The 120,948-nt window shown below is 47.9% G+C and overlaps 3 protein-coding genes, 1 long non-coding RNA gene and 1 pseudogene across 13 annotated transcripts; 3 read left to right on the top strand and 2 right to left on the bottom strand.

Moving 5' to 3' along the window:
* Positions 1 to 8,570: 8,570 nt before the first annotated feature.
* Positions 8,571 to 21,362, top strand: NATD1 (N-acetyltransferase domain containing 1). Of its 2 annotated transcripts, XM_042966331.1 has the most exons (3): positions 8,571 to 8,720; positions 16,237 to 16,355; positions 18,272 to 21,362. In XM_042966331.1, the coding sequence occupies exons 1-3, from the start codon at positions 8,615 to 8,617 to the stop codon at positions 18,386 to 18,388; spliced, it is 342 nt and encodes a 113-aa protein (XP_042822265.1). In that variant the 5' UTR covers positions 8,571 to 8,614; the 3' UTR covers positions 18,389 to 21,362. The 2 variants fall into 2 exon arrangements, with proteins under 2 accessions (XP_042822265.1, XP_042822264.1); XM_042966330.1 differs by lacking the exon at positions 8,571 to 8,720 and having other exon boundaries at positions 14,900 to 16,355.
* A 13,523-nt stretch (positions 21,363 to 34,885) lies between these two features.
* TMEM11 (transmembrane protein 11) lies at positions 34,886 to 48,053 on the top strand. Of its 8 annotated transcripts, XM_042966328.1 has the most exons (5): positions 34,963 to 35,035; positions 37,984 to 38,424; positions 42,469 to 42,579; positions 42,810 to 42,887; positions 47,142 to 48,053. In XM_042966328.1, the coding sequence occupies exons 3-5, from the start codon at positions 42,566 to 42,568 to the stop codon at positions 47,656 to 47,658; spliced, it is 609 nt and encodes a 202-aa protein (XP_042822262.1). In that variant the 5' UTR covers positions 34,963 to 35,035; positions 37,984 to 38,424; positions 42,469 to 42,565; the 3' UTR covers positions 47,659 to 48,053. The 8 variants fall into 8 exon arrangements, 4 of the variants coding, with proteins under 4 accessions (XP_007092352.1, XP_042822261.1, XP_042822262.1 ...); XM_042966327.1 differs by lacking the exon at positions 37,984 to 38,424 and having other exon boundaries at positions 34,938 to 35,035; XR_006211117.1 differs by lacking the exons at positions 37,984 to 38,424; positions 47,142 to 48,053 and adding an exon at positions 44,472 to 44,896 and having other exon boundaries at positions 34,886 to 35,035; positions 42,469 to 42,887.
* On the bottom strand, positions 47,829 to 50,482 carry LOC107180563. The gene is made up of 2 exons (XR_001511319.2): positions 49,975 to 50,482; positions 47,829 to 49,574 (listed from the first exon to the last, which is right to left on the bottom strand). It is a non-coding gene; the product is annotated as an uncharacterized LOC107180563 (long non-coding RNA).
* Positions 50,483 to 52,286: 1,804 nt separating this feature from the next.
* DHRS7B (dehydrogenase/reductase 7B) lies at positions 52,287 to 113,081 on the bottom strand. 2 transcript variants are annotated; one of them, XM_007092287.3, is made up of 7 exons: positions 113,003 to 113,081; positions 73,429 to 73,607; positions 68,769 to 68,878; positions 60,307 to 60,523; positions 59,586 to 59,678; positions 56,225 to 56,377; positions 52,287 to 53,502 (listed from the first exon to the last, which is right to left on the bottom strand). In XM_007092287.3, exons 1-7 carry the CDS (start codon positions 113,020 to 113,022, stop codon positions 53,297 to 53,299), a joined length of 978 nt encoding a protein of 325 aa, XP_007092349.1. In that variant the 5' UTR covers positions 113,023 to 113,081; the 3' UTR covers positions 52,287 to 53,296. The 2 variants fall into 2 exon arrangements, with proteins under 2 accessions (XP_007092349.1, XP_042822260.1); XM_042966326.1 differs by lacking the exon at positions 113,003 to 113,081 and adding an exon at positions 76,380 to 76,508.
* On the top strand, positions 61,863 to 62,427 carry LOC107180562 (annotated as a pseudogene).
* Positions 113,082 to 120,948: the final 7,867 nt, after the last annotated feature.

Genomic DNA, 120,948 nt, shown 5'->3' with positions numbered 1-120,948 from the left:
TCAGTCAAGTCACTTCCCCTCTCTAGGCCTCAGTTTCCACCTCTGTAAGATGGGACTCTAACAGAACCCATCAGGAAGAAAGAAAAGGCCAAGAGAGAGGAAGTGACTTATCTCCACCAGCCCAAACACCCACTCGCACACTGGATAAGGAAAATCAATTAGGAAGGTAAATCAGTGGCAAAAAGAGGAGGCTCCTTCCTTCTCCCTAGGCCTCAGTTTCCCCATTTGGCATGGGGGTTCATTGAGCTAAATGACAGGTGGCGAACAGGGGGCCGTGTTGAGCACCCACATACATTTTGCTTTCCCCCCGTGGTCGCTTTCTCCATCTTTACCCCCAACTTTTTTATGAAAAACCTCGGGCACACAAGAAGTTGGAGGCTCAGATGGCCACTGCTAACGCCTGGCCCACGTAGTCTCCTCTGTCGCCACCTCTCTCTCCCACACATAAGTCTCCGTTGTCTTCTGGATCACTTGAGGGTCAGTTACTGCCATCGTAAGCTTTTGCTCCTAACCCTTCAGCACGTGTGCCCCGGGAACAAGAATAGTCTCACTTGTAGCCACACGATGATCATCCCACCTGAGAGAAAAGCTGCAATTCCATTTGATATGCAATTCATATTCCAGTCACTCCATTGCCTCCGAGACATCTTTTATGGCTGAATTTCTTTGTTTGAATCAGGATCTAGCCCAGATTCACTTATTCTATTTGGTTTTAACTACCCGCCCCACCCCCTGCTAATTTTTTATTTTGAAAAAGTTTACATCCCCGGGGCGGGGGGGTGGAAATGGCCAGAGTGGCTCAACAGATGCACACATGGTCTTCACCTGGATACGTCGATTCTCAGGCTCTCTCGCTCTCCACCAACCATGTAAGGCTTAGCAGCAGACACACGCAATTGTGTTTGCTAATCAGCTGCCATCAGGTAAACATAAGAACAGCTCAATTTATTATTGATTTCCAGCTTCTGTTGAAACCCCAGGACAGGGGCCGCCTGGGTGGCTCAGTCGGTTCAGCGTCCGACTTCGGCTCAGGTCATGATCTCGCGGTCCGTGAGTTCGAGCCCCGCGTCGGGCTCTGTGCTGACAGCTCAGAGCCTGGAGCCTGCTTCGGATTCTGTGTCTCCCTCTCTCTCTACCCGTCCCCTGCTCATGCTCTGTCTCTCTCTCAAAAAAAAAAAAAAAATAAATGTTTTAAAAGAACAAAGAAAACTTGGGACAGGCTTCCCACATGGCACAGTCAGCTGGAGCGAGCAGCAGCTGCCCCTCTGGACAGGGCAGGAGTCCCCACTCTGCCACAATCCCCATCGCTCCCTTTTGTCTGACACCCAACCTGTCTCCCTCAATCATCCGACCTGCCCAGACTCTGCAGACACAGCTCTTCCCGCTCAATCTCCTCCAGATGATCTCTGAGAGACTGGGTCTTCTCAGGAGGGAGCCATCCTTGTCCTTGGGAAGGTCCCGTCAGGTCCACCTGGTGGCTTGTCCCCTGCTTGGGATACCAGACTCGGGACTCGGCCTCACCTGGGTTCAAATCCCAGCGCACTACCTTACCGCTGGGGACACTATGAACGGTGCTGTCTCTCCCAAGTCCCGTCCCCTCATCTGGATGATCCCTGCTTCACACCCAGGGAGAGCGGGATCACCCACATGCAGCACAGCACTCAGCACGGCGCCTGGCAGAGAAGGAGCTCTCGAGAGACGCTGTTGGTCGCAGAAGGCTTTTTGAGAAGACAACTGCAAAGGTAGGCGACTACATCTGTACAAACATTCATCTCCAGGCAGCGCAACATTGGAAGTTGACCTAAACGCCCCGCAACAGGGAACTGGTTAATTACAGTATCCATAAAATGGAAGAATCAGCAGCTGAGACAAAGATGTTATATTTAGCCGTGACCCAAAGAGCCATCCATAAAGGACTGTGTCTAGGAGGACGGTTAGGGTCTCGTCATCTGTTAATGACATCATGATATTCATCAATGGAAAACGACGCAGCTGGAGCGTGAGGGTACCCACGACGTGCTCACACAGCAGAATCTCTGGGACATACTGGTAAGTGACACAGCACACCTCGCAGCTACCTGCTAACTGGGGGATCAAAATGGGAAGAGAGAGGGGCACCCGAGTGGCTCAGGCGGGTAAGCCTGACTCTTGATCTCAGCCCAGGTCTTGATCTCAGGGTCATGGATTCGAGACTCCACACCGGACGTGGAGCTTACTGTAAAAAAAGGCGTGGGGGATGTACATGTGTATTTACCTAGCGTGTGGAAAAGTCTGAAAAATGCATAAGAAAGAAGAAAAACCGCTTCCCTGTGTGGGGTGGGGAACTGAGGACACAGAAGACGTGGTCATGAGGTAGGTTGTTCTCAGTTACCCGCATTTATTCTGCCTCGGTTTTTGAAACATGTGAACTCATTACCTAGGCAAAAATTAACTTTAAAAATGTTCTCCAAGAGGGGTTGCAGGCTGGCTTAGTCAGTTAGCTCAGGCCATGGTCTCACGGTTTGCGAGTTTGAACCCCGTGTCGGCCCGACACTGTAGACAGTGTAGACAGCCTGCTTAGAATTCTCTCTCTCTGCCTCCCCCCCACCCCACTCATGCTCTCTCTCTCTCTCTCGGTCTCTCAAAAATAAATTTCAAAAAATTCTTAAAGAATGCTGTGTGGCTTCCATATATTAACAAAGAAAAATGCTCACAGTGTATTGTTAAAAGGAAAAAAAGAAACAGTACGAAATAGCGAATATGATTTGATTACGTTTGTAAAATATTTTTTTATTTTGGGGTAGAGCGCAGGTTGGAGAGGGGCAGAGAGAGGACAGAGGATCTGAAGAGGGCTCTGTGCTGACAGCAGGTGTGGGGCTTGAACTCACGAACCGTGAGATCGTGACCTGAGCCACCCAGGTGCCCCTGACACTTTTGTTGGAAAAAACACTCTGTGTACAGACCTCCATGAGAGCAGGGGTTTTGTCCACCTTATTTATTCGTTGGGATGTTCTCAGAATCCAGAGTGGCTCCATAAACACTGAATGAGCAAGCGAATAAGTGAATGAGTGAATGAGTGAATGAATGAATGAATGAATAGCTACAAGAGCAGGATGTCTAGAAGGACATGTGGCCGAACCGTGACCCGTGGTGGGCTTTGGAGGTAGGTTTGTGAGGGACTTTTACTGTGTTGATATTTTTGTGTCTCTTCTGAAATTTCTAAACGAGCACCCCTTGTGCATCTAATCAGGAAAGAAGAACAGTAAAGGCATTAAGAGGAAAAGTGAAGGGGTGTCTGGGTGGCTCAGTCGGTTAAGCGTCCGACTTCGGCTCACGTCATGATCTCATGATTCATGAGTTCAAGCCCCGCATCAGGCTCTGTGCTGACAGCTCAGGTCCTGGAGCCTGCTTCGGACTCTGTGTCTCCCTCTCTCTCTGCCCCTCCCCTGCTCGCTCTCTCGCTTTCTCTCTCTCTCAAAAATGAATAAACATTAAAAAAATAAAAAAGGAAAAATGAAGGCTCTGTCCAGGGACCTGGGGGTGGCTGGAGTCCAGATGAGGTAAGGGGATGAGGGCTGGCCGGGAAGAATGTTGGGCTGGTGACCAGGACAGGCATCCCCCCACATCCTACCCACACTCATTCCATGCAGGCTTGGTGGAGCTGAGGTACTGGGGGTGGGGCGGGGGGAGAGGTAAGGCCCAGAGAAGGCCGGTGACTGACCTGGGTCTCACAGCAGAGCCAGGATGGACAATCCAAGCCTGTTCGGGTCTCAGCCTCCAACCTCAGGAAGTTGGACACTTGGTGAGGTTATTCACACCCCTTAACTATTTCACAGATGAGGAAACTGAGGCCTAGGGGTATAGAGCTAGAGAGGCTAAGAGCACAGGTCTGGAGACTAACAGGCTCAAATTCTAAATCCGTCACTTTACTCTCCAAGGAGCCTCCTTCTCATGAGGCTTCAGTCCCCCTGTCCCAGGGGAGGCGGGGGGGGGGGGCAGTGTGGGTGCCGCACCCATGAGCTACCTTCAACTCGGCATTTCTGTGAGAACCACAGAGCTGAGGACAATGGGCATTGGCCACTGTTGTCGCTGTTTGTTTGGACTGCTGCAGGGGTCCCCTGCTTCTCTGCTTCCCTTCCCATGGTCCATCCCCCACGAAGGAGGCAAAGGGATTCTCACAATGGAGGTCATTATACAGTGCCATGGAATGCTATGGAACCACGGAAAGGAACAGGCTGCTGGCAGGCACAGCACCCTGGACTCATCACAAAGACATCATGCTGACTGAAGGAGGCCAACGTAGGTGGTCATGTACTACGCGTGATTCCATTTATAGGATATGCTAAAAAAGGTAAAATGATGGGGACAGAAAACAAATCAGAGGTGGGGTGGGGGAGTGGTTAAAGGGGTTCAGGGGAGGGGCGCGTGTGTGGCTCAGTCAGTTGGGCATCCGACTACAGCTCGGGTCATGATCTCGCAGTTTGTGCATTCAAGCCCCGCGTCAGGCTCTGTGCTAACGGCTCAGAGCCTGGAGCCTGTTTCAGATTCTGTGTCTTCCTCTCTCCCTGTCCCTCCCCTGCTTTTGCTCTCTCTCAAAAATAAATAAACATTAAAAACATTTTTTAAAGGGTTTCAGGGGATTTGGGGGAATGGTAAAACTTTTATAACTTGTTTGGGAGTTTTGCTACATGAGGGTATACATTTGTCAAAACCATACGCTGAGGGGCACCTGGGTGGCTCAGTTGGTTAAGGTCTGACTTTGGCTCAGGTCGTGATCTTACAGTTTGTGAGTTCGAGCCCCGCAACAAGCTCTGTGCTGGCAGTGCGGAGCCTGCTTGGGATTCTCTTTCTCTCCCTCTCTCTCTGCCCCTCACCCACTTGCACTCTCTCTCAAAATAAATACACAAACTTAAACAAAAAAAACCCTATACCCTTAAAAGGGTCGTTTTTATTGTATGTAAATACTACCTGAATTTTTTTAATTAAAATTTTTTTAATTTTTAAAACTCCCACAAACAAAAACCTCAACCATGATGGGTACATTGGGCCTCATCTTACTATTCAATGTATTTATATATACTGTATGTTTGAAATTTTCCAATATTAAAAAGAAAAACAAAAACCCTAAGATTGTATCTCTCATCTGCTCAAAACCTTCCCATAGCTCTCTACTGGCTCAGAGTAAAGGCCAAAGTCTTCACTGTGGCCAGCAAGGACCCTCAATCTATCCCTCAGGCCCCTCAGCATCACCCCTCTCCCCTGGCTCCCTATGCTCCAGCCCCACTGGCCTCAGTGGGTTCTTTAAACATACCTCAGGGCCTTTGCACTGGCTGTTGTCTCTGCCTGGATTGCTTTTCCCCTTGCAACATCTCCTGACTCACTTTCTTATCTCCTTCAAATCTTTCATTAAAAGACCTCAAGTCAGTTGAGGTGGGTCCTGGCAACCTTGTCTGAAACTTCCCCCAATAACATGGCCCACATCCCTCCTGGCAGAATCTCTGGGACATTCGTCCCCATGAGATGGAACAACTATTTCTTTCTTTCTTTGCTTATTGTCTCTCCCTCTCCTAGAATGTAAGCTCCTGGAGGGCAGGGAGTTTGGCCTGTTTTGTGTGTCCCCTTAGAATAGTGCTTGGCGCACAGTCGGTACTCAATACATGTTTGCTAAATGAAGTAATGAAATGACTAAATAAATGATATCCTTATACATAGGACCGGGTCTCCATGTGGCCCCACCAGCCCCCAGTCATAGGGGCTTTAAGCAGTCAGGGCTCACCGACCCCAAGACTATTGGGACCCGGCTTTGCTTTCTAACTTCTGGAGTCACACATTCATTCAGCAACCCATCCGCAAGTTCTCCTTCGTGGCCAGCATGCTCTGGGGTCAAAAGATAAAGCAAATCCATTTCAACCTGGTATATATTAATTACTCACTTCATCTTTTATTGATCTGCTGCCTTGTTTCCCAAATGATTTCTGCACATTTTAAACACCCCAGCAAGCTACTACATTAAAAAGTAGGAGAAAAAGAAAGGAATCTAAAACAGGTTGGGGCGGGGGGAGGGGGTGGGGGGGGTGGGGGAGCGCCTGAGTGACTCAGTCAGTTGAGCGGTAGACTCTTGATTTCAGCTCAGGTCATGAGCTCAATGGTTTATGAGTTTGAGCCCTGAGTTGGGCTCTGCACTCACAGAGCCTGTTTCGGATCCCCTCTCTCTCTCTCCTGCTCCTCCCCGACTCATACTCTCTTTCAAAAATAAACATTAAAAAAATTCAAAAAAAAAAAAAAAAAAAAAAAACAGGGAGGATCTTGGGCTCTTCTGCTAGGCTTGGTGTGCACTGGGACTTGGTGTGCCAGGGACTTATTCAGAGAGGAATCTCCCCTGGACTGAGGCTGGTTGGGAAGCATCAGTGAGGGCTTCCTGGAGTAGGTGATATTTGACTAATAGCACAAGCAAAGGCCCAGATGGGAAACAGCATGGCCTGTTCATGGAATTTCCAGAAGCAAGTGCTTTGGAGACAAAGAAGTCACCTGAGACATATAAAGGTCACATCTTGCTTGCACAGGATTACAGTCAACCCTGACTCAGCTGAGGTCAAGGCCCCGTCTGACCCCAGAATCTCTTTCTGTCTCCTTGTACATAATGACTCACTCCTCGGCCTTGTTTTTATTTCCAAACTCCATGATACAATGTACACTTGTTAAAAAAAAAAAACAAAAAAACAAAAAAACAAAAAACTCCTGCTAGGATATTCTCAATAAATACATCTGACAAAGGACTTACAACCAAACTATAAAAAGAAAAGTCTCCAATAAATCAAAAAGAAGAAAAGTGAACGGGCAAAATCCTTAGACAGGCTCTTCACAAAATTGGATATCCAAATGGCTAAGAGTCTTTCGAAGAAGGCTCAACATCATCAGTCATCGGGCAAATGCAACTTAAAGCCACTGAAAGACCACTTGACAGTCACTCATCAGAATGGCTAAAGTTAAAAGATGCCAACACCAAATGGAACTCTCAAAATTACTATTAGGAGCATAAAATAGAATGGCCATCTTGGAAAAAGGTCTGACAGTGTCTCATAATTTGGTCTCATAAAAGGCAATTTCTCTTACACCTTCCATAAGACACAGCATTCTTGGTAAAGACCCAGCAGGAGTGCTACAATACAGACACTGACAGAGGTGTTCAAGAATGTGTTCAAAAGAGGTGTTCAAGATTTATTCGTAATGGGCAAAACCCGAAAGCAACCCGAGAGCAGATAAATAAATTACAGTGTGTGCCCACAATGGAATACCATTCAGTGATGACAAGATAACATGGATGAATCTCACAGATAATGTGGAACAAAAGACATTAGACACTAAAAAGTGCATACTATGATTCTGTTTATGTGAAATTCCAGAAAAATCAAATTAGTCAATGATGCTGGAAGTCAAGGACAGTCCTTACTTGAAAGCGTGGGCCACTGATTGGAAGAGCTGTGAGGGAACCATAAGTGTTCTCTGCCGTGATTTGGGTAGTGGTCATGTGGCAGTGACCTTCAAGCTTGCACCTTAATTAACAAACTAGTAAAGGGTAACCTGTAGTTCATGTGATTCATAAACAGCAGTGGGTGGGAGGGAGCACAGCTTCAAGTGTGAAGACGATGAGGGTCGGTCGGAGGAAGGCTGGTCAAGTCCCCCTTTCGGAAAAGAAGGTTGCCACCACTGCCACCATTCCCACAGTCTTGTGAGTCCCTGCCCCTTTTCTGGGACTCAGTTTCCCCAGCTGTGGAGTGGATCCAGAGATCTCCACGGCTTCTTACACTTCTGTCTCTTTTGGGGTGAGGCGGTATTTCACCCCTATCCCGAACAGTCTTCTCAGGATTGTCCCTCCTCACCAGCCATACCTGCATAAGGGTCGGATAGGAAGCACCAAGCCTCCCAAGGTCCCAGCTGTGTGACCTCGAGGTCTTTCGGTGCCTCGGGCCTCTATTTCCTCATCTGTGAAATAGAGTCAAGCATACCTATTTTTCAGGCTTGTGATGAGAATTTTCACTGAGTGCAAGGAGTCGTTACTGAGCGCTCCCTGTAGCTTACCAGGGCTTTGCTATGCACACGCTGTGCACACAGCAAGTGCTTAATAAATGGTGGCTTCGAGAGGACGATTAGATTCCCCACGGGTTGTTACATCTTTTTGAGAAGGGGTCCGTGTGGGGGGCCCAAAGTTGCTTGCGGGTCAAACGCAAGAGGGGAAAGGGGTCCTGGCGCAGACGGGGAGCGCGTTGTTTTGTTTGCGGCGGCGAGTGGAACGCGGCCAGCGAGGCGCACGGCCCCTTTAAGAGTCGAATGGAATGTATCAAAACAAAAAGGTCGCGCGCCCACTGGCTGCGCGCCGCACGTGACCTCACAGCTGATTTCCTGGCCCCCCTCCTTTTTTTTGTTGCTGCCGCCGCCGCGGCTGCCGCCGAGTGTCAGTTTCTGCGCCGCCGCCTGCGGTCTCCCGGCTGCGGGCTGCCGGCCGTCCCGAGTCTCCGTCCCCGCCGCAGCCGCCGCCGCCGCCGCCGCCGCCGCGGGCCCGCGCACCGCTCCGCGCGCCCGGCCCTGCCGAGCAGGCGCGGGCCGCGGGTCCCAGCGGCCGCTGCCCGGCGCGCAGATGGCGCACTCGGCGGCCGCCGCGCCGCTGGGCGCGCTGGAGCAGGGCTGCCCCATCCGCGTGGAGCACGACCGCCGGCGCCGCCAGTTCACCGTCCGGCTCAACGGTAACGCGGCGTCCGGCCCGCCCCCGCCTTTTGTCTGCGAGCAAGCGGGGCCCGCCGAGGCCGCCCCCTAGCTGGGGCGCGCGCCCCCGGCCCGCGGCCCGGGAGGGGCGTCGCGAGCGCGCGCCGCGGGGTGGCCTCCGGCGGCCGCCGCTCGGGTGCTGCTCCGCCCGGCGCCCCGGGATCAGGCCGGGGGCTGCGCTCGCGGGCTTGGTGGGGGCGCGGCCGACTCGCGGGCTGGGGAGGAGCGGGCTGCCCGGGAGAGGCGCGCCCACGCGGAGCGCCCCGGGCAGGCGGGCAGGGGACTCCCCCTCCCCCCGGGAAGGCAAACGTAGAAGTAGGGCCAGCTCGGGTGTTCTGCGGCCGGCACCCTGCTTCAGCCACTCGGGACCCTCACCTGCTCGAGCGCGGCTGTTTTCCGGTGTTGGACACCCCCTGAGGGCTGCCGTCAGTGGTCCTGGAGTGTGGGTCAATGGGGACGTCTCCCCTTTCCCTGGGTGCTAAATGGCTTCTTGCCGCCCCCCGGACTTTAGCTTTCCTGCACCGACAGAGTTGGGAGAATCTTCTGAGCAGATCTAGGGCGGAGGGAGAGAGTGAAGTGTCTGCCCCGGTGGGGACGATGGAGGGGAAGGTGTCACCGTCACCGTCAGCCCCATTGGCTCTCAGGCTTTGGCCAAGTTGCCTCATCTGTGTGCCCCAGTTCCATCTTTGCGATGGTAATACCACCAGTGCACTCCTCTCCGCTGGTTGTAGGGAGGAAATACAATAATGAGAGTGAAGAAGGCTTAGAATAGCGCCGGCAGCATAGAGCAAGTGCTGATCAGCGTGGACTGATCACTGTTTTTAAAACCAGAAAGTAAAGTCGAGTCTTCATTTCCTGTAAAGAAAGTTTCCACCACTTACTAACCCATACTCCCTCCCCGCTAAGAGGTCTGGGGGATTGAAAAAAGAATTTTAAAATCCAGGACCATGAACTCCTTGTGCACCGCATTAATAACTTTTTCCTCCCTCCCAGCTGGGCCCCTCGAGGCAGTGTCCAAGCCGGAAGGGCCCTTACGGGCCATTGTGCCCATTTCTGAGAAAGGAAGGCAGGGGATCAGAAAAGGGAAAGGCTTGCCTGAGGTCAGGCAGTAAGTTAGGGCAGAGCTGGGATAGAATCCTACCTGGTGTGACTCCTGGAATGGGCTTGTCCAGCCTGCCCTTGGAAGCAGTCAGGAAAGGCTGGGGCTGGGGCTGGGGCCTGGACATTTCTCAGGCCCTACCACATCCCTATTACACTATCCCGGTGCTGTGGGCACTATCACCTCCACGTTATGGATGAGTAAACTGAGGTTTGAACCACAGGGACAGTGATTTGCCCCGCATTACCAAGTGCCAGAGCTCAAACCCAACTGACCCTACGCAGCCTTCTTTCCTTGTGGACCTAAGGCCTTTCGCCACCATGGTGCTCGCTGTGGCCTAGCTGGCCATGACACTCAGGGCTGGCCATTCCTGTGTGGAGGGTCCTTGGGGTTTTTCAGATCCTCTTTTCTGAGGTTCCGGAGAGGCCTCTGGTTCCCTTGGGGGCTTAAGAGGCTCCTCTATACATTCATAGAGACAGAAGAAAAAGGGAACATTTGGGGTTTTCCTTTTTTTTGCAAATCAGTACAGCCGAAGGATACCCCTCTAGAATTGGCTGTGGTCAAGGCTGGATGTGGGCCTGGCTTTCTTTCTAAACTTGCCTCCTTCCCTTCCCCAGATGGCTAAGTATAAAATGGCCTGGGCTCCCCGGCCAAGCCCCGGGAGGAGTGGGAGGCGGCCAGCTTCTCTCCAGCCTGCAAGGTGGGGTCTGGGTGTGTATATGGGGAGGGGAGGGGATGGAGATCATCTCTCTCTGGGCCCAGTCCTGCCTCGGCTGCCGAGGGGAAACAGCCTGTCATGGCGGCTCCCGAACCGCAGAGCAAGCCCTGGAGACTGGCTCCTTGTGCCCCTTGAGAGACGTGAATGCCTAGGCGGACAGCCAGAGCAGCCCCAGGGCTCCTGGTGCAGGCTCTGGGGCCATCCCCCCTGGCAGAGCTGTGCTGATAAGCTTCCAGCAAGCTCTGGTTCTGGGTGAGGGAAGAGACTGAGCAGCTGCATTCAAGTCCTCGCCTTCAAGTCCACGAAGGCCCTGGGCATGTGAGGGGCGGGGGGAGGGGACACTGCTCTTCCCATTTTGCGGATGAGGATGCTGAGATACAGGGAAGCGACCGACTTGCTCGAGGTCTTGTACCTGGGAAGGGAAGAGTTGGGATTCCTTCCAGAAGTCCTTATCGAGCACCTACCGGGTGCCGAGCATCATTCTAGGTGCTGAGTCCTCATGGGGCTGACAGTCTACAGGGGTAGTGAACAGTAAAGAAAGCTTAAAGTGTCCTAGAAACCAAGGGCCTGGTGAGGAATAAAGCAGGGCAGCAGGAAGGCGTGTTGGGAAAGGGCCGCTGTTTAGAATCAGATGTCCAGAAGGGCCACTCTGGGAAGGTGCCATTTAAGTAAAGACATAAAGGAGGCAGGGAAGGGGGTTCTGAGTGGAAGAAGCAGCAAGAACGGGGGCCCTGCGTTGCCTGGTGTGTATCCAGAGAAACAGGGAGTGGAGTAATGGAGAGGAGGATTCGGGGATCGCAGCAGATAAGATCAAGAGGTCACGGGGTGGGGGGGGGGGGTACCAGGGCCACAGAAGCCACTGAGGACTTGGCTTTGACTCTGAGTGAGGTGGGTGCCTGGGAGGGTCCTGAGCGGAGGAGGCTAGACGGGATGTTCTGGGCTCCTTCCAGCTGCTCCCAGGGGACCAGACTGTGTGGGGCAAGATAGGAGCAGGGAGGTAGCTACTGCACCAGTCCAGACATTGCGAGGAGAGAATGTCTGGGGAGAAATGGCTGGGTCCTGAAGAGACGAAGAAGGATGCGTGGGTAGAGCATGAGATGATGCCGGAGCTCAGGCTTGTCCCCCACATCCAAGTTCTGAAACACTAGCTTGCGCATCCCCATTTCCCAGGAAACAAGGGCACACAGCCAGTGGGCATCTAAGCCAGAATTGAGCCCCATCCCTGGCAGGTCCCTTCCTTGACCTCTCCTCTCCCCTCCCAGCCAGGGCCGAGTTTCCCACATGCTGCAAGTAGGAGGGTCTTGCATCTGGGGGGTCCTAGAATCCTGGTGCTTTCCACATCCTCTCTGACCCCCATTTTGCAGATGGGAAGACTAAGTCTCCAGAGAGTTGGCAGGTACCTAGAGCAGGGAGGACGGAGAGGATGCCTGCATTGGCGAGAGGACTAACCCAGTCTGTGGACGGACTCGCCTGGGGGACCCGCAGGCTCTGGCGTCATGTGCCTCCTGGCTGTGCTGGGTTCTGCCCCTCGCACTTCTCTGGGTCACAGCCCCGATGTCTAACCCGCCTCGAGCCGCTGATGTGTAGCCCTTCCCCAAACCAGCCTCTGTATGTGCAGATGCCCAGAAAAGCCAGCCAGGTGCTTCTTGGGCCTGCCCCCCTGCTCTGGCACCCACTTGTCCTAAGTCTGCTACTTAGGCTCCCAGAGGGAGCAGAGGGCCCGGGTTCTGGCTTTGCCTCTGCTTCAGTTTCCTGACCTGTACGATGGGTGTTTGGATCCACCGGCCCCCGACTCAGCAGGGTTGGTGGCTCTCTCCAAAAGTCCCACATCTCCAACCCTGAATCCTGGCTCCTCCTTCCGGCCTGCCAGGGAAAAGAATTTCTCGGTGACCACTTCCCCTGATGGCTTCCCGGGGACCTCAGTCCTCAGTGGGGCCGGATGGAGGGTGCCAGAGTGGAGACACCCAGGGCAGGGCCCCATTAGCGGAACAGCTGTAACTTTCCTCAGAATCAGTTACAGTTCAAGATCTCGATGTGATTCTGCGGTCCGGGAGGGTGGTACTGATTGTCCCAAGCAGGAGAGGTAAGGTCTTGGCCACAGAGGTCTCAGGATTGGCCTGAGGTCACCTGGCAAAGCTGGGACTGGAACTCAGGGCCCCACTCTGCCCTGGGCTTGTTCCTGTGGCCCCCCAATGGCGAGCGCTGACCCCCTTGCTAGTGAGGCTTGGAGTTCTTGGCAGTTCATGGGACCTGGCCCAGATAAGGGTCTGGGGCCCAAGCAGGCGGCAAGAACAGTTCAACAAAGGCTGGGGGGTCAAGAGCTGGGTGTGTGTAAGGAGCCACAAGGCCAGTGTGGCTGGACCAGGGCCCCACCAGGTGAGAGAAAGGATCCGGTGGGCGGACTCAGGGAAGCCGGTAAGGCAGCCGGAAGAGGGTGCCTGTGGACACGTGAGCACTGTCCAGATTCCAGGCACATTTTGAAGGTTATGTCCATGGACCTGCTGAAGGATCAGGTCAGAGTTTGAGAGGAAAGCAGGGCACAGAGGGCCCTGAGGATCTTGGCCTGAGCCACGGGAAGGTGGCCGTTTTCTGGGGCTCTCCAGGCGTCAGGTGTGGGTGGTTGGGACCAGGTGACCTTTGCTGCCTCTCTAAGGCCCAGGTGCCAGGCCACGGGCCAGGCTCCCCAAGACTGTTCACTAGGGGTCTCTGGGTCCTCCCCAGCCTGGAGTCCTGGGTCTGGCCAGCGGGAGAATTCAGTACAGAGCTTTTCCCTCACACGTAGCCCACCCACCCTGGTGGCCCCAGATGCCTTTTTGTACCTCTTTCAGGTAGAAAACTCTCCTAAGTGAACTCAGCCCCACAGGCTGCCAGCCTGTGTGACTGCCTCTTGGAGCCTCAGTTTCCCCATCTGTAAATGGGGCTGTAAGAACCTTACCCATTTTGTAAGACCGTGGAGAGGATTGGTGTGTGGAGAGAGCTGAGCACGGGGCTGCCCGTGGCAGGGCCCCACAGATGTGAGCTGCCTGTCATCTCCCTGAAGGCCAGCCTGGGAAAGCCAGGACCCCAAAGCACCTTCCTACCGCTCTCCCTCCTTCATTCGGTTTGCCCCCTCCCCAGCCACTGGTCCGAGAACGTTCCACCTCAGGGCCTTTGCACATGCTGTTCTTAACCACCGGGATAACTCAGCCCCCGCATCTCCTCTTGGATGGTTTGCCTCCTCCAGGTCTTTGCTCCAAAGAGGCCTCCCTGTATACTCTGTTTAAAATGGTAGGCCTTCCCTCTTTGCTGTCCAACTGCTGGCCTCGAGTCTTTTATTACGGTGGTTTTGTTTCTCTGTCTTCCTCCACGAAGGCAGGGTCAGTCCGTTTTCTTCACTGCTGCATGCATAGCATTCAAAACCCTGCCTGACACATAGTAGACCCTCTGTGAGTTGGGGGGTAATTAAATGGCCAGGACAGGCAGACAGCTCCTCCAGTGACTGGTGACCAGCTCGGGCCCAAAATAGCCTCCTGGTCTCTGCTCTCCTGTACTGGGCGAGCTGGAGGAACTCCAACAGATGCAGGAGCCGAGAACCAAGTCCCTTGCGACACAGCTGGGGCAGGCTGCCGTGGAGGCCACAGCTGGACCCTGGCCACAGCTCAGCCGGCAGAGCCACAGTTGGGACACAAGGAGGAGATGTTGGGGGTCTGGAGGTGGGGCGGGGGGGGAAGCAGAACTGGGGCCACCATCACTGGGGCTGAGAAGGGGAAAGGGTGTTCCAGGCAGAAGGAACTGCCAAGGCAAAGGCCCGGCGGCAGGAGGCATGTTGAGGGCGGGGGGGGGGGGGGGGGGGGCAGGAAGAGAACTGGGCTGAGGCTCCGGAGGCCTGGGTGGCAGTTTCCCCTGGCACTCGCTGTGGTACTTGGATCTCTGGAGCTCAGTTTCCCCATCTGGAAGATGAATTGTAGCCTCCCTCCTGGAGCTCTGGGGAGAAACAGAAAGCCTCCCGCATGGGATGGGGCCCTGGTGCAGTGTCCGACTCGCTGCAAGACCCTGGTCTGGTCATTTCTATCTCTAGGCCTGTCCGTCTTCCACACCCGCCATAGACGGGGAGCCCAGACGGCACTAGGGGCGAATTCTCCAGCATGCTTTAAAGTTAAAACACATGGAAGACAATTCGCTTTTAAAAATTAGAAAGATAGGGGTGCCTGGGCGACTCAGTGGGTTGAGCGTCCAAGTTTGGCTCAGGTCATGATCTCACGGTTTATGGGTTCGAGCCCCACGTTGGGCCGTGTGCTGTCAGCGTGGAGCCGGCTTTGAATCTTCTGTCCCCACCCCTTCACCCTCTCGTGCTCACTCTATCTCAAAAATAAAATTTTAAAAACGTTACAAAAATTAGAGAAAGACACTTGGCACTGACATGTTTTCTTTTAGGGGCAGCGATTTGTGTTTTCTAATCTCAGGGCCTTTGCATTGACTGCACCCTCTGCCTGTCCCTCCCTCAAGCACCCCCTCGACTCAGAGGTTTTCTTGGAGGGATCTCCCCAGACTGCCCCCCTGGCTGAATGGCCCCATCTTGCCCCCAACCCACTTTACTTTTTCCTTCGCACACTTGAAACCGTCTGAAATGATAAACCGTGGAGTTGTTCTCAACTCTTGTTTCTCTCACTTACCACGTCCGAGTCATCGGCACATCCTGCTGGCTACACCTGCAAAACACCCTCAGACTCTGATCCCTTCTCGCACCCCCACCGCCCCCACCCGGGTCTGTGTCCCCATCATCACTCACCTGGACTAGTGCAGCAGCCGCCTCAGCTGTCTCCCTGCTCCTGCCCCCGGTCTGTTCTCCTGTTCTCGAGGCTGCCGGACGGACGGACGGATTCCACGAAGTCATGAGTCACCTCCTGCCCCTCCTCTGCCCACGACCCTCCTATGGCTCACAGCTCACAGAGATCTAAGAGGCTCTGCGGGACCTGTTCCTGTCACCTCCCTATTCTCACCTTCTCCCGCTTTGCCCACACTGCTCCGGCCACCCCAGCCTCCTCACTGTCCCTCAAACACACCACACCCACTCCTGCTTCAGAGCCTTTACGCCAGCTGTTCCCTCCGCCAAAACACTGTTCCCCAGACGACCCGGGGCTGACTCCCTCTGCTCCTTCCTGTCTCTACCAAACACTCCCTCTGCCCCACCCTCTGCCACGCTACACATTAACTTGTTTTCCTTGTTTATTCTCTGTCTCCCCCTCTAGCCATTTCCACTAGGGCAGGGCTCTTTGTCTGGCTTGCTTGTGGGTGAGTCCCAGTATCAGAAACAGTGCCTGGGGCTCAGTAAACACGTGCTGAGTGGAATGGATGGATACATGGTTGAACGGACAGATGGACCGATAGGACGGCTGGGGACTAGATGGGTGGCTGCATGGCTGAGATGGCTGTGGAGGTGGATGAGTGGGTAGATGGACGGCTGGTGCTGAGGTTGCTACTCAGAGCGTTTTGTAGAGACGACCTCGCTTAGTCGTCCAACTACGTGTGAGGAGTGCTTTCTCATATCCCCACTTTATGGATGAGGAAACTGAGGCACAGAGACATTATTCGGGATCCGACTCTAGCAGCGTGCCTCCAAATGCCCGTCCCTCCACCATTTGCCTGAGTCAGGCCCCGAGAGTCGTCACAGCCTCACCTGTTCACCACCCTCCGTCCGCAGGCTGTCACGACCGGGCCGTCCTGCTGTATGAGTACGTGGGCAAGCGGATCGTGGACCTACAGCACACGGAGGTCCCCGACGCCTACCGCGGGCGCGGCATCGCCAAGCACCTCGCCAAGGTAGGGGGCGCGGAGGGTGAAGGGTGGGGAGAGGGAGCCGCCCCCGCGTTCAGCTAAACCATGGTCCCGGGGGCTGATCGGGGCCTGTGTCTTGGCTGACGTGTAGATGGGTGCCCCCCGCCCCGGCCAACAGGTTACAGCTGGGAGTATGCAGGCGTCAGGCAGCACACTTTGCCTTCCCCCAGCTCCTCTGGGGCCCGGGTTTCTGTAGAGCTAAGCCTCCTGGCCACTGATGCCTGCCGTGCGTCAGGAGCTCACTGGCTGGGGCCCCAGCACCCGGCATATAGTCCATAGGCGCTCAGTAAATCCTTCCTGAACAAGTGGATAAATGAACGTTCGGGTACATTGGCTTGTGCCGCAACCCCCAACCCCAGCCCCTTCATCCAAAAGCCCCTCGGACCCCAGGCCGGCTGGAGAGCACGTTTGGGCTTCATGCGGGGAAGTGCAGCCTGGAACGGAACGGCCTTCCGTTCGTTCTCCCGAGGGCCACTCCAGGCCCACGTTCCCTCCGCCCGTCCTTCGAACCTCCACCCCGACCTCGGGCCTCTGTTCCTCCTCCAGCCTCTGCCCTGGTTTAGTTGCTAACCGGGGCCAGCAGCTTGTGCCTCCTGAGTATTTCAGACACGGCTGTCTTCTTCCTTTAAGTGGGACAAGCTGTCAGTTGGTGTGGGGGGGCTGTCCCGTGTTACTGAGGAGGAAACCCCGGGAGTTACCCACCTGGGTAGAGGGGAGGTGGGCCTTGGAGCGGGGTGCACCCCTCCCTCACGGCCTCGGCCAGCCATGGGACCTGCTGGAGGCCCCGTCCGGGACTCCCCTGAGCTGTGCCTGCCGAGGGCACCAAGTGTTCACCGTGTGGCCTCTGACGGGTACCTTGTTGGGCCTTCGGTTTCTTTTTCTGCGAAACGGGAGCAGAGACTGGCGTCTTGTCTCTTGAGGGTCTCAGGTAGAGAGTCCTGAGACGGGGTGTGGACGGTGAGATGCACCAAGGCCTGCTCGGGCACGTGGGGCTGGAGGGTCACGCTGGCCAACCTGGAAGCACGGGGTCCCTGGTAGGTGCTCAGTAAATGCTGCTCCCCTTTCATCAGACCAGCCAACCCCACCCGGGCTGTCTTCCACTTTGTTTCAGCAAACGTTTATTAAACACCAGCCGTGTGCAGCATCCTGCCAGGCACCAGAGGCAGGGCGTGCACCAGACAGGCCCTCGTTCTCCGTCTCGTGAGCTCGTTGGTGCACACAACCACAGCCACAGATGAAGGCCACACACTGGCACCCTCATCGCTTCCCCACGATTGGCTTTGGGAGCCCTGTAAGAACTAAGCGTGACCTCTGCTGGGTGCGGGGGGCCCTGGGGCGCCCCTGACCCAGCCTGAGGGTAAGGTTCCAGAAGGAGGCATCAAATGAGTGGCCACGTGGAGATGAGGGAAAAGGCGCTGTAGGCGGCAGGTGCCTTGGGAGCACGGAGGCCCTGAGCTCAGCCGGGGCAGGTGCATTGGGTGACAGGTGTCCTGGTGGCTGGGGGGGAGGGGCGGGGAAGGAGGGGACGGGCCAGACCGGCCACGGGGAGGGGGTTCTCCTGCTCCGTGTCCACCCGATGCCGTTCACGAGCGCAGAGCTGTGCCCGCGTGGCTGCCTGGGTAGAGACTCCCTCCCAGGGCGGTTTTGAGCGGGGCCTCTGGATCCAGTCCTGGCCTGTTCACTTCACTGCCGTGTGGCCTCGGGCAGCGTACCAAAGCTTTCTGCCTCGGTTGCCCCAACTGGAAGAGGAGGGTGGCGGCAGCACCTCCCACCTTCCGTTGCAGACCAGGCAGAGCCAGCTCCCGCCCTCGGGGTCGGGGTCGGGGAGCGGCCCGGGAAGCGCGGCGGCAGGGGTGCGGGCTCCGGGCACTGACCGCCTTTCTCTCCGCCCCGCCTGCCAGGCCGCTCTGGACTTCGTAGTGGAGGAGGACCTGCGGGCCCATCTCACGTGCTGGTACATCCAGAAGTACGTCAAGGAGAACCCCCTGCCGCAGTACCTGGAGCGCCTGCAGCCATAACCCCGGCCCCGCAGGGCGGGAGCCCTCCTTGCCAGACCTCTCCTCACGGCCTTCGCCCTGGCCCTCCGCGTGCTCTCAGGAAACCCGCCCCCGCCCCGGGGGACAGACTCAGAGTTATTTTTGTAAGGACACTCACCTGTGGCCCCTGGAGGCCGCTGGCCGAGGATGGGCAGTGGTCCAGCTACCCCGGTAAAGGGGAGGCCGGGCAGCCGAGGGTCCGGCCGCTCCCCCTCCTCAGACGCTGGCTGGCTTCTCAGAAGGCCACCCGGGCCGTTTGCGGGCAGGCCTGCGAGGGCCTGCCGCCAGGACCGGAGTGTGCTCAGGGGCGTCCCGTGGCCAGTCTGGCTCCCCCCTGCTGTTCCCAGCTCTGTGATTGGCAGTAGGGCCAATTTGGGGCCCCGTCTGCCACCACCTACGTCTGTGTCCTTTCTGCAGATGAGGAGGGTGTCCCCCCGAGGGGAGAGGTGCAATAAGAAACCTCGTGTGCCAACTTCCCGGGGGCGTAGCACCGAGCCACGGCTGCCACCAGCACTGCCCCTTCTCTTCCTCCAGCTCGTGTGCCCTGGCGCCGGGGGGCAGGCCAGGGCGAGGGGCGAGCCTCCTTCATGTGCAGAGCCCGGAATGGGTGCACACATGAGCACACATGCACACGCACACACATGCACGCACACACACGCATATGCGCACACACACAGGACACTATGTGCAGGGCTGTGCGTCAGCGGAGGGAGCGCTGGGTGTTCTCTCCGTGGTACCTGTTCCCTTCACTCCTTGCCCCCTGGCCTGTCAGCTCTGCCGGAAATCGACACCCACCCGCTACCCGCCCCCACCCTCCGTTTGCCCCGTCTGCCTGGAGCCAGCTCCGGGTGTGGCCCGAGCAACCAAGCACTGGGAAGCCCCCCTTCACCAGCCCCTTGGCCACCCGCAGGGTGGGCTTTCTCAGAGATGACCCTTTGGAGCTCGAATGGGAGGGAGGCGAACTGTCCTCAAGGAACCGTCCTCAGCACCCAATGGGAAGAAACATTTCTGCAGAGGGATTTCCTTCATGGCCGCTGGATGTCAGAGCTGCTTTTCTCTTTCTTGGCAAGCTGGTGGCCGGGCACGTTCTGTGGCCTGGCTAGAATTCCGGGGTTCCTCCCAGACCAACTTTCCTGGCCTGGGAGGTGCACACCAGCACCCTTTGTTCTGCCGGCCTTGTGAGCTGGTTAGAGCTCGGGGTCCTGACCTGTGCCCTACTTCCCACAAGGTCAAATCCATGCCCGCTCCTCTGTGGGGCTGGAGGGCGACCCTGGGGTCAGAGTCCCTCTGGGGCTGAGATGTCAGTTAACAGCACATCTGGAGGGGTATCCTGTCCCCTTCGGGCCTCCGACTGGGGGAGGGTTTGGGGAGGTGTGTGTGTTCGGGGTACTGGTTGCCAGGTGACCCCTCCCTTTTCTGTGACTCGCCATGGCATCCACTGGCCTGCGGTCGGCCTTTTCCGCTCACCTCTTTGCTTCCAGTCTCTGCACCAAGCTCACCGCTACCACCGCAGCAGCTCAGGGGCCACCTCAGACATTTGCACAGACACCTTCTCACCCAGTGGCAGGAACGTCTAGATCAGCAGGTGCACAGAGGCCCGACAGCCTGCCCACTGGGGGTCCCTGAGCCCCAGAGAGGCACTGCCCTTAGCATCCCCCACCCACTCCACGTGCCAGCCCCCAACCCCACTCCGGCCTCCAAGGATTCCCCGAGGGCTGAGGACACCCCTCGCTTTCCCACCGTGCTCCTCAGCTCTGTTTGCGAAGGGCTACCGCGAGGAGTCAGAGAATCGCCTAGGCCTCCGCTGGGCTGGCAGTCCCTGGACAGGAAGAACCCAGCAGGAAGTAGGCTCGGCTGCCGAGTCCCCTCCGAGGCTGGGGGTATCGCATCCCTGGTGCGGTCTGAGGAAAGAGCAGGCTGAAGGCCCAAGAATGGACAGATGGGCCAGTCCAGGAGCCGGGCCTTCTCCCTCGGACTCCTGAGGCAATGCGGTTGGGGGTCCCCTCCCACTCCCCACCCACACATGCCTTCCCAAGGTCAAGCACAGACTCAGTCGTGAAAACTCCTCCCCAGTAGCTCAGCAAGCTGGTGCTGCTTCCCTCCCTGGTCTGCAGGGTGATGTGGGTACCAGGAGGGTACTTGGCCCCAGGGTCCCCCGGCCCATCCACGGGAGGGTGCCCTGCAGCAGTGGCACACGGGACCCCAGGGCCTACAGGAGCAGAGAGCCAGGTGGCATCAGGAGGGAGCAGCCCTGTTCCAGTCCCCAGTGTGTCCCAGCCCGAACCTGTGTTCTTACAGCAGGTGACGTGCCACACTGGCCAGCACACACACAAAACACTTAGTACTTGAACCAGGGGAAATGCAGGGTCTCGGGGGCCGTGTACAGCCCTGGGCCCAGGAACAGCTCGTCCCCAGTTCCTGCAGGAGCAACCTGGAGCCTCCTCAACTCCGGCTGCCTTAAAGGACCATTGCCCCCCCTACGGGGCCCTCAGCCTTCAGCGGAGTCTCAAAGCAACAGCCTGCTCTCTGAGGCTGGGACCCCGCGGTCTGCAGCAGACGCGGGCCCTGGAGCCCCCGGCCCACCTCCACCGGCCTGCCCCGGTGCTACTCAGTCCGTTCCAGCGTCACCCCCACCCATCCGGGGAGTTCCAGGAGGCGGGTCACGCGGGCCGGTCCTTGCACCACCCTGCAGGGGCAGGGGGACGCTTAGGGATCCCACCCGGGCCCCCCTTCCAGCAGATCTCCCCCAAAGGCCCCGCGCTGTCCTGCCGTGTCTCGCTTTGTGGGTTTTTCTTGCCCAGTCAAAATAGGGGGTAACTCATGTGCCTTTCCTACTCAGGACCTGTTCCGTGTGGTGTCTGGGCCAAGGCTGGTCTCCAGACCTGCTCCCTTTTGTTATTTTTCAAGCTCCTGAACAGATTGCATGGCATACATTTCAATAAAAGGTGTGATGTGGCGTGCGGGCCCCAGGACTGCTAGATGCGACAGCACGGGTGCTCACAGGCCAGGGTGGGGGGCGGCATCTTGCGCCTTCCCCACAGCAGTCTGATCCCTGGTCCCCTTCTACCTGTTCGATTCGGGAGCCATGGGGTGTGAGGAAGGAAGGGAGAGCAGGCCAGTCCGGCGGTCTCCATTCTGTCCCTGGTCCCTGGCGTTCAGCCGCTTATTTAATGAGCAGCAACCCCCCCCATTTTCAGGTAAGGAGCTCGCGACAGGCACCAGGGCTTGGCTAAGGTCTCCCGGCCAGACACCGGTGGTGTCGGGATCCGGGGACTTTGTCATCCTTTCCCGTGCCGCAGCTCCCACCTCCTGAGGCCACGGCCGTGCTCTCGACACGGCCAGCAGGGCGGCTGGACGGGGGTTACCAGGAAAAGGCTGTGAGGTCCCGTCACCTCACGTCAGCTACTGCTCTTAGGCATGGCCCTCTCCCCGCCAAAGAGCCTTGTCAGGAAATCCTGGTCCAGTGGTACGGGCCTCTGGGGTAAGCCGGGCACTGTGCCCGAGGACTGTGTGGCCCCGTCGTGTGTGTGTCCCGCTCCCTACCCACGACGCCACTGCCCGGGGAGGGCGGGACCCTCGAGTGGGAAGTTTTTCTCCTAGTCCTCACTCGGAATTACGGTGCTAGTCCGAACAAAACGGGAAGGCACCACGATCACCAGGCCCTTCAGAGTTTCCGTCCGGCTTCGTCATCACAGCCGTGCCGTGAGATCCCGGTTCTTAGGCCTGTTTTACGGATGAGGAAACTGAGGCTCAGAAGGGGGGAGTCACTAGGCTGCAGCCCACATAGCTAGAGAGCAGGGGAACCAGGATCCACACCTAGCTCCTGCCCTCCTTATGCTGCTGTGCTTGTGTGTCGTGAGATCTTACTTTAGGTGACAAATGGTAACCGAGGGCAATACACAGATAACTCTTCTGGCAGCTTCTCTGCTCGTTTGGAAGGCTGAGGATGGTTCCGTGCTGAGCTACGAGGGGCATCACTAATCGGGGGGCCCAGCGGGCGTGAGAAGACATCACGTGCAGCTGGGGCATGACGTTCAAGCATTCGCTCACATTGTCCCTTCCTCAGTTCAGGATTCTCTAATTTGCTCAAGTCCAGCCAAGTGTCCCTTGTGCTATTCTCAGGGCCCCGCTCCTTCCGAGTCAGCACCGTAAAGTGCACGTCAGAGTCTGGCGAGGCTGTGAACGCGACAGACTTGTCACCACAACCAGCGAGATCCCATCCGGGGTTCTGTTTGCAGTCGTATCCGGCCGACAGCTACACGATATCAAAGACGGGCTTTTCTGGCCTCGGACGCTTTGTGGTTTGGTACCTGCGCCTCAAGCCAAGCCCTGGGTTTTCCTCCCTCTGACTCCAGCGCAGCCCCCGCTGCCAGACCATACCAGAGCATCTGCGCCTGTGATCCCCATCACGGTGACTGGGGACAGCAGCCAGGGGGGCTCCAGGCCCCGCCTTCCGGCAGCGAGGTCATGCCTGCGCTCCAGCGCAGCCGGGGCCCGGCTCCCCGATCCTCGGAGGCCGTAGCCCGTCCCAAGAACAACAGCGGTCAGTGGAGAGTCAGCAAAACTGACTCTAGGTGCTTCAGACAGAGGGGATTTCGTGCGGGGACTGGTTACCAAACCATAGGAAGGATGAGAGGAGCCAGCGTGAGAAGATGACCCAGTGACCCGAAGAGTAGCAAGTGTGGGAAGCTACCGGTGGGAGCCGGTGACGGAGTGTCGCCGCAAGCTGCGATCACTGGGCCCCTGGAAGGGCTTCGCTGCCCAAACAAAACCCCGGAGTACAGGCCCGCAGGTCCCCGCTGCAACCGCCGCTAAAAACACCCCCCACGTCCAGAAACTCCTTCACTGCCTTCTAGTCTCCTGCCAGCACCTCCCTGGGGCAGAAATGACCGGGCAGCCCAATGCTAAGGGCTCTGGGAAGTGGGGCTTGCAGGCGTGTCCTCCCTGCGTGATCCAGGGGAGGAAGGGACGTGGATGCACGCAGACAAGTAGCCGGGATAAAATATTCTTGCCAGCTTGGGGCGGGGCACCTGCCATCACGCCAGGCCATCTAGACGCCAAGGGCTGAAGGCGGCATGATGGAGAATGACAGGTCCCAATGCCAAGCCGACGCAGAAAGGCTGTTGGAATGGCCACTCCCATGCGGAGGCCCTCAGTCCTCACAACGGTGGCGCCCCAGGGGCTGGCGTGTCATGAGCCTGTAGGAGGTGAAGGGGGACGCTGGCAGGCCGCGAATCAGGGAGTTGGATGGGAGACCTGGGGGTTGAGGTCCGGCAACCTCCTGGATCAGGGAGAGGCTGGAAGGCGGGAGGTCACGGGAGGATCCTTCAAGAGGCTTCTTTCTACAGACTGTCCAGATGTGAGAGGCACTCCACGATGAAGTCACACGTCAGATGTGGGAAGATGCTGAGACAGGACAGGAATAAGCCTCTCCGTGGTCGTTCTGGAATCTAGAATAAAAAGAGTCGGGGAATAAGAATTCACTGGTGTTTCATCTGCTAAGACAAAACGGCCAACTAAAGATAAGAGCCACTTGCCCTCGTTGAAATTTCCCAAGACGCCCGTGAAGGGACAGTCCTCCTTTTCCACGTGGAGACCCCACAGTTCAGAATGCCAGTCCCATTCCCACGTGGAGTAGCCGTTATGTGTCCCCTGAGGACATAAGGGTGAGCAAGGCGGATGGGGCTCCATCTTCAGGGGACCCACAGTGCGTGGCGGGGGTCAAAAGCACACCCCCAGCCAGAAGACTCCGTGACAAGGCTGCCGGCATACACAGGCGAGGCACCCACCCCACGCAGAGGGCCCTGGAAGGCTCTCTTGAAGAAGGAATATCTAGCTTGAAAGCTAAAAGAGGTGGGCTTTGTGAAGGGATCAGCGCACAGGCCCCACACGACATGGTCCCCACGGCCTCTGACCTCATCCCCCCCACTCTGTAAGCCACACGGGCTCCCCCGCCACCGCTGTTCCTCATGCCTGCGAAGTCACTCCCACCTCAGGGCCTTTGCACATGCTGTTCCGTGTGCACGGAATGCTCTTCCCCCAGACATCCTCAGGTGTCCCTCCCTTGCCTCCTTCAGGTCTGTGCCCAACCGTCACCTTTTCAGTGAGGCCTCCTTTCCCAGAGCCTACCCTGCCTTTCATGTTGCTACCTACCCATCCTGACTCCCTTACCCCTTCTCCACTTTTCCCGGTCATCGCTCACCTCTTACATTGCATACATACCCGCTTTGTTTGGGATTGTTTGTTACTTTCTGTCTGCATCTCGCTGCAAAATACAAGCCCCGCGAAGACAGTATTGTTTGTTTTCCATGTTGCTCGTTTTGGTATGCTCGTTTGGAGATCAGATCAGTGCCTGGCACAGGTTTAAGGCTCAACGATACTTGCTGGATGGTCGGATGGATGGATGGCTGGATGGACAGATGGGCAGACAGATGGAACAGTCGGGAGAGAAAGCTCTGAGTAGACCAAACAGCACGAGCAAAGGCCCAACAGCGAGGTGGCTTAGGGCATCTTTTGAAGTTGCCGGAAGTGAGGGAGTGAGGGAAGGAGCCTGGGGAGGTGGGCGGGCCAGATGACGGAGAGCCTTGAGGTGTGGCGGAGGCTGCTCGCAACTGAATCTGTCTCCACTCGCGGACACACAGCTGCTGCACCTACCGGCCTCCGTGTGGCTGGCGTGTCCCTGGGCCTGAGTCCTGGCCAATGGAACATGTGTGGAAACGAGCTGGGCTCCTCCCAGGCTCTGTCCTTCTCATTCCACTGCTGGATGCAGTCGATGGCAAGGCTTTGGGGACGGTGAATCCACTCGTAAAGACCACAGGTCCCTGAACTGCTGCATGGAGACGAGGCCCCTGCCAAAACCAAACTCTTAACTGGGCTTGGGCCGAGCTGCATTTGGGGGCGTGTTTGTTATACCAAATAGTGCGCCAAAGGCGTCTTCAAGTAGGGCGCCCCCAGGATCTACAGCCGGAAATTCGTAGCACGGGCTCAGTGGTCAGGCAGCGGGGACATATTACTGCAGAGTGGGAAGCTGAGGACTCATGTTCTGCAGGGGCCAAATGTTTGTGAACACCGTCCCCTGCGGTGCCTTGGGGGGCAGACCGGGCACCCACCCTGTGGCTCCGGGGGGGGGGGGTGTCCGGTGAAACAAGCTGGATACCCATGCATGTGGCTTTTTCCTTCAGCTCGAGGCGAGACGTGAGGGATACAGGTCTGCAGCCAGAAGAAAGGTGGGTGAAAGTGTCGGAGGCCTTGCAGTTGGAAAAGGCACCTGCTATCGGCCCCAAATAGCAGGGAATAAAACCGAAAACGTTTGAGCCAACAACCTTCTCGGTTCTGTGGGCAAAGGCCTCGGCCGCAGGCCAAGCTCAGGGGAAGTGTTGACTTGGCCTGCTCACTAATTGTCTGAGAGGCTCGGGAGGTGAAGCATCAGTAAACTGAGACAGAGACAGACGAGTGATTAGAGAGCAAAGCAAAGAAGCCTCCAGAAAGCTATGTTAAAAAGAGAACCTCAGGTGTAGTCCCCTGGAACTTCCTGAAAGGAGAGCTCCCTACATTTTGGAGGAAATCGCTCTTGCCAAAGAAGCCACGAGCCTGCGGTTTGACCCCCGAGCCTCGCCTGTGTGGGCAGGCTGCACAAAGTGTACAGACTCCTCCTCGGAGAAAACGGGCCTGGGAGGGTCCTTCCAGAGAGCAGAGCCGGGGCGGGGGGACCCCCGATGCCTGCTCCCTGGATCCCACCGTCGCTGGCCTGGTGCTGCCGCGTGCTCTCCCTTGTTCTGATGAGTTTTACCCACATTCATCCCGTCCCTGTCCCACATCTCATTCTGGTTCAGAGCAGGTAGTAACTTGGCTCTTACTTCTAGATCCCGGGCTGCCGCAGGTGGAGAACACGGTGCATCCCTAAGAGATAGGAGGCCTCGAGCGGAAACGGGGTGTGGCGTGAGGGTGTGCCCCTGGTGGAGGGTGGTGCGAGCCGAGAAGGGGGACACTACCTCTGGGTCGCCAGAGGGCAGATTGTTGCGGGGACTCAGTAATTCACCAAAACTCCATTTCCTACCCTTCCTGGACAGACTGCACTTCCCGGCCTCCTAGGTGGTTAATGGCAGAAGTGGACGGAGGCTTTCAGAAGGTGGGGCTTCCCCCCCCCCCCCGGCCCCACCTTCCCCTTCAGGAAGCAGCTGGCTGCGGGGAGGGAGAACCCAGCTTGTACATCTGATCTCTGAGGCATTGTGCAGTCTCTCTGTTAGACTAACAGAGAGGCCCGGTCCGGTCAGGCATTTCGATTTGTTGCTGAGGCTTATGGGGAGTCATCGAAGGGTTATAAGCAGGGAAGTGCCATGTTCCTTTTTATCTTATGTTATTTTTAATGTTTATTTATTTTTTAGACAGAGATAGAGCGTGAGCGGGGAGGGGAAGAGAGAGGGAGACACAGAACCTGAAGCAGGCTCCAGGCTCTGAGCTGTCAGCATAGAGCCCGACGCGGGGCTCGAACCCACGAACCGTGAGATCAGGACGTGAGCCGAAGTCAGAGGCTTCACCAACTGAGCCACCCAGGCGCCCCAGCCATGTTCATATTTATTTTAAAGGAATCTTGGCGGCTGCAGTGTGGAGAAAGGATTGCAAGGTGAAGGCTGTGGGTAGGAAGGCAGCTTAGGAGGGCAGGACAGAACCTAGGCCACAACAGGTGCGGTAAGACAGAGAAACTAGTGGGTTCAGAGTGTTTCGGTCACCTGTCCCAGAATTCCACAGCTGACGAGTGGCAGGGTCGGGATTCAAAATGGAGTCTGTCTGGGTGGAAGAGGGCCCCATGTGGGGTGTGTGTGTGTGTGTGTGTGTGTGTACACATGACCCCCAGATTCCATCTGCACTACAGCCAGCCTAGGCCGGAGCCCAGCATCCGTTGCCTGACCATATGGTCTCCCAGCCAGAAAGATCTTTCTAAGACCTCAGTCAGATCACGTCTCTGTCCTGCTCCAAACACTCCACTGCCCTCCCGCTGCGCGAAGGGTACCATCCGAGGGACCCGAAGCAGCCCCTGCTCCCCCCGTGTCCCTCACGTTCCTCCCACTTCAGCCGCACTGACCTTGTTTCAGTTCTTCAGATCCTTCGAGTCTGTCCTTGCCTCAGGGCCTTTGTACTTCTGTCCCCTCTACCTGAAAGCTTCTTCCTCCACACATCACCATAATTTAATCTTGTCATTTAGATCTGTTGTCATTAGACAGGTGTTCAGCTGTTAGGAAAACCCAACTCACAGGGGCATTTCCTTTGTCTTATGTATTAGAAAGTCTGGAGAAGGAAGGTCCGGGGCTTGTGCGGTGGTGCTGTGAGGTTACTGAAGGCCCAGGCTCTTCATCGTCTACATCCCCTTTCTATGTTGACTTTTGCCCTCCTGATTGTTGCTTCCTGGCCACAAAATGGCTCCCGTACCTGCAGGCATCACAGCCATATTCTAGGCAAGAGGAAAGGTGGATGCTGCCCTTCCTGACCTCGCCATCTAATGGTGCCTCCCTGGGCACCCTTCACCTCATTTTCCCCATCTTATTCTGATCCTGCACCACTACTTGGAGTTTTCTTCCTTGCGTCCTTGCTTGTTGACCAACTCTTGCCACTGAAATAAAAGCTCCCAAAGAGCAGGACTGCACCCACCTTGTGCATTGCCAGCCCCCCCCCCGCCCCCCGCTGCCACACAGTCTTTGGAGCGTAGGAATGTTTGTCGAATGAGCGAACAGTTAAGTCCCCTCTAGGGGCCAGAGTCAGGACGCAAACCCAGGTCTCCCACTTCACGGGCTCGGACATCTCACGGAGTGTCTCTGGGACCCTCTCTGTGAGGAATCCAGGCAGCCCAGTCCATTTGCAGGTCCAGGTCCAGGCATATGAACAAGGAGCCTGTGTTTTCAGGCCTGGATAGAGAGAGAGAGAGAGAGAGAGAGAGAGAGAGAGAGAGAAATCCTCCCCTGCCCCCCACTGGGATTTGGGGAGTGCTCCTTACTTAGTGTGAGGCTGTATTTCCTCAAAGGCTGGCTGGCCAGCAAGGTGGTCCTGGGTCGTACGGAGCCCAGAGTTAAATGGCAACATCTCACCTAGGGGGCAAGTGCCCCCCTTTCTGAGGGAGCTTTAGGGGAGTGACAATATCTAACTAGAATCTAATAACCTTTTTTTGTTGTTTTTATTGTATTTATTTTTGTAAGGTCCTGCATATGATACAGACATTACATTTGGATAGTCACATAGAGTTTCCCATTTAAATAAATATATTTCAGTGCTCAAAGAGTGAACCCATCAAGGAGCACTAGTGTGGGTGGACTAAGGGTCTGGCACAAATGCCGATCATCACTTCTACCTGCTTCCAGAACATTTTCATCCCACTGTTTTAATGGCCAAATAATACTCCATCGTGTGGGTTTATCCATTCAACCGTGGGTAGTTCCATCGTTTGGTGGCTGTGAATAGTGCTGGCGAGAGCACGGGTGCCCTTTAGACAGCTTCGCGCGCAGCCATCCACCAGCCCACAGCAGCCCAACCCACGGGACCCAGGGCAAGTGTCGTCACCCCACACGTCCTTGTCCCGAATCAATGTTCCTTTGGATCTCCAACTTCTTTTAGGCTGGATGTTGGCAACGGTCACCGCAGGGCACAGAGACTTGCTACATACGGTGGCCTCAGTCCAAACTAGGCAACAGTGTGTTTCTGGGCAGAGTTGTGTCACCCCAAAATTCATATGTTGAAGTCCGGGACCTCAGAATGGGGCTGTATTTGGAGATAGTCTTCAAAGAGGCAAGTGAGATGAAATGAGGTCACATGGGTGGCCCTGACCCGATCTGACTGGCTACTTCAGAAGAAGAGAAAATCTGGACCCACAAGGAGACACTAGGAGAGTGTGTGTGTGTGTGTGTGTGTGTGTGTGTGCGCGCGCGTGCACAGGGGGTCATGTGAGGACCGGTCTGTAGTACTTTGTTGTGGCAGCCCTAGTGAATGAATACACAGTATGTTTCAATGTCCTGGGAATATATCCTGAATCGCCTCCCTTCCCCTGCCATCCCCCAGCCCCAGTCCGGCTGTGAAATCAACATGCGAACGGATGTCTCGCCTACCTCACGCTCCCGAGCGAGGCGCAGGCCATACGATGCACTGCAAAAAGGCACCATTATTAGCAAACCATCTTGGCCCAGTTTGCCTATTTCCTCCTCATATCGACACGGGAACGTTCCCATAGGGGCGCCCGGGTGGCCCAGTTGGTTCAGCGTCTGACTCTTGGTTTCAGCTCAGGTCAGGATTACACGGTTCACGGGATCAAGCCCCACACCGGCCTCTGCGGTGACAGCACAGAGCCTGCTTGGGATTCTCTCTCTCTTTCCCTCCCCCCTCCCCCGCTCACATGTGCGCTCGCTCTCTCTAAATGAATTAACGAACTTAAAAAACCAACACTGGAATGTCACCCGTTCGCGTCACCCTTCGGTATCCTTGCCCCATCTGCCCCAGCCCTGACCTAGGGCTGATGGAAGGCAGCGGCCTCATCCATTTATTCCTCTGTCTCCAGGGCTTTTTCACAACCTGGCACAGAGCAGGTGCTCAGCAAGGATTAGGTGACAAATGAGCGAGTGACATACCTCCCATGGATCATCACAACCGCTAAGTAGGCTCACCGCTCATGCTGACCGCTATCAATCTCCACCAAGAAGATAAATTAGGAGCAATCTGTGCCTTTCCCAGACTCGCTGCGTGAAGCTGTGGCAACTGTTTTATCTTAACGGGCGTGAACGGCATGTGCCGGGGGTTCCCGAAGAGTGCGGTTTCTGCACACACACCAGGGCCTTTTCTGCATCCGAGGTGGCCTGCCGATGGGTGGGATGACGGAGGCTCCCCAGGAACATCCTGGAAGGACACTGGCCAGCTGCAGTTGGGCTAACGACTGGGCTTTTGCAGCAGGGAGCACAGGTAGGCCCGCTTTTGTCTCACCAAGTGGAGAGCTGTGCCAAAAGGAGTTTAGGAAGGGGCTGTTCCAGCTGCCTACTGCTGCGTAACCAGCCACTTCACGGAGGCATAGAGCAGCAGCCATTTGATCCTGCTCACGCAGTCTGTGGGTCAGGAATCCAGACAGGGCACAGCAGGGAGGGCTTATCTCTGTCCCTCCACGTCTGGGGCCTCCATGGGGGCGGCGTGAAGAGGGTGCCGGTGACGCTTCGGGAAAACAGCCCCCGCTGGTGGGAGCGGAGGGCGGTCGGGCCGTATTTATCACAGTGACAAGCGCCCACAGCCTTTGACCCAGCAAGTTCCCTTTCGGAAATGATCCCACAGGAAGACATGCGCACGGGCACTAGGAAGTTGTGCAAGCGCGCGCACCGCAGCCCTCTCGGAAACGGTGAAAGACTCCGGGAGGCTGGCTAGGAAAAGCATGGTTCTGGTAAAACAAAGTGGTGTGTGCTGAGAGCGACCTCCAAGATTCGGTGGAGAGAGAAACGCGAGTCCCGGAGCTGTGTGCGTGGCATGCACCCTGTGGGTCAAAGAAAACAGTTGTTTTGAATAGACGTATACCCTTGCCCCGGTCTGGACGATCCGTAGACACAGAAGAAAGGGACCAGCGATAGCTTTAGGAGGAGTCAAGGATGAGGCAATGAGAAGACACGATACGAGAAACTTATTTTCGCCGCACATTGCTTTGCAATTTGAATTCGATGGGTGAATACATCACCCATTCGGAATTAAAATTCTATTTTAAACATGCTCATTTTTGATGCCTCACATCAGAAGTTCAGACCTTCACGTTAAAATATTATACTAAAGGTGTTTATATAAAGGTGTTTAGTATAATATATTATACCAAAGGTGTTTCTGTTTGCCTTTCCCGCATGCCTACTACGTGCTATGAAGCATCCGTGCAGTAATTTGTTGAACACATACTTGTTTCCCTCCTCGTACAGAAGTGTGCAGTGGCTGGTGTGGGAATGGCGTCTGTGGTTCCCATCCTGCACTTGCCTGTTTAGGCTCTTCTTCGCAGCCAGGACCGGGAGCCTGCAAACCTCATTTCCCAGATGCCCTGGTCAGGTGACCCTGCCTCCAGGAGGCACCAGCAGGGCTTCAGAAGACAGGAGGGAGGGAGGAGCCATCCCAGCCCAGGATTCTGGCGGCCCCTCAGGCCCTGGTGGTGACAGCAGCTGTGTGACAGTAGCACCCCTGAGGGTGTGGCTCTCAATTCCTGCTCGAGCAGGCAGGAATCACAGTTCTGGGAAATGTTATTTCTCCTTTTGCTCCTCTGGTCTTAGGGGCCACAGCCGCTCCCTCCAGTTACTAATCTGTGCGTGTCCTCATTGTTCCCTGGCTCCTCCTGCCCTCCCAACAGCCCTGTAAACAATGCCCTGTATTACATTCCTTCTGCCTGAAGTACCTAGGGTGGCTTTCCCCACCCCCTAACTAGACACTAACACACAGGTAAAATTACGCCCATTTTACAGATGAGAACACTGAAATTCAGACAGAGGAAGTGACTTAACCAAAGGCAAACCCAGCACCTCTCCTCCCTCACCATGCTCCGGGTATCCTCATCTCATTTCTGGGACACATCAAGCTTGCTCACACTCCAGAGCCTTCACACCTCTTCTCCTGTGCAGAACATTCTGTCGCTAGTTCTACATGTGCACACGGTTTCTCTTCATTCAGGTCCTGTGCAAACGTCACCTCTTGAGAGAGAGCTCCTGTAGCCACCCACAGTCCCCAAGCCACTCTACATCACCCTGCTTGATTTCTTCTTAGAAATTCTCTGAAAATATTTACTCACACTGGAAAGCCCATGAGACCAGGAACGGTGCTTACCTTACTAAATGCTGTCTCTGGTGCCTGAGAGTACCCGGCACTGAATGTGCACTCAATACTTGTTGGCTCTAAAAATGAATGAGTGAAAAGGGTGCACGAGAAGTGCCATTATTTTTGAGCACCAGCGAGGCCCCGCCTTTCCCACCGGCTGGTTGTCTGCTAGCAGTTCAGGGGTCTCTTCAGGAGGCTCCACTGCGCGGGAGGCCACAGGAATTTCAATTCCCACCATTCAGGATGTACCCTCAGTAACTGGGTGCTCAGTTGCTACGAGCTGAGTGAACCAGCCTCCCTATGAACCTTCCCGAAGGTGTCTGCGCACTATCAGTGATCAAGAGGCAACATTCTGGGGGTGAGGGCAGGATCTCAGCTCAAGTCAGCAGACTGGAAGCAGATGGCCTGCCAGGAGTTAAGCACAAGAGCCAGGGAGATGGGAAGATCATGCTAGGTCCACAGCTGTTGGAGCACTTAACATTTCCTCTGTGCTTTAGACGCTGGCCTGGGACCGGTCCTCGTTGACGAAGGTGGCGTTTCCAGAGCTTTTCCTGAGAGGCGCCATAGCATGGTGTGATCTCTGCAATCAGACAGCTTGGGTTCAATTCCTGGCACCATTCTTGACCCGGCAGGCAGGGTGACCTTGGAAAGTCACTTGGGCGGTTCCCTCATTTGCACAATGAGAATGCTGATAACGCTTTCACAAGGCTGTTGTGAAGATGAGAAGAGTTAAATCACTCACCATGTGACACTTGGAACACGTAACACTTTGAACAGGGCTGGGCACACATAGCCATCAGCTGTTCTTGTCACCTTATCTAACATTTATGGATAAGTTCCACACACGTATCATCCTATATCGTGTCCATAGCAGTCGTGTGAGGAGAGCTGCTAATATCACCGCTGCCTGGCCAACAAGGAAGCTGTGAGAAGCAGGTTACAGAAGCAGCCCCGGATCCAGAATGGGGAGCCATGCTTCAAACCCAGCTGTTCTAGAATCCCCAGAAACGCTCTTAATCACCACACCGGGCTGGAGAAAACGGGCCTATCTGTATAACTGCTCAGAGGTCTCCAGCAGCGTGTTACACATCGGGACTCTGAGGCAAGGTTGTGTGACCCAACGAGAAGAGCAGATAGTTCTGAGGGACCAGACTCAAGTCTAAAGGATAGTTGGCGGGGGGAACGGACAAAGGATTGTTGGCTGGGAGAGAAAGACTTTTAGGGAAAACATGAAACAACTAGGGACCTACAAATGTTCTGAATTCGCCAGCCTGGCAAGTTCCAGGCAAGGAGAGGCAGTTGAACCTGGTCAGTTAGACAACCTCCAAACCACGAAGGGGCTTCCAGATTGTGCTAAGGAGCTTGAATTTCATCGCATAGGTGATGAGGGACTGTGAGAGGATTTCAAGCATTTAAATCTACCGCAGAATGTGAGCTGGAAGGAAATACTGATGAATCCTCAGTGGTAAAAGTGCCTTCTACACCTGCCAACCCCCTGCCCAGGCTTGCTGAGCTCCGCCAGAGTTGGATGCTGGGAGCGCTGTGCTTCTTCCTGTCTCTGAATCTGGACATTTTGACATATTAAGAGGTGCTCAAGTATTTATGGAGCCCCTAATGTGTCTGGCAACGTTGTCTGTGGAAAGCAGGAGAGGGACTATGAGTTCAAACACTGCAAAGGTTCCGCCCAAATAGCCCAAAGGTTCACGGGAGCCGCATCTAGGAATCCGTGGTTTCCATTTAGTCTCTCCTGACTTTACAGCAGCCTCCAGGCAGGGAAATGCCAGGTCCTGTGCAGGGATCCCGTCGGGGGCGGCGGGGGTGTTGCCCCCCATATACCTTCAAAGACACGGAAATATGCGATTATGCTCACGTCCCCGCACCAAGACACGAGTGGGAGGCGTGGTGGAGACCAAAGGGCCTAAGTTGGCCCACCTAAAATCGGCTTTTCTCTCTACGGGACCATGTTTCTTTCATAGCAATGATCGCGTGTTGTAGTTCTTCCTCTTCTCTGCTTTGAGATTCTCAATTCCAACAGTCTGCAAGCAGGGACTTTCGTGGCAGCAGGGACCGCGTCCGTCCTGTCCCCAGAGCATCCCGGGAGTCCAGAGCATTTGGGGGAATGGAGCGGGAGTAGCGAGGGCCTCCGAGAAGGGCCGGTGGCGCCTCGGGCCCCTCGGTGACCTTAGTGGACAGAGGCGGCTGTGAAGGGCAGATCGGGCCACCTTCGCGGAGGGCGAGACCGAGGCGCCGGCTGGACGCGCCGGCTGCGGGGCGGGCGCGAGGGCGGCGAGCGCGGGTAGGACCGACAAGCGACAGGCGGGCCTCACAGCAAGCGCGGCGCCGCTCGGCGACCGCAGCGGGCAGCGCCGGGACGCCTCCCGCGTGGCGCTCTGGGAGTTGTAGGCACTTTCCTTTCCACTCTCCTTCCGCGCTTTGCTCTTGAAGCCCAAGGCCGTACTAACGGGTGGGCGCCTGTAACTCCTAGCCTGTGAATTTTGGGAATTTTAATTTCTAAAAAGGTGTCCTGAATAGAACTCCTCCCAGAGTGCCTCCTTCTACTGGAAGGTTTGAGGACTACATTTCCCAGGCGACGTCAAGGAGGCGGTGCTTCCGGCGCGCGCGATGCATTTTGGACATTGTAGTCCCGTGGGGCTCGATTTTCACCTCCCGGGCAGTCCGGGGATGTGGCCCGGACTACATTTCCCTTCAGTCCGCCCGCTATCCCGAGGCCGTCTTGGCGCGAGACATTTGCGAGCAGAGTGTCTCCAAGATGGCCGCTTGGGGAAGGAGGCGTCTTGGCCCCGGCAGCAGTGGCGGCAGCGCCCGAGAGAGGTGAGATCCGGGGGCCTGTTGCTCTCCCAGGACGAGTGGCTTAGGAGCCGGGGAGCCAGTAAAGCCTCCTGGAGCCGCACCGCTGTCCCTGCCTTCGTACCCGGGCTCCCCCTTCTCGCCCACTCGCCCTCCTCGTACCCCTGCGGGGCACGCGGGGTTCCTGCTCGGGCCGACCCAGGATCTGGGTGGGAGCCGGCGCCCCCTCTAGCTGGGCTGAGGCGGTCTCCATGGAGGGTTCAGGGGAGGTGACGATGGCGGGGCCGGGCGAAGTGGGCCGCGGCCGTACAGGGTCGGGCCGGGGATCGAGGCCGGGCCACGCGGGAAGGATCCGGAGCCCCGCGCAGGCCCGAGGGACCCGCCTAGCATCCCGCGGCCGAGCGGCGACCGAAGCTCCCGTCCCACCTGGCCACGAGCGTGGTCATATTGGCCGCGACCCCTGACGTGGCGAGGAATAGCTCGGGGAAGGGAGAAGGAAGGGGAAACCTTCACTAAGTGGGCCAGCTGCGGGCAGGGCAGTGCAGTCTGCACGTTTATCAGGGGAGCCTTAACCTTCCCCAGTTTGTCTCCCGGGCCGAGAACCGGCCGCTTCCTCGAACCCTCGATGTTTGCGACTTTTCGCGGGTTCTCTGCAAGCGCCCCTGCCGTGGAAGTCCTTTGAAGTGACCTTTCCTAATGAATGGTGTGTGGATACGGAGCAAGGGACTTGTGTCTTCCAAGGTGGATCTCGATTTGTAGAACTGACTTGTAGAAGATGAGATTGGAATAGTTTTCGTGCTTCGTGTTGAATTTACAGTTTTTGCTTCAGGAAAGCAGTGTCACCTAGTAGAAGCCACTAGAAGCTAGCTGTTCAGCTACCAGAAATTTGGGAAAGGATGTGTATTGGTGGAATCACCTGGATTCGACTGCTCAGTCCATTTTGTTATGGCTTGGTTGGTATAGCAGAGGTCAGCAGGAAAGTTTTGTGTTTGCTTTTTTTTGTCTTTTTGGAGAGGCTTATTAAACAGAAAAGTTATCTTTCTCTCTCTTCCCTCACCCCCCCCTCTTTCTCTCAACTACCCTCCTTTTCCTTTTCTTTGATTCTATCACGTTCATTGCTGTTTAGTGCAGATGGCTTTCTCAGCTCAGAAGATTCCTTTTTGATAGTTGTGATAAACCAGCTTGCATTTTATTCTTAAGCTCAGAGTTACCCAATGTTATCAGTTCTGCATTTCCTCTTCCGTGGAAAAGCAGTGAATGGCAAGCAGATATTTTTGTTTTTCCAACTCTCATCTGGTATTTCTTAGATCAGACCATAGGAAGAAGTTAAAGGTTTCCAGATGGTCTTTAAACCTGGCAAACGTCTTCAAGGTCTTCAATCTGAACATTAATCCTTTAGTAATAGGAAGTGACCTGTTTAGAAGACTCAAGAGTATCTGAAAGGCATTTGTCCTTACTGGACAAAAACAATTGAAAGGGCCAAGTGGGGATGCCCCAGACGTCATCCAAAGGCCGTGCCAGTACAAGTTAAGCTTTTATTGATCTGAGAAATCAGATACTGGGGATTTTTTTCTCCTCGGTTGGAGACCAGCATTAATTCAAAACTGAGTTTGCAAACCAGCAGCCCAGAGGCTGTTGACCATCGGTTTTAAAAAAGAATTTAAGTTAGTTGCCAGTACTTAGGAGCTGAAAGGTTTCACATAAAACTCTCCTCGCAAAGCTGAGTGGTGGCCGACATTTTTGGCCAAGGCAAGTACTCTCTAGTTCATTACTCACCTGACGGCTCGACTCACTGCAGTTACCTGCCTAGTCTCCTTAGGTGTTCAGATCGCAACCTTTGGCCTGGAACTACTCACTCATGCAGATGCTGTATGTGAGCCAGGGTTGGGGTGTCAGGTTTTGTGATTCGGGTGGCACCATCTCTCTTTCTTCCAGATAACGTGGTGTGGCTGGGGGGAGCCCCTCTGTTTGCCTTTGCTGCGAGGCCCTACGCGGGCTCTGTTGGAGGGGACATTTGCCGGAGCCCGGTTTCCCAAAGATCCTCCCACGCTGAGCAGGGGATGGAAACATAACCCGCTGCTGGGCCAGCTAGCTAACTTCTGGGCACACCTCCATCCCTGCTCAGTGGGCGGAAAGAGTGTTCGGGTGGGGCAGGCTGGATTAATTGATTGCCCAGCGCCGCAGATTAAGAGGCCCAAGCATATTATTGGCTCCAGCGTCGGAAATAGGCTGTTTATGGCCCTCTTAAATGAGTTTGTTCCATGTCACATTCATGCTGACTCAAATCTCAGCTTCACATTGTGAGACCACTTTCTAGAATTGCTTGACACACCTAGTTGGAGTCTGCTTTATGCTGAAACTGAAGGACACGTTGCCTGGTTTGGGGCAGGGGCTGGAGCAGAGCAACACTTTGGGCAAACTTTCCAGATTCGCCAGGGCCTGCAAACTCCAAAGCATGACTTGTATTTAAAGGCCCTGCCTAGTGCCAGACTGTCCACAAGACAGCGTTAATGACGGTCCACTTTAGAATACCCAATGTGTGAATTCTTTACCTGGTTCTTGAGTCTAGAGCTGTGTTCATTCAGTAGCCACTAGTCACATGTGGCAATTAAATTTAAAGTAATTAAAAACAGGAGCTCCTGGCTGGCTCAGTCGGTAAAGCATGCAACTCTTGATCTCGGGGCTGTGAGTTCAAGCCCCACGTCGGGTGTAGAGATTCCTTAAAAAAATAAAAGTAAAAAGTGATTCAAAATTCGGCTCCTCAGTCACACTAGTCACATTTCATGTGCTCAGTAGCCACACGTGGCTTGGGGCTACCACACTGGACAGCACAGATAGAGAACACATCCATCACTGCAGAAAGTTCTGTTGATATAACAATACTGGTCTAGACTAAAATAGGAGAGGGGTAAGAAATAGCAAAATGATAGCTGCTTGCATGTTGATTTTTCTCTCCGCTCCATTAAATCCAGGGAATCAACAGTGTTTATAATGAAGAACATCACACTCTGAGCTGTAACCTGAATTCTTGTCCAAAATTCAGCACCCTGGCAGCGAGCACACGACACAGATTGCCACTTGTCCCGTCGGCGTCTTTGAGACACGCTTGCCCATCTAGGAAGGCACAGTGCAGGCATCTGTGTGTTCTGCCACTCGGGTGCCAACGTGGACCAGCTCACAGACGGTCCCTCCTGTCCCACTCGGGCTGCTTCTCTTCACTCCCTCAGGGCCTCTGAGCATCCCTGAGTTCTCCGTGATTGTTGGAATGGGAGTATAGCCACGTGCTGTCAGTTCCTGTTTTTCTCATCATGTGAAGAAGTCCTTGATCTGATTCTGACCATGGTGCGAGGCAGCGGCGCTGTCTGAAGACCTGGGGTGTTCAGAGGGCCGTGCAAACTGGACTAAATGCTCAGGTTGTAGTGTGAGATCACCTTTCGCGGCCCTCCTCTCCCCTGGCTTGTGCAGCCGTCGGCGTGTCTAGGCGGCCCGTGCCACGGGACTGCTTCCCCATCTTTGCGTACCACACCTTATTCCCCAGGACTTGGGCCTCCTTTCTGCCGCTTTGTTTCGTATATGAATTGGACAGACGTGCTCCCGGATGGCTGGTGAAGGGCGCAGTTCCCAGGCCAGCCGAACAGATGGGCCACAAGCCACGTGGGCAGGTGGCTCACATTCCGGGAGTGACATTCTCCTCATTCTGGTCTGATCCTTTCCTTTTAGAGCTGAGGCACCTTAGGGGTCTGGGGTATTTTATTTCTCTTGGAAAACTGCCGTTCTGGCTCTAGCGTGTGGTAAAAATGTTTCTCTCCTCCTGGTCTGGATGAGCCGCGCGGGTACGGCATCCGCCCCCAAGTCTCTGGGTGTGTGGCCCTTGACAGTTGTGGGTCCTCCTCAGCTGGCTGCCAGAAGGTGGAGCCCGGCACGGCTGGGCCACACGTTCTGCTTCCAGAAATTGGATGTTGCGTGTTAAGATCATCCGCTGGGGTTCATCCTGTTAGGCACGAGTTTCCATTTTCCTTGATTTACGTGAGCAGTCTGGATTCCGGCAGCGCTGACTTGTGCCTCAGTGGTTCAGTCCCGTAGGCCGCGTTCCAGCGCGGACCCGACTTTCTGAGGAACGGAGGGGCAACCTTGTACCCAGGGACGGGAGGAGGCGGCTGAAGCCAGGCCTGAGTTTAGCTTCTGTGTCCTGGGCCTCAGTGAGCAGAGACCGCGGGAGGAGGCGGGAGGTGCTCCATAGAGCCGGCACAGGGGAACCTCCCGGCTGCCACTGTGCTCGGTCCCCGGTGCCAGCAGCCACTGGACGGGCCACAGAGTTCTTGGGAAAGCCAGTAATCACTTAGTAGCCATAAGAGTTCTCTAGCTCAGGGCTGTTCAGTAGGATTTTCTGCCACGACAGAAGCGTTGCCGATCTGTTCTGTCCGTGAGGGTAGCCGTTAGCCACGTGTGCGTGAGCATTGGAAGTGTGGCTCCCGCGTCTGAGCAACTGGATTTTTTATTTTACGGTTTTCTTTTTAAGATTATTTATGTATTTATTTATTTTGAGGGAGAGAGAGCACGTGCACGAGCGGGGGAGGGACAGAGAGAATCCCAAGCAGGCTCAGCAGCGCAGAGCCCGACGCGGGGCTCGAACCCACGAGCCGTGAGATCGTGACCTGAGCCAAAGCTGAGCCACCCGGGCACCTTTTTATTGTAGTTTTAATTAATTTAAATGTAAACAGCCGCCTGGGCCTCACATGGGGGCGGTGCTTGGCGGCCTTCACTTTGGCGTGCACGCCTGACCCCTGCTCCACCTCCACCGCGGCCCTGGGGGAGAGGTAAGGCCTCTGCCCTAGTTGACGCGGGGCGGCCCGGCTCGAAACGGCCGGGTGTGTCGCCCTTGGATACAAAGCCAGTGAGTAGCCGAGAGGGAACCTGAATCCAGGTCTCTTGACTCCCACCCTTGGTGCGCTGTGTTCTTCCCACGGCAGAGAGCTGCTCGGTTTCCAGAGTACAGAGGAGGAAAGTGTGGTCTCGCGTGGGGCTTCCTTTGAGACAGATGATAATGTCAGGTGCCTGTGGAAGTTCCTCGGCCCGTTTGGAACCGTCCTCAATATTTGGGGCTACCTGCCTGTGTCTTCCTGTACTAATTGCCCCCACTCTTTTCGTTTGTTTTTTTTTTTAATTTTCCAACTTTTTTTTTTTTAAGTTTTTGTATTTGTTTTGAGATAGAGTATGAGCGGGGGAGGGGCAGAGAGAGCGAGAGACAGCCCCAAGCAGGCTCCACGCTGTCAGCGCAGAGCCCGACGCAGGGCTCAACCCCACGAACCCTGAGATCATGACCTGAGCCAAAACCAGGAGTCGGATGCTTAGCTGCTGAGCCAGCTGGGCGCCCCCTTGTTGGGCTTTCAATCCACAATGTACAGTCCTACTGCCTGCCTCTCTGGCTCCTACTCCCTCTCTGAGGGAGCAGTTGCTCCTTTCGGTTAGCCAAAAGTGCGTTCTCCTCGATCTGGGGGCTAGAGGGACAGTCCGGCACCTCACAGAGCATAGGTGACCACGTGCTTATTAGGCGGAGAGCAACCTGACATATGGACCTAGTTTCATGTAATTTTCTCCTGTCAGTTATTTCAAATGAGTTTCCACTGTCTTTTTTTTTTTTTTTAAGTTTATTTATTTTGAGAGAAAGAGCGTAAGTAAGTGGGGGAAGGGCAGAGAGAGGGGGAGGGAGAGTCCCTAGCAGGCTCCGCACCGGCAGCATGGAGCCCGACGTGGGGCCCGAACCCATGGACGGTGAGATCATGACCTGAGATAGAAGTCAGACGCTTAACCGACTGAAGCACCCGGGCGCCCCGCCCTGCCGATGCATTTAGGTGACCCGTCACATTCAGGCCCAGTGCAGGGGATACCGTGACGAAAACACATTCTGCCTTCACAGAGCTCAGGATTGACATCCTCTGTCAATTTTGTTTTTTTAAAAAACAAAATAATAACTTCTGGTGAGGATGTGGAGCAGTTGGAACCCTCATGTTCTTTTGGTGGGAATATAAAATGACGCAGCCGTGGGGCATGCGGGTGACTCAGTCGGTTAAGTGGCTGACCCTTGATTTTGGCTCAGGTCATGATCTCATGGCTTCACGAGTTAAAGCTCCGCATCGGACTCTGCACTGACAGTGCAGAGCCTGCTTGGGATTCTCTCTCTCCCCCTCCCCCCATTCGTGCTCGTGTTCTCTCTCCCTCGAAGTAAATAAATTTTAAAAAATAAAATGATGCACCCACTGTGGAAGACGGTGTGGTGGTTCCTCAAAAATGAAAAGAATTAGGGGCGCCTGGGTGGCTTAGTCAGTCAAGTGTCTGATTCTTGATTTCGGCTCAGGTCATGATCTCAGAGTCACGAGACTGAGTCCCGAGTCAGGCTCTGCACCGAGCTTGGAGTCTGTATCCTTAAGATTCTCTCTGCCTGCCCTTCCCCTGCTCACACACCTGCACGCGGATCCGTCTCTCTAAAAAAATCTAAAAAATGAAAAGAATGACCACATGATCCGACAGTCCTTCTAGATACGTATCCAGAAGGATTAAAAGCAGAGAGTTGAGCAGGTAGGTTTATACCACGTTCGCCACATTCCTAATAGCTAGAAGGTGGAAGTGGCCCAAGCATCATGGATGGATGATGGATAGACAAGTGAGGTGTATACATATGATGGAACATTGTTTATTCGTCCTTAAAAAGAAAGGAAGTTCTGACTCATGCTGCATAACCTGAATGAACCTTAAGAACATTACGTTAAGTAAGCCAGCCACAAAAGGACAAATACTATATGATTTCACTTGCGTGTGGTACCTAAGGTTATCAGATTCACAGAGACGCAGAGTAGAAGGTGGGGAGTGGGGGCTGGGAGCTGTCGTTTAACGGGGACAGAGTTTTAGTTTCGCAAGATGAAACCGTCCTGGAGATTGGTTGCCCAGCAATGTGCCCTAACGCTACCGAGCTGCACACTTACAAATGGTTAGGACAGGAAATTTCATCTGTATTTCCCCGTGATTTGAAGATAGTTAAACCTGCGTGCTCACCGCTCAGCCTAAGAAGTAGAAAACTAGCATTACCCTGGCGCACATGTCCCTTCTTGCAGGCAGAGGCCACCTCGCTCCTGAATTGTCCTTTCCTTGTTTTTCTTCCTAGTCACCACACATGAAAACGTTCCTAAATGCCGTATCCTTGCGTTCTGTGTGCTTCCGAATGTGTCTGTCCGTCTGCGTGTGTTCTGAACCTGCTTTCTCCTTCGCTTTGCGTGGGAGGGATTCAGCTGTACCTCCGGTTTCCCTCTCGTGGAGGAGCAGCTCAATTTATCGATCCCTTCCCATCAGTTCTGCTCTTCTCGGACAGTGCCACTCAGAACTTTTTTGCGCAGCTCTGACTTTTGGGGAGGTATCTGCAGACTTTGGGGATCCCATGTTTGAGACTACTTCTGTAATTTCAGATCCCTCTAAGAGAAGCTTCCCAGTGGTGCAGGGGACCCCAGGGCCACATGCCGGGCAGGCTGCCAGCTGTGCAGAGAAGATACCCGCACCCAGGGAATGGAGTTTGTCAGGTTGCTTCTTCATTACGGCCACCTTCTCACCACAAAGCCAGTGTTTCCAAGGGATCCCTCTGATGCGAGCACAGATTCAGAGGAGGGGAGCGGAGGGTCTCGGGCCCACTGTGGTTAAAGGCAGAGGGAGGGAGGCGGATCCAAGAGCCCTGGTCACAAGTGCCCGTGACCCTGAGGCCACATCTGTAGCCGCCATCCCAGCTCAGATGGGTTGATGTTCTGCTCCACAGGCTGGTTAAGGGCTCAACGTGCGCATCGATCTCAGCACTGGCAGAGAGGGTGTGCAAGAGCGTAACCCTTACCTCGTGGTAAGTACCACGGAACGTGCTGAATTCGAGAGGTTCAGAAGCCATTTGGTAAACGGGACTCTCCTTTCTGGAGCCACTCCATGCCCCTCCCCAAGTGATAGAATTCTCAGGTCTTTGTACTTCCAGAAATGCGTGTAAAAGCAAGCATGTGCACTGAAGTTCGCATACTCTAATCACTGTTCTGGATTTGGCCTTTTTCACTGATCTCGTAGATACTTTTCCATCACTGCTCTTTCCCTCTCACACTCTTCCTCTTTTTTTTACATGAACTCTTTATTAGGACTCTTACTGGTCATTACACACCTGCCATGGAAAGCACAAATGAAGTCCCTTAAGCCCCAGAGACTCCCAGTTAGCTTTTTTTTTTTTTTTTCCCATATGCACTTGTGTACCAGGGTTCAAGTTGGGGGTTGGCTGGTAATGCTCTGAAATTGTTCAGGGCAACCTTCTAACTAGGCTCCTTCTTTAGTTGGGTTACATTCGACCCGGAAACAAGCAAGCCACACGTGGGTGGGCCCTGGGGTACCTGGGTGGTGATGGACATGCCTCTCTCCTGGGAGTAGTCAGCCACCAGGTTTCTGAAGTAACTGCCCATGGCAGCCATGTGAACTGAATCCTGTGGTCCAGGCAGCTTTTAACGCCTATGTTTGCAGGCACATAGGGCACCCCAGCTGCCACAGCCAGGTGGAAGTTGAGTACTTGATGGGGTGGCCTCTAACAGAGGGGGGCCCCAACATGTGTGTGTGTGTGTGTGTGTGTGTGTGTGTGTGTGTGTGTGTGTGTTTCGAACCTTGCTATCTCCTTGTATATGTTGGAAATCTCCTTCTCCAGACTTCAGATTATATCCTTTGGCAATGAAACAAGAACAGGAATCCCTTTCCTGAATTTGGGCCGAGTAGTTTGGCTTTGAGAGGATTCGAGAGGGTCAGGGCAGTGGTGTGGCAGTGCCTGCCTGCTGGACTGGCTGCAGAGGGTGCCTTGTTTGAAGGCCCCTGGGATGTTACTTCAGTGTGGCTTACGCTCTTTTGTTTTTGCACTGTGGGCGACTGGTGATGGGTAGGAGTGGGGTGGCCGGCCCACAGAAAGCCGCGGCGGCTTTAGGAAGCTGGCGTGCTCTGGATGTGTATATTGGGGGAGCAAACCCGTGCCCACACACACTCCTCTGAGCTGTGGTGTTTGTGACTTGCCGGCAGCCGGAAGGCAGAGGGTGGACGGCCGTCCATGTCCCCTCACTGTCCGTTCCTGTGCCGTCGGGCCTGACGCAGGCACACGTGACAGCAGCGGTGAGACAGGAACCCGGAGGGTACAGGGTCAGGCTCAAAGGGACCCGTAGACACACCTACTCATCTGTGTCAACAAAGGACAGGAGAGTACCGTGCCCACCACGCCCGCCCCTGGGACGGGCTGGGAAAAGGCAGGCGGTGTGGATAGGGATGCCGGCGGGGCTTGCAGAAGCTGGGGGAGGGCGAGGTGGGATCTCCCTGCTGACGGGCCTCCAGAATGGAGCAGTCTGTTCTAGGTCGGTGGGGTTTCAACAGGCATTTCTTATTGGGCCTCACAGTACTTTTTTTCCACCATGTTCAGGATGGCTACAATCTGCTGGGCAGAGAGGGCACCGTACTGAGGTCGAGTTGGGTTTGGTCAGGAACATTCTATAATCCCAGTCTTGACACCCACGTTCGGCTTTGAACATTCTAGAGGAACCTTGTGGCCAGAAAGGCATCCCTGGACTCGCTCTGATAGCAGGACACACGGCCTTGGAAGTGTCTCCTCTCCACCACCTGAACGCGGCCCAGGAGCAAGCCCTCTCCCTGCCCCTGCACGCACGCGCGCAGTCAGCCCCTTACCAGTGACTTACCCGACCAGCGTGAAACCCTGCCTCTCAGGTTGGCGTGTTTGCTAACTGGCTTCTAAAGTGCTGAGTCCTGCCTGGGAGGAAGGACTGAAACAGCCCCATCTCCTCTCTCTGAACGAAAACCAAGTGGAGGTCTTGAAAGGGCAAACCCCACTTTTCCTGTTTTCTCAACTTCCGGTGGACTCTTGTGGAAACAGCTCATTGACCCATCGTGGAGAGGCAGCCCTGACTACTGGTGAGCTGCTTTGGCAACGTCCCATGTTTAGGAGGCTTCTTGTCCGACCCCCAGGGAACAACTTCTCCCCAGTGCATGCTGGTTAATTAGGGCCTGTGATTTAATTAGGAGGCTTCCTTGAGCCCAGCTTAATTACAGTTACCTTTTCAGGATAAAGACTTCCCTCTGCCCGAGTCCCAGCCCGCGGCTTTTGCTACAGTGCTTCCCACCCGGATCGGAGGCCCCTCCTGGAGGATGCCCTTCCCCCTGCCCCTGGGGGCACGGTCAGCCTGTTACCAGTGACTTTTCCTTTCTTGTTTTGTTTTTTTTTTTAATGTTTTATTTGTTTTTTGAGAGGGAGAGACAGTATGAGCGGGGGAGGGGCAGAGAGAGACAGAGACACCGAATCTGAAGCAGGCTCCAGGCTCTGAGCTGTCAGCACAGAGCCCGACACGGGGCTCGAACTCACGGACCGCGAGCTCATGACCTGAGCTGAAGTCGGTTGCTCAACTGACTGAGCCACCCAGGCACCCCTAAGTGACTTTTCCTTTCTGATGTGCCCACAGGAGAGTATTGATCAGGCATTTTCCTAACAGAGTGAAACTGCCTCTTAGGTTTGCTTATTTGTTGGCTGAAAGTAGTTTCTACTGTGCTGAATCCTGCCTGGGGGTAGTAGGTAGTAACTGGAAGGAGTGCTCAGGGGTCTGTCGCTGTGGTCTCGGGCTCTGATCGCCCGGCCTTTGTCCTTGAAGTGCACCCATGACAACCTGATTTTCACCACATCTAACATGTAATTGCTTTCATCTCTGAAGGAGGGCCAAGACCTAGAGCTTCTGGGGGTGACCTTGTTTCACAGCCGCTGAGGCATATGTGAGAGGTGCTCTGCACTGCTTGTGACAGGGGTTAAGTGACTTGATCCAGCCTTGAGCTGTGTCTAGCAGTGCCCTCTCAGAGGCTGGTATAAAGAAGGCTTTTTACCAGATGAACAGAGAACACAAAACTAGGAGAAACAGTATATGCTAGACAGCAGTATGGAGATTTGGAAAGATCTGGACAGGCTGAAACAAGCCAAATGGAAATGACAAGGCACGTACAGGTCTATATTTAGGTTTGCCCATCAGGGGGTGTGGAAAGACTCTGCTTTGGATGCAAAGTCTGCACTGGAGGGACCTCACATAGGATCCCGAAACTGCCTGCGATGCCCCGTGGCCCACGGTCACAGCCAGCTATCTGGCCTTGACCCAGAGCTGAGTTGTCTGTAAGCGTCCAGATTTGTCTTCCGCTGGTGAGGGTCAGGCCGCCCGTCCCTAGTCCCAGGGGGACGTCGGATCAGCTCAGCCACTTGAAGTGGGTCTTTGTGAAGTGTTTCTTATACGAACGAGAGGAGGATTTACTGGCAGTAAACACCTACAGAGTCCTGGAGGACCAGGGTCAGAATGGGCCAGAACCTCTGGGGCCCTTTGTGTCGTCCGTACACTAAATTTCAGAGTCACTGCTGTTCTTGAGGCTGCTGGCTTTGGGAAGGGCCGTGGGGGCTTTGTGCAGCTTGTCCTCTATTGACGGCCGGAGGAGTTTTGTGCTCCTTCATCCAAGGCGAAGGCGACCCTATCTATCTATCTTTTGTCCCGCAGGGCAGGGCTGACTCCTTCTAAACTTTGCAAAGGGCAGAGTGTTTGGCTTTGTTGGTCTCAGGTCTGTTGGTTTCCATCAAAGAAGCCTCCTCCTGCAATCGCCCTGATTAACCAAGAGCACGTGTCACTCTGCCGACCTTGGGCCTCTGTGTTGATAAGAACCGGGCTGAAACCATTCTTTCTTCCTTGGGGCTCCTTAGGGAACTTGGATCTGTCCACTGCCTCAGGCTATCTCCCGGGCCCAGTACACATCATAGGCTGTCATCTTCTGGAGAGCTGGGTACCCCTTCTTTCCTGTGTCTTTTCTACATTTCACTAGTAATCATTCTCTCAGAAAAACAATAAAATCTTTCCTATCTTACATATTGGGTTCCAGGGAGGATTAGCTCCTAAGTGAGATGTGGTGCCCTCAGGAGCTCAGGCTCTCTGCTGAGCGCCAGGCCCAGACTTGAGTCACGAACCTCTCGCGGCGTCTCAGCGCCGAAGCGTGGTGTGTGTGCCCCTCAGCCTAACTATCTCCTCTCTCTCCCCCCCCACCCCACCCCCACTCCAAGGGTGAGCTTGTCGGCCACAGACTGTTACATCGTGCACGAGATCTACAATGGGGAGAACGCCCAAGACCAGTTTGAGTACGAGCTGGAGCAGGCCCTGGAAGCCCAGTACAAGTACATCGTGATCGAGCCCACGCGCATCGGCGACGAGACTGCCCGCTGGATCACCGTGGGCAACTGCCTGCACAAGACCACCGTGCTGGCGGGCACCGCCTGCCTCTTCACCCCGTTGGCGCTGCCCTTAGATTACTCCCACTACATCTCCCTGCCCGCAGGCGTGCTCAGCCTGGCCTGCTGCACCCTCTACGGCATCTCCTGGCAGTTTGACCCTTGCTGCAAGTACCAAGTGGAGTACGACGCCTATAAACTGTCCCGCCTGCCCCTGCACACACTCACTTCGTCCACCCCGGTGGTGCTGGTCCGGAAGGACGACCTGCACAGAAAGAGACTGCACAACACGATAGCACTCGCCGCCCTGGTGTACTGTGTAAAGAAGATTTACGAACTCTATGCCGTATGATTTCAGTAGAACAGGGAGAGAAGCAATCGGCCCGGCCCACGAGAGACCACAGAGTGTTCAGATTTGCCACAGTAACAGGTTTTTGCTCTGTGAGGCGGCGGCGGAGCCTGGGAAGGTGTTTGGTTTAATATCTGTTATTTTAAAAAAATAACACAGGTCACAGGCGTACCAAGGGTTTTTCAACTCCTTACACTAAGATATGGATTTCCATAACCCGCAGGGGGTCCGAGCGGTGGAAGTCTGGGAAGACCGGGCGGTGCGCGTTGGCGGCACGGCTGCCGAGGGGATGTGAATGCGCTTGCGGGGGGCGGGGGGAGGTCTTTAAGTATATTGTTTAACTGTACCATCCAGAGCCAACCAGAAGCTATTGACCATTAAAATTATGAGAATTTCAACTTCGGGTGTCTTCTCTTTCCATGACTGCCTAGCTGCTGCCCACAGTCTGCTCTGGGTGGTAGCTCACCCGGGGCAGCGGTGGGCACCTGGTGTCGCCATCGACAGCAAGGACGGGCCTCGGAACAAGGCAGGCCCAGACCCTTCCCAGAGCGGTTCACCTCTGACGGCGGCCTCGTTCTCAAGGCCAGCACAGCTGAATGCTGCTCGGGCCACGTGGTAGGATCAGGTGACGAGGTCCAGAGGTCACTGGGTTTCCGTTTGGGTCCACGTGGAGAACTGAGGCCTGGGATCCCCTGTCCAGAGCTTTTGATTTTGAAGGACACACAAATGAACATCCGGCACCTGAGCTGTTCCTGAGGCGGACCCTGAGTTCAAGCCCACTGCCCTAGGCTGAGGAAGCACCCTCCCCTCGGCGCCCGTCTCAGTGTTCCCATTCCATAGCAGTCAGGTCCCGTGTCCCCCTCACAGCAAAGGGCAGATTGCACACCATCCTCCATATCCCTGTAAGGTTTCGGATAAATGAAACCGGCCTTTCCACAAAGACACTGGGTTCCCCGCCTTAACTGCAACCTTCCTAAGGCCTGCTCAGTCCTCCCTGAAGAGCTACATGGTACTTCTTTCTGAAGGGTCCATCTTCAAGAAGCAACCTAGTTTTAAAGGCTCTACCAGGAAGAGCTGATACCAGAGAATAATGAAGGGGTGCATGCGGAGGTGTTCAGAGCTCAAAGGGAGTGACTGGGCTATTTATTGTAAGGGAGACTCAGAGCTTTTAAAAGCTTTCAAAATGGACCGTCCATCATCCACAAAGAGTTTGAAAAACTGTAACTCCGAGGAGCCTAGAAATACTAATCACTCATTCGAATGCCGGGTGGCAAAATGGTGTTGGCTACACACTGTCGTTTACGGGGCAGTCTGGCCGTCTGGAGCAAAAGGATAAATTGGTAGCGATCCCAGACAAATAGACCTGGTCTCAATTGTACAGTGCCTGCGGTCCCTTGGGCGTCTGGCTGCCGGCGCTCGAGCCTGCTGGGCCGGAATGGTAGGTGTTTTTGTAATAAACGGCCCAGGTTCGGAAAGGGAGCCCCATGCTCTGCCTGCACATCAGCTTTCCTGGGGCAGGAGGCTAGAAGTGGACAAGTAGCCATCTCGGTGGGTTGAGGGCTGAGCAGAAGCCCTCACCAGGAGAAGAGGCCAAGTGCGAACAAGGTGCCTGAGGCTGTGCTCAACAAACTGATTCTTGTCTGCTGGACTAGCCCAGGTTCTGAGACACCACCTCACTTACAGGTCTCCTGCCAGGGTGAGGGCTCGGCACTGCTGGGGAGCGCGGGGCAGGACTCTCATGTTCCAGGCCTCTACGCGAGCGGCGCCCCAAACTGGCTGGGAAGGGGAGCGGCAGGATCACACCTCCTGCAGCTGGAAGGATTCCCTTCTGTGGGCGCCGGCTTCTCTGTTCCCGTCGCCTTCCCACTTCGACATCGCTGACAAGTGGGTTGTGCTCCTCTGTGACGTGCCACGATGCTCTGGAAGAAACAGCAATTTTTAAGTCACTGCCAACTGAGAAACAAAGGCCAAGTCGGCTGGGCCCTTCTCTGCAAAGTCCACACACGAGCCTTGTGCGTGCCATTTCTGTGAATGCATCGTGCAATTAACCTAATTACGTGAGTCTTGTTGGAACTGCCCAGTCTCACCCCAGTTTCAGAGGAGAGCAGAGAGCCTTTGTAAAGGTCAACTCGTCAAGAATGCGGGGGGAGCAGATTCTGGCAAGCGCTCAGGGGCGGTCTCTCTTCGTTAGTCTATCTGCGCCCTCCGAAGTGTTCACATCTGCTTCAGCAGCTGTCAGGCCCCACTGAAGGGGAGGGAGACTCCTTCCATGGAGCCTGCGAGGAGCCGGGCAGTGTGCCCAGGCAGCTGCGCGCTCACCATTCCATCCAGTCACTCGCGAGCCGTGGCCGCTCAGCAGTGCGCAGATGTGTGGTGCTGCCATCTGGAAACTCACTTGGTTGTACTTTCCATGCTCTGATTTGGGCACGAAACACAGGCGCGCCTGCTTCTGCCCTCGGACCAGTGAAACACCAGGAGACCTAAAGAGCAAAGTGGAAAGTGCCTTTGAACTTCATCTGCAGGCAGAAGCAATCCAGAACTGAGCTTTTCAACCATACCCAGAATCCCAGGATGAAAGAGAGAGAGGAGAACAAAGCTTTGAGGACAGAAAGGAGAAACTGGAACAGCACCGCCACCACCCCAGGCGGCAGATGTTCGTATTCAGACACCGATCTGAAAGCAAGAGTGACATTATCAGGGAAACACAAATCAAAACCACAGTGAGATAATACCTCACACCTGCCAAATGGCCACGATGAACAACTCAGGCGACAACAGATGTTGGTGCAGATAGAGAGGAACCCTTTTGCACTGCTGGTGGGAATGCAAACTGGTGCAGCCACTGTGGAAAACAGTATGGAGGTTCCTCCAAAAACTGAAAATAGAACTACCCTGCGACCCAGCAATTGCACTATTAGGAATTTATCTAAAGGACACAGGAGTGCTGATTCGAAGGGGCACATGCACCCCAATGTTTGTAGCAGCACTATTGACAGTAGCCAAAGTATAGAAAGAGCCCAATGTCCACTGCCTGGTGAATGGATAAAGATGTGGTATATACATTCAATGGAATAAATGTATTCCAATCATGATTTCACTCACATGTGGCATTTAAGATAAAAAACAAATGAACATAAGGGGAGGGAAGAAAAAATAATATAAAAACAGAGAGGGAGACAAACTGTAAGAGACTCTTAAATACAGAGAACAAACTGAGGGTTGCTCTCGGGTGTTGGGTGGGGAGATGGGCTAAATGAGCGATGGGCACTAAGGGCACTTGCTGGGAGGAGGACCAGGTGTTATATGTAAGTGATGAGCCACTAGATTCTATTCCTGAAATCATTAGCACACTATGTGTTAAGTAACTAGGATCTACATTTTTAAAAAATTTTTAAAAAGAGATGCCAAGTTGGGGTCCTGGTCCCCAGGAAAGGGGCTGCGGCCGCCATCCCAGTGGAGACAGCAAGCCCCGCCTTTACCAGGCAGTGCTGTCTCCGGGGAGCCGCGCCCAACTCCAGAGGCCCCCCAACATGGCTTGATGTGCCACACGGACTTTTGAAGAACCCTGAATCGCTTGCCCTTTTAGTCCTCTGCGTAGTTTCCAAGGCCGGAGAGAGCATGTGCTGCGGTGCGAGCGGATCTTCAGTACCTCTCTGACCTTGCCAACCTCCTCAAGGGCAGCTGGGCCTCAGCCTTTGGCAGACAGCCAGATCCAGCTAAATTTAATGGTTGTTTGTATTACATTATTCACTATTCATACGGTAGAATATAAAGTTTCTAAAGTAAGTTTTAGCAAGTGAGTTGGTTGAGTCTTCAAGAATGTATGGTAAAGACACATCCAGTGGTTTGGGATCTGGCTCAAGTGTTGTATCTAGGTTGAGACCCTGCACGACTGCTCCAAGTTCTGCGTGCCACCTGCACCCCAGTCAGGGCCTGGGGGGCTCCCGGCCACTGTCACAGTGGCCCCCAAAGCAACCACCTCAACAGTGCGTTTGACGTCGTCTTTTGATGACAGACCGTGTGGCTGCTAAACGTGTGTTCTTTTGAGGGCAGGAGATCGCATCGGCCTCCAGGTGCTGCCCGTTTTGTTTATCGGAGAGAAAAGGGCAGCACTTGGATACGGGCCCTGTTGAAAGTGCCCATCAACGTGTCCAAGGAGAGATGTTCTCTCATTCCCATTTAGAGGAAAAGCTTTCTTTGTCACTGCCTTTTCCTGAGCACCTGCTGTGCCCTTGGCCATTTAACTCAATGTCACGCTAGGCTTTAGAGTGGCTGCTACTGCTGTCTTGGGTCCAGCTCTTCCCTGGCTCTAAGAGCCCTGATGTGAACAGTAAGGTCTCTCTGTTCCATGTCTGGAGGGAAGTAGATGGTTTATTTGGAAGATGAAGAGCCAACCCATATGTCTATATGCACATTTCAACCAGGGGCCCTTGGAATGTTCAGGCCCATGGTGGGAGCTGGGGAAGATCACCAGATCTAACGCCCCACTCTTCATGCTCCTGCTCTCAGGAAACTTGACGGCCTCAAACACTAACCACAGGCTGTGGCTTTGGCCATTTTTATTTCAGGGATAGCTTTTAAAACACAAGCTCCATAGGACCAGAGTTGGGACACAGTGCGAGGTGCCGGTATGATATGCAAGATTTTTATTCCAAGTTGGGAAAGTCATACAATACACCCACAATTTCCACTTTCAGCCTCAATAATAGGAAAAGTTTCATCCTAAACTTTCAATATGAAGTTGATTCACTCATTGAACCTCAACCATGTATTTTTAAGAAATCAAAAAGGTGGAAGCAGGCATCCAACAGGCACAGCTAGCAAATGACTGCTCTCACCAGGGACCAGATGCCGCTTTACAATCCCTCCCCACCTGACCAGGCTTCTGAGTCTTCTTTCCTAGAGGATACACGGGACCATGTGGGGTTTTCCTCTCCCTTTTGCCTGTTTCCTTAATAAATTCGTCTTCTGCTTGGAGTGGGGCCTCGTCTACGGGGCTTGAGGTGAGAGTTTACAGGGGAAACAGGGAACTCCTTTTAGGAACTAAAGCCGGCATCACTTGGGTTATGCTGGAAGACAGAAGGCGTATTAGCCCATTGGTCATGTTGGATGATGGACTGTAGAGCCCTGAAAATGGATGTGGATGATGGCTTCTTACGACAGCCTTCTCCCTTGAGTGCTACAGGTGCCTCTGCCAAAACAATTAGGCACGTGGTCCAGATAAGTCAAATAGGAGAACTGGGTCAGGTGATGTCAGGATGTCTTCTGTTTTCAAGGCTGAAACACTTTCTAGGAGCTGGCGGAGGCTGGAATTCAAAGGAGGCATAGTTTTTCCAGCCCTTGAGGACTACACCTCTGACTGCTCATTCATTTATTTCAGGTCCTTACTTTAAAATGAGCTCCACATTTGTTCCGTAAGGTTTACCCCTCATCCCTGGGAAGAAGGTTGTTGCCTTTTTGGTTTTCATTCTATTAGCAGAGGCCTAGCCAGGGATCTTCAGTTCAGGACAAGTGTATGTATGTTCCATCTTTCCCACTCGTAAGACAAACATCCAGTAAAGTCTCAACAAACACAGCTGTCCCTTGTCCAGCACCTGTACCCAGGCAGGTGCTGCTTCCCTATCCCACCTCGGACGCGCGACTAGGAGTTCTTGGATTTCCGCTCCTTTCTGGCCCTGGAGGCCATGAGGCTGAAGAAGAGCCCAGGAGCCAGAGTTCGCAGATAAATGGCCAAGGAAGGCAGGAGGTCGGCCAGGATCACATCTTTCTTTTTCTTCCCCACCGCAGCCAGAACATCTCGGGCCACCTCCACGGGGCTTCGGCCTTGGGCTGTGGTCTTGTCCATAACTAAAATAAACAAAACCAAAGAAACACATGAACTTAGAAGCAGAAGTCTCTCTCCGCAGGACTTGAGCTGACATGAACCGATGTCGGCTGAATTTCCCATCATGGGGCCCTTGCCACAGTCTGTCAGGAGGCAAGGGGTTTGCCACCATCCCTGACTATTCCGTACTCCAAAGAAATGAGGAAGCCATCAGCAGCTCAGTGTGTGTGAGGGGGGAAAGGGGACTGTGGGTGAGATGTGGAAACGAGGTAGATGGGTGACCTTGTAAGTGCTTACAACTGGTGGCTCATGACACAGGCCAAAGGCCAGCCCAGATGGGGTCTCAAAGAGCAATCACACACACACTGATTCCCGACCTTGGGAACTGTTGTCTACCGGAACGCACAACTAAGGGTGTCGCAGCACTGATTTGTCTGGGGTAGCTTGGCGTGAGGTCTGCCAGACAGGTGATAGGAGGAGACTATGACCCCTCATGTGCACGACAAGCTGGCCAGACTGAGAGTGAGGTGGGTCAGGAAGAGACGTCCCAGTTCCCCACATCATGTGGTGACCGGTAAGGAACAGGAAGAAATCCTTGGTTCGTTTTCGGTGTCAGAGGCAGCTCAGGGAGGTTAGGAGGTGTTAGGCTGGTTGACGCCAACTGATGTTCCTTCTTTCCTAGTGATGTGACAACGTTGCCGACCAAGCAGAACCAGTTGGCAGCCAGAGAGGAGAGGCCACTAGCGCAGACCATTTGAAACTATTTGTAAGTTGTCCAAACCGCGTGAGCCTCCTCACCGATATCTGTTCTCGCTGGGTTTTTGTCAACACAGAATTGATTTCTGATAGTTGCTTCTTTTTAAAGGCCATAGAGGGAATTTTTTAAAAAAGATTCTTCTAGGGGCACCCGGGTGGCTCAGTGGCTTAAGCATCTGACTTTGCTTAGATCGTGATCTCACGGTTCGTGAGTTTGAGCCCTGCGTCAGGCTCTCTGCTGTCTGTCAGCTTGGAGCCCATTTAGGATCCTCTGTCCTCTTCTCCCTCTGACCTTCCCCTGCTCATGTGCGCACGCACACACTCTCTCTCTCTCTCAGAATAAATAAATAAACTGGAAAAAAAAAAAAAAGGAAAAGAGCTTTACATTAAAAAGAAAAAAAAACATTCCTCTAGGGGTTCCTGGGTGGCTCAGTTGGAAAAGATTCTTCTAGGGGCAACTTTGGCTCAGGTCATGATCTCGCAGTTCACAAGTTCAAGCACTGGACTGGGCTCTGGGCTGTCACTGTGGAGCCCACTTCCGGTCCTCTGTCTCCCTCTCTCTCTCTGTCCCTCCCCTGCTTGCTCTCTCTCTCTCAAAAATAAACACTTAAAAAAAAGAGATTCTTCTAGGTATAAATAAGTATGAACCTCTCTAGCTCTATGCCTCTATATGGTTTCTGCTGACTTGCTGAGTGAGCGCCTATCCAGGGCATGTGCAGTTCAGGTCTGGCCGAGGTGAGGTGCAGGAACAGGAGGCCCCTGGTGAACACCATAGCATAGGCCCAAAAGGTCACATCCAGGGAGGCAGGACAGGCAGGTCAGTACTTAAGAGGGAGGCAGGCCCCACGCAAGTGTGGGAAAGCAACTCAGTTCCCAGGGCAATAGCGTGCATGGGTCACCTGACCCGGGAGGCTGGCCTGAGCCTGCACGCTGGGGCCGGGCCATTCAGCCCACTAGTGGTGACTGCAGGTCAGCTCACCACATCTTTGGCTGAAGCAAGATGGGAGATCTGAGACCGGTACACCCAGCGTCACCCCAGAAGACTGCTCTTTCCTTTGAGTATCCTGAAATCAGTCATTTCTCAAGCACACTGAGTGGGGAATCTTTTGGGGCAAGCAACCCATACTTTCCATGCGATTAATCCACTTTGATTTTACTTTAATTCACTGAGGATGGGTTAGCGGAAAGTCTGGCAGCATTTCAGCTTGGCCCTCAAAGTCCTTTAAGGACTGAGTCCTGGCCAACAGGGACCCTGTTCCAACAGCTGCAATGGTGATGCTCAGGCTAAGGATGGCTCGTGGTAAATGACCATTATTCAACAGTATATATAACCAACACCCATACATCAAGTTTTTTAGTTTTAAAAATTATATTCCAGGGGCGCCTGGGTAGCTCCATCAGTTAAGCATCCGACTTTGGCTCAGGTCATGATCTTGCGGTTCCTGAGTTCGAGCCCTCCATCCTTCTGATAGTTCAGGGCCTGGAGCCTGCTTCGGATTCTGTGCCTCCCTCTCTCTGTCCCTACCCTGCTCACACTTTGTCTCTCTCTCTCTCTCTCTCTCTCTCAAAAATAAGTAAACATTTTTAAAAAAGGTTTTTTTTAAATTATATTCCAGGGGCACCCTGGGTGGTTCAGGAAGTTAAGTGCCCCACTCTTGGTTTAGGTTCAGGTCATGATCTCATGGTTCGTGGCATGGAGCCCCACACTGGGCTCTGTGCTGACAGCATGGATTCTCTCTCTCTCTCTGCCCCTCCCCCACTCATTCTCTCTCTCTCTCTCTCTCTCTCTCTCTCTCTCTCTCTCTCTCTCTCTCTTTTTCCCTCCCTCCCTCCCTCCCTCTCTCTCTTTCTGTCTCTCTCAAATAAATAAACTTGAAAAAATTACATTCCAAATGAAAAAGAATCAAAGAATCATCAGGTGAGAGAAGCACATCTCGCTATCGCCAGCCGACAGCTTTTCACGGAAGAAAAGAGAAACTAGGGCCTCACCTCCATATTTGGACCCATCAGCAGTGACAGCATTTACAGAGAGGTTGGTGTGGATGTAGCCAGGGCTGATGACAGTCACCTCGATCTCATACTGTTCCATCTCGGCACGAAGACAGTCAAAGAACGCCTGGGTTGCATGTTTGGAGGCCGCATCTGCAAAGGTTTGTGGCCAGAGATGCAGGTGAGGGCGAGGGCCTGAGACAGGCCCACATATTCGTTCCCATTCATTCGCTTTTACTTAAAAACTGACATTACAATTTAAGATTACAGTATTACAGCCGTGTTCCTTTCCTGACTTAGGGAAGTGCAGTGTATACCTGTTCTTAGGAAATACCCTGCTGTGTAGGAGTAAAGGAGCATCATATTCCTCACCCTCTTTCAAATGATTCAGGAAAAAAATTATAAATCATATATACACACATACATGCATATATACACACAACACACACAGAATATGATAAAGCAAATATGGTCAGACGTTAACAACTGGGGAATCTACATGAAGGCGACACGGGAGTTCCTTGTACTGTTCCTGCGACTTTTAAGTCTGAAATTATTCTAACATTAAGAGTTAAAACATATATATATATCACAACTTAATGTCTAATGAGTGAAACATTTAAGTGGGACAGAGGATATAAGAGTCAAAGTCTTCCTTCTGTCTTCCAATTCCATTCTCCAGAGATAACCTATGCTAATGGTTTCTCAGCATTTACTTTTTAGATACTCTATGTGCATATATGTGATTTTACACTTAATTTTTTTTTTTTAACAGAAGTGAGCTCTACTGTTTATATTATTCCTGCCAGTAGCTTTTTCCCCCTGGTGATACAGACCATATAGCCTCTGTGGCACCCGTGCAGGCCCACCATGCTCTCCATGGGCCACCAGACTTCAGGGGTTGGAACTTCCGGGCTTGTCTCCAGGTCTCGTCACTGAACAGAGCTGCCAGTGAGCATCCTTGCATGCACGGGAGTGTGTGTATAAAATCCATGCTTAGCTTTCTTATGTATTTTGTTTGATAAACTTCCATGAAGTGGCTTCATCTGGAAGAGCCATCGATCCTGCTCCACTTGGGAGAAGTCGAGCCACGGCAGCTTGTCGGCCACGGCTCCACAGTGTGGTGAAAGGTGCTCTGAGGGGGGACAACAGTGACCCGACAATGACATTCTTGGGAAACACACAGCATCTCCATTGAAAATCAGTTTCCTCCAATTCAGAGTTCTAAGTAGCTTAGCCATGGGAAAGGGGCATCCATCAGCCGAAATGGCAGGAAGGGAAAAAGCAAGGAAGTGTCCCGGCAAGGCACGTGAGAGAGTCCAGCGTCGGCCCTCCCTGTGGTGCCTTTCTCAGGCCAGCGCCTTTGGTGTGGGCCGAGCTGCTGGGGGCTGGACGAGGAGTTTGCGGGTAGGTGGGTGGAGAGAGCTGCTCTTGTCAGCTGTGATCCCAGGGGTGCAGCCCAGGCCCAAGGATTGAGAAGAGTCACCCTGGGGGGGGGGGTCCCCAAATAGAAGGCTGCACCCTGATGACTACTCTCACAGAGTCCCAGGCCGTAGGTCCTCAGCCAGGCTGACTTATCACCATCACCACGGCTGTCACTAGTGAGCCCCTCCGACCTGCAGGGCACGGGGCTCGACAGGCCACCTAGATCATCCCACCAGCGGTGGGAAGCGGGTAAGGCCGCTCTCCCATTTTATAGTCAAGAAGACTGCTGCTCACCAGGGTTAGCTAACATGCCCAGGCACACCGCCACACTCAGTCTGCTCGTCATAAAGCGCCCAGACCAACTCTGCGGGACCTACTGCAGCCACAGGCCAAGTGGAGAACAAAATTCAGGGAGATTAAGTCAAAGTAAAGTTTGAAAGTAATTTAGTACAAAGAATATATCCTTTACCCTGATTTATCTGTTATTAACATTTCACCTCATTTGTTTTATCATTTGTGATTATATTTCTTCCTGAACCATTAGAGCTGTCTTAGAGAGCTGTCCTGTGCTGCCGGGAGTCAAAATGGAATGCTGGTGAGCAGGGAAATAACAACCCCAGAAACAACTATGGATGGAGAACCCCACAGTTCACAAAGGACTCTTGGTCTCCAGGTGTCTCCTCTCATCTTTAACACAGCCTTGTGAAGTGTGTGCGGTAACCGTCAGTCTCTTCACAAGCAAGGAGACAGAGGGTCAGGGACTTTAAGTTACTTGCCTAAGGACACGCGACTAGAACCACAGGCAAAGCAGGGGTTTGTATCTGGAGAGAAAGAAGATGTCTTTGTCACAGCTCCGGTTCAGATAGCGTCCGGCCGGATGTCTGGTACGGCCCTTGCAAAGTGCTGAGCCGGCTCTGCCCTCCCTCCTTTCGCTGCCCAGCGCGCAGCTGCGCCAGGCAGAGGCCCGCACTCGGAGGTGAGAACAGGTGACGTCAGCACTGACTGCCCAGGGCAGAGCAAAGGAAGGAGTTCCCCGGGCGGTCCGTGAAACCACCTTTGAAATCTTTCAGCAAAACAGAACCAGGCTCCGTCTGTTTGCCGGTACAACGGGGCGGTAGACAGCGGAGTGAAATGATATCTCAGAACTCTGGCCCAGTCACTCGTACGTGGAGGTGAGTGTGCCAACCGGAAGTCAGTTTGGCAGGGTTAATTTCCTGGTCCTATTTAATACTTCCACTTTTGGGAATTTATCTTACTGAAACCCTCCCACGAGTGCCCAGAGATGTAAGTATTCAAGGAGGTTCTGGGTAGCACATCATCGGTACCGGTCAAGAACTGAGGGCACGTGATCCTCACGCGTCCAGGAAGATGGCTCAACAGCTCACGTCGTATCTACCCGAGGCATTACTACTATATCGTCTGGTGGAATTGATTAGCAAGCCACAAAACGGTATGTACAATGTGATTCCGTGTTTGTACGCTACCATGTGTTTGCTCACGTGAGAAAAGTTTGGAGGCACGTGCCGCAAAGTGACCCAGCGGAAGTGCCCGTGAGGACGGTGCAGACCGACAATGAGATGGTGGCTAGCGCGCACGGCCCTCGGCCCGGCACCGCTCGGGCGCTTCTCCCCCAGTGCTCAGAGAGGAACTCAGTCTTCCCGGAGGCTCCTCTGGCCTGGGTCTGGCCCTGTCTCCCTTCTGCAGCTGCAGACTGGGGGTGCGGCGAGGACACTCGCACGAGGTCACGCGGGGGAGAGGGGGGTGGGTAAGGAGTGGAGCTGCCATCTGAAGCCCGGCCTGCTCAGAGCACATTCTGATCAATTCCCTCCCACACTCTGTATTGAGTGTCTGCCCAGCGACACTAAGTGTGTTATTTTTATAATCACGAGAAAACATTAGGGAAAAGCATAGGGGAGAGAGACTAGGAAGTACTCACATGCTGATCGGAAAGGAATGCTGATTTTGCCCTGGATGCTGCTGATCGCAACAATATGGCCTTGTCGCCTTTTGATCATGGAGGGCAGGAGTGCTGAAGAAAGAGAGCAGAGGCTTTAGGGCAGGACTTCTCTTCTGGTCACCACAGCTAACGCTGACAGGAGGCGAGCTTGCTTATTGTATGTAGTCAGAGCCAGGGAGGTGAACAGGGAAGGCTTCTCAATGGGGAGCACCACGCTTCCATGGGACTCTCAGGTCCCCTGTGCCCAGCAGACTGCCAACAGGAGGGAGGAGGCCAGTGGAGGACTGGGAAGGAAGCAAGGAGGGAGGCAGGCAGAAGCCTAATCACCAGGAACAGTCAGTCAGCTCAGTCACCTTTTCTAGGCAGAGCCTCTACCCTTGAGTGATACCCATGGCTGGACATAAAAATATCCCCACTTTGTATGGGTTTGCAAACACCATGAAGAGGAAATGGGGGGGGGGGACAATGCTGTATAAATAAAGCTGTCACTGGGGAGAACATCTTGATTTAAGGCTATAAAGCAGATAAAGAAAATCCAAGTGAAAGCCTGGAGAAAACAAACACCCAAGCTCTAATGACAACACCCATTCCAGGGTAAAATAGATGGAGACGGGCAACATTTAGCTAAAAAGGAACCAAGTAAAGTGAAAAGAACGTCAACATAGCAGTGCTCCTTTTTCTTTTACTTCAGGACTGTTACCTTTCGTTAGAGCAACTGGGCCAAAGTAGTTTGTCTCCATGACTTTCTTGTCCACGTCTGGGGTAGTGTCCACAATGGCGCCTCGGTAGCTGATGCCAGCATTGTTGATGAGCACATCCACGTAGCCGAAGCACTGCAGGATCTCGGCTGTTGCTGCAACTATGGCCCCAGGGTCCGCAAGGTCAAAGGCCACCGTGTAAGGCTTGTGTGTCTGCACCTGGTCAAATATGACAGAAACTGAAGGCATCTTCAGAGTGACAGGCATGTGAACCACATGTCCCTGCTTTTCAGAGGGTGGGGAGTAGCCCGCTGGGCATGACATGCTCAGGCTCTAGCACCTGTCTTCCAAAGAAATGTGGCCTGAAGGATCTTGCCTGTGGTGCTCACGCATGACCTGGGCAACCTGTCCCCTGAACTGAAAATGACTACTAGAGCCAGACTCCCCTTGCTGCCCTGTGCCAGCATGGTGCTCTCCGGTACCATTACATCTCAACAGAGGCTCTATTCTTCTCGGGTTAAGCCACTTTCATTCATTTGTTCATGAAACATTTTTGTTGTTGTTGTTAATATATCTTCTTTGTGCCGGGCACTGGGGACAGGGCAAAAAGCAAGACAAACATGGTTCCTGTCTTCTAGAAGCAAACTGTCTAGTGAGGAAGACAGACAGATTCTCTAATTGTAAAGAACGGGATGTCAGAGAAATGAAAAACTGAGCTGTCTAACTTACAGGACTTCCCAATGGAAGTGAGTTTAACAAGAGGCAGAAGGAGTGGGGGTATGAAATGAGAGAAGATGGCACAGTAGGAAGTTCTAGGAGTCTGTCTTTCCCCCTGGACGCTGTACTAGCAGAAACTCTCTGATATGACAATTTTGGAACTCTGTAGTCTATCTGATGCTTGCAGCTTCCGGGGCAGTGCTTGGCTGGCAAGTTATGGATAATCTGAGTCAATTCTAGCCATCAGCTTGGTGGTAGCTTTCCATTCCCCACCCCCATCCCTGTGGCAGGCCGCTGTAGGAAAGGCTACCCACATCTCTGGTGCAGCTTGAGGATGCCAAGGTAGGCAATGAGGACCTTGTCTCCAAAAATCAGGATTGCGTTCTGACGGTGGATTGCTGCTCTGATCACTGAGGCGCAGTATGGGTGCAAGTTGCATTATTTTAACCACTACTAGCTAAAATAGTTTCCAATAGATTTAAAGGAGTTACACTTATTATTCTGATATTCAAAAATATAAATAAATCCCCAGAAAACACACCTGAGGAAGCCTAGACAATGGACTTCCTAGACATAGATTTTAAAGCAAATGTCTTAAAAGATCCTCAAAGTGCTAAAGGAAGACATGGAAACAGTCAGAAAATTGATGTATAAACAAAATGAGAATATCATTAAAGAAACAAATTATAAAAAAAAATTCTGGAGTTCAAAAGTACAATGACAAAAATGGAAAATACCCTACAAGTTCAAAAGCAGATTTGAGCACAGAGAAGAGAGAATCAGTGAAACTGAAGAGAGGACATCTGAAATCACTGACTCTGAGAATAAGAAAAAAAGAAAAAGGAAAAGTAAACAGGACCTAAGGGATTGGTGGGATGCCATCAAGTGGACCAATAAACACACTGTGTAAATCTGAGAAGGAGAAAAGAGAGAAAAAGGGAAAGATAGAATATTTGAAGAATAATTGCTGAGGGGCCTGGCAGAATGGCTCCCTCAAAGAAGGGTGGCGAGAAGGGCCGTTCTCTCATCAATGAGGTAGGGACCAGAGAACGCATCATCAATATTCACAAGCACATGCATAAAGTGGGTTTCAAAAAGCCCCTTGGACACTCAAAGAGATCCAGAAATTTGCCATGAAGGAGATGGGAACTCCAGATGTGCACACTGACACCAGGCTCAACAACGCTATCTGGGCCAAGGGAATAAGAAATGTTCCATACATGAGTAACCATGTGCGGTTGGTTGTTCAGAAAACATAATGAGGATGAAAATTCACCAAACAAGCTCTATATGTCGGTCACCTATGTATCTGTCACCACTTCCAATAATCCACAGACCATTAATGTAGATGAGAACTAATTGCTGATTGTCAAATAAAGGTATAAAACTGGGAAAAAAAAGAATTGCTGAAAACTTTCTGAACTTCATGAAAGACATGAATCTACACATCAGAGAAGCTCAACATCGAGTTAGATAAATTCAGAGGCCCACTTGAAACATTATAATCAAACTGTCAAAAGACAAAAACAGAATCCTGAAAACAGCAAGAGAGAACTACTCACATAAAAGCAATTCTCAATACAATAATCAGCTGATTTCTAATCAGAAACGTTGGAGGCCAGAAGACAGTGGATTGATATATTAAAAGGGCTGAAAGAAAAAAACTGTCAACCAAGAATTCTGTATCGGGCACAACTATCCTTCAAAAATGAGGGAGAAATTAAGATTCCCAGATGAACAAAAGCTGAGGGAGTTAGTTACCACTAGACCTGCTCTGCAAGAAATGCTAAAGGGAGTCCTTCAGGTTTGAAATAAAAGAAAGCTGAACAGTAAAATCCAAAACTATATGAAGAAATAAAGATCTCCAGGAGAGTAAATGCAGGGGCAATTATGAAAGCTAGTATTATTGTAATTTTGGTTTGTAACTCCACTTTTTACTTTCTACATAATTTAAAACACAAATGTGTTTAAAAACTATTATTAATCTGGTAATGAGCAAGTAACATACAAAGATGTAATCTATGACATGAGTATCAGAAATGGGGGAGGACACAGCCGTACCACAGTAGAATTTTTCTATGCCATTAATCCCCTTAGAAACCACAAACAAGGGGTGCCTAGGTGGGTGGCTTGGTCGGTTAAGCGTCTGACTTCAGCTCAGGTCATGATTTCACGGTTCGTGGGTTTGAGCCCCACATTGGGCTCTGTGCTGACAGCTTGGAGCCTGGAGCCTGCTTCAGATTCTGTGTCTCCCTCTCTCTGCCCCTCCCGTGCTCGTACTCTGTCTCTCTCTCTCAAAAATAAATAAACATTAAAAAAAATTTTTTTAAACAGAAACCACAAACAAAACAGCTGTAAAATATACACATGAGGAAATACAAAGGAAATCAAAAACACTTCACTACAAAAGAATCAACTGAACACAAAAGACAGAAATGCAGGAAATGAAGGACAAAAAAGCTGTAAAGTATACAGAAAACAAATAGCAACCTGGCAGAAGTTCCTCCTTAATATTAATTAGTTTAAATATAAATACTTTTAAATCTCTAATCAGAAGACAGATAAAATCTGGAATTTCTTTTAAAAATCCAACTATACGCTGTCTTTAAGAGACTCATTTTAAATCTAAAGATACAATTATCTTGGAAGTGAAAGGATGAAAGAAGGATATTCCAAGTAAATAATCACCGAAAGAGAGCTGGAGTGGCTGTACTAATATCAGACAAAACAGATTTTAAATCATAAAAGGTTACAAGAGACAGAAAAGGATATTGGATGTAGGCATACCTGAGAGATATTGCAGGTTTGCTTTCAGACCACTGACAGCAACTATCTCAATAAAACAAGTCAAATGAGTTTTTTGGTTTCCCAGTGGATATAAAAGTTATGTTTACACTATACTGCAGTCTATCAGTGTGCAATAGCATTATGTCTAAAAACAATGTACATATCTTAATTTTAAAATATTGCTAAAAGTGCCAACCATCATCTGAATTTTCAGTGCGTTGTAATCACTGATCACCATAACAAACTAATAATAATGAAAACGTTTGAAATATTGTGAGAATTACCAAAATGTGACACAGAGCTGTGAAGTGGCCAAATGCTGTTGGAAAAATGGCTCTGATAGACTAGATTGACACAGGGTTGTCATAAACCTTCAATTTGTAAAATACACCATATTGGCGAAGCACAATAAAATAAGGTAAGCCTGTAAGAATAAAAAGATAGTCATTACAGCAGAAAGATATAACAGTTATAAATATCTATGTACCTAATAACTGACACTCAAAATATATGAAGCAAAAATCAACAGAACTGAAGGGAGAAACAAACAGTTCTACAATATTTTGATATTTCAAAACTCCACTTTCAATAATGGATAGAACAACCAATCAGAAGATCAATTACAAAATAGAGGACTTGAACAACATTATAGACCAATTGTACCTAACAGATGTATACAGAACATCCCACCCGACAACAGCCTAATACATATTCTTCTCAAGCACACATGGAACATCCTCCAGGAAAGACCATATATTAGGCCACAAAACAAATGTCAACAGATTTAAAAAGATAGATATCATTTAAAGTGTCTTATTCAACCACAGTTTAACGAAGCTAGAGATCAGTAACAGAAGGTAAACTAGAAAATAAGCAGAAATTAAATAACACACTTTAAAACCACTGACTCATAAAAAATAACAAGGAAAATTAGAAACTATTTAGACACAAATGAAAATGAAAACACCACATAGCCAATCTTATGGGTTGCAGAGAAAGCAAGGCTAAGAGGGAAATTTATACCTGTAGTTGGCTACATAAAAAAAAAAAAAAAAAAAAAGATTTCAAATCAGTAACATAACTTTACACCTTAGCGAACTAGAACAGAGCAAACTAAACCCAAAGCTAGCAGAGGAGGGAAATAATACAGATTAGAGAGGAGATTAAAAAAAAAATTCAGAGTAGAAATAAAGAAAATCATGAATGCAAAAGTTGGTTCTTTGAAAAGATCAACAAAACTGAAAAACCATTAGCTACACAAAGAAAGAGAGGATGGAAATAAATTAGAAATGAAAGCCAGGGTGGCTCAGTTGGTTAGGCATCCAGTTTTGGCTCAGGTCATGGTTCGAGTCCTGCGTCAGGCTCTGTGTTGACAGCTCGGAGCCTGGAGCCCACTTCGGATTCTGTGTCTCCCTCTCTCTCTGACCCTCCCCCACTCATGCTCTGTCTGTCTCTCCTTCAAAAAAAAAAAAACATTTAAAAAAATTAGAAATGAAAGTGGGTCCTTACCTAGATAAAAAAAATTATACTATAAATGACTGTATACCAACAAATGAGATAACCTAGAATAAATGAAAAAATTCCTTTAAACACACAAATTACCTGACTCAAGAAGAAATAGAAAATCTTAGCAGACATATAACAAACAGGTAGAGAGATTAAAGCGATAACTTAAAACCTCCCAACAAAGAAATGTCATGCACCAGATGGCTTCACTGGTGAGTTTCACCAAACTTTAAAGAACTAACACCAACACTTCTCATACTCTTCCAAAAAACTGAAGAGGAAGGAGAGAATACTTCTTAATTCGTTCTGTGGGGCCAGCATTACTCTGATACCAAGTTCAGATAAAGACATCACAAGAGAATTACAGACCAACATCCTTTATGAATATAGATGTTAAAATCCTCAACAAAATACTAGCAAACCAATTTTAACAGCATTTTAAAAAGATTATTCACCACAAACAAGTGGGCTTTATCCTAGGAATGCAAGGGTGGTTCAACGTAATAAAATCAATCAATATATCACATTAATAGAACAAAGGAAAAAACCCCATAGGATTGTCTCAATTGATGCAAAAAAGAGACTTGACAAAATCTAAAACCCTTTAATGATAAAAACTCAGAAAACCAGGAATGGGGGGGGGGAATTCCTCAATGTGGTAGAGGATGTTTAAGAAAAACCTATAGCTAATATATGTTCAACGGTGTAAGATGGAAAGTGTTCCCCCTACGATCAAAAACAAGACAAAGATGCTTGCTCTCACTGCAGCTATTCAACACAGTACTAGAGTTCTAATCAGAGCAATTACACAAGAAATAAAACGCACCAAAACTGGAAAGGAAGAAGACAACTATTCATAGATGAATGTGATTCCATATTTAGAAAACCCCAAGGAATCCAGAGAAAGCTATTACAGCTAATATAAGTCAGTTCAGTATAGTTGCAGGGTACCAGGTCAACACACACAGATCAGCTATGTTTCTACACACTAGCAATGAATAATCTGAAAAGGATTATTAGGAAAGAAAATCCATTTATAATCGCACCTAAAAGAATTAAATATTTAGGAATAAATCTAACTAAATAGGTCAAAGATTTGTATGCTAAATAAACATTACAAAACACGGCTGATAGAAATTAAAGGAGACCTAAATACATGGAAAGACATCTCACATTCGTGGACTGGAAGACTTAACATTGTTGTCGATACTACCCAAAGTGATGTACAGATTCAATGCAATCCCTATCAAAATAATAGCATTTTTTTTGGAGGAAATAGAAAAAAATCCTAAAATCCATGTGAAATCTCAAAGGTCCTTGAGTAACCAAGACAACACTGAAAAAAAAAAAAAAAAGAACAAAGCTGGAAGACTCACACTTCCTGGTTTCAAAACTTACTGCAAAGCTACGGCCATCAAACAGTGCGGTACTGGCATAAAGACGGATATACAGACCAATAAATAGAATAGAGAGCCCAAAAATAAACCCTTGCATTCACGGTCATGTGATTTTTGACAGGTGTGGCAAGACATTTCAAGCAGGAAAGAACAATGTTTTCAATAACTGGTGCTGGGAAAACTGGATATGAACATGCAAAAGAATGAAGTTGGAACCTTACCTAACACCATACACAAAAATTAAATCAAGTGGATTAAAGACCTAGATGTTGGTGTCAAACTATAGAACCGCTTAGAATAAAATATCAGGGAAAATCTTCGTAACATTAGATTTGGCAACAACCTCATGGATATGACACCAAAAATACAGGTGACAAAAAAAATAAATTGAGCTTTGTCTAAAATTAAAAGCTTTTCTAGGGCACCTGGGTCGCTCAGTCGGATAAGCATCTGACTCTTGATTTTGGCTCAGGTCATGATCTCACCACCATGAGACTGTGCCAGGCATTGGGCTCTGGGCTGACATTGTGGAGCCTGCTTGTGATTCTCTCTCTCCTCTCTCTGCCCTTTGCCCCCCTTTCTCTCTCTCTCTTATGCACTCAACAATCCCTCTCAAAATATATAAACAAACTTTAAAAATAATTACATTAAGTTAAAAACTTTTCTTCATCAAAGGATACTGTTAAGAAAGTGAAAAGAAAATCTACTGAATGAGAAAAAAATCTTTGCAAGTCATAGATCTAATAAAGGATTAATATCCAGAATATACAGAAAACTAAACTCAACAACAAAAACGATCTGATTAAAAATGATGGGAGAAGGACTTGAAACACGCTTCTCCAAAGACATACAAATGGTCAGTAAGCACATGAAGAGGTGCTCAACATCATATGAAATTACGGAAATGCAATTCAAAACCACAATGAGATGCCCCTTTATATCTCCTAGGATGAGTATAATTTAAGAAAATAATAAAAAATGGAAAGTAACAAGTGTTGGCAAAGATGTAGAAAAAGCAAAACCCTCGTGCACTGCTGGTAGGAATGTAAAATGGTATAGTTGCTGTGGGAAACAGTTGACAATTCTTCAAAAGCTTGTATATAAAACTACCTATGGCCCGGCCATTCCACTCTTAGGTACAGAGTCAAAAAAAGTGAAAGCAGGGACCCAAACAGATATGTGCACAGGTCCCTTCACAGTAGCATTATTCATGACAGCCAACAGGTGAAACAACCCTAGTGCACGTGAACAAATTAACGGAGAAATAAAATGTGGTATAAATGTACCAAATGTGGTATATACGTGCACTGGAATATCACTCCGACATGGAGTACTGGAATGAAAATGGAATGAAATTTTGATACATGCTACAACAGGGGTGAACCCTGAAGACATAAGGCTTAGTGAAACAGCCAGACACAGAAGGACAAATACTGTATTTTCCACTTATACAAGGCATCTAGAAGAGGCAAATAAGTAGAATAGAGGTTTCCAGGCACTGGGGAGAGGGGAGGAAGAGTGAATTCTTGTTTAATAGGTATAGAATTTTTGTTGGAGATGATAAAAAGGTTTTAAGTATAGAAAGTGGTGATAGTTACACATACTCTGAATGTGTTTAATGCCACTGAGTTGTATACCTATAAATGGTTAAAATAATTAGTATGACGTGAATATTTTATTTAAATGTACATCTTTCTATGCATGTAAATACTATGTTATGTACATTTTCCACAATTAAAACTTTAGAAGTCATGGCCAACCTTCCCCCGACCCCCCACCGTAAAGAGATGACTAGGTATTAGCCAGGTAAAGGCGGAGGGGAAGCGTTCACAGAGGGAACCGCCTAAATGAGCAGTGTTAGTAAGTGGCAGAGAGGGGATCTGAACCATCTGACAGTTCTCCCTCCGCAGGCCGAGGGGACCCATTGCCTACCCTGGCACCGAGTGACCACGTGGGTGCCCTGCACATGCAGCAGCCCAAGTGGCCGCTATCTCCTCAGATGCCTGCAGACAATGCGCTGCACCTCGTGCCCACGGCAAACACACCCCTGGGCTCACCTTGGTGGCCAGAGAGGCAGCAAGTTCTTTCGTGAGCTCTTCCAGGGCCTCCCGGTTCCGGCCACAGAGCACCAGCCTGGCACCTGCAGTGTAGAAGACTTTGGCGCATTCTAAGGGAAGAAGAAAGAACCTTGTCAGCTGAGGAGATTCCATGCCTTTCTTCCCCGGTGCAGGTCAGTCCAAACTTACCCGATGTTTCAGAATATGAATTTGTTTCTTCACATGCTCTACACATGTGTATTCGCTCCTGCTGTGGACCAGGCATGAAGCCAGGAGTTAAGGCCCCAATAATAAATGAGCTCTGTTGTTGTCCTGAGAGAGCTCAGGGTCAGTGGTACAACAGACATCCACAAGCCAAGAGGAAGGCTGAGGCTGGTGGACAGATTTGTTAGGTACCATGCTCAGAACTTTCCATAATGATCTTTAGCTCTGAACAACCCTGTGAGCATTATCCTCATTTTCACAGCTGAGGAAGCTCCAAGAGGTCAAGTGATACACTCAACGATCAGGCAGCACCAGCTACTGCGAGACCGTGGTTTGCCGAGGCCTGCATTCTGGCACAATCTAGGCTGTTTCCCAAATCATTTCAACGTAACAGGTACAGATCTATGGGGGGTAGATGGTTCCTACAAGCACAGGGGGCACGGGACTCTGTTGAGAAGGGATGGGGGGCCCTACCCCAGTCCTGAGGCCTGAGGGGCTGTTTCTCTGGAAAGCGCTTAAGGCTAAAGGAGCAGAGTTTGCAAAGCACCTGAAGGGCCATGGACAGACATATCTGGGACACAGAATGTCAGCCTTGCTAGGCTGGGAAATGACAAACAAGTCAGAAGAGCTGAACGTGCCGAGTGCCTACAACAGCAAAGGATCAGTAAGGGAGGCTGTGTCTAAGAGGCTGCCTCCGGCTGGGTGAGAAGAGGACTTGTGGCGATCAGGCTCTGCTGAACCCACTACAACATTCCAGGCAACAAGTGATGAGGACATCAACTGAGACCAAGGTACCTCTATTCGCGTTCTTTTGGTGGCAAGAAAAGAGACCCAACACACACTGGGGCAAAGCAAAAAGACTGACCAGGAGGATGCTGGGATTGCTCAAGAATGAAGAGGAAAGAGCAGAGTGGCCAAGGCTGGGGAGGGGCAGGAGTGGTGGCTGCCCAGGGCCCCCGGCAGCAGGAACCAGGTGCTGGCAGGTCCTTTCTCCATTTCATCTCCTGGGCCTGGCTTCCCCTCATCAACACAGCTCCCTGACTCTGGGAGAGGGGCCTCTGACTGAGGCAGGCTCTGTGGCCAGCTGCGGCGGGGTGGCATCTCTAAGACTAGCCCAGCAAGGGTCACAGGTAAGTCCCCTGAGGCTCAGGGGGAAGTGTAGGGAGGGGAGACCTCCAGAACCAGGACTAGACTGTGGGGAATATTGAGAGATCAAGTCTGTCAATTCCTGGTTGGGATAGGAGGAGGTTGTGAGTCCAGACAGGGTGTACTAGTCTGATAGTCCTTCACCCACAAAAGTGTCAAAAGCTAGAAGGGCTCAAAACAGGAAGGGAAAAGAAACTCCAGCATCCTTCAGGAAAACAGAGAGAAAGTTCTTTTGACATCTAGACTGTCTTGTTGTGCAGAGCCCTCTCTTTTCACTCTACAGCTCCTCCTTTAGCTACTCTTAGAGCTTTCACTTACCATCCTCAGACCAGCACCTCCTAGTATGTCTCCAGGTGGACTTTTCTGGAAGGAAGTGCTAAGTGGACTAAACCAAGGGATTTTCAGGTGCGCTATATCACCTTCTTTGAAGATCTGGTTGGTCTGTTCACTGGCTCATCCTGACAAAGGGCACAAACCCAGACAGAGCTGCAGCCCTCACTCTGCTTGTCCCCACATGGTCTGGTCAGGGTCACAGCTCCTGCCCAGCCTGCCTTGCTGTGCTTTCTCAGCAGAGCAGCAAACGCCTCATAGGGGTGGGGGTGGCGGCTGCCCTCAAAGCCAGACAGCAGCATTCCTGAGGCTAGATCTGGCTCATCTGGTTTACAAAATCATTCCAAAAGATGAGGAATCTCTGGCATGGCCAGCCTCCTCACCCCATTTCATCCCGACGTGACTGACACAATGGACGTGTCATAAGGTGCCCCCACAGGGTGCAGACACGCAGAACCAAAGGTGGGGAGAGGCACACTAGCATATAAACAGCTTCTGGAAAATGGTCACGTACATTCTGCTTAAGCTTTGCTTCCCAGCAAAGCCAAAACAAGGAGGAAATTAAAGTCTGTGTAGGGAGTGACAGAAATGAAAACAACAGATTGCAAGGATTCCACTTTCATTTCTTGAAAAAGCTGACACAGGGAGGCAGGAGGGTCAAGGGAAAAAGGAAAACAGTCCCGAAGTACCATTTATCTAGCTAGGGCTGCCAGATGATTCCCCAGTGCTGCAGGCACTCTGGGCCTCCTCCATCAAGATAGTTATTCACAACCTCAGGGCTGAGGCTGGCTAAAGTGGGTATGCAGAACATTCTGTTCCTTTAGTCAATGGTCTTACTGTTTTACAAGGATAAGCTCATGTAGCTTAAATATACAAAATAGGGGAGAAATACAGAAAGCTATCTGAAGACTGTCACAATTCGGACTTTCAGAGCAGCTGACACGGCAGGCAGGCAGAGCAGAGCCACCAAGGGCAACCCGTGGCCTTCCTCCTCTGAAAGCTAAGGTGCAGCAGCACCTCCTTGGGAGTCACCAACAGTGGCTCCTGTACTTGCAACGGCTGGGTGAGAATCTGTTCCCGTTCTGACTGGCTGGAGTGGGGAGAGATCCGTGGACTCTTGTCCCTAACATGTTATATAGGACACAATATAAGCAGGGTGATTTGGAATTTGGGAAAAGGCTGACCTAATATAGGAGATACACACACACACACACACACACACACACACACACACACACACGTATTGTTTTTCTTTCAATTATATTTTCTATTCCCTTCCCAGTCTTGGTTTCCAGAAGTGGAACCGCAGAATGATAAAGAGGACAGTGTCCTTCTCCAACATTCCCATATCAGAGTACCTGCAAGTTACCTTTCCATCCCAGCCAACTCTCAAATACTGTTCAAGGACTTAAAAAAAAAAAAATGCTGCTCTCTGAGATCAAGAGAAGTGGCTGCTGACTACCCTATATATAGTAGCTGAGTAAGGTCAGAGAACCGACTGTGGCAAAGGGCCTGGAGGCAGCTGTCTCCACGCAGGTCTAGATATCTAATGACAGGCCCAGAGTTCACCCCCAGAGATCTCATCTAAAACATCATAGCAGCACGCGGATGAACCTACCTACAGCTTTCCCAGGCTCCCCCTGGCTGCCCGCAAGCCACTTACCCGGCAGACGAGACCCCATCTGCTCCTTTATGTTCCTGCAACCGCCAAGTGCTTCCCACCCCGGCACAACCATGCTGCTCCCTGCTCTGGGCCCATCTGCAACACCCTCCCTGTTGGCCCGTGCTTTCCTTTCCCTGGCCATGCCCCCCACAGGTGATACAAGACAGAGTCCTGGAGTCAGACATGGGGTTTGAATCTAGAAGTCCTAGGGCAAGTCTCTGAATCTTAGCTGCAAGGATTCAGGGAGATAAAGCACAACCCAGCCCATTCGTCTGCCGGGCCTCAACGGGAGCATCCGTTACTGAAATGTCAATATGCTGAGGTAAGTCCTTGCCCCTCTCCATCAGACTGTGAACTACCTGAGACCAGGCACCCTGTCTTTTATTTGTCCCAGCACTTTGCCCGGAGCCTTATAAATCGGAGATGTTCCATCAGCGCTGGCTGTGCTATGGTCCCGACGGACAGATGCAGCAGGGATGGGGTTACCACGACTCTGGGTGCCTCTCGGCCTTCTTCCATGGAACTGAGCCCCCACGCAGAGGGTATACTGGCATAGTGTGCTCCGTGTGCAGGTGCTGAGAAGGAGGAAGCTCCATAGGACGTGCCTGCATCTGTCCTTGGTACTATGCCAAAGTCAATGCACATGTGTGCAAGGGAAATGACGGCAGCTCTACAGACTCATCTGTACGAGGCAGGGGGCGGTGACTGACTCTGGGCCTGTGACCCGGCACAAAGTTCCTGGGGCCGAGAGGCTCGCCGCGTTCACCAAAGTAGATGGAACTAACCCGGAGAACCTAGGTGAGGCACAGCTGAGGTATCATTTATTGTTTCCAGTCCCGCCAAGGCCATGAGGGACAGCTAGAGGCACAGCCCCAGTGACAGGAAGGTGAGGAGAAGGGGACACCAAGGCCATGAACTAGGGATGCTGGCTAAATCCAGGAAAAGGCACGTTTCGTTTGGCCCTCACAGAGATAAAAATGTTTTTTTAATGAGTTGTCATATTTGAAAATAGGGAGCCTTCACATAAAATTCCCTATTTCCACAGCCAGCAGCTGCCCACTTAGACGAGGCACGTAGTGTCCGGTTTGCCACAGTCTTCGTCGTGGATTCTACCCCCCACACTGATGCTGAAAGTCAGGGACCATTTCTCATTGCACTTAAGCTCTTGCTTCTTCCAAGTGGACCAGAGACAGTGACATACTCTTGTTCCCCAGTCACCTAGCCTGTGTCACTTATTTGCACCTATGCAGCCGAGCTGCTCCTCGAGTCTGGGCCAAGTTCCCTGCCCCTCCTGACAGCACTGGCCCCAGGACCCACCTCGCCCCAGGCCTGAGGTAGCGCCTGTAATGACCACCACAGCGTTCCGGAGGTAGGCCTTCATTCGCATCCGCTGCAGCAGCTTGAAGAGGCTGAAGATTCCCACACAGCCAAAGAGCAGGGGCAGGATGGCCGTAGAGGTGATAAAATCCATGACCCTCACCTTCAGCAGACTCTTCCTGAAAGAACCCAAATCCAATGAATTTGTGACAAAATAGGAAAACTCAAGGGACCTGCCAGCCCTCCTCCCCCTAGACTGATGACACAGAGCCCAGGTTTCTCTTGCGCGGACTTTAGCTCTGAACCCAACAAATGTCTTTCTGGGTCCCGTGCTCTATGCTGACTGCTCAGCATCGTGGAACTTGCTTTCTCTCACTCTGGCTGACATGAGCAAACAGCAAAGCCACAGACCTCGCGATGCCTCTCAGAGGCGCACAGCAACCCCAGAACAAGCTGAGGGAGCCATTCGGCACAGCACCCATACTTGTGAGTATTCCAGGAGGCTCTGGCCCGTCAACGCTCACCTGAATCTCCTTCAGAAGCCTATTTAGGGGAACTTAGGTATGCCCATTATCATTTTCAACCCGTTTGTGAAACTAGAAAACAATTTTTAAAAAGGAAAGAGAAGGGGCGCCTGGGTGGCTCAGTCAGTTAAGCATCCGACTTTAGCTCAGGTCATGATCTCACGGTTCGTGGCTTCAGGCCCCACGTCGGGCTCTGTGCTGACAGCTCGGAGCCTGGAGCCTGCTTCAGGTTCTGTGTCTCCCTCTCTCTGCCCCTCCCCTGCTCCCACTCTGTCTCTCTCTCTTTCTCAAAAATAAACAAACGTTAAAAAAAAAAAAAAAAAAAAAGGAAAGAGGAAACTATACCAATGTATATACTCCTCCCTAACCAGATAGGTGTTTCTGGATGGGGTGTCCTCTGGATAGTCTCTGCGATGGCCCACAAACATCCTCCTGGCCACAGGCTTCACAGACACCCAAAGGGAATTCAGTGCACAGGGGAGCTGCCCTTTGCCAGGCATAGGCACAGACTTAGGCTGTGAAGTGGGCTGTCCGGCCGTGCACCGTGCCAGGCTCCCGCTGAGCATTCGCTGGTGAGCCACCGCCAGCCGGATGAAATCAGGGGGCCACAGGAGTATTTGTGCATCTGTGGCAGTCAGTTCTTAGGAAACACATCCATTCCTTACACAACCGCCCCAAATTTCCTTGCTCCCCCAACCTTCCTCGATTCCTTGTCACTCATCCATGCCCCTATGCCGAAAGCAAGCTAAGAGAGGAGGGAGACACAGGATTAAAGGAAGGTCAAGAACGAGCTAGTGAGGAGCAACACCATGTCTGTCACTTTGAAAGAGATGCCCTGTAAGGCGATTTGACACACGGGCTGAGTCTATTACACAAAAGTCCCACCACCCACAGTCCACCTCCAGGACCGGGATATTATCGGCATAATAATCCTGTCCAGGAAGGAAGAGACTGGAAACCAAAAGCAGAGCTCCTGCAAACCAGTCTAAAGCTTTTAATTATTCATCAGATTGGGAGTAACTACATAAAAACCATCACCCACCTGCTGAATGCCCCATGTCCTCAACTCCATATATTTAAAAAAATACATTTCTGTTTCCATTCCCAAAACAACATCACCTCCGTGGACACCATGAAGCCAGGAACCCACTGAACCCCAACATCGATCCACTTATAGCCTGAGTTGGCTTTGATCCTGAACCTTAGGATCAGGGTGAGTTGTCCTGATGTAAGTTAAACCGCTCGACTGCAAAAGAGTTCTGCTCGGATTTGAACTGTCAACTCAACTAGTTTAGTATTTGGTTTATTTTTTCATCTGCCTTTCCAAATATATCCAATTTCTTGGTCACCATAAAAAATTACCATTCTTAGCAAACACCTGTAAAAATGACTGTTTCCCATCAACCTCCACTTATTCTACTTCTGAAAAATCCCCAACTACTGTCTGCTAAGTGGTTACATTTCCCTCTCACCCTACACTGTGTCAGGCCTACACTTGGATGGACTGGCAATTAAAGTGGCTTCTAAAGTGCCCAGCTCTTTTCCAGGGTACTAATGGCACCATCCCCTGCCCACGGCTGGAAGCCGAGGCCAGGTATTGGAGCTTACAGGTCAGGCCGAGTCCCAGGGGGAAATGCTAGGACCCTAGGACCCTCTGTCTGGCACCTGGGAAGTACTCAGAAGCAGGTACTTAGAGCAGGTACCAGTGCCTCCGCAGTTTCATGGGTTTGTGAGTGCTGCCTGGGGATCTTCACGGGGCCACCCCTGAAGACCGAGGCTGTAGGAGTGTTTCCCGAGGATGGGAGGGATGAATTCTCAGGGGGCAGGAATGATTGCCAATCTGTTAGTGTAGCTTTACCAGAAGACTATAGCAATTAGAAAACACAGGTAGACCCCAAGGTAATTATGGCTCAGAACTTTCATGTAATAAATTTTGGGGTAGAGAGCTTTCAACCCAGCAGGACGACCGTCCAGGAAGAGCTTGATCCCACTGTAATCCCAGATCCTTGTATCAGGCAGGTCCCCAGGTGGACCACCCTGCCTAGCCCAGAATTACCGAGGACCCGGCCACTGCCCAGGATGACCAGGGAGGTGAAGAAGGGACTCATGAAGGGGAAACAGGCCTCGGTCCGTGGGAGGGGGGCCCAGAGCTCCATTGGGTCAGCTGGGTGGAAACAGGTCTGCATACTCCTCCACAGGCCCTGGAGACCAGAGTCTTGTGAAGCCTGCCCGTTTCAGACTTTCAACCCGGGGCTGAACCAGAACTCCACTGAAGGCTATGGGGGCCTGTTGCCCCTCAAATTCAGAGGCTGCAGAGACCACATGGAAAACACTAATGATGGCAAAGTGACGGCAGTGCAGGAGTTAGAAGGATGAACCCTCGAGCAGCCTGTCTGGGTTCCCATTCTGGCTCAGCCACTTACTTACCAGCCTGGGTACGGGACCTCACCACTCTGGGCCTCAGTATCATCTGCAAAATGAGGGCGCGTGAGTGCCCACCTTGCAGGTTGTTGTTCTGAGGTCAGATGAATTAATACGTGGAAAAGCGTGCACAGTCTCTAGAAAAGGGGAAGTGCCCGGTAAATGTAGTTGCCGTCAGCATCATCATGACCCACAACTAACTAAAAGCTCCTGACCCAGGAACTGGTCTCACCGCAGTCAGATTCCCAAGGTTGTCTGAAAGAGTCCCTGGTTTATGAAAACTGGTTTCTTCCAAATGAAGGAAATTAATTAAACATAGAGCTCACTGGAGTTTAATTTTTATATCTTCATAAACCCTTTGGTTTAATTACATTAACAAGTAGGAAAAAAGACACCCCAACTCTGTCAGAAGTCAGGATCCCATATGCCAAGGTTTGTATTAGAAAATGTGGCTGCCAGAAGAGTTATCGAGGCCAACACAGCAAGGAGAGAGCAGACAAATTTCAAACCGCCCCTGCCACCCTTTCCTCACGCCTGGGGAGGAGCGGGATGAAAACCCATCTAGCGAGGTTCCCCCCAGAGGACGACGACGCTCCCAACAAACCGCATTTTCATGCACCTATTTAAAACTCAAGCCATCAATCTAGGTCACGAAGAAAAGAGAGAAAACTACACACCGTCTGGTACACTTCTGGGATTCCTTGAGCACCTGACACAACATCGCATGCCAGCCTTGGTCTCCTGGCCCTGGGGACCACTTTGCCTGAGGCAAATATGGCACCACGTTAATGGGATCCATCCTCGGCCCACGGGCCGGCTTTCTGTGGGGAGAGCGCACATCTGCATTCAGTCTGGCGAAGTCATTAGAGTCAGAATGCAAAGTAAATTAGAAATCAGCACCAGTTGCGCCCAGCTAACTCAGGATGATGATGGTGGCGAAAGACATTCCAGAGCAAGCCATTTATTTGACAGCATCACATTCAATTTCAGGGTAGGTATTCAGGTCACTTTCCTGACCAGGCGAAGGCGGTCATATTGACGATCCCAACTCTCCGGGAGTTTCTCAAGTTCGGAAAGACCTTCCCCCTCGCATTCCACTCTGCAGTGCACGTGGCCATACTGATGGGCCGCTGGGCCACCAGGCCTCTCCAGTCTCTGAGCATCAGCTGGGCCGGCTCCTCCCTGTCTCACCCTCAGCACTCAGGATGTTCAAGAGAGCAAGGCATGGAGGTAACTCAGCCCTACCGCCTTGCTGTGGTGTCCGGGGGCATTCTCCAAGCAAAGAGACAACTTCAAAGTGGAAGAAAGGAATTGTATCCTGGCTGGCCACATTTCCAGATTAGGAAGTAAATCTCTTCTGTAAAACGGAGTCAAAGGGGGCCTGTGTACTTTGAAAATGACATTTAAGAAGGATTTTAATGTGTTTACAAGTTTTGCCTTTTATACCAAAATGCTCAACTGCTAGTTTCAGACAGAACTGGGAAGGCAGGACTGACGGCATAAAAGAGAGTGGGGGAAAAAAATCTAGCTCACAATTTCTAGCATTTGGAGATCAGCTCGTAGATAGAAGGGATGGCCCAGCATCGCTGTGAGCCAGAGCAGAAAGTAGGGCAAGTCACAAAAAGAGAGTGAGGTCAGAAAAGGAAAAAGGCAAGATAGCCTCCCTTGAATAGGAACCACAGATCACACGTGGTCTAGATGTGCGAGTGCACTGCCTAACAGAAGCGTATGCACTCACAGTCATGTCTACTCTCTTAATTGACAGGGAAGTGACCTGAAGCATGACCTTCCGGTAATAAGCCACATCAACCGGCATGTAGAAGTTAGAGAGTTTAGGCATTCACGCACTAAGCTCGTCCACCTGTATTTTCACATACCACAGGCTATGGAGCTCTAGACCTAAGTTAAAAGAGGGTAAAGGTAGAAAAGTTGCTCGTGGGTGAGTGTTAGATGGGCCTGGGCAGCCAGAAAGTTCATGGGTTCTCACGGTGACCTTGAAATTCAGCTGTTCCCTTATTCTATTGAGACATTCCTTTTGGAACCTCAAACTAGAAACAAGACGATCTCCAAGAAATCAACTCTGCGCAGAAATGTCACTTTAACGTTATTCCATTCCTCATCCTTTAGCCACAATTCTACATTGCATTTCACAGATGCAATCTGTTCCTGAGATTCCTTTCTTCTCTCGAGCAATTATAAAAAATAATTTGAACCATCAATAAAAACAAGTTGTGGGAATCTACTCAGAACCACACATAGAAATTAAACCATTAACAGCCACATCTGAAAATCAAAAGAGGGTATCCAAAAGCTCTCCACAGTTCAAGAATAAAAATGATTTCAGGTCTGAAAGAAGGATTAGTCATGGAATAATCTGCCATGTTATGCACAAGAAATTCGGGCTAAAGGGCAGAGAGGAGTTCCAACTGGAAGGCAGGACGCTGAAATCATGCGGCAAGGAGTGGCTTAGTATCACCAAAAGCAGTTAGGATCCCGTTCCCACAAACCTACACCCGCTCTTATATTTCGTAACTGAAGACCAGCTCTGAACAGCTGATCTACCAAAGGTGACATAAGCTACGGGTCATGCTTATGACCCATATCTGAAAATACGTATCTATTTTCAAAAGTAAAAGCAGAGAAAGCTGCTCTTTTTCGGTCTAAGCACATGAGCAGTAGCAGCTAAGGCTGTCTTCAACTGGAAAGAAAAAACAATATCCTACCTCAAATGCCAGCTACTTTGCCAGTGGCGGGTCCGGGTGCCAGCGTCTTCTTTGGTCTTTTGACCTGGGACAGAGTGACTAAGAGTATAGGCCAGAGGACAACTTCAGGTCAGCAAGCCCTCTCTAAAGCGCCGGAACGGGCCACTGACAAGTGACCTGGAGGGTGTACTTTGGGATGCCAGCCTTAGGGCCCCCAGTTTAAAGGAGTGCCGGCTGGCACTAGTCAAGATAAAACCAAAAGGGAGGCCTGAGACTATTCCAGACCGGGCTCCTGAGCGCCCACTCCCGGGAAGAGCAACCACGCTGAAGCGAGCCCTGCTCCCCAGTGAGACGCTGAGCACACACGCTGCACAGCAGCCCCAGCCAGGGAGGGCGGGAAGAGAGGAGCCAAGCACAGCTCCAGACCCTGCAGGGCAGGCTACCTACACAAGGACAGGGCACGTTTATTAGAAACCGGAGTCTTAGTTCTGCTTTTTAAAAACAGCACTCATGATGCCTACCTAGGACCTTGCCACACACACACACACACACACACACACACACACACACACACAAAACAAAAATTTCGGTGTCTAACATGCTTTATAAAATGAGTCAGGTATTACTGGGAGATGCAGGAGTGATCCCACCCACTTTCCTAGAAAACACACAAGAGGCCCTGACAGAAACCAGACAGCAAGTTCACTGTGAGGGTGAAGCAGAAAAGGCACCTAGTTGGCACTTGGGGAGCTGGGTTCGAGTCTACTACGTCGTGTACTTGCTGGGTGACATGGGCAAATTTACCATCTGCAAACGTGTACTGTAGTTTCAAAATGGGGATGGTTATTCCAATGAGAAAACACATAGGGAGCATCCTGTACATGCTAATGTTCTGAACACACATGGTGCTGACCCCTAAACTCACCGAAGAAAGGAAATTCCTGGAGAAGATCTGCGGAAGGAACTAGGCAATGGCAGCCAAGCAGGCGGCTTCGAGGGTTATTCGTGTTTAAGTATGTGTGGTAAAGAGACCAGACGGATTACTTTATATTCACACCTCATTTATCAAGCGCCATCCTGTATCAGGCTCAGCTAGGACTGGGGTGTAAGGCAATGAATGAGGTAGACATGGTTTCTGACCTCGTGGAGATCACAGCCTAGATGAGGAGGCTGACGACAAACAAAGAAATACAAAAATTAAGTGATTAGAATTGTGGTAATGAAAGAAACAATCATTGTAAAGCCACATAGTGGTGGCCTGTCTAAAGGACAAGCCTCACCTGAAGCTTTAATTCAAAGTCAAAACAATTCAAACCACTGTGCTGGCCACACAACACACAACCTGGCCCAGGGAAGCTGCTGGTTTGTGACTCCTGAGTTTTAGATTATTACCTAAAAAAGTACATACAACAATATGAATATGACAAACAAGGTGCCATGTAAACATAAAGTCAGGAATCCAGTGTGTTTAAAAGGAGCTGGTAGGGCTCAAACCAGACTATCTAACAGGAACTGGGCCTGGGCATGAGCTTCAGAAATAATCATACAACACAGTAACTCACAATGTTTGTATTCAAACTTGAGCACAATTGCCCTCCGTATCTGCTATGGTATAGATTCATTCTACAAACATTTACTGAGCACCTACTGTGTGTCGATTTTTCCAGGGTCGGTGGTATAGTGAACAAACACAAAGTGAATCATTGTCCTCATGGAGATGACATATCAATGGGAGAGACAAACAGTAAAAAAACAAATAAAATGTACACTAGAAGGATTCTAGGACAGGGCACCTGGGTGGCTCAGTCAGTTAAGCATCTGACTTCAGCTCAAGTCATGATCTCACGGTTCGTGAGTTCGAGCCTGGCACTCCGCTCTCATCGCAGAGCCGCCTCTGCCCCTCCCCCCTCTTAAAAATAAAATAAAACATTTTAAACAAAGAAGAAGAAGAAGAACAAAAAGACGAAGAAGGATGCTAGGATAGTGGTGGAGTAAGAAGCACCAGGAATCTGTCTGCTAACGTCCTCAATAATCGCCCTGGCAGAATGTTTGGTACAACGGTGTATTTTAGAACTCCGGAATCTATTGAAGGCTTGCAAATTCTCTGAGAAGGCTTATCTGGTAAGTTGTAGTTAATTTCAGTCAATTTCAGCTGTAAACACAGTAGCAGCTACACAGGCTCCACCTCAGGGACATGCAGCTGTGCACCAGATCCTGGCGCAACACAGCCTGCTGGAATGAGGGTGGGCAAAAAAGACCCTCTGCTCCCAATATTATGGATTTGGGCCTGACTGCTGGTTGCTGCTTTCTGATCACAGAGGTGGGCCACCATTGTGGTTGCACCTCCCTCCACTGGAGCAAGCATCTCCACCTCTGGATGAGGTGACTACCGGCTATTTAAAGAGCTGGCAGTATGTTATCCTCCCTTCACTTTCCTCTTTTTCTCCTTTTGGGAGCCATTAATTAAAGAGTTGGGCATTCAAAAGCAACTGAATGTGTGGGTAAAATTAGAAAGTGACCACGCATGTCCAAGGAAAGTAGGCTTTTAGAAAACTAGGCTCTTAGAAAGCCAGGCTTTGGAAAGACCTGAGAAGACCTTAAGTTTATATATCATGCTGATCCCTGGCACAGACACATCCTACAAAAACAGGGAAGCTAATTAATTAATTAACAAAAAAGAGGAAACACTAGGGAAAAGAGAAAATCTGATTCCAGAGTTACCACGTTATTAGATTCAAATGTCCTGTTTTCAACAAAAAAGTCAAAAGGCATACAAAGAAATAGGAAACCACGGTCTATTCAAAGGGGAAAAGACAACAGAAACTGTCCCTGCAAAAGACCTAAAAATAGGTTTACTTTATAAAGAAAGATATTAAAACAACTGTCTAAAGATGCTAAAAAAAAAAAAAAAAGCTAAAGAAAGATGTAGAGAAAGTCAAGAAAATAATGTATGAAAAGAATCGAAGTATCAATAACGAGACAGAAAAAGAAAGCAAAATGAAACACTGGAATTGAAAAGAATAATAACTGAAATGAAACATTCACTAGAGCAATTCAAAGGAAAATTCGAGCAGGCAGAAGAATCACCGAATTTGAAGACAGGACAATGGAAAGTATTGAATCTAAGAAACAGGAGAAAAAAAGATTGAATAGAAGTGAACGGAGTTGTAAGGGAATCACAAGACACATCAAGCCGACCAACATACACATTATAGAGGCTTCAAAAACAGAAAAGAGCAAGGGGCAGAGGGAATACTCGAAGAAATAGGGGCTGAAAACTTCCCCACTTTGCTGAAAGACACGAATAAAACACCCAAAAAACTCAAGGAGCTCCAGGTAACATGAACTCAAAGAGAACCATACCAAGACATATCGTAATCAAACTTCCTTAAAGGCAAAGACAGAGACTTGTCAAATATAAGAGATCCTCAATAAGATGATCAACAGATTTCTCGTCACAAACTTTGGCCAATATAACGAAGTGGGCACTATACTCAAAGTGCTAAAAGAAAAAATTGTCAACGAAAAATCTTGTATCTGGCAAAATCGTCTTTCAAAAGTGAGGGGACAATGAAGACATTCCCAGATAAACAAAAGCTGAGATAGTTTATCAGTAGATCTGCTCTGCAGAAATGTTCATGGAAGTCCTCTCCTACAAGGTGAAATGAAAAGACACTAAACAGTACTTCAAAGTCATACGGAGAAATAAAGATTTCAGTAAAGTTATATACATGCAAAACTATAAAAACTGGAATTATTACAACGGTTTGTAACTCCACTTTCTATTTTCTACATGCTATAAAAGATACATTTTTTAAAAACAGTTTTGTTTAAAAGCTAATCTTATTGTAACTTTGTTCTGTAACTCTGAATCTTGTTTCCTATATAATTTAGGAGATTAACGCATTTTAAATTATTAGTCTTTGGGACACACAATGTATAAAGACGTAATTTTGTGACACCAACAACCAAAAGGGATAAGGGCTATAAAGGAGAATTTTTGTCTGTTATTAAAGTTAAGCTGGTATAAAGTCGAATTACAGTGTTACAACATTAGCATGTTAAACATAACCCCGATGGCAACCACAAAGAAAATTACTATAGAACATACACAAAAGGAAATGAGAAGAGAATCAAAACGTTTCGCTACAAAAAAAATCAACTACATGTAAAAGAAGACAGTAATACAGTAAATAAGGGGAGGAGAGCAGAAAACAAATAGCACAACTGCAGAAGTAAGTCCTTCCTTATGTAATTACCTTAAATGTGAATGTATTAAACTTTCCAAAGGACAGAATTTGGCAGAATAAATAAAAACACATGATTCAACTACATGCTGCCTACGAGAGACTCACTTAAGACCCAAAGACACAAAGAGGTTGGAAGTTAAAAGATGGAAAAAGATACTCCATGCAAATAGAGACAGAGAGAGAGAGAGAGAGAGAGAGAGAGAGAAAGGAGGGGTGGCTACACTAATATCAGACAAAACAGACTTTAAATATATGAAGTAAAAACAGACAAAATTGAAGGCAAAACAGATAGTCCTACAATAGTAGTTGGAAACTTTAATATCCCACTCATAATAATGGAAAGTACAACCAGACAAAAGATAAGAAAATAAAGGACTTAACACAATAACTAGGTCTAAAAGACGTATAAAACACTACCTAACAACAACAGCATGCACATTATTCTCAAGTACACATGGGACAATTTTCAGGATATACATATGTTAGGCACAAATTCTCTAAGTAGTCTTTTTTTTTTTTAATGTTTTTATTTATTTTTGAGACAGAGACAGCATGAGCAGGGGAGGGGCAGAGAGAGAGGGAGACACAGAATCCAAAGCAGGCTCCAGGCTCTGAGCTGTCAGCACAGAGCCCGACGCAGGGCTCGAACTCACGGACTGTGAGATCGTGACCTGAGCTGAACTCGGACACTTAACCAACTGAGCCACCCAGGTACCCCTCTCTAAGTAGTCTTAATATTTGAAAGATAGATATCATACAAAGTATCTTCTGTGAACCACAACAGGATAACGTTGGAAATCAACAACAAGAGATATAAGAAAATAGAGATAAATAAAAACAAAAATATAATATACCATGGGTGCCTGGGTGGCTCAGGTGGTTAAGTGTCTGACCCTTGATTTCACTCAGGTTATGATCTCATGGTTTGTGAGATTGAGTCCTACATCAGGCTCTGTGCTGATAGCATGGAGCCTGCTTAGGATTCTCTCTCTCCCTTTCTTTCTGCCCCTCCCCTGCTCATGTGTGCTCTCTCTCTCTCTCGGTATAAATAAATAAAGTTTAAAAATACACATATATATGTGTGTGTGTTTTTAAATATGTATTGTATATATTAAATATTTATTATTATGTTAAATATTATACACACACACATACATACATACACACATACATCAAACTTATGATATACAACAAAAATGGTGCTAAGGGGGAAACTCATAGCTGTAAATACATACATTACAAAACAAGAAAGATCTCAATGACCTAACTACAATTAAAAAAAAAACAAACTAGAAAAAAGAACAAACTAAAGCCAAAGCTAGCAAAAGAAAGGAAATAATACAGATTGGAACAGAGATAAATGAAACAGAATAGAAAATAGAGAAATCAATGAAACCAAAAGTTGGTGCTTTGAAAAGGTCAACAAAATTGACAAACCTTTAGCTAGCTGGGCTAAAAAAAAAAGAGAGACGAAGAAAAGACTCAAATTACTAAGATCGGAAAAGAAAGTGAGGACATTACTACTGATTCTACAGAAATAAAAAAGGATTCCAGGAGAGTACTATGAACTTGATACACCAATAAACTGTATAAACTAGATGAAATGGACATATTCCTAGAAACACAAAACTACCAAAACTCAATTACTAAGAAATAGAAAATCTGAATAGACCAGTAACTATTAAGGAGACTGAGTCAGTGATTAAAAAAAAAAGTCAACAAAGAAAAGTTGGCTTCACTCATGATTTCTACCAAACATTTAAAGAAGAACTAATACAAGCCCTTGAACTTTTCCAAAAATATTGTAGAGAACACTTCCTAACTCATTCAATGAGATCAGCATTACACTGATACCAAGAAAAAAAACACCATAAAGAAAAAAATCTAAAACCAAAAGAAAAAAAAAAACTACAGACCAATATCCCTTTTGAAAATTGATGCAAAAACCCTCAACAAAATATTAATAAACAAAGCTCAGCAGCATATTTTTAAAAATATACATCATGACCAACTGAGATGTCCCTGAAATGCAAGAATGGTTCAACATATGAAAACTGATCAATGTAAAATATGCCACATCAACTGGAGAAATAAAACCAGATAACCATCTTAATTGATGCAGAAAAAGCACTTGACAAAATTTAACACACTTTCATGAGAAATACACTCAACAAAATAGGAACAGAAGTAAACTACCTCAAATTAATAAAAATTATATATGAAAAACCCACAGCAAACATCACACTCAATGGTAAAAGACTGAAAGCTCTTCCTTTAAGATCAGGAACAAAGCAAGGATGCCCACTTCACTCCTTCTATTCAACATAGTATTGGAATGAGGCAAGAAATAAAAGACATCTAAATTGGAAAGGAAGAAGTAAAATTATCTCCGTTTGCAAATGATATGATCTCATACATAGGAAACACTAAAGACTACAGAAAAGGTGTGAGAATAAATGAATACTACAAAGTAGCAAGATATTAAGTCAACACAGAAAAATCAGTTGGCATTTCTATATCCAAACAATGACTAATCTGAGAAGGAAATTACAAAAACAAATCTACTTACAAGATAGCTGAAAAATTAAATACTTAAGTATTTACTTAACCACAGAGGTAAAGACTTATAAAATGAAAACTACAAAATACTGCTGAAAGAAATTAAACAAGATATAAATAAATGGAAACATATCCCATATTCGTGGAGTAGGATACTTAATATTATTAAAATGTCAATACTACCCAAAGTGATCTATAGATTCAATGCAATACCTAGCAAAATCCGAGGGACATTTTTCCGAAATAGAAAAACCCATCCTAAAATTCATATGGGAACTCAAATGTCTCCAGACAGCCAAAACAATCTTGAAAAAGAACAAAGCTGGAAGACGCCTATTTCCTGATTTCAAAACAAGGCTACAGTAATCAAAACAATGTGGTTCTGGGGTGCCTAGATGGCTCAGTCAGTTAAGTGTCTGACTTCGGCTCAGGTCATGATCTCATCGTTCATGGGTTCGAGCCCCACGTGGGGCTCTGTGCTGACAGCTCAGAGCCTGGACCCTGCTTTGGATTCTGTGTCTCCTTCTCTCTCCTCCCCCACTCACGCTCTGTTTCTCTCTCTCTCAAAAATAAATCAACATGAAAAAACAATGTGTTGGCATTTTTATAGATGCCAACATAAAGATAGACGTATAGACCAGGGGGATACAACAGCAAACCCAGCAATAAACCCTTCCATATATCATCAAATTACTTCTGACAAGGGTGCCAACCTCAGTCAATGGGGAAAGGACAGTCTTTTCAACAGACGGTGCTGGGAAAAACTGATATTCACATGCAAAAGAACAAAGTTGGACCCTTACCTTATACAAAAGTTAACTCAAAATGGATCAAGGACCTAAATGTAAGACCTAAATCAATAAAACTCTTTGAAGAAAAAACATAGGGCAATAGCTTCACAACATTGGATTTGACAGTGATTTCTAGGATACAACTCCAAAGACACAGGCAACAAAAGAAAAACTACACAAACTAAACTTCATGAACATTTTAAAATTTTGTGCGTTAAAAGACACTATCCACAAGATAAAAGGCAATGTACAGAATGGGAGAAATATTTTCAAACCATTTATCTAATAAGGGATCAATATCCACAATATATAGAGAACTCATAAAACTCAAAACAAAACAGGTGTGCCTGTTAAGTTAAGCTCCTGACTCTTGATTTTGACTCAGGCCATGATCTCATGGTTCATGGGTTCAAATCCAGTTTGGGCTCCAAACTGACAGTGTGGAGCCTGCTTGAGATTCTCTCTGCCTTTGTCTCTGTCTCCCTCCCCCCACCTCTCCAAAATCAGTAAATAAACTTAAAAAAAAAAAACTCAAAACAAACAATCTGATTCAAAAATGGGCAAAGGACTTGAATAGACATTTCTCAACAGGAGGTATGAAAATGGCCAGTAAGTACATGAAAAGATGCTCAGTATCACTATTTATTAGTGAAATGCAAATGAAAACGGTGACATAGTACCTCACATCCACTAGGGCGACTACTACCAAAACAAAAACAAAAACAAAAACAAAAACAAAAACAAAAACAAAACAGAAAATGACAAGTGTTTGGACAAATGTAAAGAAGTTGAAACCCTTGCGTGCTGTGGGTGGGAACATAAAATGGTAGACATGCTGAGAAAATAGTACAGAGGTTCCTCAAAAAAATAAAAAGATTTACCATATGATCCAGCAATTCCACCCCTGGACATATACCGCGAAAAATCAGACAGAATCCCAAAGAGGTAAGTGTACACCCATGCTTACAGAAGCATTATTCACCATAGATAAAACACGGAAGCAACCCAAGTGTCCATCAACCAGTGAACAGATAAGCAAAATATAGTATACATACAATGGAATAGTATTCAGCCATAAAAAGGAAGGAAATTCTGCAATATGTTACAACACGGATGAACCTTGCAGACATTATGCTAAGTGAAATAAGCCAGTCACAAAAGGGCAAATACTTTATGACTGCACTTATGTGAGACATTCAGAGCAGTCAAATCCTTAGAGAAAGTTGAATGGCACTTGCCAGGGACTGGGGTGGGAGCGGGAAGGGATGGGGGTTATATTTTAATGGGTACAGAGTTTCCATTTTACCAGATGAAAAGAATTCTGGAGATGGACGGTAGCGAGGGTGGCATAACACTACGAATGTATTTAATACCACTGACCTGTACACTTAAAAACGGTCAGGATGGTAAACTCTGTGAGGTGCCAGGTTGGCTCGGTCTGTGGGGAGGGCAGCTCTGGATCATAGGGTTATGAGTTCGAGCCCCATGCTGGGTGTAGAGATCACTTAAAAATACAATCTTAAAAAGACAGTTAACTTTACTATGTGTATTTTATCACAACAAAAAAAGAAAAGTAGGTATGTCACTCACTAAGGATTAAACACTAAATGCTGTCCAATTTCAAGTAGGCTCGTGGTTGAAATCAGATTATTTTAAATTCTAACAAATTGCTGCCTTAGTTTCCTCACAGATTTGGATAGATCCTCTGTCCCTGTCCACCATCTTTCAGACAATCTGCCTTACTGTAATTTACTGAGGATGATACTTCACCCTGAATTCCAAGTTATTTTTAGAATTGAAAAACATTATTGTGAAACTTAACTAGGAAACGCCCTTTATTCTGAAGCAGTTTTTACAATGCTTCTACTTAAAACTTGTAAAGCATGGACTCTTATGCCAGAAAACATTAAAAAAAAAAAAAAAAAAAGGAACTTCACAAACTGAAAGGGCAAAAGGAGAAGGAAAGCATAATAACCTGAGAGGGGTTTTCCATAGCCAGCTTCTAAGATTTCATTTAAAAATAGCCCAGCAAGTGCCCTATCACCTTATTTTCATAGTGTCCTAGCAAATAGCTCCCTGAGACACAGCTATGTCTCCTCAGGACGGGCCCACGGTAGGGAGTCAAACAAACTATTTCTTTCACTCACTCTTTGCTTTCCCACTCCCCCCACCCACCCACTCTCTCAGAGCCTTTTTGGTCTTAAGAAAATACTTGGCAAATTCCAGAGTCTATATTAAAAGGAAAAAATCCTTCAGATTGACAACATCTTTTACATGTTCACCGTATTTGTGGTCACAGCGTGTAACAGTATAAGGGCTATCTTTTAAACTGCATTTAAATATACGCTGTGACACAACGAAGCTTTTTTTTCTGATGATATAAGCGTTAATAAGCTTAGCCATAGAATGAGGTGAAAACAACAAATTTTAAAGTCAAATTTATGAGTCAAGAAATGGAACATGTTCTTTCATTCCATGGCAAAATGCCGATGGCTATTGAGGTTGGGCACTGGGTATATGGAGGTTCGCTGTACTATTCTAGTTTTGTGTATAAAGATACACAAAAGCATTTGCATAATGTCTACTTCATACTCAACTTTGCCAGAATGAAGTTGGAAAAATGAATAATTAGCTACACTGAAAGTGTCAACTTTGTAAAATAAAATTAGCTAATAAAAACCATCAACTAGAACATCAAAAGGAACAAACTGATCAATGTTAAGTTACAGTGGCATCTATGTGGGACAGCATGGTGGGTGGGGTCTTGATTTACACCGTTCCTGGGACTTGAGACCAGGTGACTACAGAGTAAATCACCAGACTTTTCCAGGCTTCCTATGAGCTGGCTCCAAGCCACATTACTCATCGTAGTCTGATAATCACTACTTGCATTAGAAGCACCAGTTAAAATCCAGGTCTAAGGCCCCACCCAGTGTAGACCTTTGAAATCAGTAATACCAGAAAGGGTGACACCTGGGAATCTGGACTCTTGATATCCTCCTCTGATGATTTTAATAGATACTAAAGTTTGAAGCCCCTGAAGATCTCTACAGTTGTCTACCAAGAGAGATGTGCCACCCTGGGAGTGACAAGGGCTGTCTGCCAAACTCTATTCACGGGGACAGGAATCTTTTCTAGATTCCATCAACAGGAGTCCAGAAGAAGCTCCCAGCAAGGCCTCCACCCCAACCCCAATGCCCAACCTTACCACCCCCATCTGCCCAGAAACTACTGAGACCAATCTCATCATAATTTTTATCCCTGTTTACACCAGTCACCACAGGAAGCCCAGACCCCTTGAGACAACCCTTGGCTCCCAAACCACTCTGCACTCCCTTCTGATCCCGTCTCCCACTCTTCCCGATATTAAACACGTGGTCCTCTCCGTCAATCAGCAGCAACACCACTTGTGTCTTCGACTCTGAATAGTTCCTTCACCTTCCTCTTCTAGCAACGTCTGGCTCTTCCTGAGGACAGATTCCCCCTGCAGACCTCTGCAGTGGTGGCTGTTGTCTCCCCCACGTCCCTCATGAACTAGCTCCTCCCTAGTACTCCTTCTTTCTCCCTAAAACTGCCCAGCTGTGACTCTTCTGTGTCACACTGGGTCACTCACTGCCCCTCCTTATAATCACCCGCTTTCCTTTTGGTCACCGCCCCCACCCCCACCGTTACTTAAAAGATTTTAGCCACTCACTATTACTCTCTTCAGGGCATTTTCTGTCATTGTAATTCCTGGAGATTGTATATACACATATACACAGCCTTCCACCTGCCCATGCCTTAGTCCCGTGACCCTGTCCTCTATTGTCTTGTCTTCCACCCACTTCAGCCACTCCCACAGCCAAAGAGAAGCCCTTTATAATCTTCATTTCAAACACCCCATTCTGGCTACCGCCTTTCTCCTTTGCGAATTTATTGCCTCACATGTTACATCGAAACATGTTATAAACCCAAGAGTGTTAATAATTATTGCTGCTTTAATACAATCTTATGACTTTTACAAAAGTTAAGAGAAAATGTATTTATACAGTCTTCTTTTTAACTTTTTTTAGGTTTATTTTTCACAGAGAGAGACAGAGACAGAGCATAGGTGGGGGGGGGAGAGAGAGACAGACAGAGAGAGAGAGAGAGACAGAGAGAGAGAGAGAGAGAGAGAGAGAGACGGAATCTGAAGCAGGCTCCAGGGCTCCAAGCTGTCAGCACAGAGCCTGATGCGGGGCTCAAACTGACGGACCGCGGACTCATGACCTGAGCCGAAGTCGGACGCTCCACCGACTGAGCCGCCCAGGCGCCTCTACAGTCTCTTATAGCTACCCACAAGTTAGTCATTTCCAGGGCTCCTTATTTCTACCTGCAGATATACAGTCTGGAGTCATTTCTTTTTGGTCTAAGGGACTTGGCTTAGTATTTCTTGAAAGGGAAGTCTGTAATCAATAGATTCTCTCAGTCTTTGTTTATGTGAGAATATCTTTACTTTCGTGTTTGAAGGATAGTTTCAGATATAAATTTTAATATAGAACTTGGTGTTGACTTTTTGCTTTGAACACGTAACTCCACTGTTCTGTGACTACCATTCTCTTTTCAATTATTTATTTATACACTTAATTTTTTAAAGCAGTTTTAGGTTCATAATAAAACTATATCCCTTATCCTCACAGATGCCCAACTTCCTCCGCTATCACCATTTCCCATCAATGGTGGTAAATTTGTTACAACTGATGAACCTACACGGACACATCATTATCAACCAAAGTCCACAGTTTCTATTACCCTTCACTGTCGGTGCGTATTCTGTGGGCTTTGAAAAATGTATAATGACATGTGTTCACCACTGCAGTATCATACAGAATAGTTTCACTGCCTTAAACATCCTCTGTGCTCTGCTAATTCATCCCCCTCCCCCAACGCTGGGTACCCATTGTATTTCTACCATCTCCATAGTTTTGCCTTTTCCAGAATGTCAGATAGTTGGAATCATACAGTATACAACCTTTTAAGACTGGCTTGTTTCACTTAGCAATATGCATTTAAGGTTCCTCCATGTCCTCTGATGGTTTGGTAGCTCACTCTCCTTTCACACTGAATAACATTCTTTTGTACCACAAAAAAACACAAAAAAACAAAAAAACAAAAAAACAATATTCCCGTATGTCTCACAGTTTATTCACCTACTGCAGGACATCTTGGTTGCTTCCAGGTTATGGCAATTATGAATAAAGATGCTAAAAACATCTGTTTGCAGATTTTTGTGTGGACATAAGTTTTCAATTTGCTTGGGTAAATACCAAGAAGTGCAATTACTGGATCATAGAGTAGAAGTATGTTTAATTTTTTTTTAATTTCTTAAGGCTTATTTTTGAGAGAGAGAGAGAGAGAGAGAGAGAGAGAGAGAGAGAGAGAACACGGTGGAGGGGCAGAGAGAGACACACACAATCCGAAGCAGGCTCCAGGCTCTGAACTGTTGGCACAGAGTCCGACACAGGGCTTAAACCCACGAACCATGAGATCATGACCTGAGCCGAAATCGGACGTTTAACCCACTGAGCTGCCCAGGCGCCCCAGAATATGTTTAGTTTTATTAAAAAAAAAAAACTGTCAAACTGTCTTCCAAAGTGGCTGTGACATTATGCATTCCTGCCAGCAATAAATGAAAGTTCCTGTTGCTACATATCCTTGCCAGCATCTGGTGGTGTCAGTGTTTGGGATGTTGGCCATTCTAATAGGTGTGTACTGATGTCTCACTGTTGTTTTGCCATTCTCCAGTGACATATGATGTTGCACATGTTTTCGCATGTTTACTTGCTATCTGTATATCTTCTTTGCTGTCTGTTCAGTCTTGCCTAAATTTTGAGCTGTTCATTTTCTTACTATTGAGTTTTAAGAGTTCTCTGTATATTTTGGATAACAGTCCTTGATCAGAGATATGTCTTTTACAAATATTTTCTCCCAATCTGTGATTGTCTTCTCATTCCTGACACTGTTTTTCCCAGAGCAGAAGTTTTTAATTTTAACAGAGTCCATATTATCTTTTTTTTTTTTTTGAGAGAGAGAGAGAGAGAGAGAGAGAGAAAGAAAGAAAGAAAGAAAGAGAATCTCAAGCAGGCCACGGACCACAGGGCTCGATCCCACAACCTTGGGATCATGATCTGAGCTGAAATCAAGAGTCAGACACTCAACCAACTGAGCCACCCAGGAGCCCTAGGTTTTCAAGTATTTCTTTCATGGATTGTGCCTTTGGTGTTGCACCTAAAATGGTGTCATTAATACCCCAGGTCATCAAGGTTTTCTCCAACACTATATTCCAGGAGGTTTATAGCTTTGTGTTTTACATCCAGGTCTATGGTCCAGTCTGAGTTAATTTTTGTGAAGGGTATAAGGCCTATGTCTAGATTCATTTTTTGCATGCGGATGTGCAGTTGTTCCAGCACCATTTGTGAAAAAAACTATCTTTGTTCCATTGTATTGCCTTTGCTCCTTTGTCAATGACCTGCTGACCATACCTTTTGTGGGTCCATTTCTGGGCTCTCTACTCTGTTCCATTGATCTTTGTCTTCTTTCACCAATACCATATTGTCTTAATTACTGAAGCTTTATAGTCAGTCTTGATGTTGCATAGTGTCATCTTCCAACTTTGTTCTTCAGTTATCAAGTTGGCTATTCTGGGTCTTTTGCTTCTCCATATAAATTTTAGAGTCAGTTTGTCAACATCCACAAAATAACTTGCTGGGATTTTTATTGAGATTACGTTGAATCTATAGATTAACTTGAGAAGAACTAACATCTTGACAATATTGAGTCATTCTATCTGTGATCATGGAATATATCTCTATTCATTTAGCTCATTTCATATATCAGAGTTTGGTAGTTTTCCTTAGATACATCTCGTATATATTTTGTTAGACTTATACTTAAGTACTTTGTTTGGGGAAGGGGAGGATGCTAACATAAATGATATTGTCTTTAGTTTCAAATTCCACTATTCATTGCTGGTATACAGGAAAGTGATTGACTTTTATGTATTAGCTTTGTATTCTTAACATAACTATAATTCCTTATTAATTCCAGTTGTTTTTTTTACTGATTCTTTTGGGTTTTCCACATAGACAATCATATCATCTGCAAGAAAAGACAGTTTTACTTCTTCCTTCTCAAACAGTATATTTTTTATTTCCTTTTCTCATCTTACTGCACTGGTTAGGACTTCCAGTACTACGTTAAAAAGCAGTTGTGAAAAGGAACATCATTGCTTTGTTCCTGACCTCAGCAGGGAGGCTTTGATGTTCTCAGGCAAGTTGAAGTTCTTTTCTATTCCTAGTTTGCTGAGATTTTGTTGTTGTTGTTGTTGTTATCACGAATGGGTATTATATTTTGTGAAATGCTTTTTCTGCATCCATTGATATGATCCCATAATTTTTCTTCTTTAGTCTGTTAATGCTATGGATTACTTAATTGATTTTTGAATGTTCACCTAGCCTTGCAGGCTGAGATAAATTTCACTTGGTCATAGTGTATAATTATTTTTATACAATCCTTGATTCGATATGGTAATATTTTGTTGAGGATTTTTGCATATATATTCGTAAGAGATATTGGTCTGTACTTTTATTTTCTTGTAATGTCTTTGTCTGGTTTCGGTATCAGGGTAATATTGATCTCATATAGTGAATTAGGAAGTATTCCCTCTGCTTCTATCTTCTGGAAGAGATTGCAGAGAATTGGCGTGATTTCTTCCTTAAATGTTTAGCAGAATTCACCTGTGAACTCATTCAGGTCTGGTGCTTTCTACTTTGGAACATTAATTATTAATCTAATTTCTTTCACAGATAAAGGTCTATTCAAATTGTCTATTTCCTCTTGTACGAGCTTTGACAGATTGTGTCTTTCAAAGAATTGGTCAATTTCATCTAGGTTATCAAATTTGTGGGCATAGAATTGATAATATTTTTATTATCCTTTTCATGTCCATGGAATCTGTAGTGATATCCCTTTTCTCTTCTGATATTAGCAATGTCTTATTTTTCCCCTTAGCCTAGCTAGAGGCTTATCAATTTTATTAATCTCTTCAAAAAATCAGTTTTTGGTTTTGTTGATTTTCTTTACTGATTTCCTATTTTCAATTCCATTGATTTCTACTCTAATTATCATTATTCTTATTTTCAATTTGATTTGTTCTTCTTTTTCCTAAGGTAGAAGTTTAAATTACTAATTTTAGATTTTTCTTCTTTTCTAATATATGTATTCAATGCTATAAATTTCTCTGTATGCACAGTTTTCACTACATTCCACATATTTTGGTAAATTAGATTTTCATTTCCATTTAGTTAAAAATATTTTTAAATTTCAGATGTCCTCTTTGAGCCATTTGTTATTTAGAAGTGTGCTGGCACCTGGGTGGCTCAGTCAGTTAAGCATCCAATTCTTGGTTTCAGCGCAGGTCATCCCATGGTTCATGGGATCAAGCCCTGCATCCGGCTCTGTGCTAACAGACTAGAGCTTGCTTGGGACTTTCTCTCCCTCTCTTCTCCCCTGCTCGTACATGCTCGCTCTCTCTCAAAAATAAATGAACTTAATTTTTTTAATGTTTATTTATTTTTGACGGAGAGAGAGAGAGAGAGAGAGAGAGAGGGAGAGAGAGAGAGAGAGAGAATGACTGGAGGAGGGGCAGAGAAAGAGGGAGACACAGAATCTGAAACAGGCTCCAGGTTCTGAGCTGTCAGCACAAGTGGGGCTAATGTGGGGCTTGAACTCATGGATAGCGAGATCACGACCTGAGCCGAAGTCGGATGCTCAACTGACTGAGCCACACAGGCGCCCCCAAAATAAATGAATAAACTTTTTTTTAAAAAAGTGTGTTGTTTAATCTCCAAGTATTTGGGGCATTTTCCAGCTACCTTTGTTACTGACTTCTACTTTAATTCCAATGTGGCCTGAAAGCAGACATTGTATGATTTCTACTCTTTTAAATTTGTTGTGTTTTATGACCCAAAATGCGATCTATCTTGGTGAATGTTCCACGTGAAGAATTTGTAATCTGCTGTTTTGGGATGAAATATTCTATAGATGTTGGGGCACCTGGGTGGCTCAGTCGGTTGAGCGTCCGACTTCAGCTCAGGTCATGATCTCGCAGTCTGTGAGTTTGAGCCCCGCATCGAGCTCTGTGCAGACAGTTCAGAGCCTGGAGCCTCCGTCGGATTCTGTGTCTCCCTCTCTCTGCCCCTCCCCAGCTCATGCTCTCTCTCTCTGTCTGTCAAAAATAAATAAACATTAAAAAAAATTTTAAGGAAATATTCTATAGATGTCAATTATATATAGTTGATTGATGGTGCTGTTAACTTCAAATATGTTCTTACTGATTTTCTGCCTGCTAGATCTGTCCATTTCTGATCAGAGAGGTACTGAAGTCTCCAATTGTAATAATGGATTCATCTATTTGTAGTTCTACCAGTTTTTCCTCATGTACCTTGACACACTGTAGTTAGGTGCATACACATTAAGGAATGTTATGTCTTTGGGGAGTATTGACCCCTTTATCATGTAATGCCCCTCTTTATTCCTGATCACTTTCCTTACCCTGAAGTCTGTTCTGTCTAAAATGAATATAGCTATTCCTGCTTTCTTTTGATTAGTCAGCATGATATATCTTTCTCCATCCCTTTATTTTTAATCTATATGTGTCTTTATATTTAAAATGAGTTTCTTGCAGGCAACATATGGTTGGGTCTTGATTTTTAGACCACTGATGTTTAGAGGGATTATTGATATAGTTAGATTAATATTTATCATATTTGTTACTGTTTTCTCTTTGTTGTAATCATTCTTTGCTCCTATATTTGTCTTCCACACTTTTTCTACATTTTGGACTTTTTGTTTGTTTTGTTTTAAGTAAGCTTCACACCCAGTGCAAAGCCCAATAAGGGGCTTGAACTCATGACCCTGAGATCAAGACCTGAGTTGAGATCAAGAGTCAGACACTTAACCAACTGAGCCACCCATGCACCCTTACATTTTGGAGTTTTAACTGAACATTTATATAATTCCATTTTCTCTCCTTTCTTAGAATATCAGTTATGCTTTTTTTAGTGGTTGCTCTACAGAATGCAGTATATATTTATAACTAATCCAAGGCCACTTTCAAACAAAACTATACCACTTCACGGATAATGCAAGTGACAAAATATTCCTAATTCCTTTCTTCCATCTATCATTGCTGTCATTCATTTCACTTATACATAAGCACACACACATACATACACACACACAAATTGATACATCTTACCTATTATTATTTTGAGCAAACTGTTCCTATTAGGTCAATTAAGGATAATAAAAATAAAAGTTTTTTACTTTCACTTATACTTTCACCGACATTCTTCCTTCTTTGATGTAGATCTGAGTTTCTGACCTATACCATTTTCCTTTTCTGAAGAACTTCTTTTAACATTTCTTGCAAGGCAAGTCTAGTGGCAACAAATTCCCTCAATTTTTGTTTGAAGTCTATTTCTCCTTCACTTTTGAAAGGTATCTCCCAAGGGTATAGAATTCTAGGCCTTTTAGGGACCCTGGCTGGCTCAGTCAGCGGAACATGCAACTCCTGATCCTAGAGATTACTTTAAAAATAAACAAAAATTGGGGTGCCTGGGTGGCTCAGTTGGTCAAGCGTCCAACTTCAGCTCAGGTCATGATCTCATTATTTGTGAGTTCGAACCCCACGTTGGGCTCTGTGCTGACAGCTCAGAGCCTGGAGCCTGCATCTCCCTCTCTCTCTGTCCTTCCCTCGTTCATTCTCTTTCTCTCTCTCTCTCTCTCTCTCTCTCTCAAAAAATGAATAAATGTTTAAAAAAAATTTTTTTAAATAAACAAAAATTTGAGGCACCTGGGTGGCTCAGTTAGTTAAGCGTCCAACTTTGGCTCAGGTCATGATCTCACAGTTCCTGGGTCTGAGCCCCATGTCAGGCTCTGTGCTGACAGCTCAGAGCCTGCAGCCTGCTTCAGATTCTGTGTCTCCCTCTCTCTCTGCCCCTCCCCCACTCATGCTCCATCTCTGTCCCTCAAAAATAATAAATAAAAAATAATTAAAAATATTTTAATAAACAAAAATTTTAAAAATATATATTTTTTAATTCTCAGCTTTTTTCTCTTAACACTTTGAAAATTTCACTCCATTCTGTTTTTGCTTACACAGTTTCTAAGGAGAAATTAGATATATTTCTTTGTTCCTCTATGGGTAATATATATATACATTTTTTTTTCTGCTTCTTCCAAGATTTTTTTTCTTATCTCTGATTTTCTGAAGTCTAACAATAGTATGCCTAGGTGTCGTGAGGTTTTCCTGACATTACTTTACTTGGTGTTCTTTGAGATTCCTGGATTTATAGTTTGGTGTCTCAGATTAATTTGGGAACATTCTCAATCATTATTGCTTCAAATCTTTCTTCTGATTCTTTCTCTTTCTTTCCTCTGGCATTCCAATTATGCATATGTTACATCTTTTGTAGTTATTTCACAGTTCTTGTATATTTTTCTGTCTTTTTGCTTTTCAGTTTTGAAAGCTCTCACTGTCACATGCTCAAGCTTAGATATTCTTTCCACAGCCATGCCCATCAAAGACATTCTTCATTTCTCTTAGAGTGTTTTCTATCTGTAGCGTTTTTTATTCTTGCCTAGATTTTCTATCTCTCTGCTTACATTACCCATCTGTTCTTGCATGTTGCTTACTTTTTCCTTTAAAGTCCTTAGCATATCAATTACAGTTTTAAAATTCTCAGTCGGATAATTCCAACTTCTCTGCCATATCTGACTCCAGCTCTAATGCTGTTCAGTGTCTTCAAACTATGTTGTCTTTCAGTATGCCTTGTAATGTTTTGTTGAAAGGCAGATATGATGTGCTGGTTAAAAAGAACTGCAGGAAATAGGCCTTGAGAAATGCAGAGGCAGTGGAAGCATACTATGGCTCTGTGGTTCTATCTAGTCTTTTGGTGAGCCCATCTCCCAAACCGTTAACTTCATCAGTGGTTCTCAGGGTTTTTTCCCCTCCTTAGATAGGACAGGATGACTAGAGGGAGATGGGAGTTGAGGATTTCCCTTTCCCTAAGTAAGTTCTCTAGATAAAATAGTTTCTTCTGGGGGCAGGTCTTGTTAAGAACAGAATGCTGTGACATATTTCAAAACAGTTACTTTTCCCTCCCCATACCAGAAGCACAAGGGAATTTTTCTCCAATATTCAGTATGAGGGCCTTGTGGAGCTTCTTAAGTTAAAACTCATCAAACTGTGGGGCCCTCTTCTGACTGGGTCCCTCCACAGTTTTTAACTCTCAGACTTGTTCACACTGAGCCTCCAGCAATTTGTCAATTACAGTTCAGACTTTCCTACCACTCCAATAAATGTGATTCTCTGTACCTGTCTCACCAATTTTGGTGGCAACAGTTTGCTCTGTGATTCTGACAGATCCTAAGCGTTGGCTGATTTGTCCATTTGTTCAGCTTTTTGCTTGTTGGGATTGGAAGGGCAGCTTCTAAGCTCCTTACATGCTGAATAAGAAACCAAAAGTTCCAACACCATTCTTTAAGATGAAGTTAAGCCATTAATCGTATGGTTGTTCCCGGTATGTGAAAAAGTAATTTTTCTCTTATTGCTTTTAAGTTTTATCTTTGCCCCTCAACAGTTTTACTATGATGTATCTCGGTGTGAATCTTTGTGTTTACCCTCCTTGGGGTTTGCTGAGTTTCTTGGATATATACACTGATGTTTATGGTAGCCTGAATAAAAATCCCTCAAAGATGTCTACATCTTAATCCCTGGAACCTAGGAGTATATTACCTTATTTACATGGTAAAAGGAACTTTACCGATATGATGAAATTAAGGATCTCAAAATGGGAAGATTATCCTGCATTATCTGGGCAGGCTCAATACAATCACAAGAGTCCTCGTAAGAGGGAGGCAGGAGGGTTGAGTCATATGGGTAGATGTGACAATAGGAGTAGAGGTTAGAGTAATGTGAGGAAGGGGCCCTGAGCTAATGAATGCTGATGGCCTCTAGAAGCTAGAGAGCAGGTAAAAAGATTCCCTTTAGAGCTTTCAGCAGGAATACAACCTTGCTGACACCTTGATTTTAGTCTGACCTCCAGAACTATAAGATAATAAATTTATTGAGTTTGAAGTTATTGCATTTGTGGTAATTTATTACAGCAGCAATAGGAAATTAATACAATGTTCTTTATCAAATTTGGGAGTTTGGGGACATCATTTCTTCAAATATTTTTTTCTGTCCCATTCTCTCTTCTTCTGGGACTCCCAAATGATAGTACTTGATATTGACACACAGATTTCTGAGGCTCTATTAATCTGCCTTCAACCTTTACTCTTTTTGCTTTTTTTCCCCTAGGTATGAGTCACCCTTTCCTGTTTCTTCAACATGTCTTATAAATTTTTGTTGAAAATTGGCTATTTTAGATATCACATTGTTAGCGACTCCAGATTCTCATTTTCCCTTCTGGAGACTGCCAGAGTAGCTGACTTTTAAAATTTGTTTAATTACTTGCCTGTATTAAACCTATAGATTTTGTTTCACTCAGTGTGGCCACTGATATCTCTGCTCAGTTTTTCTTTTTTTTTTTTTTCTTCTTCTCATTTTTATTTTTATGTTTGGCTTCCTACTGAGGGTAGACTCTGTATCTGAGTATCGTAATGGTCAACAGTACATGTCAGGGTTTGTGCCCAAACACCTCAAAGCAATACAGCTTCTACCCTTTGCAGATAAATCTGTGTGTGGTATGGGAAGTACCTTCAAAGTTCAGGCACATTTTAAGTCTTCCTCAGCTTTTACTTTCCATTAAGCTTTCTTTAACTCCTCTGTATTTGCACACTGTCATCCAGGGATGTATACAGATAGCTTGTGCCCTCCCTAGTCAACTATGCTCATACATGTAGCTTTCCAGTCATCCAGGGTATTTGGGGGTTTATCAAACCCATCTACGGCTGTCTCACTTATAGGACTTGTCAAATTTCTAACTAGTCTACTGGTCCACTGCATGCCCAACCAGGGCCACAACCTAAGACTAAGTAAGCGGTTGGCCTTCCCCACTCACTTCCCAACAAGATTACTAGCTTTATTGACAAAGATGCTGGGCATGGTTTTTTGTTTTCTCTCCGCTCCAAATAGCTTCCTCTGACAGTGAGACAGCTGGTCTTCACCACCTGCCCCACCCTGGTGGAACTACTGAACTAACTGAGCTGGGGGTATGGGGTGGGAGTAGTGCAGACAAGAATGCCACAGATTCTCACTGGTCTTACCTAATGTTCAGTGCTTTTTCATGAATAAATGCTTCTCAATTGTCTGTCTTTAGTCAATTCCCAGACCTCTGAAATGCTTCTTTTTGACAATTTTGTCCTGTTTAAAGTTAGTTTGGGGAGGGCAAATTTGTAACCTCTTCACCATACCAGAAGTCTTCCCAGCCCATCCCAAGGACGTCATAGAATTTTTTCTACTGATAGAAATTAAAACTGATGATGATAACACAAACCTAATCAAACAGAAATTATTTCTCTCAAATATCCTATCTGAATGTCTTCATAATCAAATACTGCAGGTCACTTAGAAACTTTCAAAAGAGACAGCTTGTAAGATGTGATGTGTGGCCAAGTTAAATTTAAAATGTTGAGGGGAAAAAAATAAATTTCAAGTTTATGGGAAGAAAGACAAAAGAGACTAGATCACTGAGAAACTGCTTCTTGTTGTAAGAATTCACATTTCCTCACTTTCTCCAGTATCTCTGGCCTGGTTCAGTTGCTACAGTTGTCCAACCATGCCTTCCTTCTAATACAATTCAAAACCAGATTTTGTTTCTTACGATTCAGTGTTTTTCCCCCAACAAATAATTTCTCTTTAAATTTAAGTCTGTCTTGATTTTTACCTAAGATCAAGTTTCCAGCTACCATTTTTCCATTGAGATATAAATGAGAGGTGTGAATAATAATTTAAAATTATTTATATGATACAGCACACTGTCTTTGGAACCAGGCAGACTTAAGTTCAAATACCAATAATCAGACTAACTAGGTAAGTATCTCTAGACAAGTTACTTAATAGTTCAGCCAATTTCCTCATCTGCAAAATGTGCCTAATACCTGTGTCACACAGTTGCAGGAAGGATTAGAAATGATAGCACTTATCTCTACAATTGCTGGGTTATCTACTTAGAAAGTTGCTGAGTAATGTCAGGGTGAAAAGAACCAAGAGACAAAATGGATAAATTAATTGTCCTTGCTATGTCTGGCACTCATGGGTGGCCAAATTAACTATTTTAATTTCCTTCTCTTTTATCCCCTTTTTCATTAATTGAGACACTTCTACATAGTACAATATTCTACCACACAGTAAGGAACATAACAGTTTCCTACAAAGTGGCAGTTAAATTTTATTTTTTTAAACAATTTTTTGGAGCATTTACTGTCTAGGAAATATTGTCTGAGAAAAACCTAAGTACCATAGTTTTTAAACTTGTATACTGAATTTTTAAAATTCTCCACCTTTTCTCAGTATAGAGTCCTTTGAAAGCCTTATTACTGTTGAATCTGCTAAAGTACAAGTTTATACAGGTAAACTGTGTAAATGATATCAAGAGATCCACAAACCCCCTGGAGTCCATCTGGACACAAGTTAGAATACCTACCTTTGCTGGCAAGTCCTTCTTCAATGCAAATATTCACCTCTTAAACCTGAATGAATTAGTACACCTGGATTTGCAGAAGTCTAGATTCCTTAAACTGAGGCAGTCCAGAATTACAAATGAAATGCAAATCACTGTAATTACTACAATGGTGGAGCGACTGATTTGGAGTCAAAATGTTGCCACCATTTACTTTCTGTTCCACAATGCAACTTATCATCCCCTTTGGATCCCAGCTCCCCTACCAATAAAGTAAGGAAATAATCCTCATTCTACACACATCTTGAGATAGTTATGAGCTAAGGAGTAAAGAGGTAACAGTTCCTTGTACACTACACAGTGATGAGAGAGGTCCATTGGCATTACTTACCCTGGCTGCTAAAACATCCTCTGCTGTTGCAAGTTTACCTCATGTGAGTGTTTCTCAACCTCAAAGTATGAAATGAGATGAAGAAGAAAGCCCAGAATTGTCTGATGCCTCATGCCAGAGTTCTTGGAACCCCTGGTTGTACGTGATCTGTCCACACGTGGTCTCTCCCTGGTGGCCTAAGCCCCTCAATTCATCTCTCTGTTTCCTGTGTCAGATACAAAGTGGATGTTCGGTAAATACTGCTGAATGAATGATGAACAAACGGACAGCCTGTGTGAAATGAGCCAACTGAGCCCTAACAGCACCTGGGGCTCCCTCCTAGTTTTCAGGAGCTAGAACGTCAGGCCCCAATCACTATCCCAAAGAGTCAGTGGAGAGCAAAAACGATACCACTTTGGTGCGACCTACCAGACTGGGCCCTTGGGAGGTGCATGCACAGGTATGTGAGAACCACTCTTTGTCACAATTTGTAAATCTCCAGGTTGAGAAGAGAGAAAAACACTCACCCTTTGTGAAGATCCGGAAACGGACAGGAAAAGAGGAACAGTGATGCTTTCAGATGCTTTTTATGTGTTACAGAATGCTATAAGATCTAATGTCACAATCCTTCATTCCCTTGAAAATGTGGTACAAATTACTACGCATCCCAACTCCTCAAACCAGAAGTACGTTTCTATATCTAACATAATCTCTTACCTATTCCGTGATTCCTTCTAACACATGACTTTAATAGAGTGCAACAATATTACACAGATGTCCAAATTATACTTTAAAAAAGTAACTTTTAGCTTGCTACCATAATTGGCTATTGTATGAAGAAAAATATTAATAACAATTACTAACTTTTTAAGGTTTGCAACGTCCTGGGTTACATACTCCATACCCATGACCTCATTTCATCCTCGTAGCAATCCTATGGGGTAGGTATGATAGCTATTTGCATTTGCTAAATGAGAAAAGCACCTGAAATCATACTGCTAACAAATGGCAGAATAGAGATTTGAACCAGGTATTCAGATTCTAAAGTTCACATTAACTATTAAGTACATCAAATAAGGTGTAAATAATAATTTTAATAATCCTTTGGTTGGAGCCTAAAACAGGAAGAATTTTAACACTGTCTAGGAGATGAATAAATCCCTATACTCAGCTGAAATCACCCAAACAAAATACAAAAGCTTTTATGCAAGAATGGAATGTAAACAAGCTAATTGCCTAATAGGAACTCAGTACAATTTCCTTGATTCAGTTGAGCAAATGTTTTAAGCCAATCTGGACTATAATACCGTACTCAGAGAATTGAGAAGCAACAGCGGTTTCCTAATATACCTTGCGGTTGAACAACTAAGTACTACTCACATAAACCTGGAGAAACTTACCTCTCCCTTCAAAACTTCGTGTTCCTAATACAAACGTGACCTTAGCAATAAGTTCAAACTACTTTAAGCAATGTTCCATTAATTCAGCTGCTATCAGCAGACCTCTCCCTCCATAAGCAGATGAGTAGACAAGTCTCAGGTTACCACGAACTTAAGATGAGAGGGAGAGCTCAAGTAGAATCTAAAATCATTTATTCAATTTCCTACCTTGGTGGGTGGCAAGAAGCTTCCAAGCTAAATTTGCATGCCATTCAGGCTCAATTTTCATCCTCATGTTTATGGCTTTCCAGAATAGATTAATGGAGAGTTCATTTCTGCATTAAAATCATAACATTACCCACAAAAGAAAGGTCTCATATGTGGATGACTGGGGTTAAAAATAAGAAAACAGGCCCAAAATGGAGTCACGTAAGCTAAGCCCCACATCACCAAACCGAGTCTTAATTACAGTCTCAGCCTCTGCCAGAAATGGAATCTTAAACCAATCAGGAATCATCTGGTGAACATTAGTGACGTAATTTGTCTGACAGACCCCTAGCTCCCCTAAAGGAAAGTGACCTTGCCAAAACCAAACCACTTTTTGCTAATATAACTTCCTTGTTCCCACTCCCTTCTGCTTATAAAAGTCTTTTCATTTTGTACAGTTCTTCAGAGCTCCTCTCTGTCTGCTAGATGCAATGCTGCCCGATTCATGAGTCACTGAATAAAACTAATAGGACCTTTACTTTTTTTTTTTTTTTTGAGAGAGAGAGAGTGCGCGCAAGTAAGCAGGGGGCAGAGGAGCTGAGGGAGAGAGAGAATCTTAAGCAGGTTCCATGCTCAGCGTGGAGCCTGATGCAGGGCTCAATCCCACAACCCTGGGGTCATGACCTGAGCTGAAATCAAGAGTCAGATGATCAACCAACTGAGCCACCCAGGCGTCCCAAGCTAATAAGATCTTTAAATTTTACTTACCTTGAATTTTGTTTTTTAACAGTGGGTAGGACTGAGAAATGATAGTTTTGGCTGGAAACTACCAGCAGGATCCAGATCCACATTTTTCTTTAAATCAATGTGTAAGAAATTATGGGCTAGATTTGGCCATTTGAGGGCATCCTACCTACACTCAACTACATGGAACTCACTTAAAAGTCATCTTCAGAATAATCCCCCTTCTGTGTGTGCTCCACTCCAACATTTTACTGCACTGTAAGTATAAGTAAATTTTTAAAATTGACCTTTCCCTGTTGCCAAAAGGGGATGAGATAATTTTTTTCTCCCTCTTTTTTCTTAGAACATTTTTTTTTTAAAGCTAGTATTTATAAAGTTTTCTTCTGTCCCTTTGATATGTATGCAAATCTTTTTAAAGGTTAAATAAGCTAGCTGCAGAACTCAGGAATAATTTTCCTGAGAGTCCTAGAAGCCTTTTATTTTATTTATTTTATTTTATTTTAATCTATTCTATTCTATTCTATTTTAGAGAGTGTGAGCAAGGAAGGGGAGAGGGAGGGAACATCCTAAACGGACTAGCACAGAGCCCAGTGTGGGGCTCACTTGGGGCTCAATCTCACCATAAGATCATGACCTGAGCCAAATCAAGAATCAGATGTCTAACTGACTGAGCCACTCATGCGCCCCGAAGCCATCTCTTTTAAAGAACTTACCAAATTCAACACCTGAAAAACAAATAATCCAATGAAGAAATGGGCAGAAGACATGAACAGACGCTTTTCCAAAGAAGACATCCAGATGGCCAACAGACACATGAAAAGATGCTCAACGTCACTCATCATCAAGGAAATACAAATCAAAACCACATTGAGATACCACCTCACACCGGTCAGAGTGGCTAAAATTAACAACTCAGGAAACAACAGACGTTGCCGAGGATGTGGAGAAATGAGAACCCTTTTGCGCTGTTGGTGGGAATGCAAACTGGTGCAGCCGCTCTGGAAAAGTGTGAAGGTTCCTCAAAAAATTAAAAATAGAACTACCCTACGACCCAGCAATAGCACCACTAGGAATTTATCCAAAGGATACAGGAGTGCTGATTCACAGGGGCACTTGTACCCCAATGTTTATAGCAGCACTTTCAACAATAGCCAAATCATGGAAAGAGCCCAAATGTCCATCAACTGATGAATGGATAAAGAAGATGTGGTTTATATACACAATGGAGTACTACGTGGCAATGAGAAAGAATGAAATCTTTGAATTTGCAACAACGTGAATGGAACTGGAGGATATTATGCTAAGTGAAATAAGTCCAAGAAAGATATATGTTTTCGCTCATATCTGGATTTTGAGAAATTCAACAGAAGATCATGGGGAAGAGAAGGGGAAAAAATAGTTTCAAACAGAGACTCTTAAACACAGAGAACAAACTGAGGGTTGATGGTGGGAGCAGGGGAGAAGGGAAAATGTGTGATGGGCACTGAGTAGGGCATGTTGGGATGAGCACTGGGTGTTGTATGTAAGCGATGAATCACGGGAATCTACACCTGAAACCAAGAGCACACTATATACACTGTATGTTAGCTAACTTGACAATAAATTATATTTTAAATAAATAAATGTAAATATCTAGGAAGACAGTGCCTCAGCTCCCCATCAGGGTAGGAGTTTAGCCTACACACCTCTATTACCTGCACAAAGAAATCAAAGATGTTTTATTTTACCTTCAGATAAAGGCAATTAATTGGTACAGATGACCACAATTACCAGCTGAATTTAGGATGAACTATGAAAGCAAGTACATCAAATGCCACTGTCAAGTCTTCTTAAAGATTACCATTCGTCTTGAGACTTTATATGTAATGGATTGTAAAAGGTAGAATTTTTTTGTTTTTGTAATCTCATTAGCACACTACTTGTGATGTATCCCAGTCTGGGTTAATGCTCATTCAGTAATAAAACTAGTTTCTTTCATTACATATTTGTGAAGATCATTTCTTACGTAGGCAGATTTTATTTTCCCCACATAAACGTGTAGAAATTCTATTCTCTACTGGGCTACCTTACTGCCACTTTCCCAACCTTGATGACCACAATACAAGAAAAAAAAATTCCTCCCCGACAAGAGTTTGTTAGGGATTTAGCCCATTACTGTCATCTGAGTGCCAGATACTCCTATATCATTGCCTCTGTGACACCTCCACTTGGATTATTTCAAAGACACCTTTTCCAAAACTGAACGCATGTTCTTCCTTCAGGGTTTCCTATCATGGAAGCACAAGCCGGAAAATGAAGAATTAGCCCTGACACCTCCCTCTCCCTTCTCACCCCAGAGTGAACATATTGTCAAGCACTATTGATCCTACCTCTTAAATAGTTCTCAAATCCATCGACTTTTGCCTCCACTGAGGAGCCAAAGTGATCTTTTAATAACACAGACCCACTGATGCTACTCTCATGACTGAAAATTTTCAATGGCTTCCCACCATTCTTAGGATAAGCCTAAATCCTTGGTATGACCTATGAGGCCTGCATGGTCTGACCCCTGCTACCTCTTCAACCTCATCTTCCTGACTCCCTCTCTCTCTGCCCTCCAGCCCCGACTGGGAGTTTAAACTCCATGACAACTGAGACTATGACTATTTGTTCATGCTATATCCATAGCACAGTGCCCGGCACATAATAAATGCAAAGTAAATGTATGTCCAAAAATAATGTTGATAAAACAACTGCAGCATCCTAAATGGAAGGCAAATAAACATTAAGTAAATTATGCACGGTGAAGGAAAAGAATGTCCTTATATATTTGTACCATAGGTGGCTAACACAGGGTGTGGACCATAGTGAGGCTATAAAATGTTCGTTAAATCATTTTGCAAACCAGAGACAATATGATGAAACAAAACATTGGCACTCAGTTTTTATTTAGCATTCTAGGGCAAATTACCGATGCCAATCACATCTCATATTTAGGTATTTATCCCTCCTCTCATCCCCAATATCCATCCTGTAGGCCACCAGAGGTCTAACCACATGTTTGAAGAAGGAGGGTGGACTCCAATCAGAACTGGAAAGTAGATATGGTTTGTGGAGCTGACTACACATAATCCAAGACTGGGGAGCAATACTGCTCTTAGGGTAAGACCCTTACCTCCTTTGTGTGTTTGACTTGGGCAACATCCTCCACCCTTTGGCCACACAGGTCTTTCAGTAACTACAAGACACAAGCTGCTCCTATTCTCGAGGCATTGCGACCTGCTGGATTTGGAGTTGTAAGAAACACAGGGTGGAGGGCCACACCATCATGGTGAGGCCCTTCCTTTTTGCGGACTCCAAGAGCCACAGTCCTTCCCCAATCCAGGTTCCCTCTCCCTGGTAGCTCTTCACCCTTCTCTTTGCCCAATGTAATCCAACTCAGTCCTGAAAGGTCTCAGCTAAATATTTCCTCAGCAAAACCTTCCCTGTCTCTCCTCATTCCCTCCCACTGCCAGATGGCCCCATTATACATTCTCCTAGCACCCTCTACTGTCCTCCAGAGCACGTACTACAACTGCAACTGATATTTAATTTGTAATTCTCTTTCCGTCTCCACTGTTAGACTTATAAGCAACCCAACAACAGGACCGTGTCTGTTTTGACCATAACTATATCCCCAACACCTAGTACGCTGCTGGTAGAGAGTAGCTATATTCAATAAATATCTGCTCAAAGAAGGAATGAATGAAATACATAGATAAGCACTAGTTTTTGGAGTACATCGAGTTGGCTGTGCCCTTACTAGCTCTGTGCCTTTGTATAAATTTCTTACCATCTATGAGCCCATTTCTTCCTCTATAAATAAAAATAACTGTCCCTACTTTATAGGATTATTGCAAGAATTGAATAATTCAATAAGATGCTTAGCATAAACTCTGGCGCATAACACTCAATGAATGTTAACTATTATTATTCTTAAAGCATGGAGAAAGAGAGGAATGCATATGTTAGGGAAGGTACATTCATTCCATGCTCTTGACTAAAACACAAACACGGCTCCTTTATACAAACATACAGTGGCAAGTCTGAATACAATATTTTAAGTATACTATAGGAACGTATTATCTAAAAGAACTCTGAAGAAGAGAGCACAGGCGGTAACTTCTCTGACATCAGCCACGGAACTTCCTTCAAGATATATCTTCTGAGGCAAAGGAAACAAAAACAAAAATAACTATTGTAACTACATCGAAATAAAAACCTCCTGCACAGTGAAGGAAACAATCAACACAACTAAAAGACAACCTACTGAATGGGAGAAGATATTTGCAAATGACATATCTGATAAAGGGGCAGTATCCAAATATACAAAGAATTTATAAAACACAACACCCAAAAAACCAATAGCCCAATTAAAGAATGGGCAGAAGACATGAGCAAACATTTCTCCGAAGACATCCAGAAGGCCAACAGAGTCATGAAAAGATATTCAACATCACTCATCATCAGGGAAATGCAAATCAAAACTACAATGAGATGTTACCTCACACCTGTCAGAATGGCTAAAATCAAAACACAAGAAACAACAAGTGTTGGTAAGGATATGAAGAAAAAGAAAACCCTCTTGCACTGTTGGTGGGAATGCAAACTGGTGCGGCCACTGTGGAAAACAGCATGGAGGTTCCTCAAAAAATTAAAAACAGAACTACCCTATGATCCAGTAATCGCATTACTGGCTATTTACTCAAAGACTATGAAAACACGAGTTCAAAAGGATATATGCACCCCTATGTTTATTGCAACGTTATTTACAATAGCCAAATTATGGAAGCAGCCCAAGTGTCCATCAAGAGATGAATGGATAAAGATGTGGTATATATATACAATGGGGTGTTATCCAGCCATAAAAAAGAATGGAGTCGTGCCATTTGCAACAACACGGATGGAGCTAGAGAGTATAATGCTAAACAAAATAAGTCAGAAAAAGACACCATGTTTTCGTTTGTTTCAAACAAAACAAACATACAAAGGAGAAAAACAGAAACAAACGAATGCAGTGCCTGGGTGGCTCAGTCAGTTAAGCGTCTGACTCTTGGTTTTAGTTCAGGTCATGGTCTCACGGTTTGTGAATTCAAGTCCAACGTCCATCTCTGTGTGGACAGCGCAAAGCCTGCTTGGGATTCTCCCTCTCTGCCACTCCCCAATCATGGTTGCTCTCTCCTTCTCTCAAAATAAATAAACAAACTGAGAGAGAGAGAGAGAGAGAGAGAGAGAGAGAGAGAGAGAGAGAGAGAGAGAGGGGAAACAAAAAAACAGACTCTATAGAGAACAAACAGATGGTTACCAGAGGGGAGGTGTATGCGGGAGAGGTGTGAAATAGGTGAAGGGAATTAAGAGTACATTTACCTTATGAGCCCCGAGTAATATCTAGAATTGTTGAATCACTGTATCATACACCTGAAGTCAATATAACACTGTATGTTAACTATACTGGAATTAAGACTTTTAAAAATCTAGAAAACAATTTTAAATAAAAAAGAAAAGAAAGGGGGATGGGCTAAATGGGTAAGGGGCATTAAAGAATCTGCTCCTGAAATCATTATTGCACTATATGCTAACTAACTTGGATGTAAATTAAAAAATATTTTAAAAAGAAAAAAAAAAGAAAAGCGTAAATAGATCTGTCTATAAAGCCAGGAATCTTTTTGGATGTGAAGTGATCACGCATCTATATGCCTTGCACACTCCTGTGTACAGTGTCGGCCTCTTTCAAAGCAAAGCACATCAGCAACCCATTACTGCAAGGCAGTAGGTTCCAGACCTGGGCTTCAAAGTCTAAAGGACCACAGTCCAGCTGTGCTGACGTTGGCCCAGAACATGCAGATAAAACACCAGGCTTTTGCCTTTGAGATAAGTGCCCTTCTCTCCCAGTAGGAAACTCCATGCCTTCATGAGAAAATGTCCCTTCATTCTTATATTGTCTGGCATCCGAGTAACCCTAAGAGACCCCCCTTAAACATTATTTCTGTTCTCTCTTAGATTCTCCAAATTTAAACACATCACTTGACTTCTCTGAGCCTCAATTTCTTCATCTGTAAAAAATGGAACTAAAATAGTACTTCCCTCTTAGGTAAATGGCTCAGTATGTGCCATAAAATAAACATATGGTAACTACTGTTTCAGTGCTTCTACCAGGTTCCTAATCAATCTACAATCCAGAAAAAAAAAACCACAACAAAGATCCTTTTCAATGCTAGAAATGTGGTTTTTTTTCCCAAAGTCCTGTGTTTGCTACAATAAAAGAAACCCCCCACCCAGGAATAAAAGGAATGATTCTAATGAAGCTTCAATTGTTGCAAAGGAAAACAATGGAACAAATCAGATGGTCTTCTGTCTACTGAAAAAGATTAATTCAGCAAAATGTAATTTATGCATATCCATTTTTAGAATGCCTCCTTTTAAAGGAACCCCTATTGGGACTACATAAACTCTCATCAACTGTTAATCTGGAAGCCTCATCATGTCGTTTTGGGGGTCGGCAGAATGCCATCCCAGAAAAATCCCCGCAAGAAGGAGCACTCAGTCTTACTGATCACCCCCGACCAAGGCCCAGTCATGACCCTACTTCTTCCTCCCATCTCCACTCCTTCCCATCATAAGCCTCAGGAGAAATCAAAAGCTACCCTGGGAAAAAGTTGGGGGACCTCTGTATGTTCATAAAACTATATTATGACAAGGCTTCAGATTACCTTTTGAATATAACTTCTTTAACAAGGACCTCTTCAAAGGCAACCCCCGGACCAGAATGACTAGATTTAACACAGAGGCCTAGTTGTAAAACCCTGCCTCCTCCACTTATTTGTTGCATAAGTTCACTGAAAGCATATGAAGATACCACCCACTTTACTCTTTTGCGGTGAGGAGTAAGAGAGATATCTACAACAGAAAACATTTACGTGGGTGTTCAAAAAGCTAGTTCCCCTCCCTATCCTGCTGAAGAATTCGACCATTTTACTAATTTTATCTCTGGATCGCCAAGCTAAGGATCCCTTTTTCCACCTGCCACTTCTTTAGAAACTGACTTCCTCTTGGTTCTCCTCACCACCAACCCTGCTCCCACCCCCACCTCCATACCGGTCGGAAGACGTGAAAAGCACTTCCCGGTCAATTATTAGCTCACTAAACACAGGTATATATGAAGCTCAGAAGTTACACCCAAAGTAACTTCTCAACTCTCAAATCACTATACCAAAGGGAACTTAAAAGAGAATTCTACAGGTACCATTTATTGGGTAACTACTATGTGCCAGACACTGGCGGGGGCATTCTACAGGCAATCTCATTTACATTTCACAACAACCTCACGAATATGGGCGTATTATTCCCAAAATTACAGCTGAGTACACAGGCGCCAAGAGTTTAAGACATCTGCCCTAAGGTGCACAGTCAGGATGCGTCAGGACAAGGATTGGACGGGTAAGAGAAGTAAAAGAGTCCCCTGCTGCGGGTGCTCAACAGTCCATACTCTCCCCTGCCGTGCGAAAAACGGGATCTCCCCGGCTAACCCTAGGTCTCTAACACCAGGCTCCAGCGCCACCAGCCTCCAGGGCTTGAGCCCCGCCGCGCGGCGCCACGTCCGTGGGTGCGGAATCCGGGAAAGGGACAGGCCCGAGCCGGGGGCGCACACCCAGCGCTCGGCGAAGCCGGGGCGGGTCCGCGGCCTCACTACAGCCCTTTCCGGCCGCACACACCGCCGCTGGGAGCTCCGCGAAGGCGCCGGCGGCCCAGAGAGAAAGTGCCAGAGGCGGAACTCCAGTATAAGTGCCAGTATAAGCTGAGCCTTCCTTCAGAATGAGGGGCGGCGGGCGGCCTCCACGCCCGCTTCCCTCCCCCTCGCCCGGGGCCCAGAGAGCACTCGACTCAGGATAGGCCCGCGCGCCTCAGCTCCGGGCGCGCCCCTGCGCCCCTCGCCACCAGGGTCGCTTCCTCCCTAGCCCCTACCTGGTCGCCTCAGTGACCATGGTCAATCAAGTTCATCCTCCCGTCTCGGAAGCGACGCGAGACCTCCCTCGCCCAGCCCATGCGGCTCTGTCCAATCCCGGCCTTCAGGCTGCGCATGCGTGCCGGGCTGCCTCCCTCAAGGTGCAGGCAGGATCCGCCCGACTCTGAGGTCAGAGAGGCGAAGCGTACGTAATTGCCTTCCTTCCATCTTCTGGAGGGAAATTCGGAAGGTCGTGGTTTGTGTTTCGAGCGCTCTCTCGGTTAGCGTGTTGGGGTCGGGGGTGGAGGGCGTGGTCGGGACAGTGGAGAATATCTGCTACAGTTATCAAGACTTATTATAAACTCTAAAGACATAACTAAAACAGCAAAGATAAATGAAAAGGTCACTGGAAAAGGAGAGGCTAGAAACAAACCCACAGATTTGTAGTCGCGTTTTTTTCCCCCACAAAGGAGCCACCGTAATGCAATAGGAAAGTTACTTTAGGTAAATAGTGCTAGATCACTTGAATGACAGCAGGGGAATGGGGGGCGGGTAATGAGCCTTGACCTCTACCTCGGACCAAAAAAATAATTCAAGACTACACCTAACTGTGAAAGGTACAACTCTAGAAAACAACAGCGTGATATTGTGACCGTGGGACGGGGAGATCCTTTTTAGCAGGACACAGAAGAGTACCAACCCGAAAGGGAAAGGCTGATAAGCTGGCGTCCTTAAATGTAAGACATGGAAATTTAAGACAAAAGAGAGTACAGTGCAAGCAATAGAGTGGAGAAGATATTTGCAATACATATATCTGAAAATGATTTTTATTCACAAGATCTAAGTAATTCTTGCAAGTAGATTTTTTAAAAGATCTGAATTTGTTTGAAGTGGAACTGTGGAAAAGAGGATGTTGAGAGAGAAGCTGAGACTTCTCATAGCTCAAAACTCAAGAGATGGCAACAGTGTATAAGTTGAGAAGTCTCCCTTCCTGTTCTCCAGGTACCCAGTTCTCTTCCCACTAGGTAACAATGCCACGAGATGTGTTTGTCTTTCCATGGCTCTCTTATGCATAATCAAGCAATTACGTATACATTCAGCATTCTCCCCACTGTCCCTTGTAGCTAATCTTTTCAAATCATATGTATAATATGCTTTCCTTAGATATTTTCACAGGAATTTGTAGACCCGCCTGTCCCCTGCCCACTGTTCTGGAAACTCTAGACTCCTACTTGCCAGTTCAGAAAGTGCAAATGTCCCGGTAATAAACCCAATATGATCCTGCGTCCTTACTGCAAGACTGAGCCAGTTTTCTAGGGTTAATTTTCCAAGCCATCATCCATCCCTTCATACACTTCAGTCCTGCTTGGAGTCATTCTGGAAGCAAGAAAATAAATTCCAATGTTTTTATAGCCAATTTGAGTTGGATCTTCTGTCAAATGCAAGTGAAGAACTCTAACTTCCCAGCCAGGATGTTATACAAATAGACCCCAGGCTAGCACAGCACCATGGCTTTCAATGAAAATGGGACAGGGACTTTCTAGGAAGACAGAATAGACACACTATTCCTCTTGATAAGAGCCACTAAAAACGCTGGGCAATATATATTTAAAAAGCATAAACAGTGTCTGAAAAGTGGAGAGAAGGCAGACTGGCTAGGGACCTTGGGACCTGAGGAACAACATGGTGGTGAGTTCCCTGGGGTTTGTTTTTGGTTTTGCCTCATTACCCCAGACTGGTACCAGAGGGGCAGGCAGCCTAGAAATGCCCACGTGCAAAGACAAAGCCCCCAAGGAAAGACCGCTACTCTCTCTAACTAGAAATACCAGGAAAGGGACAGCTTTGGAAGACAGAAAATTTCAACAATGGCTCTACTCCAGCCAAAACCTCTGAAAAATACTTTAGCCTCACACCCACTCCTGCCAGAAAAAAACTTAAGTGGAAAGCTTAGGCTTCTTCTCAAGGTAAGCAATAAAGGGACACCACTACCGCTTTCCTCCCTCTGCTGTTGTGATGTCAGAGAAGGCCAAGTGGAGAGCTGGACTTTCATTCCCATTGAGCAGAAGGCTCTCACCCAATGTGGTGTTATGGTTCCACGTGGGGAACCTGAACGTCCACCCCCTCTTGATGGTGAGGAGGTAACCCCCTCCTTCCTTTCTGGGGTGGTCTTAGAGGGAACTAGATGAAGAGTCAGGACCTGTACCACTGCTCAGCAAGTGGCCTCTCCCATGCCACAAGGCCAACTCCCATGCCACATGTCATGAAAGAGCTCCACAATTCCATCAACCAACAGAATTTAATCAACATGTGTAGAACATCACCCCATAACAACAGAAAACACATTCTTTTTAAGCATTCACAGAACATAGGCCAAGATAGACTGCATTCTGGGCCATAAAAAGAAAACACCTCAACAAATTTAGAAGAATTGAAATTATATAGAGTAAAAAAAAAAAAAAAAATTAAATAAATCGAAATGACCGAAAATGAGAATACAATATATGACAACCTGTGGGACACAGCCAAGGTGGTGCTGAGAGGGATAACACTGTGCTTACATTAGAAAAGGGAACAGTGTCAGAGCAAACAAGCTAAAAATAAATTAGAAAAAAAAAAAAAGAGCAAAATAACCCCAAAGCAAGCAGAAGAAAATAACAAAGATAGCAGAAAGCAATAATATTTCATTTTATTTTTAAACCATGCTTATTTACTTATTTTGAGAGAGAGAGAAAGTGTGGGCAGGGGAGGGGCAGAGGGAGAGGGAGAGAGAATCCCAAGCAGGATCCATGCTCAGTGTGGAGACCAATGCAGGGCTCAGTCTCACAACTGTGAGATCATGACCTGAGCTGAGAACAAGAATCAGATGTTTAACTGACTGAGTCACCCTGGTGCTCCAGGAATCAATGAAATTTTATTTTATTTTATTTTTAATTTTTTTAACACTTATTTATTTTTGAGAGACAGAGAGAGACAGAGCATGAGCAGGGGAGGGGCAGAGAGAGAGGGAGACACAGAATCCGAAGCAGGCTCCAAGCTGTCAGTACAGAGCCTGATGCAGGGCTCGAACTCACAAACCGCGAGTTCATGACCTGAGCCAAAGTCGGACGCTTAACCGACTGAGCCACCCAGGCGCCCCGGAATCAGTGAAATGTTAAAGCAGTGGAGAAAATTAATGAAACAAAAAGCTAGTTCTTTCAAAAGATAAATAAAATTGATAAACTTCTAGCAAGACTGAGAAAAAAGAGGGAAGACACAAATTACTAATATCAGTAATGAAGCGGGTATCACTACAGACCCACAGACATCAGAAGGATAATAAGGGAGTAGTAAAGCAACTTATACATATAGATTTGACAACTTAGATGAAATGGACCAATTTCTTGAAAAGTACAAACTACCATAACTCACCCAATATGAAATAGAAACGTTGAATAGCCTGTTAACTATTAAAGAAATAATTAAAAGCCTGCCAAAGATGAAATGTCCAGGCCCTGATAGTTTAATTGGAGAGCTATACCAACCATTTACAGAAGTAATACCAGTCTACAAATCTCTTCCAGAGAATAGAGGAGGAGGGAACACTTCCTAACTCATTCTGTGAAGTCAGTCTGTATTAACCTGTTACCAAAACCAGACAGAAACAGTACCAAAAGAGAAAACAAACAAACAAACAAAAAAAAAAACAGGAAAAAAAAGAAACCTATAGACCAGCATCCCTCATAAATATAGAGGGAACACTTCTCAGCAAAACACTAGCAATTCAGCAATATGTAAAAAGAATTCTGCATCACAGTCAAGTGAAGTTTATCCCAGGGATGCAAGGCTATTTCAATATTTGAAAATCAATGCAATCCATAAGAGGTTAATGAAGAAAATAAAATATTATCATTTCAATTGGCGCAGAAAAATATTTTAACAAAATCAAATACCCATTAATGATTAAAAAAAAATTCAACAAACTAGTAATAAAAGGAAACTCTCAATCAGATTAACAGCATCTATGAAAAACCCACAGCTGTCCTTATACCTAATAAAGACCAAAGCTTTCCCTCTAAAATTGGGCAAGACAAGGACATTCAACTTCACTGATGCTATTTAATCTAGTACTAGATGTTCTAGCCAGTGCAATAAGGTAAGGCAAGGAAATAAAGGACATACAGAAGAAATTAAAGTGGATTTCTCATACACTGCTGATGGGAATGTAAAATGGTACAGCCACTCCTGAAAACAGTTTGATAGTTTCTCAAAACAAAACAAAAAACTGAACATAAAACCTAGTGATTACATTGATCCCAGAGAAATAGAAACTTACGAAAAGATGAAAACCTGAATGCAATTGTTCATAGATGCTTTATCTGTGATAGACAAAAACTGGAACCAACCAAAATGCCCTCATGGTTAAACACGCAATGGTATATCCACACCATGGAATAATACATAACAAGGGAAAAGAACGACCTGTTGATTCATGCAATAATTTGACTGACTCTCAGGAGCATTATGCTGAGTGAAAAAAGCCAACCTCAAGAGGTCATCTACTTATGATTCCATTTATACAACATTAATTCTTGGAATGACAGATTAGTGGTTGCCAGGGTTAGTTAAGAATGGGAGAAAGCTAGGAGGGGGAGGCGCCTGGGTGGTTCAGTTGGTTAAGCACCCGATTTCAGCTCAGGTCATGCTCTCATAGTCCATGAGTTCGAGTCCTGCATCAGGCTCTGTGCTGACAGCTTAGACCCTGGAGCCTGCTTTGGATTCTGTGTCTCCCTCTCTCTGCCCCTCCCCTGCTCATTCTCTTGTCTCTCTCTCTCTCTCTCAAAAATAATAAAAAAACATTTTAAAAATCTTTAAAAAAAAAAAAGAATGGGAGAAAGGGGAGTGATTTTGACTATAAAGTGCTAGTAGGAGATCCTTGTGGTGATAGAATAATTCTGTATCTTGGATGCACCGGTGGTTACATGAATCTACTCCTATGACACAGAACTGCACACACGCACACCAACACACATGCATTGTCAAGTTCCTGGTTTTGATGTTGTACTATAATCATGCTCTACACTGCATGATTTGGCTCAGGTCATGATCTCATGGTTTGTGGGTTCGAGCCCTATGTCAGGCTCTGGACTGACCGCTTAGACCCTGGAGCCTGCTTCAGATTCTGTGTCTCCGTCTTTCTCTGCCCCTCCTCCACTCGTGTTCTGTTTCTCTCACTCTTTGTCTCAAAAATAAACATTAGGGGCGCCTGGGTGGCTCAGTCGGTTGAGCGGCCGACTTCGGCTCAGGTCATGATCTCGCGGTCCGTGGGTTCGAGCCCCGCGTCAGGCTCTGTGCTGACAGCTCAGAGCCTGGAGCCTGTTTCAGATTCTGTGTCTCCCTCTCTCTGACCCTCCCCCGTTCATGCTCTGTCTCTCTCTGTCTCAAAAATAAATAAACGTTAAAAAAAAATAAACATTTAAAAAATAAAAAAATAAAGTTTAAAATTTAAACACACACACACACACACACACACGACAGATGTTGAATTTCTTAACACCTCAGCAGTCTCATCTTAAAACGAAGATAATAAAGTATGAAACCAAAGGCAATAACACCTGTAAAGTGCCACATAAGTCAGTGCTCAGTAAATTGTGGCTGTTGTTTTCATTGCTGTCCGTGGTGGAATTGTTGCAAGAATACAAGGATACATACCCATATCTTCCTCTGATGAGAGCAGAAAAAGAAAAAAAAAAATGTTTCAATGGTAATCACACAGATTTTGTATAGCTCTAAGGAGAAATTTTCTATTAGTGACATGAACTCTAACATGACCCCTTCCCCCCCACCCCATGGATTTTTTTAAATATAATCGGTTCCTTTGGGGCACCTCAGGGCACCCTTCAGATCCTCTGTCCCCCTCTCTCTCTGCCCCTTCCCAACTTGCTCTTTCAAAACACACACACACATATATACACATGTACATATGTATATATGTATATATATAATGTTTCCTTCTGATTTGTGCTTTGTATGATGCTACTTAAAGGCTGGGGGAGATACAAAGGACCCTTCCAGAACTCCTCCACCGAATTGAGCTGCAAGGAGAGACCACCACCTTCCCAAAGCACTTGGGATTGAATTGGTAGTTTGCAGTTATCATATGACCTCTCCCCCTTGGAGATGAACTTGTGTGTGTAAATGTTACGCCAAAGATACTAAATGGTCAGAAGGACAACTGGGAAGTGGTAGCAGAAGAAAGGCAATGCACTTTTTAACGTTGCCCGTCTAAGAACAGAAAGCAGAAAGCTGGAACACGTACAACATGTTCTATTGTTTGTGGTTCCTGGGAAATGTTCCTCTTCCTGGCAGGCAGGGGAGTTTTATTGCTACTCACTGAAACTTATGAGAAAAGCAAGGGCTGGTGGCTGCTGAAGAGAGATTGTGACCGTCGGAAATAAGAAAGCCTATATTTCTTCCCTGGGAGGAAGGATCTATAAGAAACATTATTTTTTTAATGTTTATTTATTTTTGAGACAGAGAGAGACAGAGCATGAGCAGGGGAGGGGCAGAGAGAGGGGGAGACACAGAGTCTGAAGCAGGCTCCAGACTTTGAGCTGTCAGCACAGAGCCTGATGTAGGGATCGAACTCACAAACTGCGAAATCATAACCTGAGCCGAAGTCAGACACTTAACTGACTGAGCCACCCAGGTGCCCTGGATATAAAACTTTTTAAGTAAAAATTCCTGTAGGATCCTATAGCCTATTCCAACTAATAATACCGACACTGTGTTTCTTCAAAATTTTAATCAGATATAACGTTCAAGAGGAACATTCATGAAAGGCTGAGTGCCAGACGGAATAAAGATTTTCATACAATTGATTTTTCCACGGGAAGCTGGTGGCATTTGGGGCTAAAACTGCACTGTCCAATACGGTAACCACTAACTACACATGGCTAGTTAAATGTAAATCAATTAAAACAAAATGAAAAATTCAGTTCCTCGGTCACACCAGCTACATTTCAAGTGTTCATAGATACAGAACTTTTCTACCCTCTCAGAGAGTTCTGTGGAACAGCACCAGATGAGTCATGGCAAGGGCACATTAACTTTGAAAAACATTCCTTCCACACCATTATTTCCACCAAATACCTCTACTCCTGTCAAAGACATCTGTGTGTCAGACAATGTGCTAACGTCAAATGGAAAAAACAACCTTCAGACACCGGAGTTTGAACCTGGGGAGTCTGACTCCAGGGCACATCCCTGGAAATAGTTATGCCACTTAGCTTTTCCAGCAAGAGAGCACAGCTCTCCAGCTGTCTTCTAGTCCAGGGACTGAGTTCTCTGATTCTGGGCCCTGGACGCTAAAGCACCTCCCTGCAACACACACACACACACACACACACACGCACGCACGCACGCACACACACACCCTGCCTCAAAACCAATTCCATTTTAGTTCACCAGAACCGTTTGGGTTTCGTTTGAATCAAAACATATCTATTCAATGGTTGCAACGTGTCAATCCTGATTCGATGAGAGGTAGTCTCACTTGCCTTTCTCCTCTGTACTCAACCCCAGGGCTTCCACTCTCTGAACTTCCCCGTGCGTTTAAAAAATTAAAAAACAAAAAATTCCCCAAATGGGATCACAACAGTTATGGAATATTTTTTCAGTCTCCCTTTAACTAATCAATGATTTTAGTAAAATGTGATCCACGTGTGTGGTTTACAATTCCAGAATTCATGGGGAAATCTACTGACTGCTGCCCTAGAGGTGGTGTGGGGACAGGAGGGTAGATTGTATGAGGAGCGACATCTTTCTCCCGTCAGCGTCTCTCTGTGACTCTGTGGCCTCACAGGGCCATAGAGTCAGAAGTCTTAGAACTGAGGACCTTGTTGAATACCAGGCAGGGGACAAACGCTTCGCCCTGCGGCGGGGGGTTAGCAGCCTCGTCCACCAGGAAAGCAGGGCCCGAAGAAGGGTG

This window comes from Panthera tigris, chromosome E1 (genome assembly GCF_018350195.1).
Source record: "Panthera tigris isolate Pti1 chromosome E1, P.tigris_Pti1_mat1.1, whole genome shotgun sequence".
Lineage (NCBI taxonomy): Eukaryota > Metazoa > Chordata > Mammalia > Carnivora > Felidae > Panthera > Panthera tigris.
Note: the sequence above shows the minus strand (reverse complement) of the source record. Positions and strands in the feature narration are given on the sequence as shown.

Coding starts and splice junctions, on each gene's coding strand:
- DHRS7B (XM_007092287.3), bottom strand. CDS start 113,022: ATGGTCACTGAGGCGACCAG. Junction 60,524..68,768: donor CTGCCTCTCTGGCCACCAAG/GTGAGCCCAGGG, acceptor ATATTTGACCAG/GTGCAGACACACAAGCCTTA. Junction 56,378..59,585: donor CATTCCTTTCCGATCAGCAT/GTGAGTACTTCC, acceptor AAACCTTTGCAG/ATGCGGCCTCCAAACATGCA.
- NATD1 (XM_042966330.1), top strand. CDS start 16,092: ATGGATGAGGAAACTGAGGCACAGAGACATTATTCGGGATCCGACTCT. Junction 16,356..18,271: donor TCGCCAAGCACCTCGCCAAG/GTAGGGGGCGCG, acceptor CCCGCCTGCCAG/GCCGCTCTGGACTTCGTAGT.
- TMEM11 (XM_042966327.1), top strand. Junction 42,888..47,141: donor AGCGTAACCCTTACCTCGTG/GTAAGTACCACG, acceptor CCCCACTCCAAG/GGTGAGCTTGTCGGCCACAG.